This window comes from Rissa tridactyla, chromosome 2 (genome assembly GCF_028500815.1).
Source record: "Rissa tridactyla isolate bRisTri1 chromosome 2, bRisTri1.patW.cur.20221130, whole genome shotgun sequence".
Taxonomy (NCBI): Eukaryota; Metazoa; Chordata; class Aves; order Charadriiformes; family Laridae; genus Rissa; species Rissa tridactyla.
This window is the reverse complement of record NC_071467.1, coordinates 139634709-139778887: the sequence shown is the minus strand read 5'-3', so window position 1 is coordinate 139778887 and position 144179 is coordinate 139634709. Positions and strand designations below refer to the sequence as shown.

General features: G+C 39.4%; 3 protein-coding genes across 6 annotated transcripts; 1 reads left to right on the top strand and 2 right to left on the bottom strand.

Annotated features, from left to right (window-relative positions):
• Positions 1-4122: 4122 nt before the first annotated feature.
• On the bottom strand, positions 4123-23518 carry ASNS (asparagine synthetase (glutamine-hydrolyzing)). Of its 2 annotated transcripts, none has more exons than XM_054192676.1 (12): positions 23441-23518; positions 20260-20542; positions 17218-17455; positions 15561-15746; positions 15143-15244; positions 12858-12985; positions 11949-12075; positions 10459-10565; positions 10018-10118; positions 7414-7495; positions 7000-7155; positions 4123-5628 (listed from the first exon to the last, which is right to left on the bottom strand). In XM_054192676.1, the coding sequence occupies exons 2-12, from the start codon at positions 20506-20508 to the stop codon at positions 5419-5421; spliced, it is 1686 nt and encodes a 561-aa protein (XP_054048651.1). In that variant the 5' UTR covers positions 20509-20542; positions 23441-23518; the 3' UTR covers positions 4123-5418. The 2 variants fall into 2 exon arrangements, with proteins under 2 accessions (XP_054048651.1, XP_054048652.1); XM_054192677.1 differs by having other exon boundaries at positions 20260-20527; positions 23441-23491.
• An 11259-nt stretch (positions 23519-34777) lies between these two features.
• C1GALT1 (core 1 synthase, glycoprotein-N-acetylgalactosamine 3-beta-galactosyltransferase 1) lies at positions 34778-51450 on the top strand. Of its 3 annotated transcripts, none has more exons than XM_054191913.1 (4): positions 34778-34879; positions 41844-42083; positions 43811-44478; positions 46927-51450. In XM_054191913.1, exons 2-4 carry the CDS (start codon positions 41861-41863, stop codon positions 47134-47136), a joined length of 1101 nt encoding a protein of 366 aa, XP_054047888.1. In that variant the 5' UTR covers positions 34778-34879; positions 41844-41860; the 3' UTR covers positions 47137-51450. The 3 variants fall into 3 exon arrangements, with proteins under 3 accessions (XP_054047888.1, XP_054047889.1, XP_054047887.1); XM_054191914.1 differs by lacking the exon at positions 34778-34879 and adding an exon at positions 35505-35658; XM_054191912.1 differs by lacking the exon at positions 34778-34879 and adding an exon at positions 35702-36123.
• Positions 51451-64592: 13142 nt separating this feature from the next.
• On the bottom strand, positions 64593-135420 carry COL28A1 (collagen type XXVIII alpha 1 chain). Its single transcript, XM_054192968.1, has 37 exons — positions 135401-135420; positions 135252-135291; positions 134186-134339; positions 133085-133644; positions 131556-131576; positions 130877-130933; positions 129621-129674; positions 129057-129098; positions 128331-128357; positions 127173-127217; positions 124327-124371; positions 121245-121298; positions 112185-112253; positions 110652-110720; positions 109359-109427; positions 108338-108406; positions 106686-106754; positions 105918-105986; positions 104796-104864; positions 103700-103771; positions 101729-101797; positions 100185-100256; positions 99470-99538; positions 96623-96691; positions 91991-92059; positions 89799-89867; positions 82460-82528; positions 80281-80349; positions 75212-75280; positions 72240-72320; positions 72114-72149; positions 71879-71915; positions 71020-71574; positions 69973-70154; positions 67557-67773; positions 66936-67112; positions 64593-65961 (listed from the first exon to the last, which is right to left on the bottom strand). Exons 3-36 carry the CDS (start codon positions 134304-134306, stop codon positions 66943-66945), a joined length of 3483 nt encoding a protein of 1160 aa, XP_054048943.1. The 5' UTR covers positions 134307-134339; positions 135252-135291; positions 135401-135420; the 3' UTR covers positions 64593-65961; positions 66936-66942.
• Positions 135421-144179: the final 8759 nt, after the last annotated feature.

Here is a 144179-nt window from a genome sequence, read left to right as displayed (position 1 = left end):
GTGGCAGATACAACCCTCCGGGACTGCGTGTGAAGGAGAGCGCAAAGGAGAGCACATGCCACCAAGAATGAAAACTGTCTGAACTCTCCTGGTCATTCCTCAATTTACCTTCACATCATCCTTCTGAGAGTGGGAAATAGCTGCACTGGAAAGGGCAGAGAGGCTTAAGTGCTTTCCTCCTGCTCATTAAGGAAGCTTTCATTAGAGCGAGGGGTTGACCCCAAGTTTTCTGTCCTCTTAGAAAATTGAAGATGGCTCAAGAGCTGTGCTGAGAGTGGCATTTCACTGTGCCTCACAAAATGATGTGTTATTTCAGAAAACAGAGCTGGTGTTACAGTACACGTACGCATATTCCCATTCCTAATGACCTTTCAGTTGTTAAAGCATCTTTTCCATGAATAAGTTATCCACTGCAAAGAGCAGGCTGTCACGCCAGGTGTCACGCACACCATGCTGGAGCGGGGTGGCTGCAATGGGCAAGGGGGTGTATGACATGATGACAGACACAGCAGAGAAGCATGTGAGTCTAGACAGGGAGTTTGAGGATATACATGGATGTCCCATACCTTATCCTTGACCTCAGTACAATTCCTAACCCTGGCATCATTGCCACTTTTTCTGTGGAAAAGGAGGCAGGACAGATTTTCCAGGGTGGGGAACCACAGACAGCAGAAGCTCCCGGTTGCTAAGAAAATAAAAATCCCAGCAAGTGAGTGATTAACAGAGATATAACAGCCTGTCATCCAGGAGAGCGTGGCAGGGGTGTCACAACAGATGTCTCACCTTAACCTAGGAGGCCGTCTCTTGTGTTTTGAAAATAATGGATGACACCCCCCATACGGACCTCTCAGCTACGCAACACGAGTGCTGCCAAGGGACAGCAATCCTCTGACGGGCACCTCTGCTGTCTCCTATGCTGGCTTCTGCATGAAAAATTTGTACTGACTTAGCATCCATAAAACTGGAAATTCCCAGACACTGCTCCACGTAGACTCACCCTTCAATGCAGACATGTTGGCTAGAGGCAGTGAAAATTTTTTAAATTTGGTGAATTTTAAGGCAGCAAATTTTTATAATTCACAACAGACATCATAGCTTTTGTGAGACCTCTGCATTTGCAGCTTGGATTCCCGTAGCGCCAACTCAGCCCGGGCAAAGCCTGCGCCATGTGGGTATGAACAGGACCAGCCCCAGGCACCAGCAAACTCACCGATATCCTACGTGAGCAGAAGATGGCACTTCAGAACATATTCTTGAAAGGCAACATAACGAACTCTGATGTCCGCAGATGGCAACCTGTTTATCCACGGCACATCTTCCCCACGCTTCCTTACCAACCCCATTTCAGCTGGAGGAAACAATCAAACCCTCCTGCCCTGCCCTCCCAGGCTGCCAAAGGAGTTCCAATTAGTGTCAATTGGGATAATAGCTCTATTTGCATTTTTAAGCTATTATTAGCAAGTTGTCAGTCAGCCAGTAATTTGTATCAGTTTGGAATAATGAGTATTTAAATATTTAAAAAGAGAACGTTCCTTTCTACCACCCCCTTCCTTTTTGTGCTAAAATAATAATGGTTTTAATCAAAAGTAATTTGTATTCATATACATTTTGCCCCAGGTGTTAAGAGCAGTCTTCAAGAGCAGTGGTGAGAGATGTTAAGTAATACAGTTTATTAATATAGACAACTACTTCCATCCTCAATAGCAGTAGAAATGGAGGCTGCTTTTGCAACCAGATCATTCTGAGTCTACTCTTGGCCTCTGCAAGATGATTATGGTGTAAGAATTGAAGTAGGTTCCCATAATTTTATGTACCTGAGATTAAAATTCTCTAAAGAACTATTTTGGACTCAATTACTCTATCTTGTCCTTAGTGAAAATTCCGCAAATAAGCACCCTGTACTACAAAAAAAACCCAAAACCCACAAAAAAAACCCAAAACCCAAAAGAAAACACACACACAAAAAAACCTCCAACCCAACCCCAAAATAAGGCAGAAGACCCCTCTCCAGAGTGAGCCTGGAGCAGGTGAAAGGTTGTGTTTGTCAAATCAGACAATTATACCACCAGTGGTCGCTGGGGGATGTTGTTTCCTGACGGGGCTCAAGTCTAGATGCCCAGGTACATGCAGTCTGCAGCTGTTCTTCACCACAGGGAGCTCATAAAACAACTGGATGGGCCCTTTACATAAATAAGAAATCTTTCCAAATTTAGATGATGTACTGCATTTTATAATGCGTGTATATATATATATATGTGTGTTGGGGTTTCTTTAAATCATTCTTTTGTGAAAAAAGGCAGAGGTATGGCCCCAAGTCTTTCTGATGCGCATCTGTAAAACCTCCTATTAGGACTCATGGTGTTCTCCGGTATGACTATCTGAAATCCTGCGATCCATATGTTAATCATGAGAAAAATAGGAAAAAAAACCCAATCCCTAACAACTTCAGAGGACTTAACAATCCTCATTCCCCAGCAGGGTGTTATCTTCCATCTTCCCTAGAACTGGCATTTTATATCTGTTCTAATTTCTAATTTTTAATATCATAACTGGTTTTTAATTACTTTCAAATTGAATACTGAATGCCTTCAATACTAATGCATTTAGCTCGTGGCTGCGTGCTCACCTGCAGCACCAGTATGAGAAGCTCTGCACAGTATCTTGTGAGCAAGATCAATTTAACAACATTTTTATCTTCTGCTTGGTTTTATCCATATTCTAATCTAGTACTTATTACACTCCTTTCCACGAAGCTCACACACAAATCCCACCAACAAGCATGTCTGAAGAAACAGGCTAGAAGCACAAGGAGAGCAGGATGGAGAGCAGTCTTCCCAGGCGATGAAGAGCTCGTCTCCGTGGACACCCTAACACCAGCTGCCATCTGCTGGTGAGAAAAATAAAATTTAAAAAAATCAGCCCTCAAAGAAACTTCTTGATCCAAATTCAAACTTTGACATACTCTTCCTTCCCCGCTGAAGGAAACGTGTCTGCCTGCTGCCTTCCTCAGACACAGCCCCGACCCGCTCGCATGGGAGAAATGGGAGTGTTGGGTGGACTCTACCGTGGGCACCATCGACATCTTCTGTTGTAGCTCATAGCTTGAAAGATCCAAACCTAAGCATCCAGCGCAGGAAAAACCTGCCGCCCAGCTAGCCTTCTCTTACCGGAAGAATTTCCAGGCAACTAAAAGACGGAAAGTGGCACTACAGAGAGGGGTGGATGAAATACCACGAACAGATCTTGGGGAAGCAGTACGCACAAACCCTGATCAGGTATCACCTCCCCCAGCTGCTGCCCCGACCGACTTGCAAGATACCACGGCAGCATAAGCCACCTCTGCTTCATCCTCCTCAGTCCCTTCTCTCCTTCCTCAAGCTTTGTAAATAAAAAATAAAAATTACTAATTTATCTTTAAGTTAATTAAATTAAAATTATTAAATTTAAGTAAAAACAAATAAAAATTTTGTGCATTACCGGCACCCAGAGGCAGGCTCATTCGAAACTTTCTAACAACTTTCCTAATCACAGCCTTTGTATCGACTACAATGTCTATGTTTATGCTTATTTCTCCTTCCTTAAAAGTGGGAGAGATCACAGTGAAAATATCAATAATTTAATCAATCCAAAGCAAAAAAATCAAATCACTTAAAAACCCCACACTATTTTATTCACTTTGCGAGAACCCTACAGGTTCTCCTCCAGCCCTCAGCAGTCTAAAAATGTGTTGAGCCTATTTTTACTTCAGGCAAATGCCATTTTCTTATCATCTCAGCCTTAGGAAGTTTACCGTGAGTAGTAAATCTTATCTTTACATCTCAGTACCTAGTCAGTATACTCTATACTCCTCTCCCAAGTCAAAACATGCTTCGCTGCTTCAAGGAAATCCAAAGAGACAAGCACATGGCTCTTAAGTAAAGGAGGCTATAGGAACGTATACCTCACTCATCATATATTCATAAATGACTAGTATGTGCAAGTATGTCAAAATATGGCCACTACTGGCCATAGCTAGACAGTCCATGGGCTCCGTGACACCACCAAGAAGTTCAGTAAGGTTTCTGGAATGGAGATTCAAACGCAGGGTGGCGCAGGGGAGAGTAATAAATAGACAATCAGTCATTTTATGAAGATTTTAAACCAGAATTGCTTATATTTTGTCTTTTAAATAACAATTGGCTTTGGTTTCCTAGCCAGGAGGGACAATCAGCTAGACTTCTGTTGTCATAAAGAGCACGACGCTAATCAAGTCAATCTGCAGCACACATGTTATGTTTTGACCACCCTTATATTTCAGTTACCTTAAAAAAAAGCAGCCCCCATGCCTAAGTAGTTAATAAAAAGTTGTCCTAGGTAAAAAATCACGTGTTTCTCAGTAGGGTACTAGAAGTTCTTGAGGCTTCTGAAGAAGCTTTTTCCCCCTTTTTCCAAGCAAGGTGTCTGATCCCATTGTCTTCAGTGATGCTTTGTCCAACTAAAATCTATGGTTAACAGGGTTGGTTCACCACACAGTTGGCCACATGCAGTTGAGCAGCAACACGGTCTGCCTTTTCATCATACAGGTGGAAAAACTTTCACAACAAGTGAAAAATTTCTTAAAATACTTAGTCATGCAACTTCCATCAGACTGATACAAATCACCTGGTGAACACTCTATTTCCAAGAATAATAAATGCATTTAAAAACTGAAGCCCTTGAGTTAGAAACAAAGATACAACTCAGCTTCTCTCATCTGTTCTGCTCTTTAAGAGTCACAATATCTTTGGACTGCTTGTATATTTACAAGATTCAAAACAGCGAACCGGTGGCTTTACAGGAACAAGTAAGATTCCCATTCATTTAATTAAGTAACACTCAGCACCACCACTATTATAAACTGTAATAAGCATCTCTGCATAGCTATGAATATCTAAATACCTTTTGTAAATCAGACCAAGGTTCTCAGGAATGCTTAGGAAGACATTCAGAACAGAATAAAATAGACAGACTATCCAAATCCCACAGCCAGGAGCACACATCACTAAATAGCTACCGTCAAACTCCCCTCTGCTCAGAGGGCCTGCAGCAGTTTGCATTGCTTAGCCTTAATTCAAGTCCTCAAAACAGAGCTCACATTAAAATATATTAAATGACTGCAAGGCAAACGAATACAATCGAGGTCACATAAGGAAGAGAGCTGCCAAATAAGGTAGTTCCCTGTCCATAAAGTATTTTCCCATTAATTACAAAGTTTTGGTACAGCAGGGTGAATTTTTAGTAGTATACTAACCACAGAAAGCTCTTGTTTCCAATAGCATTGTCAAAATGCATCTTAAAGACCATCTAAGCCTTAGGCTTGCATAATTTGTTTAGTTTTTTTAAAGCAGAGTGCATGCAAATTGCTTGCAGCACTTCTATTTGGGGGATTAATTCCACAGCCTATTCTTGGGTAGCCGACTTGTAATGTTTCAATGTGCGAGCAGAAGGATCAGTGGCTTTAACCCATCTTGGCATCCAGTAGTGGGGCAGCCAGTTGCTTCGCCCTGGGTAGTGCTTTTCAAAGATCTGGCGGTAGTAATAACTTTCTTTTGTTTTAGGAGGATTGAAAGGATATTTCTCCGCTGCCTTTTCCAGCAGAAGGTCATCAACCTATAGACATAAGCAAAACTCAAGTTAAGCTGCAAATACATTTAACTTTTACAAGTCAATTTGCTGCGTGTTATAGACATACAAGGATCCACCAACCACTGAAGAGGCCCAAAGGTTTTTAAAAAAAAAAAAAAAAAGAAAAAAAAGAAAAGAAGTCTATTCTAGAGGCAGAGGTTTGTGACAGGTGAATTTTCCTCATAGGGTCCCTTGATCTTTATGAATACATAACTGTATTTCCAGTGCTGTCAATATTTCTCTCTGTGTTATGTGAAGCCCATTTCTCTTTGGGTTACAACCACCTTTGTTAGTAAAGCTCACAAAAACTTCTTTCCTATCCTTCTCTTTGCTGTGCATCAACTAGAACAATGTAAAGCAGTCTTTTTGCCATGTAAGTGGCTTCCTAGTTTTTATTTTCAGCTCACAGAGAGCTGTTGACTCTGCTTGTATAGCCAAGCTCTTAGCAGCACAGACCTGGGATGCACTGGCAGACACCTGCAGTTGCTAATTTGGCTAAGAAAGGGAGGATGAATAGTTGCACCAGTTGAGGCAATTTATAAAGCAGCCAGTTTCCACTGCCAACATGCTGTCTACCTCCTCACCACCATGAAAAAAATTTGCCCCTACTACACTAATCCAGGCTCAGTATAGTCAGCACGACACTGTTGCCTGGCTCAACTACTTTCTTGCCTGTGGATATGGAGAAAGAAAAAGGGAAACTAGCAGTTGGTGGTAGGACAAGCACTGATCCACAGGCCTGACCACACATATTTCTGTATAAAAGAGCTCTGGTGTAAATTGGGTATTATTCCTTCCTCTTGATTGTTAAACCACCTGTGTACACCAGAGATGATTATCCTTTCTCCAAATCCAAAATGCTGTAAGTCTTCATTGGTTAGCAATGCAAGCAGAGGCTTTAAAAAGCAAAAGGGCTTAGCTAGGCATGGCTGGGAAAAAGGAATGACATAAACAAGAAAGGACATTATAAAGCCACTGTGCTGTTACCCAGCTGCAGAGTAAATTCATGCAAGTGCCTTCAGCTGAAGCATCTGCTTTGCGTGTAACCCAGAAATTGTGTTTGCCAACATACAATCTAATTTGCAATCCAGATACTTAAATGATGCTCATTTCCTTACACAGCCGTTTCTGTCAGGGTCTAGCATTTCTTTCTGTTTAGGATTTCAAATGCCTTTGACCAACTCAGAGAGCTAGAACACCGTTGATTAAAGTTTATCTTCCTACTCCACCATGAAGCTCAAGTTACTGTCATACCCAAATTTATTCTCCCAACTAAGCATGTGAGCTGCCTCCCCTTGGCAGCCATATCCAACACACCTGAATGTGAAAGACAAAAAAAAAAAAGTGGTATTGTACCTGTTGATCAATATAGTCCTGAAGAATAGAAAACCAGGATTTCTTTACTGATGCTATACCATCACTGAAAGCTTCTTTGGGTCTCCAGAGGATTTCTTTGGGAAGCAAGTTGGAATCTTCAAAGGACTGTCTTAAAAGGTATTTTTCAATTCCATTCTGTTTGGAGAACAGCAAACAATGTCGTGAGTCTCAGGAACTGCAGTACGAAGGTCTGGCTTTAAAAACTTTAAGAAATGTGTTCCTTTCAGAAGGTCTGCTGGAAAAAGGGTTCCCAGTAGCCCAACTACCCAGTGCAATATTTAAAAGCATGCTTGACTTTGGGTAGAGGACTTAACCATTGAATTCAGTAATTTGGTCATGCTTAGAACATGTATTCGTAAGCTTACACTTGAGTCCAACTCTAGTTTTACATACCTTTGGGATTCGCAGTTCTGCTGGTAGAGATAAATAATAGGTAGTAAACCGATGATCCAAAAATGGGACTCTCAGTTCAAGACTAAACAGAGGAAATAAATATAAAAAAAATACTGCATCAACTGGACAATACCATCTACTTATGAATTCCATGACAGTGAAGCTTTCCCTGTCTTTCACATAAACACAAGCTTTTCTGCTTTTACTTAGAAGAAATTTCAGTTGCATACTCATGATTATCTGCATTTAATTCATCAATTTGGAAAGTTTAAGTATATGGTCTGCACAGATTAAATAAAGATCTCGATGATTTATGATGCCATCTGCTGGACAGCTTCTAGTACAATGAATTTAAAGACTACAGTCAGGCAGGATTTGCAACAACTGTTGTTCCATGTAAGCAAAAACACATTGAAAAAAATCCCGTTGCCCCCAGGGAACTACCAACTTGCTCACTGGAATTTGCATCAGCATTTGTAAAGACGTCACAGAAATAAGTAGGGATTTTTGCTGTCATTTCTGAAATCCACATTTCTTTGTGTTTTCAAGGAACAATGAGAAGGAGCCCGCATGGACACCATTAAGCTATTGGCTACCAATCCTGCAGCATTCACACAAGTTCTCTCCTATACCAGTGGCAGATATACACGTACCAAGCTGTCCTCCGTACATTCTCCTATGCATACCATGGCTTCTAAGGACACCGAAGGCAACATATAAAATTACAGTAACTGTGTATTTGGTAGGAAGAACCCCTCTCAGTGTGCTTCCTCAAGAGACATTATGCTGCCCAGCTTCAAGTCAAATGGGGATGTTATACTGCATTCTAGTAATTTCATTGTCTCTGTAACTTCTCCTCTGATAAAAAAGCTTCAACTATTTCAAGTAATACCCACCTTACCAAAAAAACCCCTACAAACCAGTATCATCATTCAGCAATCAAGTACTGACGCTCAGTTTCCACATATACTGACAAGATTTGCATAAGATTTGCATTGCAAGTCTTCCCCTACCTTTTTTTATTTTCCTAACCAACAAAGGTACTTTCATGATTTCCTCTCTACTCTTTATTCCTTTCACTTTTCTCCATAAATCTGAACACCTTAAATTCAGTTTTAATTTGTTAATACAAGGGTTCTTTCTTCCTAGAAGTGCTGTGAAGCTGACCCCAGCTTCTCTTCAGGAAATGGCAACTTTTCAAAGAAGAGAAGCCAGAGTGTGATATTGAACAGCTTTGAACATGTCGCCAAACTTTTCAGCACAAAACAAGTTATGAGGCAAATGGCAGGTCTCCTCCACCGTTTCCATCTTTTATGTAGGAAAGAGAAACTTAAGAAGGTCATAAAAATTTTGGCAAGTCATTTTGTGGCAGGATCAATACACAGCACAAGTTTCCCGATAGGTAAGTTGTTTGCTTTGCCAAAGGTACCATCTTTTTCTCTACAGCCAGCTTCTCAACAATATTCTCCTTTTAATGAATTAATTTTAATTAATTTTAATTAATGTATTTCTTTAGTAAAATAACATTATTTTCTGTAGCATACCATCTGGTGATTCTTTGAGGTATTAGTCACACAGACTGTATCCTAACATCTCTTTATTACGGTCAGCAACCCAACTCAATGCACATACTTTTTCAGTATGTTTTTTTAATTCTTCATACGCATGCCAATTATTAGATTCGAGAATTCCTCTTTGTCAAACCTCAAAAAAACCCAAAGTCAATTACAACTTTGCCTTCCCTCTTGAACTCTGCATATTTACATTTCTAATTCACTGCTTCTATAAAGACAAGTAGAATCCCAGACAAAAGAGATTCCCTGCAGCAGTTAGCAACGCAGCAGACCCTACAGTCACAGAACCCTGGATTAAATTTTGCAGCGTGGTTTGCTGTTGCTCAAATTCCTTCAGGCTACAACTTCAACTTCATCTTGACGTACAAATCCCCAGCAGTCTTTTCCTTCAGAATCAAGAGCTACTCTAAGCAGATGCAATAAATCAGGAGGTACTGTAAGCAAACGCAATTAAGAGTCACAGTTTCATTCCTCCTCTATCTTACTGTTCAGAAACAGCACCTAAATCCACTGTCTTTGCTCATCCACTAAAACTTTCTTTGGTAAAACATTGTCCATAGCAATCACAATAGCAAGTTTGTCTAGTAGTGTTTGGAACATAAGTGTGATAGACGAATACTCTGAAGACCAGATTTGCCTGCCCTGTCGACTGCTAGCCGCCATGCCGCACTTCCCACACATTCAGAGCACAGGGACCCAAGCGGCTGTGCATACCTGGAACATTAGCAATGCCTCTTCTGCCAAAGCGGGTGGTGTCTCGAGTGATATTAAGATACAGAGCTCAAACAGAGCATGGGGTGCATCCCATTCGCTGCTATTAGACTGAAGACCAATGACGATCTTAGAGTAGTTTGGACCCAGACAGTAGGAATAAAATTACCCTGCCTCACAATATTCTGAATCACTTAGTAATTCAAACAGCAACAAGTCAACCATTAATTGTTGGAATTTCCTCAACAGCAGCAGAACTTTTAAGATCTCAGACTTTTAAATCACTTGAGTCCTCAGCATCCAAGAAACAACGTTTTACCCGTGTGCTGCAGTAGTCCTGTCTGCACGAAGTACATCAAACAGGTAAAGCTCCTTCAGAAGCCTCTCGCTCTCTTCTGCAGCTTCTTCGGGGGATGGCGCCTGTAACCAGACACATGCATGTAGCACACAGACATAATACAGCTGCACAGAGAGAACCATTATTTGCTGTCCTGTGTTTGAGTTGTAGTGATCACTGAGTCATCTCAGAACTAGCAAAGACATACAAGAAATAACAAACTCAGTAATTTCTGAAGTTTAAAAATGTTATTTTTTTAGGTGATTAAATTAAATCCCTTGCATTTTACATCACCTCAGGAGAAAGTCTCAACAAATAACAGCTGTGACAACTCTCAAACATTACACCTTGAAATCTCAGAGATTTTCTGTTGAAGGGGCGAACAAGCAGCCCAAAGGCTTTCTGTATAAGGAATATATTTACCTTATGAAAATATATATATCCTTGTGTCAGCTCATCTGATCCTTCTCCTGAAAAAATGACCACGCTGTCTGTTTTCTTTCGTATATACTTGGAGACAAGATACATACCTTGAAAAAAAAATAAAATATAAAGTTATTAAAATACAACTACATGTATGATGCTACATACAGCTCGTAATGTTTTAAATTTAGCATTTTAGAAGTTTCTCTCCTACACTACTTTCTTCTAGCAAACAGCTTATTGTAGCAAACAACTGCAATATGCTAAAATAACGTCTCATTGTTATTCAAAGCTATCAACAGCCACACAAACTAAGGGCTGCAAATATATCTAAACTCTGTACTTACACTTAGCCCTCGAAATATCAGAAAGATGCATGTGTCTGTGATCCTGGGAATGCCGGAGAATTCCCGTGGGAACACATACAAGAGTTGTTCTGACTCAGTTCAAAATTAAGCACATGATTAATTCCAGCACAGTCCTGAACAAACCTTCTAGCTTTGGAGAACAAAACTACCAGCAAAAGTTTCTGCTCAACTTTCTGCTACTGTGGGTTGAACCAGATGAAGCCCTTTTTTCAAAAAGAATTATTAATTAATGAGAATTATACCTTCCCTTCATTACATCTTTCCAAACAATACGCTTCTATAACAAAGTATTAGAGATCTAATGAAAAGGACCTAGTTCATTATTTCACATACCAAGCAGCAATCGCAAAGAAAGATGCCAGAAGAAAACCTGACTTTATTTTGTAAAGAAACACTTTCAATATTTCCCATTGCAAAGTCCTAGCTTCACATACCAAATTCCACTCAGGGAACTGTGTTTTCAAAGCGATGTGGCCTATTTGGCTTACTTTTTTACAACGCTTTAGGCTGACACAAGATTAACTGGGTAAAACGTCGTAGCTGGCATTACACAGAAGGTCACATTGGATTAGGGTTTTTCATTCTTATCAGGTTGGCAACCCTTTGTAAGAAGCTGACGGTGACTTCCTTCGCTTCTCAGAATCAAACATACACTATAAGAAGCCACCTGTCCTGAGGGCACATGTATTACTAGAGGGTGACAAGAAATACTTTCGTATTAAAATTACGCAAGGAATAGGGTAATTGTAATTGTTTTGCTATCGTAACATTCAGTCCTCGGATAATCTGTAAATTTTACCCCTTCATCCAGCACTCATACTTATCAGAGCAGAAAACCTAGACCTGTAGATCTAACATTTCTTCTTCATACAACTTTTGCTTTTCATCCCAAAGCTTCAGGAACAGCTCTTGACAATTGTTTTCTACAGTCGGTGACTTTGAAACTAATAACTGGTTTTGCCTCAGTGTGGTATCACAGACCAGACTGGTGAGCAGAACTTGGGAGTCACAGTTCCCAGGTTCTGTGACAGCTAAAGGATCTAGAGCAGATAACTACATGGTTTCACATAAAATTTTATTCAGGCTATATAGAGCAAAAATTGCTATTAAAAAAAATCTTACCAATTGAAGCTCTTACTGTTGTTATATCATAGGTTTCCAAGGAGAAGATAACCTCCTCTATTGCCTGAATTCCCTCTTCAGAATTAAATATTACTTCATGATGTTCACTGCCTATATGTGCTGCCACCTGTTTGTAAAAAGTCACAATAATATATTGCTTTTCAATTAAAACATTTTATAAACATACATTGTATTTAAAACAGACACATTGAGTGAAAGCACTAGCTCCCTTCTGCCACAGTGAGAATTATGTGACATTAGGCCAAGAAAAGATAATACTGTAGCAGCCCCTCTGACTTGCAGTGGTACATTCACCGGAGAGAACATAGTCTCCCTAATTACAGTGTTCAATCATGATTACAATGGACCATCCAGCTGCTTGCCCAAAGCATAACAAAATCTGTGGAGGCTCTAAATACTCCAGATATTTGCCCTGAAGAGAAAAAGCAGCTCAAAAGCCACAACAGCCTGGATACCTCAAGGGTACGCCAGATGCCTAACAGTTTGTACAAGGCTCTTAATTCAGTAAACTGATGATTAACTTACAATATTTAACATACATACAAACACCATAACAGAGGAACCATAGCATGGAGATCAGATCTACCCTGAAACCCAGAGGCAAAATTGAGACACCACTGTCCTTTTGTTAACAATGCAATGGCAGTCTGTCATGAAAGTCTTCCAAATGCAAGTGAAAATAGGTAAGGCTCAATTACTTCTTTGGTAAGATTGAACTAAGCAGCAAATGTTGTACTAAATGATTTACTGCAAACTGATTTACTTCATAGCAATACATGAATATTCAGTATCACTATTAATACCACACCACTAATTAATTAGCACCATTAATATACACTGTTTAGCATTCAGCAGCTCAGAACAAACCGAAAGCAACACTTACTATACCTTTCTGGCAGCCAGCAAGTCGGGACTGTTTTCCATTCCAATTGCAAAGGTTTGTAATGGATAACTGACATTGATTTCTTTCATCAATTTCAGAAGAACAGCTGCAACCAAGCTGGAATCTAAGCCCCCTACCAACAAGACAAACCATTTTGTTAGGTGTTTGACTGCTTTTTTATTTCCCCTTAGGGGCGCTGAATCTAGATAGCAGAATCTCATGAGTGGGCTTCATTGTTAAGCCATGTGAATCCAAGGTACTTCTTGTTAAGCAGAGGTAAACTGCACTCGTACAAGAGAATCAGACAACTTTACTGGAATAGCTTCAGTTACAGTTGGTAGTACTTTTGGTGTCAGAAGCACCAGTGGAAATCCTTCTTTAAGATACACAGAAAGTATTCTGAAAACAATGAACCACTACAGAATATGCCCCTTCTCAACTCTGCTATAGTGGGATTTATTCTCCATTTCAAAACTGCTCTCTGTCCTCTCCTTACCCGCACATTTGATACACTACCGACAGAGCTGTGTAAATTTTTTTGGTTTGACGTTTGAATAAAAAAAGAATTAAGTAAAAGAACATTTAGTGTAAGGATTCCACTATTCCCCTATAATTTTTCAAAAGCGTGTTTCACACATTTTGAGTGGAATTAATTTTTTAAATATCACTTAAAAGTGAAAGGGTTCACTAGTGACATTCCTTTTTTTCCCTCCTCTTTCTCAGAGGAGGACAGTGGAAGGATTTGAACAGTTTGGAAAACAAATAAAAAATAAAACCAAAAGATGCACAAGGTGCCCAGATGTACTCTAAGGCTCCACCTTCTTTTTCTCATGAGCTAGTTCTGCTAACCCTTGACTAATTCCACTTGCTGCTCCCCTTTGAAGCACTGAGCAAAACACAGCACCTGTTCTCCCACACCTGCCTGCAGTTTTGACAACCATGAGGCAAAATCCTCTTCTTTTTGTTTTCTACAGTCTGTATGTGGTTTTTCAGCTGAGTGCATTAGCATCCATTCCCACCCTGGATTCCCTTTGTGGGCATGCTATCTTGTAAAAAAAAAAAAAAAAAAAATCTCCTTCTGTAGAAATCACATGCAGAGTCTGAGAAAAGCAGAGCACAGAAATCAAACTGAGTGCTTAGGATACGGAAATCAGGGAAATCAAAACCTGAGTTTCCACTGTGAAGTTGCAGAACTCCCACCATGATTGGAAAAGCACTTCTCCAACAGCGATGCTCCAAGCATACTCAAAATTGTGAAGCACTGAGATAGTCTGGTATTATACCAGCACGGGCACTTAGCTTTACCGGTAATAAATTCTGCATGTGCATCTGAGGAGCTGCTGACTGCCTTCTAATTTGATATCTGAAATTTGGGTTTTGAACAGGCTTTTTACTGGAGCTGGGATCTTCCAGCTCTGCATATCTTCCTGTTTCATTTACCTCCCTCCTACTTTTTATGATGCCACAGTAAGGAAATGGTCCAACAGTATCTCCTAGTCAGTTCTCTCTCATTCAAATGCACATTTAATAGGGTTCATGATAAATGAATGTAATTACAGCACACGCATGAACAGCACATCAGAACTCCAACCACAAGCACAAAGTGCGACAAAAACACAATAAATAAAATGTCAGTCCCGTGACTACAAAGCCTTACTTCTGTAAAACACCTCTGTAACAGTGATCTGCTAACCACCAGATCACACCACCGATCAGCCAATTCAGTGCACAACTCCCTGTACCACAAGCTATTACCTCACCTGAAAAAAGAGACAGTGTAGCAAATAATTTTGGTCCAGATGCTTCCCTGTAATTTGGTAAATCAAGGGCAGACTAGGATGGAGGCTAAAGCAAAGAAGGTGACAAGTAAGAACTTAATTTCCTCCTGCAAGCTGAACATGTCAAAGCCTTTTTCTATGTTCACTCAGTGCACAGTGAATGTAATAATCACATTTTCTTTTTAGACACCAACCTAAGCATAAATCTTACATGCTTAAGAGTATACTGGGTGATTTTTCAATAACAGTATTGTACTTAGTCAAAAACGATCAGTGTCTCAACAAGCCAACATACCATCCCAGAGTAAACTTTAAAAGCCTAAGACTTTCAAGATACTTATAAACTTGAAAACTTTATCGCAAACTAGAAAGTTCTCTGTAACTGAAAAGCAAATGAAGATTCAGATCACTTCAGGTACATCACAGCAGAACAGCTAGCATACTTTCCTCTAACTGGTAGATTATGGACAAAAGACAGGGAAGACACAAGAATTGTGATTCTTGCTACTTACCCGACAAAAGACAACCAATCCTTCTGTGAGCCATCAAACGTTTTCTAACAGCATTTTCAAACAGAATACGGATGTTGCTTTTCACTGTTTCAAGATCAAAGCCTATCCAGGAATGAAGAGGGGAAAAAAAAACCAAACAAAAAATCCAAGAAGCGTTACTTAGACTTTGCTGGACTATGCGATTAGGAAAACAAAGATACTTGTCTGAATTTCCTTTGATACGGAGGGCATGCAAGTTCAAATATCTTTGTACAAGACTGCCTACAAGAACAATTTTCAAGTTCCTACATTATAAAGGTTCTTCAACTTCTTTTTCTAATGGTACTTTTTTAAACCAATCAATGCAAATTTTATATTCAAATAATATAATTTTTTGCACTTTTTAATTGAATAAGTAGCAAATGCTTCACTGTACTACCTGAAGGCAGAGTTTCCACTGTATCACACGCAGCATGGAGTGGTTCATCTTTATAGCTATGAAATTTTACCAGTTCCACTGATGCAACCTTTCCAGAGGGCTTTAAATCCAACACTTCATAATGACCCGGGAGAAACGGTTCCACTTTAGAACATAAGGATGTTGAATGCTTTAAGTTGATAAGTCCTATGGATAAAATGGGAAAAAAAGGTCAGAGTTTTTAACCTAGGATAGTTAAGTATACCTCACTCAACAGCCTCTGTACTAAAACTATATACAAATATTTTCTCCAGATCCTAAGTCTGGTATTAAAAAAATATCATTTTGAGTCTGAGTCTGCCCTGGCTGGAGCACGATTCTGCTTCTGGCACGTTGCACATATAGATCTGAGCCATTTCAAGCTGAGGCAGATAACAGAGAAAGGAAGCCAGCAAGTTTTACTAATTGGTAAGTAGCAATTTATTCCTGTGAGCATTAAGACCAGCACTTTTCTAACTGACATGATGTCCAGGTGTAACACGCTTATAAGAATTCAAATGACAGTTAATAGCTGACTGTATTTAAAATTAAGTGTAGTCAAGCTAACAAGGGGTTTGTAATAAAACTACATCACTGAAGTGATTGCTTAATTGAAATTAATGTAGTGATTTCATAACTCCGTTTCAAACGGATCTACACCACTGCCAATGAACGCCAAGAATCAGACTTGTAGCCAAACCTCATTATTCCTCTTGTGAAAGAGGATGTTTTGCACCTGCTGGTCACCTGGGTGCCCATCGAGGAACTCCACAAAAGAGATATTGAATTGCTGGTAGAGCGGGACTAGTAATTCACTGTGATGGTTACAGGACGCAGTCCCTAAAATACTCACTTCCCTTAGTGAATTCCCTTCACTTCCACTAGTGCTAGTACTTAGTACTACTATTAGAGGAGTCAAATTACATTGCAGTCTGATAATAAAATTGATATACAGTAAATGGGAGAGACACAAGTAATGGTGAAAGTCAATTTTAGCCAAAGTGTATTTTAGGCAACAAACTCTCTTTTGGCACTGTTTGGATTTTTTTCTCCAAGTGTCAAGACTAGAGATAATTACTTAAAAAAAAAACCAAAAAAACCACAAACCAAACAGGGTAGTGAATGTGTCACCTCAAAGGACAAAAAACATCATCAAATAAAATAAGTGTCACTAGAAAATTACCCAATACTGCAGGAAATTTCAGGAGGGTTTTAAAACTCTTGGCTTTTACACGTTAGCAGTTCTTGTGGCATTATTTCCCCGTTCACCATAGAACACCAGGAAAAAATTCTAATATAATTTATCATAGCATAAATCTAGCCTAACTTTATAGTCTATGTTTAACTTTGGGGTAATGCAAAACATCTTGGGCTCAATACTGCTATGATTCCAGAACACAACGAATTAAAAAAATTAAATAAGGAGGTTATTTTAGTGCTATTAAGGACAATTAAACATCTTTACTGTCTGTGGCTTTTGTTTTAATGATGTGTAGTTCTTATACTACTAAATACAGTTCATTTATTACTGAACTTACAGTTAACTTTCTCTTCACACTTAGAGGAAAAGCCTGAAAAAGAAGTTTTGTGTCTGAAAACAATACAAGATTAATTAGGCACTGAACACAACTGGTTTTACCTTTTGCCTCAGAACAGACACCCAGAAATCCATCATCAGTCAGCACCTTAAACAGTGGTCTGACTCCATAGGTATCTCTCGCCAGAAACACTTTTCTGTTTGCAGTGTCCAGAAGGATGAAAGCAAATACACCATCTAGCATGGATGCTGTCTGTTCGATTCCTCCTCTGTTGTAAAGATGAAGGATAACTTCACCATCCACTAACGTTTGATATTCAAATCCAAACTGCTTCTGCAACTAAGAAAAAATAAGAACATGAATAAGCATTTGCAAACATTGACTGCTTATTAATTGAAAAAAACCGATGCCATTCATGTAATTGTTTAATAAGAAAACTAAGGGGTTTTTTGCAAAATCACGGTTCAAAAGTTATATAAACACTTCCGTCAAAGAAGGAAATTATACTTTTGTGTTCAAAATATTATCCGGGATCATCTCTCAGACAATGTGGAGTGACTCTGCAGTTTTAAGCAATTCACATTCTGGCAAGTTTTCAGGGATACATTTCTATCTTAGGATGTGAAACTGCAAACCCATGACCCTGGTCCTCAGAAGCATGAGCCTCCCCATCTCCTACAGACAAATGGCAGAAGCAGGCAACCACTGCTTCTAAAAAACCAACTCAAAACAGGACCAGAAACAGAGACATCATTAATTGTAGTCTCAAATCACTCCGTACAACTTTCTTATCACATAATAATGACATTTAAATAACACACACACACCCCTGCCCCAAAACACACAGACACTGGCAACATCACTGCAGAGTAAAGTACTTCATAAATAAACTTTGGTTTACTTAAGCAGTCACTGCAATTCCACTTTTTTTAAGCACAGAGAATTTCCTCCTGCCTAATCCTCCTCCATTCCTCAAACTAACCTTTTCACTCTGCCTATCCAGATGGAGTGGGGGAGGAAGAAATTAGCGGTCAGACTTAAGTCAGATCAATTATTCTTCATGTTCTTGTGGTGCTACTCTTAAAAGTTCTTTCAATATCTACCAGACAGGGGGAAAGAGGGTGTTTCAATAAAACACTAAAAAAGCCAAGAAACCCCACAAACCCAATGCTTTGGTATTTTAACAAGTAATTTGGTTTTAATTGTTATTTATGGGGCAAAGTCTTGCATAAAATTGAGTCAATATTAAAATAACTAAGTCACTGCCCTAAACAAGACGTCTGTTTCACCAATGACCCTTTCCTAGGTAGGTTTCAGCCACAAGCCTGAAAGAAAAATCTCTTTTTTAAGAGAGAGGGTACAAAATGCAGTGAGAACTGAACAAAGTCTTGCTGATGGCAATGCAAGTTTTGCATAATTAAATTTCCCTTAGGGTTGTGTGTGTAGCATAACCGAGAGTAATTCTTACTGCTTTCAATTGCAGAAAAAACACAATGCAAAATAGAAAGTATTACAGACTGTTGGTACAATACATTTCACATGGATTGCAGGAAAAAGCGTATCTCACATTTCAAACAGACACTTAAAGGCTGGAAAAAAAACCTTCCCAATGACGCTACTGATATCATTGACATCACTAACAGCAGCCTAACTATGACTTCAAAAATGGGATATTAGAAGTACTAAGACATTTCAGACTATTCATATGTTTCTGATATTACCATGCTCAGTTTATGATTCATTTTAAGCATTCGCTTTCAGCATGATTCAGAAACAGTGAGAACTGTAAGCTGCTTTATATGCCAAATCTGGATGAAGGAATCACTTCCCCTTACAAGCAACACAGGCGGCATGGACATCATTGGGGTGCATTAAAAAGAGTGTGGCCAGCAGGTCGAGGGAGGTCATCCTCCCCCTCTGCTCTGCCCTAGTGAGGCCACATCGGCAGTACTGTGTCCAGCTCTGGGACCCTCAGAAAGACAAGGAACTACTGGAGAGAGTCCAGCGGAGAGCTACAAAGATGGTCAAGGGACTGGAGCACCTATCATGCAAGGAAGAGCTGAGAGACTTGAGTCTGTTTAACCTGGAGAAGACTGCGAGGGGATCTCATCAATGCTTATAAATATCTAAAGGGTGGGTGTCAAGAGGATGGGGCCAGACTCTTTTCAGTGGTGCCCAGTGGCAGGACAAGAGGCAACAGGCATAAACTGGAACACGGGAAATTACGTCTGAACCTAAGGAAAAACTTCTTTACTTTGAGGGCGGCAGAGCACCGGAACAGGCTGCCCAGAAAGGTTGTAGAGTCTCCTCTGCAGATATTCAAAACCCGCCTGGATGCATTCCTGTCCAACGGGCTCTAGGTGAACCTGCTTTGGCAGGGTGGTTGGACTAGATCATCTCCAAAGGTCCCTTACAACCCCTGCCATTCTGTGATCTCAGCACAGGGACTGAGGCACACAGACGATGTTCAACAGCAGCATCACACCCATCAGGGACATTGAGATGCTTTAGGAAGGAAGTACAGAGTTGCTGCTTGTTCTGTACCCAAGAGACTTGCCTAGGTGGCTCTCAAAAACCCCACAAAGTATCTGCCTTAATCTGCAGACACCTAAGCACTTTAGTCCTTGCTAGTGCTTGTTGCTTCTACATAAATATATAAGCATGGATGCTATACATTAATATATTGTAAGTGACATATTCCATCGAGATTGACACACAGAAATAAAAATGCAATACTTGACAGCCTGCAGAACAACCCAAAATTACTGAAGAGCAGGACAGTCTAAAAGCATCTGCATTATGAAGGGAGAGGAGGGAAATAAAGAGCCTTGGAATTCCCCTCCCCAAGAGAAAAATGAAGAATGCATCTTTATTTTAAATTGATCAAACCTGAAGATACAAATGTTCCCCTTCCTGTCAATTAAAAAGTGATTTTTCAGTATTAAAGACTAAGTATGCTACAAAGATCCACAGCCCGTCCAGACAATTTACTTTCTTTTAAATACTAGTCATTTGATAACTTTCTAATTTTTTTTCTGATATTCTAGTCCACCATGTTTTAAACAATTCTGAACATTGGCCGGTTTCAAAATGAAAAACAAAAAAAAAAAAGGAAAATACCGTATGATCCGTACAACACTTACCTGTTTGAAATTGTAGATTTCTCCATTGTAACACAGCCACAGATACGGGAATTTCTTCACCCGGATAGGCTGCATGCCATATAACTGATCAACAACTGCAAGGCGGTGGAAACCAAAACAACAGTTGATGAATCCATTGACGTTCTCAAAACGAAACGCATCAGGACCTCTGTGTGCTATCTTCATGGCACTTAGACACTGGACAGAAAGGCATTCATCACTCCCAAACAGGGCCCAGATACCACACATGGTGAGGCTGTTGATCTACCTGAAAGCGGAGAACCTGTTCAATAAAAACATGAATGTTGTAAGCAAGAGCAGACACCTAGAAAACACAGATAACAAATGCAGACTATTAATTGCTTAGCTATCAAGAGGACTGATCAAGAGAATAGCAGACTTTACTAACATGAGGTAAAACCCAGAATATGACAAGCAAACTTTGGCCAGCAAGAAATTAGGCTTAAGTTTACCTTTAGATACATCAAAGTTGTCTATGATTTCTTTATAGAGCACAAACAAAACAAATCGTTACCGAGCATTGGGTATGATCTGTTGAAGTAACATCATAGAAACTGCCCTCAGAGTGCAACAGCTCTCCATCCCCAGGTGTAAGAAATCAGGAAAAGAAGGCAAGAGACCAGCATGGCTGAGTCGAGACCTGCTGGTCAAACTAGAGAGCAAGAAGGAAATGCACAAGCAGTGGAAGTAGGGACAGGTAATCCTGGGAAGAGTACAGGGACGCTGCCCAGTTATGTAGGGACAGGAAAGCCAAGGCACAGCTGGAACCAAACTTGGAAGGGGGCACAAAGAATAATAAGAAGGGCTTCTACAGGTACGTCAGCCAGAAAAGGAAGGTCAAAGAAAGCATACCCCCACTGATGAGCAAGACTAGCAAACCGGTAACAACAGACGAGGAGAAGGCTGAGGTACTCAACAACTTTTTTACCTCAGTCTTCACTGGTAAGTGAAGGCAAGTCCTGCCTGACCAACCTCGTGGCTTTCTATGATGAAGTAAGTACATCAGTGGACAAGGGAAGAGCTATGGATGTCATCTGTCTGGAATTCTGTAAAGCCTTTGACATGGTCCCCCGCAACATCCTTCTCTTTAAATTAGAGAGGTATGGATTTGATGGGTGGATTGTTCACTGGATGAGGAATTGGCTGGATGGTCACATCCAGAGGGCAATGGCTCAATGTCCAGATGGAGATCGGTGATAAGCGGTGTCCCTCAGGGGTCTGTATTTGGAGCAATACTGTTCTATACCTTCATCAATGACACAGACAATGAGATCGAATGCACCCTCTGCAAATTTGCAGACAACAGCAAGCTGAGTGGGGCAGTTGACACACCTGAGGGATGGGATGCCACCCAGAAGGACCTGGACAAGCTCAAGAAGTGGGCCCAGGTGAACCTCATGAGGTTCAACAAGGCCAAGTGCAGGGTCCTGCACCTGGGTCGGGGCAACATGGACCTGTTGGCACAGATCCAGAGGAGGGCCACAAGAATGATCAGAGGGCTGGAGCACCTCTGCCATGAGGACAGGCTGAGAGAGTTGGGGTTATTCAGCCTGGAGAAGGGAGGGCTCCCGGGAGACCTTATTGAAGTCTTTCAGCACTTAAAGGGGGCTTACAGGAAAGATGGGGACAAACTTTTTAGCAGTGTCTGTTGCAACAGGGCAAGGGGTAATGGCTTTAAACTAAGAGAGGGTAGATTTAGACTAAACACAAGGAAGAAATTTTTTATAATGGGGGTGGTGAAACACTGGAACAGGTTGCCCAAAGAGGTGGTAGATGCCCCATCCCTGGAAACATTCAAGGTCAGGCTGGACGCGGCTGTGAGCAACCTGATGGAGTTGACGAAGTCCCTGCTTATTGCAGGTGGGCTGGACTATCTGACCTTCAAAAGTCCCTTCCAACCCAAACTATTCTAGATCATCTCAGCAGAAACATTAACAGTCCTTTTGGTTTGCAGCCTTTCAGTGTATAAAGGGGCCCTAAACCAAAGATGGAGAGAGGCTTTTTACCAAGGCCTGTAGTGACAGGACAAGGGGCAAGGGTTTCAAACTGAAAGAAGGTAAGTTTAGACTGGACTTCCCCAGCACCATGGGTGGCGCAGATCACAGAATCACAGAAGAGCAGGGGTTGTAAGGGACCTCTACAGATCATCTAGTTCAACCCCCCCCACCAAATCAGGTTCACCTAGAGCAGGATGCACAGGATCATGTCCAGGTGGGTTTTGAATATTTGCAGAGACAGAGACTCCACAGCCTCTCAGGGCAGCTTGTTCCAGTGCTCTGGCACCCTCCAAGTAACGAAGTTTTTCCTCATGTTGAGATGGAATTTCCTGTGTTTTAGCCTATGTCTGTTGCCCCTTGTCCTGTCACCAGGCACCACTGAGTAGAGTTTGACCCCATCTTCTTGACTGCCGCCCTTTAGATATTTATAAGCATTGATAAGATCCCCTCTCAGTCTTCTCCAGGCTAAACAGACCTAGGTCTCTCAGCCTTTCCCCATGAGAGGGGCTACATTCCCTTAATCACCTTTGTAGCCCTTGTAGCTCTCTGAGCCCTAACGCTAACGGTGGGCTGAAGCTGGGGACCTACAGGTCAAGCGATGGTGCTGGGGACCTCGGCTTCAGCCCCAAGCCATCACTGGGGTCAGGGTTCTGAGAGCCACAAAGCCCACAGCGCCTGGGACACAGGGGCTGGAAGAGGCAGGCCAAGGGCAGCACGGCCCCGTACCGACATCGCTCCCTCCACAGCTTTCCCATCTGTACCAGCGATGGCGCTAGGCAGCTCAGCCTCAGCACATGGAGACGGGCTTCCGCTCCCTCCCGCCAGGGCGGCTGCCCCACGCTACTCCGGGGCTCGTCTAACAGGCGACCGCAGCCACCCGCGACACGTTCCCTCCGCGCCGGCCGCCCGCCGGGCTCCCCTCCACACGGCCGCCCCTTCCCCCGGCGGCTGCAGCGCGCCCCGGGCCCGCCGCGCCCCCGCTTACAAGCCGGGGCACCGCGCGCCGGGAGGAGCGGCAGCAGGCCGGGTCCTGCGGGCGGCTCGCCTCAGAGGCCACCCGGCGCGTCTGGGCCGGGCCCACCATCCCGGTGGTACCCTCCCGGCCGGCCCTGCTCCGGCGCAGCCCCGCGGCCCAGAAGCTGCCGCCCGCCCGCGTGCCTTACCCCGTCCTGGCCGCCGGCGCAGGGAGAGATGCCGTCCTCGCCGCGGCCGGTGATGAAGAAGGCGGCTCCCGCCGGTGCTGGCTCCACCCCCGCCGCCGGCTGCTGTTGAAACCCGCCGCGAAGTTTCATCATGCGCCTCTCTGTTCCGCCGTCTGGTCCCAGCGGGGGTCGGTCGGGGCGTTGGTCCCGGGCCGCAGCCAGTTCCCGCACGCCGGGCCGGTGAGGCCTGGTCCGCCCTGCGGCCCCGGCTCGCGGAGCCCCGCGGCAAGGCTGGAGCCAGATGGCAGGCCGAGAAGTGCAGGGTCTGCCGCCTCCCCTGGGGCGCTGGGAGGAACAGCCTGTGCCATGGGGCGTTGCTGGGGTCGTTGGGCTTGGGAGGGCAACCTGCAGCCATCAGCAGCCCTGTCCCTGCGAGCCCGCCTGGCATTGTACGTGGTGTTTGTAAAGAGCTCAGACACCTGCACTGTGGTTGCCTTAAAGCTGTTCTGTTTGGTTTGGGAGAGGGTGCTTGCACAGCTTACACTTTTGGAAGTGTGCATTGAGGAATTAGGATTTTGCTGTGCAAAACTCAGTTTTGAATAGATGCTACGGGTAAAAAAGGGATTTTGATGCCTACCTGAACTTCACCATTGGACAGGTTTGCCTTTGAGCGTGCTAAAGTAAATGAAATTAAACTGTGAAGACTTAGATGTGAAGGGCTAAATATAAAGCTTAATTCTCCACTCATACTTCAAGAGAGCCATTAGTAGTAATTTGCATGCAGTGCGCTTTCATAGGCAGCTTTAGTGGCCTTAGTGTAAAACTGCAGTGCTGAGCATAAAGTTCTTCAGGTTATGCAGACTGTCAGCAGTAAGTGTGGTCTGTGTGTAGAAAGAAGCCACTAAAAGGATATTTTTAGGCTTTAGAAAGAAAAATGCGTTGAAGTGTCCAATGCACGAGGAGTAGAAGCCAGTGCTGATGAGGAACAGAGGGAGGAGGTTTCTGTTGAGCACAGCCTCCCCTGAGCACAGGAATGGCCTTGGCGGAGGCCAGGCTTTGTTTGGGCAGCTGCAGGTGCCATGTGTATGGTGCTCGGAACTGCCCACGGGCTGGAAAGGTAGAGGGAAAGTGTGGAGTCTGGCACACTCTGAGTCACCGTGCACAGAGGAGTAGTGGTTGTGCTGGGGAACACCTTACATCTTGGGGCTTGGGTTGTTTTGGTTTTTTTTTTTCCAGAGATCTAAATGCCACAAACTCTGCATTTTGAAAAACTACAAGAAATAACAGACAAATGTTGTATTAACCAGGGTGGTTGTGTTTGTTTCGTTTTTTTGTCAGAGGCTTTTCTAAACAGCTTTTCTTTACATCCTTACTTCTTTTCTCCTCACAGAGAAAAGATTTTTGGACAAGTCCGCTTAGGCTTAAGTTGTTGTCTGGACACTTTCATTTTATGAGCAATTCCTGGTTCATAACTAGATCTCATACAGTGCTTTACGATAGTAAGTGACAAACCATTTGGTAAAATAAGAATCTTTTTATGGAGAAACTGAAGCGGGGAGGGTGAGAAGCAACTTGCAGAAAGTGGCCTGGTACAACTGGGCGAGCACAGACAGGGAAGGGCAAAACCTCATAAGTCCTCATTAATTTCTGCATCCTTAGGGCACGTTGGGTAATCGTGGTTTATCCTCCCTTGTACTACCACTTTTAAAAACTGGGGATAACTGCTGCATTTTACTATGGCTTGCATGTTTAATCCCCTATTTAAACAGAGTCAATGGTGTTATATATGGGATAAATGGCAGAAATACCTCACACAATCTGTTTTTAAACGTTGGCAAAGTTACTGTTTGGTAGTTAACAATAGCACAGGTAATAACCAATATGTTCCTGTACTTTTCTAGCCTTTTCTCTAGTATCGCCAAGTGGCCTGTTACAATCCCTTCGCATTAAGTGTCATTCTTCGATATCCAATCTTTTCTTTCAGCATATCTGCAGACAGCGCTAGATGTAATTACACTCCAGTCTCACAGCTCTGTTCTCAGCCACATCTTCCCTCTTGGTTTTCTCCTTCCTGCAGGCATTACCACATGTAATATTTTCTCTAAAGCATTTTCTTTTCCCCTGTACTTCTTTAAAGATCATTTTTCACTCCATTTGTGTTGAGAGTAATTGAAGTTGATGCTAGCTGGGTGGAGAGAACAGGTTTGAATGTAAATATCAGCTGCCATGAGTAGCTAAGAGACTTTCTACTTTAGTGTATCATCTGTTTAGTATCTGAGAGTAACCATCTGGCCACAGGCTAAAACCATTTAAGAATGGCCGAACAACACTGTAAGAAAGTTCATGATTAATTACTTAAGAAGTACTTGGATTAGTTTTGTTTCTCGTCAGCTGAAATGAAAGGCTAAGAGGTTTCTTTGAAGGCAGCAGGTAAATGAGTAAATGAAAGGTCAAAGTGAAGAGGGAAATAGTACAATGCAGAACAAACCGTTGCAGCTGCACGACTGTTACACTGAGCTGGTCACTGTCAGCTCAGCTCTCAGTTGAGCATTGCTCATAACTGAAGTCTGTGTTTCTCCTTTTTTTTCCCCACAAAAGAGGAATACCTTTGCTGCGTCCATTGGATGTGGTGCCACCAGCATGCCTGGAAGACTGGAAATGTGTGAGTTCTGTGAAATCTGTTTGGAGAGGAGGTAGAAGTAAGGGACAAGTGGAGAAGTCAGAGGCTGTGATTGAGAGACCTACAGTGAAGGTGTTTTGCTTTCGCAGCAATGACTACCAAGTTAGCAACCTATAGTACCTGGGGGGTTTACAGGGAGTCAGGACCCTCCTGAAGGTATCCCTCATGATTTCTGGATTTTTGCATGAGAGGACACGATTCAGCTGTTTTTGTGATGGTGGCTCTCCCAGCTCTCTGTTCCCGTCCTTTGCTCTCACTGGCGCTGTGCAAGAAAACAAGATCTGAAGTAGAAAACAATGGCCAGACTCAAATATTAGAGAAAGGTTTTCCTTTTTCTGTCTCCATCAAACGCACGTACTCTACAGTTTCTCAGCCAGGAACTGAAGACCCTTTCTTGATGGTGAAAGTTGCCACAAGTGGATTCATGGTCCAGGTCGTTATGATGGGCAGGACATTAAAACATCAGAAATTCTATTGATGTGCCTCGGCTCAGCCTTGCACCAGCCCTTTGCACGGCAATTGCTAGTGAGTAGCAGAACACAGGCATTCTGCACCCCGCCAGACCATCTACGTAGTCACGGACCATTAAAGACACTTCATCACCAACAATTTGAGGGATAATAAGGGTAATGCTGAAACACTCTGTTTTTGAAAAATTAGATATTTGGGCTGTGGGAAGGAGAGGGATGTGTCTTGTCTACACTCTCATGACTCCCTTTGCATCCAGTACCCATTTTTAGCTTGAGCCAGCTACTTTCCATCTGGCCTTGACAACACGCTGAATTGCAACAGCAATACTTACTTTTTTTTTTATTCCTCTCCAGTCCTCACTTGTGTCATAATGGAGTTCTGGGAATAGGCGGCTTCAAGTTTCCAGATGCCTCAAACTGTAATTTTCTCAACTCTCAGTGACTGAATGTTCATGATGTAAGCTGGGCACAGGTCAACAAGAATCCTGTATTTTTCAGCTTGAATTTTTTCCTTGATGTATTTGCTGCACAAAACTTTGCCACGCATCCTCACAGGCCCAACTGAATGGGATATGCTATTATTGATTTGTTTGTGTTTGTCAGCATCTACAAATTACTTTAGTGTTGAATTCTGTATACTGTCCTTTATGTGCTTACATCTTCTGTTCCTGAGTGTGCACTAATAATAATCTAATGCCGTTCTTGGGGCAGGGAGTTAGCATACAGCTTCATTTCTGCCAGGAAAGAGTGACTTTAGACAGACGTTGCTCCATGATCCAGCATCGTAGCAATAACAGAAAATCAATTGGCAAATGTTCTTTCTGGCAGCAGCCTAGTGTATTTTCTAGGACAGGGGCTAAGCTTGAAAGCAGAAGGTTATTTCTCCTAATGGAGCCACACAGAAACATCCTTGTACCATGGTGGCATTGTCAGCCCGTTATACACCGGGAGAAGAGATCAGTGGTAGGCAGGACTCGGGGGAAGGTGGAGATCAGTTCCTCCTCCCCAGTCGCATGGGTTGACAATAAATAATGTGTCTCATACCCTGGCTGTCCTTACAAATATAAAGGCGTGTTGGATACATGTACATTTACCAGGCAACATCTGCAGTGCCAGGTGTTCTGGTAGCACATCTGACATCTGAAACGTATGGTTATATGTCAGGGATATGCAGAGAGCAAACGCCTCTTCCTATTTTGGTTTTCCTTCCCCAGGAGAATAGTAAGACAATGTGCTCTTAAAGTTTGAGTGCTTGCACTTGAGATCTCAGGCAGAACTATACTTTAATCCCCATATCTGAGTGGGGAAACAAAAGTGAGAAGAGAAACTGTCAAATTCAGAAGCTGTTTAGAGATCTGTAGCTTGAAGCGAGGTAGGCTCACATTTGTATCTCTTAGTCTGCCTTTTACCCACTGGGACTGCACCACATTCCAGCGAGCTTTGAGATTGCAGCTTTTAAAGAACTTATGGACCTAACAGAGCTGTTTGTTCCTATAATTTTGAATATGTTTATTTTTCTTTTTTTTTCCCCTCTCTGTTCTTTTCCTTTGGAAGGCATTTAAAGGACATACAGACTACTAGTCTCTCCTCCAGACAAAATCCTCTCTCTCATGGTATGAAAAGAAGTTGTCTCTCCCACTGGGAGTTCCTGTTGCTATAGTCTCTCTTATTTAATCCTTTTTCTTTTCTTTCTGCTTAATTATGTTAAGCTTCAAAACAAATAAGACTTGCTCTGCCCTCAGAGTTAGAGGTCACAGCACTGCAGTGTTAAAAAGAAAATCTTTTCTAGAGCCCAGGCATTCAGAACTTCAGTAAAGTACTAGGAAGGCATGTCTAGTGCCGCAGCGAGGGAGAACACAAAGTAAGGTGATTTGTTATTGCCTGCACAAAAGACTGCTGCATCCTTTTTTTTTTTTAACATCCCAGCCCTTCCATTATTCCCCGTGTTTCTTAGCACAGACGAGAAAGGGTTGCTGAAAGAGCTGCTGGCCACACAGCGCACATGGCAGGCATGGCATATGGCATACCAATGGCTCTATTGTCACTAGGCCCAAGGCCACGGAGGAATGAAACATTGCTGACTTTAACTGAATAGTGGTCTTGGCTAATGAGAAGGAATCCAGTGTAATTTATTCCTTCGTCCTGGGGAGAGGGGGTGGGAAACAAACCACAAAACCAAAGAACTATTACATATGCTTTTTTTTAACCACTTGCAGAATAAGAAAGAAAATTTAGTTGTCTGATATTGATTCTATAACATAAAGCAGAATAATTCTCTAGAGTTTTTAGAGCCATAATGGTAGAACTAATTTAAATTCTGGTTCTTTTTCATACAGTAAGAAAGATTAGGTGTCAGCTGAATTAGCATTTAAACTAACCGTTGTAGTCAATATAGCAGGATTAACTGCAAATTACAATCTTCACTTCACTTTTTCATTGTAATTCGCCCATTGTGAGATTTTACCCAGTTCAGTAGGTGTTTTGTGTAATACAAACAAGATCCTTTTCATCTAGAATACAGCTAAATTCTGCTATAAGAGGCATGGTCAGCTGGTATAAAGCTGTAACAGCTAAAGCCATGCTTGAACATATATAACAGAAACTTAAAATACATTGGAATGTATTTTTCATCTGGAATAACTGGCCATAATTCTAGTAAAGTTATTCTGACACACACCAGTTGTGCTGCTTTAGTCTTTTAAAGCACTGTATTTAATTTTGTGATTTCTGTCTGGAAGACATCAAAAGTGTCCAGTTAATTGTGCTTAAATGCACGTATATGCTCTCCTAAATACAATTAAGAACAAGAGGAAGAAGAATAACAATTATGGAACGCTGCATGAGGATCTTTTTTTTTTAAAAAAAAAAGTTAGATGGTCTTTGGTTTATAAAGGACTGAGAAACTACTCTAAAACATATGACTGCATCTGCTCTTTCCCATCACTAGGTCGAGCTATTACCTCAAAATGAGAAACCGTCACCCTGTTGGCATTGTTGTTACCAGAAATAGAGGTGTAGAACAAATAGAAAAGAGGTCTGCAATGAAATAACTAGTCTGGCAAATGCAACGCTTTGCAGTGTGGAAAATAAACAACCGCACTATCACATACACTAAGCCAATTATTTTCTTTAAAAGAAAAAAATTAATAGTGAAAGTATTTTTTTCACGTTTTCTCACAGAAGTACACACTAAAATGCAGCTCACTTCACAGTATGTATTGACTTCTTTCTAATTCTGTTAAATCAAGTAGTATTGAACCCTTCAAATGATCACCTTGTTTCATTATCATAGCCTACTTACTCTGCTTTTTTCCTAGGAATTAAGTCTGAATTCTGTACAGAGGTAAACCATTGTTGTTACTGCTATCATATAAACAGTAAAATGGAATGTCTCTCCTCCCTGTCCTTCCCTAGCTAGAAACTCCAACAACCAACTTCGTAAAAATACCTTTGTGTCTTTACGTATAAAGAGAGGAAAGAGAATTCTAATTAGAAAAAGAGGAGGAAACCAAAACCAGAAGAAAACCTAAAGAGAAGAAAAACAATTCTAAAGGAACTCAAAATGCAGTATAAATTCAAAAGGATTAAAAGAATTAAACAATTAATGATTGCAAAGTAGAAGTTAGTTCTGCATTCTAATTCTTACTGAACAATACCTCATCTCCTATCACGGATCCAAGATAACCGTAGAATGGTCTAGGTTGGAAGGGACCTTTAAGATCATTGAGTCCAACCATCAACCTAACACTGCCAAAGCCATCGCTAAACCATGTCGCGAAGCACCACATCTACCCATCTTTTAAATACCTCCAGGGATGGTGGTTCAACCATTTCCCTGGGCATATTTAACAGCGTAATTTCCAATATGAATTCCAACATTTTTATTAAGCTTTTTGGGTGTTTTTTGTGGTGGTTTTTTTTAGCTGACAACAATCCCCTGAACCTCTTCGCTTTTGCCAGGAACAGGTACAAGATAGGCAAACAAAAGAATTTATCCACAAGTGTTGGCTACACTTCAAGCTGTTCTGAAATGCACCTATTTTATTTGAGATTTTATTATTTGAGAATTATTTTACTGTTACTGTAGGATTTGACAGAGAAAATATTTGCACTTGCCCTGTCTGACTTCTAAGGTGCATGGGTATGTAAAACAAACGGAAATATACTTATCTATACCAAAAAATATCAGTAACGCGAATAAGAGAGATGCATTTTTCTTAAGTGCTTAAGTAGGTTTTGCAAGGCCATTTCTATAAATAAATCAGGGCCAGAAAGTACATTCAAGTAAGGGAGGCTAATTATTAACACACTCATCATTGTGATTTATGTCCACGCCAAGTAGCATTCCTTGAGAAAATCTCTGGGCATGGTTTACAGAGTAACGCTTGCCAAGAGCTAATTCTGAAGAGCAGTATGGAGAAGGCTGAGGTTTGACTCCATCTGCAGTGCAGCCCTCCAAGGGAATCCCAGCAGACTTCCTAACCTGTCGGTGGGCCTGCATGCCTTCCCACCACATCCCACAGCACTGAAAACAAATGTCGTCATCTCAGCCTCATGATAGGAAAAATCTCATTCTGGTGAGCTGCAACACAGCCCTCAACTTACTTTGAACTGAAAAAATCGTTAAATAATTACGTCAAAGAATGGTCCCTGGTGCATTTCATCCATAGAAATATGGATGTAGTCCAGAGCACTCTGAAGCAGGCTTTGGGGCAGGTCTGTAAGCAGGATACATTGTGGGAAGTGCTTCCAATCAAAATACATTTAATATTCTTTAATTTCGGTAATGAACAAAACTCCTTTACTTTAATTGTTTTAAGCTATTCTTTAAAATATTACAGTTTTAGCAAGATCCAGTGATTAGTTTATTCTTCTGCCACTCAAAAATATCAGTCAAGTTTTTGGCACACACTGAATACTCATCTGCAAGTTGACAATGGCTTGTTTTAAGTCAATTCTTTGTTGCAAAGAGATCTGGTTAATAGGAATAACAGTGCAGAGACTGTACATTGTTTAAATGCAGACAGTATGTCTAACTTCACAGATCAGTAATGTGTAGTATTACATAGCAATTACACTATTGTTTGTGCAAGAAATACAGGGAGTAAAGGTCCGTATCGTAACAGGATGTCAGACTTCCAGCCAACTGCTGTTCTTACAGGTAAAAGGAAGGTGGGGTGATACGCTTCAGCACAGAGAACCCTCTTCTTTATTCTAGTATAATCCACTTCACTTCGCACAGTAATCAAACAGATTACAGTAAATAAGGTAAATTAGTTTTACAGCCCCGTGTATGGTTCTGACTGTTCCAGGACACCACAGCACCAAATTAGTGTGTCCTCTCCCAAGTCAAGTGGGCAAAGGTGTGGTGGCAAATTGAAACTCCATTCACTTTCCTAAAGGCCTTTGTTCTGCACTTGGAATTGGGGTCGGCATGGATAATACTCCTACTTGATCTGGTCCAGTGTGCCTGCAGCTTCAATTTGTGGGTTCACAAGCCGACACAGAATGGGCAGTAGGTTCTTTACGGAAGAATGGGCTCACTGAATCTGAACGGTCAAGTTAGTGGGATTTTTGAATAAATAATAGTAAGCAAATAAGGCATTACATTTAATCTGGTTGTCTGTTTGAGCAAATAGGAGTGAACAGAGAACACAAAAGTAGCTTTCAGTCAAAATATATGGAAATTATCCATTAATATATATTTTCGTGATCTTCCTGATGATCCATAAAAGTAATGGCATAAACAGAGTCAAGATAAAACAATTTACAATGGAACAAAGTGTTAAGAAAACAAAATACTTACAAGTGGAAGTATGTAGAATTTTATCTGGTAAAGCTGGTTCCTTGTCAGCCATTAGCATATAGACAGCTGCTCACAGAAGGAAAACACAGTTTCACCACAGATATTAGATATCCAATTAAATATTCAAATGTTATGTGTGTAGTCAATGACTTGCCAAATCGCACAGCCTCACGACAGCTGTGGCATTTTACCTTCCACCTTAGCTTTGTGTCAGCCTTCTTATTTAGAAACCTGTACTCTCAGACTCCTGCGCGTGGAAATGAAAAGAGTTGAGAGCAGCAGCTGATCTGAGAGGGCTTTTACGGTAGGTACGTACTTTGGGGTGCTCTCCAGAGGGCTTAGGGGTGAAGATGTCCAGCCACAAAGCTCTCAAAGACCTCCTAGTCATGAGTAAAGGGATTAAGGGCCTGCTACCCTGCTTTTGCCCTGCAATTTTTGGAAGCATGCAGGAAACAGTCTTTATGCTGAATACAGCTAGCCCTCCTAGGAAGGGAAAGATCTCATTCTTTTCTACATGAAGACCAAAGTGATTTATTTCCTCTTAAATTACTAAAAATTTAATTTCCCTCTCATTTGTTCCCAGCCACACATGCCAGGTGGTGATATGAATCTCATTGCCATATTACCATGATGCCAGCGTGTCCCCCATCACTGCTGGGCTTTGTCAGTAGCAGAGGGGAGTCTCCCATAGAAGTAGCACATTATATCGAAAGGGACAATGGACAAGCAGATCTGCAGGCTCTGCAAGCGAGAGAGAGCACCAAGCCTGCTCCCCCTTTCTGACCCAGAGCAAGAGAGTGGCTTTTCCATCTACATGGCCACCCAGAGGGAGTTTGTTATGCAAAGCAGTGCTACGCGGCAGAAAGCGTGGAAGTGTGTTTGCTACCACTGTACACGTAGGGCAGCCCCTGGGTGGGGCACCTTCCCTTACTCTGAACTGACACAGATTGCTCATCTATCCCTGAGTAAAAAAAAAAAAAACCAAACAAACAAAAAAAAACCAAACCTGCTTGTATGCATGGTAGGTAAATGTCTCCATACAGTGTTAAACAGTCATTAAAATGTGGCCAAACCAGTCACATTTGTTAAAGCAAACTCTGTGTACACTAATGTTAATAGGCAAGCCGTGACTGAGTTTTGTTAAATTACAGTACATTCCACCCTCTCTTTTTGAAATTTTACTTTCAAACTTGCCTAACAAAGAGTGAAACGGCTCAATAAACATGTCTGTATGAAAAATCATAGCACTTCATGCATATATATACACACATGTGTAATATACATGGGCCACAGTCCTTGACAGTAGAACTCCCACGATGCTTCTGCGTTCACCAAAAGCAAAATAAAAATCTTATATTCAACTTAATGATACTACATTATCTGTAATGAGACATTTTGAAAACTTCACTTAATCTATTTCAGAAAGTTGACATATGCCCTGGACATGGGTGGACAGAACTCCTATCAAAATTTGGGAGGACAGGAAATGAGAAGACAGACACCTCTATTTTTTTTCAGCAGCTTTTGCAATTTCCATTGTCTTTTTTATTATTTGTAGTTGACTTTTTCAATGCCAAACACTCAGACTTCCCCCTACAAGCGTGCTCACTTCACATCTGCCCTTTCTTCTATAATGAAACTAGCTCCAGGAGATACCATTCACCAAGTTGCTTGTAATTTTTATTGTAAGGGGGCAGCAAACCATGGGATGGGGCAGGAATGAGAAACTATGACCTGCAGCCATGTGGGACATGGGAGCTTCTTCAACCAGTACCAAAGCTAGTATCCCCTGAATAACCAATCGTCCAGAGAAAAAGAACTAAAAATAGAGGGCAAAAGGTCACACTCCGAGGGATTAATTGTTTTGGAGAGGGGGGGAGACAGAGAACAAACACAATCTATAGCCATGAAGAAGCAAATCTATGGTTTGGACTGAACCCCTGGGCAGGCTGAAGGAAGGACTAAGAACCATGGGGAGGGAAAAGATATGGTGAGACATCAAGAGCAATGTGTGCAGGGACCCCCATTTACAGAAATACATTAACAGTTCTTGTTGGCACATACCTGCACCCCAGTTCTTTTACAAAAAAAAACAAAAACAAAAAACAAGAAAGAGAAAAAAAGAAGCCTCTACCTATTAACTGCAGAGCTCCATTAACTACCCGCTGTTTGCAAAATGCTATCCTTTGGTTACATTGTAACATAAAACACCTTTTAAATATATAAACCCTCTTCATATTTAATAGATTTTTCCCGAGGAAAGATATCGAGAGGGAAACGTCACGGATGTTAAAAAGGTAGGCAGCATTAGCAGAGGGAGATAAGGAATGATTTCAGAGGGTGCAGTTACCTAGCAACGTCCCTTGCAGTTGCCTAATGGTATTTTGGAAGTGCAGCGGCTCCAGACCGGCTGAGGTGAAGGGAACGCGGGGCTGGGAAGCAGCGGAGCTCGGCAGCCCGGCCCGAACACACGGCACAGGCGACAGCGGGCAGACAAGAGCCAGGTAACGCCATCACGGGGTGGGGGGACAGCCCTGCCCGGGGTATTTCTTTTCCCAGACGTGCCTGCAGAGGCACCACCGCCAGAGCACCTCGCCGCTTACAAACCTCACGGTGCTCCAGGGGCAGCGGCGCTCTCCCGCCTCCCCCTTCCCCTCGCATGCTGACCCCTTCGCGCCCTGTGCCGTTTTTCCACCCACACACACCTCAAGGCCCTGACCAAGCCGCCACCAAGTGCGCCAGGCGAACTGCAACCCCCCCTCCCCGCCCTCACGCCGCAGCTCCGGCCCGAGGCTTCACCCACCGCCGCCCTCCCCACACGGCACGGACGGGCTCTCCCCGCGGCCTGGCCCCACGACGCGGCCGCACTCCCGGCGGACAGGGGGAAAGAAGGACGGATTCCCGGTTGGGGGGGGCGGGGGGAACCCGCAGTCCTCCGCGCCCTCCACCGGCGACAGCCGCGCTCGAGACCGTGAGGGGATGCGCGCGCTGCCACGCGGCGGGGGCCGCTCGACCGGCAAGGGTTAAAATGCGCCTGCCGGGGCCGGCTACGCCCCCCGGCGCTCGCCGCCCAATGAGCATGCGGCGGGGGTGGGGAGGAGGCGGGACTAGGCTGCGCTCCTCCCCGCCCCCCCCGCGCCGCTCTGGGGGGTGCGTAGCGCGGGGCGGTGGGATGGTGCCGGTGGCGGCGGCGCGTGGCTGCCTCCTCCCCTACGCGCGGCGGCCAGCGGGTGTCTGTGGGCCGCGCGGCTGAGCGCGCGCCGGGCCCCCGCCGGCCCAGGAGGTGAGGGCGGGGAGCGGCGCTAAGGGAGCGGCGGCGGGGCCCGGGCTGGGCTGGGCCGGGCCGGGCCGTCGGTGAGGGGAGGCCGGCGGGCAGGCAGACAGGCAGGCCCCTGAAGGGCATCGCCCCGTCTGGGGAGGCGACGTGAGGGAAGGTGCGGAAGGTGGCACCTTCCCTTGCGGTGACGGGGCGGGAGGAGGCGGCCGGGGCGGTGCGTGTCAGCCCGGCGGCGGCGAGAAAGGTGCCCGCGGGAGCCGCGGTTTGCGGGGACAGCAGGTGCCTGGCTGCCCGTCTGGGAGGGAGAGACTCCGAAGGAGGGGGGTCTCCTCGGGAGACGGCGAGTCCCTCAGAGCCCTAGCGGAGGGAGGAAGGTGCCTTCTGGAGGGGGGAGTTGCTCGCTGCTCCCCGGCCATCGCCGCCTGCGCCTCGTAACGGGGACTTCCTGGACTGACGTCGCAGTTCTCTTTAGTAAGTTGTTAGAGATCTAGAAAGCCGCGCGTTGGACGTGGTAACTTGTTGCTGAAAGAGGGTGTCGGCGCCTGGAATGAGGAAGGAGGTTACCAAGATGTTTCTTCCCTCTCGCATGGGTTGTGGGTTGTTATACATCTTGTTTCAGTGCTGTTACTGGACACCTGTGCCAAAGTACCTTGCTGCCGTTGTCTGTATTTTTGAATAGAACAACCAAGAGGTTTTGGTGGAAGAAGTTCCCTTCCAAAGAAATGCTTAGAAATTATTAGATTCTTTTCTTAAAAAAAAACTCAAACCAAAATATGTTTGGAAGTGAAAAATATAATCTGTGTTTAGTTGATAAGAAACTGCATCAGTTCACAGTAATCGTTGATACAAGCAATGGTGGCCTGTGTGTACAGGCAATGATACAGGCAGTGAATGTACAACTGTTTTGAATATAGTTTAATTTTAGAAGCATACGAATACATATATGAAAAGCTTCTAGAAATAATGGGACCTAGTGAGCAGAAGACCTTTCTTGGGCGTCACGCAGCTAACTAAGTTTTGTACGTTTTGACTTTTAATTATTCTGATGTGTTGCTCGACTGTTAAGTACGTGGTGGTAGAGATCAATTTAATTGCTAATTATGGAGCTCTCAAAGGACTTTTACATTCTGTTTCATGCTGGGGCCTCAGAGCATGAATCCCTTACTCCTTAAGTAAGGGATACAAGGAAGAACCAGCTGTGTGTGTAGGCTAGCCATATTTCTCATAGCTAATTTAGGAAATCATAAAGGGATTATGGAATGATACCAGCATTAAACATGTATAAAAATATCTGGAGTTCTGTCCTGCATTCTGTAAATTTCAAAAATTTCAAAATGCCACGTTTGAGGTTTTGGGTTGGTTTGTTGTTTGTTTTTTTTTAATGTCTTTCCTCTTGAAATAAGTTCAAAAAGTTACATGGTCAGAGTTTGCTTAAAAGTATTAATTTTAAAGGTGCGTTTGTTTGTTTGTTTGTTTGTTTTTTAGGGTTGGGGCAAGGTCCAGTATCATATATTCCTATTGCATGGGGATTCCCTAAGTTTGCTTTGGATTAGGAAGATGACTTTAACGCTTGTGGGATCAGCTAGCAGAGCGAGAACAGTATTTTAGATTATGTGTTAAAAGGCTCATAACAAGGACCACACAGAGGCACCGCGGGGCGGGCGGACCCCATTAATTTCAATGAAGCTGCCCCCGGTTCTGTCACTGGAGAGTCATCAGCCCCATTGCCTGGGTGTGACAGGCATGAAGTCAACAGAAAGCTGTTCTCCAGAACAGTTTACAAGATTGAGGGGGGTAACTGCCTGCAGAATATGGGACATATTATGGGATGCAGAAGAGCAGCATCTTGTGATCATACAAAACCTGTTATGGGATGCTCAGGGGAGGGACCAAAGGGAGGGAACAAGGTGATTTGGGGAAGAGCAAGCATGGGAGAGTAGAAGGATAAGGGTATAAAGGGGCCTCGTCAGTTGTGAACAAATGGTATGTTTGGCCATGACCTGTGCCAGATTACCACGGTCTGTCCTCTTTTCTCATTAAGCTCCATTTCTAACTTTTCCTGGATGAGGGGACTCTGTGCTATATTCATGTGTGCATACTGAGGTCTTAAGTGCCAGCAACTGGAGTGGTACCATAAGTTACAGGGATCTTTGTGTCTGGTGTGCCAGCAACTGGAGAAGTTGGAGTGACTGAGGGTCTAAAATGCCAGCCACTGGAGTGGAGACCATGAGTCATAGAGGCTTGTACAGCTGTAGTGCCAGTAACTGGGGAGACTGGAGTGCATGTGTATTGCCTTGGCAAGTATGCCAGTGTGTGGTTGTTAGTGGTGTCATGCAGGGCTATCCAGCAAGTAGGACAAGAGGCTTCGGAGCCAGGTTTTGAGGCAGCTGTTAGTGTGGGACAGGTACTAGTGAGATCAGAGGGTCTTCAATTTGGCAATATGAGAGTCCAGGAGGTCCAAGCCAGCTACTGGAGGGACTGTAAGATCTGTGAGTCATTTTGGAGGCTCATTTGCCTGTGTGTCTCTGAGTGAGGCAACTGAAGACAAAAGGATCCAAGGGGCAGTTACTGAGTAGACTGAGTGTTTAAGGCCATTTACTGGGGAATCATGGTATGCCTATGGGGAGCTCTGTGTATGTACATTGGGTGTATGTGTATATTCTTCACTAATGGACTTTTGTCCTAGTCAGCTGGGGAGAGGCCAGACCATGTTTGTGTTTGCACGAACACTGTTTTTAGCTGTGTTGATCTGTGTGGTCAGCCATGTGTACACGCATGTTTGCCTGTGCAGCTGTGGGAATACATCCACGGCCTTGTCACTGTCTGGACCTGGGGATGTGGAATTGCAGCAGCCTTGTCTCCATTGGGCTGCCAGGTTCAGCAGCCCCTAACACAGGAAAATTACTTTTTCTGTGAGTTTAAAGATGCAGAAATCATTGACTCTCAAAATTTAAATTTGGAGCTGAATCTACAATCACTGTTAAAAAAAAATTGTTGGTGTGGTTGATGTGAATAGGGCTACCGACATGAATACTAAATAGATCTATTTGTTTAAGCTTCCATGATAAAGCAATGGAGCATGATTTAAATTTAAACCTAGGCTTTTGTTGTAGGTGGGGTTTTTTTTTTAAGTAGTGTATGTTTTTTAACTCAAGAGAAGTAAAAATAGAAATAGGAATAAAAACGGGGATGTTTTAGTGACTTGGTAGGTTTTGCACTTGCCTTTTCCCTCTCTGTATGTCATAGAATCATAGCATCACAGAACAGTTTGGGTTGGAAGGGACCTTTAAAGATGATCTAGTTCAACCCCCTGCCATAAGCAGGGACACCTTTCGCTAGATGGGGTTTCTCAAAGCCCCACCCAACCTGACCTTGAACACTTAAATGTTTTGCTTGTCTTGCACCTGAATAAATCCCTGTATAGAAAAGAATGTCAACAAAGAGTCTGAGTGGGGATGCTTGTCATAATAAGAACTGACCTTCCTTTTAGACATTTTCTGGCTCTAGTCTAATGCGTTCGGTTATTTTTGCTGGCAAGTTAAAAGACTCTACTTATGTCAAATAACAAGATAATATAAAAAATTAAGATTTCTGTCCTGTTTACTGATGGAGTTTATAAACATACGGATACACACGTATATAGTGGTTCAGTTTGTTGATAAAAAAATTGATAGAACCATCAGCAGATTATTTTCGATTGGAAACTGTAGCTAGAGCCATTTCATATCAAATATGAAGTGCAGCTTCAGCATCTATCCCTACCTGCTCCCAGAAATCCTCTTTGCTTGTGGAATACTGCCAAATCAACTTCTGATTTCCAAATGCGATGAATGCACTTTTTTATCTTTTAACATTTCCAATACACCTAGGTTTTTTTTCCTAAAGAATCTGATTAAACGTAATGCCATAGTTTAATAAGCAGCAGTTATTTTAAAGTTATTTTCTTTTTTTCTTTCCAAGCAAGAGTAATTTTAAAAGCTGTTAGAGCAGATAACTGAAATTGTATGGCAAAGAGACAACTGATATTGAAAAGTGGAACAATGGAGACTTTTTCTTCTAGAAAGTGCTGTAGCTATGCTGTGTGCATGCATGGATTTTTATTTTTTCCCCTTTTAATATACTGAAGGAAGGCATTGTTTTATTCTGGCCCTCTCCCTTTGTGTATTGCAAATTTTGAGGGGACTTTGTGGTGATAGATAGGGAAAGTGAAAACAAAAATAATAATTTTAGTACAGTGGATACTTTTCAGTGTCATAAGCTGCTTGTGCATATAAGCTTTTCCTTAAATGTTTTGGGGTTTTGCTTTTTGTTTTGGTTTGGTTTTTTTGGAAGGCACCTCATCTAAGTTCTCATGTTTTCTTCCCAAGTTAGTAGCTTATAAGACAATAGAAATAAAGCTGGAAACCAAGTCATTTTTCCAAGGCCTGGGTCACAAATGATAATACAGTCATTTTTATACTCTAAGATGTGATATCTAAAGGCAATTGTTAGTCTCTACCAAGATGTAATATTGAATTGAGAGAATACAACATATGATTAGAAAATTGCATAATGTGCTTTTTCATATTGAAGAACTACAGCTCCTTATCAACCAACAGTTATGTGAATTTGATACAGCCTTTAAGTTTCTTGATTTTTATTTTGTGCTTCAAATTGTGTTTCCAGTTTTCTTTCCTTTTTGTAACAGCGTGGAAAGAACAGCAAATCACGTGTTAGAGCTGCTTCACTCTCAAATGATGTAGATCTGCATGTGTGCAGTAAATCTGATGATTTCTGAAAGTGCCAGCCTAACAATATGCACACCTGCTTTCTCTCCTCTCTCCTTTCTGTTCAGGAGAGCACTCTGACAAACAGAAAGCTGGTATTTGGAGTGCGTGTTGCTGCAAAGTGATTTATGCCACTCGCTTGGGGACAGGCTTTTTCCAATAGACTCTGCACAGTCAATGAGAGAAGTGGGTGCAGGCTAAATGAGTTGTTTTGGTGGCTGCAGCTCTTTTCTGATCAATGGTTTTCATCGATGCTCTGTACATTCCATAATTATTTTTTTTTGGCTCCCTAACTAACTAAATTGGGTTCTGCCCAGTGACTTTAGGAACGATCTTAATGGAGGGAACATCATCAACTTGTTTGTAAGGCTCTGGCTTGAATCCAGTATATATTTAACAGTCAATGTTTTTGTAGTTTAGTCATGAATTATTGGAAGATATCTCAACCCTTTGCAAAGATGAAAAGACCTCAAGCCCCAACAGCCTGAAATTAGTTTGCAAGTGTTCACGCTTCAAAAATTCATGCTTGTTTCAGATGTATAAAGCTCACATTATTCAGGTGTAGATGCTGGTTTTGTTTAATTTTATAAAAATGGTCAGCAAAGTCCTTTAGTTTTTGAGAAGCAGGGGTGTGGCTGAAGTGAAGGGCTTTTTGTATTACTGAAATACAGGGGTTTTGATGTGTAGAAGAGGCCTTGAGGCTAACGCATTTTCTTCTATTCCTCCACATGCCTTTTAAAATTGGATGCTTCTGTATAAAAATTCAGATGTTGTCTTACTCTTTCTTCTGAAAGTCTATCCTTAGTACTTCCTAAATGTGGAAGGAAAACTGCCCTATTTTGAGAGTACATTTGCTTTTATAACTCTTCAAAATCTGCTCATGTTTGACATCTGTTGAAGAATTCCTGTAATATACTTACTCCTGGACCTTAAATACATCTCACGACCATAATGTATCTTGACCTGTAGTTTGTCTTTGATCATTATCTTTTAGCTTTGTAAAAGATTAGGTATTACGTTTTTAAAGCACAGATTTCTTGGGATGAAGAGAACAAAGTGAACATATATTACAATTTTATGATTAAGATATTGCACTTTAAATGTATACATTCTTGTATAAATATAATTCATGTTTTTTGTATGTATAGTCACTATTGTGATTTATGACTGTCCTTTATCATTTAAGCTAAAGAATATACGATAGGCCTTTTGCACTATATCCATCAATGGTTGTACAATTTTATATTAATATTTGCATTGCTGTTGTACTTACACTTCCATGCAAGCCCAGGGTAGCTGAATCTGAGCTAGAACTGAGATCTCTGCTTTCAGAGATTTAGTCCTTGCTTTCTTTCTGTAGTTGTAGATTTGATTTCTGCGTTAAGCAGCTTTAATCTTAATGTATTTTTCATTTCTTTTTGACAGTGTATTACCTTCAGGAGATGGCCTCTTCTAAGTCTTTGATGAACCTTCTGACCTTCACTTTTGGATCAGCAATAGGATTTTTCGTATGCTATCTTCTGTTTAGCATTATACTAGAAGAACAGGTTAAGATCCAGCCTCATATCCTTCACAATGATCCACATGGTCAACACTCAGCAGATACCGATAACAATCAGCTGCAAGGACAAATGAATTTCAATGCAGACTCTGGACAGCATAAAGGTATTTTGTTATGCCTGACTAATTATATAATATGCTCCCTTTTCATGCATTACAAAATGTTGCTTTCTTCACTGCCAAGAATTTGTATGAATCCTTTTCTTTGACTTTCCCCATGTTCAGGTTACATCTAAATAACTTTTTTCTCCTCAGGTCTACTGAGTGGTAGTTTTCTTTGTTTAAAATTTTATTACAGTAGTGATTTTTTTTTTCCTTAGAGCCCAACTGTTTGTCCAACTTCTGTATCCAGACATGTTTGGAGCAGGAACTTCTCAAATTAAGTGTTGACATCAAATGGTGGTTTTGCTAAGCAGATATATTTGCTAGCACTGTAGATGTGGCTGAATTGCTTTTTAGCTTCAAGAAGCTAATTTTGGACCACTTCTAACTTCTGATCTAGCTTCTCAGGTAAAGCTAAAAAAATCAAAAGAAATGCACTTTTGGACACAATTAGTAAAACTTGGAATTGGGATGGGGCGAGGGGGCAGAGGGGGCCACTGTAGGCGTTGTTTACCAAGCTGATCATGCAGCAGTCTAAAACACAGGTTGCTGTTTGCAGTCAAAACCAGAGAAATTCTGTTGCACTCTGAATTTTTATTTTTTTTTTTTCCAAAGAAGGTAGACCGTTCTAATATTTCAGGCATACTTTTACATTTGACACATCTCATTAAATGAGTTCATTCTAAATCCTAAAGACAGGTAGCGCCTGAGATGGGACAGTTTTGATGACAAAAATAGCACTATAATGCATTTCCTGAAGAAGATGTTAATAAGTAATTTGCTACTTTAGCATATATAAACCGCAAACTTTGTAAGACAAGTTTGTGAGTGTTTCACACGTAATTGCAGAACATCACGAAGAAATCTGATCTGTCGTTGCACGAAGTGTAAGCAGGAATATTTTAGGACCAGTTACGCAGATCTCACTCTCTAGGGAATTTTCTTTTACATTAATTAAAATCGCTCTCTATGTATTGAGTGACAATGTTTCTTTGAGGGAAATTAATGCTTTGGCAGCTGGGAAAACATTGTATTACACACCTCAGATAACTGTGTCTATTTATTCTGTTAAGATATGCTAAAACATTTTAGCATAACAATAATACTAGTTTCATAGTATTCTAACTTATTTCATGTGATTTTTTAGAAAGAAGATGTAACTTTATTTGGTGATAAATTCTTTCTTTTTGGCTTACCATCTGCTTTTTCCTTCAAAAATACGTTGCTGTTTTAGAAATATTTATTAGGTTTTGTTAGTTAACATGAATATTTATATATAACAGAGCTTATTAGCTTTTTCATCTTTCTGTGTTGTCGTCATTAAGTTGTGTTCATTGCGAATGTCAAAAATATTCAGCTTTTTAATTTTCGTTAGTCCTCCAACACCATAAAGAGGTTGCCTCCAAACAGTTTTTATGTACAAACCAAGTTTTTCTAAAGCCACACTTCCCTGAACAGATAACCATTTTGATACGGCTGTTATGCTGTCCTTCATCCTGTGGAGTTGAAGTAGCTTTAAGAATTTTGGCTTCTTGGTTTTTGGGAGTCTTGTTTGTTTTCTTCCTAAGTCTAATATTACATTTCATTAACTGGTTTGTTTGGAGGCAAATGCCTCTTTTCTCTCTGCATGTCTTTTCTGATCTAGAAACAGAATGTCTGGGGGGAGATTGCTCTTACATTTGTTTTGCAATCAAGTCTAATATTTTTTTGGAACTTTCCTCTTTTTTTAGATGAGAATAAAAATATTGCAGAAGGGCTGCATCAGAAGGTGAAAATACTGTGTTGGGTCATGACTGGACCTCAAAATCTAGAAAAGAAAGCCAAGCATGTTAAGGCCACTTGGGCCCAACGTTGTAATAAAATACTTTTTATGAGCTCTGAGGAAAATAAAGACTTCCCAACTGTGGGCCTAGAAACCAAAGAAGGCAGGGATCAACTGTACTGGAAGACTATTAAAGCTTTTCAATATGTATATGACCATTATTTTGATGATGCTGATTGGTTTATGAAAGCAGATGATGATACATATGTTGTATTGGACAATTTGAGATGGCTTCTTTCAAAATACAGTCCTGAACAACCAATATACTTTGGAAGAAGGTTTAAGCCTTATGTGAAACAGGGCTACATGAGTGGAGGAGCAGGGTATGTTCTAAGCAAAGAAGCTCTGAAGAGGTTTGTTGCTGCATTTAAAACGAACAAATGCTCTCACAGTTCTTCTATTGAAGACCTAGCACTAGGAAAATGCATGGAGATCATTAATGTGGAAGCAGGAGATTCTAGGGATACAAGTGGTAGAGAAACCTTTCATCCCTTCGTTCCAGAACATCACTTAATCAGAGGATACCTACCAAAAACATTCTGGTACTGGAATTATAATTATTATCCTGCTGTAGAGGTAAGTCCTTGGGAACCTGGTACCAGTTTTATGAATTACAGCTTATAATGCATATGAACGTGTACGATGTGTGAATTGGCAGTTTCATAACAGCTCAACGTATTTTAGAAAAGCAGATTTTGTTGTGATCCTGTGATACACCTGTGTGTAGATGTATTAACTAGTTATCAAATAGAAGTTGATGCTAAGAACTTAACATGCCAGAAATGAGTCTTCAGTTATTACTGTTTTGCTATGTTCTGTGGACAGCAAAAAATGATGAAACCTTTTTGACACATTTGTCTATTGTCAGCACTACTACCTTCCTTGCAAAGTTACTGTTCTGTTTTGGCCCCTTATATCTCACACGCAGTGTCCCTTGCTTCTCCTCCAGCCACCCAATTCCCAGTGTGCAGTGAGAAGCGAGACCAGCGTGGTTCACTCCAAGCTGTATGTGCAACTGTACAGAGTGGGCTCAAACAGTATGGTTTAGTTACATTAAAGCCTGCTAAAAGGGAAGGTGGCACTGGTACACCTTTGTCTTCTACCCAACAGGAAACTTTGCATAAAACCTGTAAAAACTGAAGTAATTTTGAGACTTGCTTGTGATTTTGTAGTTGGTTAACATTGGCTAAGAGATTCCTAAGTTACTGGATGGGCTGCTGGGCAACATACTGCCTGATAGTCTTTTTCCCTTCAAATGGAGACGTGCTGCAATATACTTCTCTTATCACTGATAACTGTGTGCAGTGTGACCTAGCTTGAATGCTGGTAACTGCCCTGCCCTCACTTTTTTATTGAAGGTTGTTAAAATGTACGTGTAAATTAATTCCGTTGAAAAGATTACAGAAGAATGGGAGTTGCCTAGGAGTGAAACAAAAGCATGACCCAAACAAGGAAATATGCTTAGATCTCCTTATGTAGTTGTATTGGACTCTTGTCTACCTTCTGTAGAAGCGGAGGCAAGCATGAGAGCTGGCAAAGCTAATTTTTTAAAAATTATTTTCTGGTAGCAACAAAACTACCATTTACAAGCTGAAACATTCTTACTGCAAGAACTTCAGCTTGTCCTTTGTGTTCCACATCTGAAATCTCCAGTTTAAAAACAAACAAACAAAAAAACCCCTAAAAAAACCCCAGATGGGGTGGGGGGAGCAGGAGGCTACTTGAAATTAAAACAAACTGAAGGTATTCTGCATTGTATCCTTCAACGATCATATGATCGGTGATGTGGCTTCTTTTTTAGGATTATAATCTTACTTTTAAAGTTATTCTTTTTCAGCAAGCTTTGAGATCAGCGTAAGTTGCCAAAATCAAGGATAGAATGTGGGACCTCTTCCGCAGTAAAGCTGGGGAAAAAAAAAAGTTTAGTTCTTCAGTAGACTCTCTTCATTGTAAAGCATTCATTTTATACTTGTATTCAGCGGCTAGAGAATTTCTGTAGCTTAAACCAGCTACGATACTGTATTTAGTTAGCGTCAGAATGCAGCAGCTTTAGATATGGCTGCAGTTCCTGGGTAGATGAGCTGTGGACAGTTGCATCCATAAATGACGCAGTGGTGGTGGGGATCCATAATGGAAATCGCATATTTGATCCTGTCCTATCATATTTGTGCTTGGGTAGAGAATTCTGCATCTGGTATCAAAACTAAGCTATATTGGTCAAACTTAGTTAGTATTGAAAGAACAATTATGTAACAGTTGTTCTCTTCAGTGTTTTTAAATGTTGAATCTTAGTTCCGATTAGAGATGAAATATTAGCAATCAAATCTGATGAAACCACCCTCAAAACTATCTTTCAGAAAAGTGCTCCGAGAGCTGAATTTGAGCTAGGAAAACCAAGTTGTAACAAATGTGTTAACAATGATCTTTTAGCTCTTAAAAATGCTTAATAATGTCAATGAAATTAATAAACTTTAAAAAAAGGTTCCAAAATTATTTGTTATTGTATGTAGGAAGTTAGATACTTCCCTACAAAGAATACAAAATCATACAATTTTGCCAAAATGTATAATGTATGAACACACACAGAGAGGCGTGGGTGCAAAGACGCATTTGGCTTATATAGTCTGTATGGATGCCGTCATGAATAACAAGCATGTATTGTTTCATATATAAATGCAATGCATTTAGACCCGCTTGCTGTTTCTTGGTTTTATTTAAACACCAACATAAAAAAAGAAGAATGGAAAAGCAAAAAACCTTTGACATTAATGAGCGCAGCTAGTTTTTTCACTGGCTTGATTGCAGAAATAAAAGACTTTGTCCAACGTTAGTTTGAAAAGATGCTTTGGCGGATGTGCCTGATACATTTTGCTTGCCAACATTCAGTTTTGAAGTATATGAATGACTGATGGTCGTGAGGTTCTTACCACGAAGTCAAGTATGTGTTTGAATTCTTCCTGGATCTTTAAGCCAGGGCACGCTTTGGAATTCCTGCTAATTATTTTGACTTGTTTTGTATTTTAGGGTCCTGGATGCTGCTCTGATCTAGCAGTTTCATTCCACTACGTTGATTCTGTGACTATGTATCATTTGGAATATTTGATTTATCATCTCCGTCCATATGGGTATTTGTATCGGTACAATCCTGATTCGGCAAAGAATCCAGAAGAACAGAGCAAAAATGAAGCACCAGAGGGTAACCAAAAGATAAAGCAAAAAATTTCAGAGAATTAATTGGACTTTGAAGAAAATGAAGCCAGTGCAATGAATAAGAGTCTCCTCAAACTCCTGCATGAAGCTTGTGGACTAAAATTACTCATGGAGATTCTTATTTCAAAAATCACGTTGGCAGTACTGTCTGTGTACAACAGAGTCCGGTGCTGGCTCTGGCCGTTTGGGGCAGTGTAACCTTGCAGCCCTGCTCATGAAGATTTGGGGCTCTAAAGCTGTGAAATAGGAGGTTGTTCTGGTACACTAATATCTGGAAGAATTTGTATAAAAAACCATAGTGGACGGGTTCAAAGATAATGATACAGTATTTCTGTTCCTTTTTCTATTCTCCTCTATTTCCTTCCACATGTTCTGTTAGCTCAGTTCCAATATTAGAAATTGGATGCTGCACTGTCAGATACTTCATGATGGCTTTCTCCGGTGTTCTCAATATCCTGAAGTTACTGTCTGTACCTTGCCCTTTAAGGAAGGGAGAGGCGTGAAAATAGTTTCAAGTCTGCTTTGCCTTAACGACAGACTGGTTATTATGATTAGGCAGAGATCCACCCAAAAAATCCATCTGAATTGTTTCAGAAATGGAATTCACTGCTATGAATTATTTTAAAATTTTTAAAGTCTCTATTGTACAAAACAGTATGAAGTTGGATCACTACTGTTTTAGGGAGAAACCCAGAAATAGGTTTAAATTGCTGAGGTTATGCAAGCTGCTTATATATATATTTGCCTGTGGCTTCTTTTTTTTTTTTTTTTTGGTATTAACTTATCCTATTGGTTGAATGGATATAAAAATTCATCTCAGAATTTCTCAGCATAAGATAAGGTAGATAGTTCTTGAAACAGAAGTCTCTCTGCCATCACACCTTCCATCCAAACCAGAAAGAATAATATCTTAGCAAAGTTACAATGGCATTATAATAACTTGGTTTCAGCCAGTATTAGAATTGGTTTGTTTCAATTTAATTTTCACCTCGCTATACTTTGAGATTGTGGAGTTACTTCTTTATTCATTGAATTTTTATAGATACAAAAAAGTCTTATTTTAAAACTGCAGCAAAGCCAATTTGACTGCTTCCCTACGTATCTAGTTTATTTGGCTAAAGTACTTAATTTCACTTTTCTGAACACACACACACCCACACCCACCCCTTTTAAAATTTCTTCTGTATCTGCTTCTTGTTACCTTTTTTGGAAGAAAGTGTTACATGATCCTTATTTCACTCTTTTTGAAGCTGAAGTATATAGTTATTCAGGTAAGCCAGCCTGAATACAGGAGTCTTTCAAAGTGCATTAATTTCTGCACTACTCTATGAGTATCTCTGCCTCTTAACTGAAAACAGTTTCTTGGTGTGGGACAAAATAGGTGTTTTAATTACTGAAAAATTTTCAGAGGCCAAGCCTGTGTTTTATGTAGTTACTGTAAAACTTTCTGGTTTTCTCTTTTTCAAATTGAGTGAGTAGCAGTATGGGGGGATGGGGTTTAGCTTGACATGTAGTGTGTCTTTATTCCACACTTGAACAAAAGTTTCTTCATCTTTTTATCACTTTTCACCTTCATCATATTGATGAATTTGGACATAACCTAATTACCTCCAGTCGTTGTTTTGGAAAGGGCACATACTGGTAGCAGACAGCCTTATTTACTACTGCTGTCCTTCAGGGTGTTCCTGGAAGAGGATGTTACCATAAAGTACTGGAATTTTTTTTCCAAAGATAGTTCATGTACAGATTGGGGTTCTATCTGTTGTCCAACAGTAAAGTCATGACTTCCTTTCTGACCATCGCTTTGCAGCATGATGGCAATTACTGAAACACCTCATGGAGCTGAAGTATTACATACATCTTCTCTGCCTGAATATAGGCTGGGTTCATACGTCAAGTATTAGTTAAACAAATAGTTCCTGCAGGGTTAAAGCTGTTGGTCTTTTATGGGCAAGACTGCCTCTGAAGTATTGAAACGGACACGAGCTTTATTTTGTGTGAATTGACTTAAGTAGAAAATTATAACTGTATTTGTTTAAAAAAGGAAAAAGTCTCCAGTTGTCTCTAGTCAGAGGGATGCTTGTCCAGAGGAGAATGGATGGTACCGCGCTGAGAGGTGCTTCCTTCTGCGAGCTAAACGTTTATCCCATGTGCAACGTAAATCAATAACATTGAGAAATCCATATGGTATTGATAACTCCAGTGGCATTGTTCAAACATGCAATTAAAATTTTTCTGGAATATTTAAGTAAGTTACGAAATGAAATCAAGATCCCAGCTTAATCTCTTTGTAACTTCAGCCCATGTAGAAGAACTACTGAACTACTATACTGTCCCTTTATTACTGCTTTCTTCCTCAGTTCATCCGTGGGGATTTAAAGATTTTCTACCACAATAGGCAGAATCTTTCATATTTTCTGCAAATTTATGTTGTATGTTTGCACTGTGCTGCCCTGTGAAGTAACATTATTTCCTCTTCATATTCCTTACTATCCTGACTGTCCAGTCTTTGGGGTTTGGATTTCACCATGCATAAGCCTCAGGTGGAGAAGAGGAAGCAGGCAGACAGATGTTGGAGCTCCGCACAGGTTGGTCGCAAGTCAAACCAGCCACCGCTGAGCTCATGGTGAAGCCCTTTCTCAGCAGGAGTTCTCGTTCTTGTCTGCTGCCCAGCTGTGGCTGGTGGGTTTAGCAGAGCGAGGCAGGAATGTCCCTTTCCGCAAAACATGGAGCACCTCAGAGAAAACGTAGAAATAAAGCACTGAGTGCCCTCTCTTGACGGAATAAGGCTGAGGACATACTGCCTTGTGATAAATAGATGGCCTGTCTGGAGAAATAAGAGTAGCCTTTCCTTCAAACATCCATTCGTGCTTTGTTTTGAAGTGTCCTTGTTCTTAGGCCTCTGAATCCATTTCTTTTGCCTTTCTAACAGCACTGCAGAGAAATTTTTTTTCCTTCCAGACAAGCTAGAAAAGTGTCGATTTTTACATTCTGTGATTATAACAGAGGACTGATGTTCTCTGTTGAATTGTATTGCCATAACAATGAGCTGATGCCTCTGAAATAATTGGCTTGTATCTCACTCCCTTCAAAAACTTCAGTAGACAAGGCTGGAATGTGAACAGTAGTGTGACTTTCATGTACGGTATTACACTACTATTATTAGACTTTCAGGTCTTGTGCTTTGAGAAAGTATTTATCGAGTCTGAGTATTTCTGCAGCCCAGGGAGGCTACCGTGTTTCAGGTGGGTAGACTTTTCTGAAGCACAGGCAACACAGGCTCTCTTAGGCTATACCCATTATTGCTCTGTGGTTTTGTTTTTTGTTTCCGAAAGAAGTTTCTTAATTTCATAAAACCTAAAAGCTTCTGTTGGCACTGTAGTGATTTAAGTGACCCATCTATGAATTTTGAACTAGTTTTCTTGAAAGTACTAGGCAGCCGTTGTTTGCACTTGGATGTTTTTACCTTGGGTTAAGTGTTTTTTAGTTCAGAAAGAATGAGAATGCCAGGAAGTTACCTTCTGATCACTGTTCCTAATCAGATGATAGTATTAATCTTTGCAGAAAAAGACCAATTTTAATCTTCTTTCATCCCGATTAAATTTTGCAGTCTATATTGGTCTTATTGAAGAGGTTAAACGCTGGTGATGTTAGCACCATCTCTCATCTTGCAGAAGCTCTTTCCCCATTACCTCATTACCTTTTGCCTTTAAGGACACTTTCTTTGCTTTGCTTTGGTCAGGGTATATATTAAAAATCACTTTTTCTTCACACATTGCCATTTGTTTTATTACGCTTCCAGAAGTGTAAATTCTAGTGACTAGCTGATAGACCTCTTATAAACAGTTTGCTATGTGAGCAGGGTGTTTTATCTTTGTACGACAGAAAAGTGCGGGTTATTTCTCTGATGTACCTGCTACTGATGTTGATGGTGCACGCACAGATGAAAATAGATCCCTCAATACAGGACCACTTGGAAAGGCAATTTTGTCCTTTTCTGTCAAGAGAAACTTCTGTGGAACTCCAAAAGTGTAATTTGCTTTGTTTTACCATATTGTATTTAAGATACTCCACAAATGTTATTAATGCTCTAAAAGAATTGAATATTGCTGCTGGACAGTGTGCTCCACTTAAAACCTGTGAATGTTTCACTTTGCAATTATAGGTAGTCATGTCCCTAATGGCAGGTATAAGTTGGTGACTTGTCTGGAATGATCACCATAAGGATTTGTTTCTTAAATACCTTCTTTAAAGTGCCTTTGACCAATTTTTAGCATCAAAATTAAGTTGAGAATTGAATAAATAAAATAAGTTATCTCATACACAGTTCATGTCTGTCTTCATTTACCCCTCCTGTATGCTGGCAGCGTAGCATCGCAGCACAATTTAGTGTAATAAAAACATTATCACTTTTTTCTCGGGTGGGTACAGGAAAGTCAAAAGGCTTCTCACGCTTGCTGTGTTTTATGTTGTTACGTTTATGCTATTAACAAATAGCAAGCTACCTTTAAAACAAAGATGGTCTTTTTTTTAAGTGTAAAATTAATCCTAAGTGCTAGTAAGCAGGCTCTTGTTTCTGCATTGTCCTGATTTTTCAGTGTCTCCACCTTATTACAGAGTCCTGAGTGAACTGGCTATAGCTGATATCTCAAAGACAAAGCAAACTGTTCAAAATTAACAACCTTTTTTTTAAAAAATAAAGGATTTAGTCTTTCACTGAGCCTCTTACTTCTGCAAAAAACCCCAAACCTGTTGATATTTAACTGTTGTGCTTTCTAACCCAACTTTCTGCTATTCCGTGCTGAATAATATTGATCAGTAAAGAATATTCCACTCGCGCAGGTGGGAGGTGTCTTTACGTAGGAGATGTTGGTTGTTGGCGATGGTAAGCACAGGCAGGGCACGGCTGTGTTTTATTACTTTAAGTGCCATAACAGACCCTGCCGGTACTATTAACCTGGATTAATTAACTGCTTCATTTCAAGGCGCAGGAAGCGTGTGACAACCCATTTAAGTGTGCTCAAAAGCTAGAAAAACTAAGGAACAAGGGCGAATTGAACAGACAATAAATGCTCCTTTCTGAAGTCTCAGGCGTAGGTTACGCTTTTATGTGATGCTACGGTAACTTTCAACTGTCAGGATCGAACTAGATCCAGCAAATTGCAGGGAGATGCGAGTACTGGCGCAGAACAAGAACTCCAGCTACCACTCTGGAGAAAAGCTGTTTTGTAAGTGTGAGTTTGCTTTGCTTGCCTCTTTTTCCGTATGTAACAGACTCTGCATATTCAATTACCAGAGTTGTAGACACAAGTGAAATATCATGAAATGAAGGTAACCTCTCGTAACCGTCTCCCTTACAGGAAGTTTCACTGGCTCAAGGGAATTTTCCTAGAGCTCTTCCCTGCGCACTGTTGTGAATTAAAAAAATATTAAGTAAATATCTTACACCCAGGGACTGTTAAGGTTGTTCTAAGCTGTGGGGAAGATAAGCCTGCGTAATGCTGATTCCAGCTCTTGCTGCAAAATATTTATCAGTCTTTCACAGAACCACAGAATGGTCGGGGTTGGAAGGGACCTCTGGAGATCATCTAGTCCAACCCCCTGCCAGAGCAGGGTCACCCAGAGCAGGTCACACAGGAACGCGTCCAGGCGGGTTTTGAATGTCTCCAGAGTTGGAGACTCCACCACCTCTCTGGGCAGCCTCTTCCAGTGCTCTGCCACCCTCAAAGGAAAGAAGTTCCTTCTCATGTTTAGGTGGAACTCCCTATGCTCAAGTTTGTGCCTGTTACCTCTTGTCCCATTACCGGACACCACTGAAAAGAGCCTGGCCCCATCCTCCTGACACCCGCCCTTTCCTCCTTTTTGACAATGTTTCACCTTAATGAGGCCCTTCTATGGGTCCCAGAAATTTGGTGGTGAGTGAGTGCCACTGGGGAGTGTGAAAGTGACGCTGATGCACCTGGTGTCACGGACTCCTTAAAAAGCACTTACTCTGACAACTATATGAGGAATAAGTGAGAAAATCAGAGCCCTGCAGTGAACATTTGCATTGTTCCACATATAAAGTAATTTAAGATAGACATGGGAAAACATCTGGATCATGGGATCTCTCTTCTAGTCGTTAGGCTAGTCTTTGGCATTTATAAAGGAAAAGTAGATACTTAATTCAGAAATGTAGCCTGAGCTCTGCATTTTTTCAGCTTTCTAACATATATTCCTGCAAGGCTGCTTAAAGTGCCAATAAAAATAAATTGTAGAGGTGCCCTCAACACTCGTTAGTCAACAAAACGTGGCAGAGAGACCACTTCTAAGTGCGGTTTTGCTAACACTGGAATTGGGATCTGATGTGGTTTGGAGCTGTGACCCACACGTTTTCATTTTCCCTCGTCTTTCCCGACTCCCTCAGCCCCTGTTCCATTGTGTGTCACACTCCTCCTTTGTGGTGAAACTGCAAGCCGTGAAATACAGTCCTTCCTTTCCTTTCTCCCCCCCAAAAATGCCTCTCTATAAGCTTTGTTTTATTTAGGGAGGTTGAAGCCCCGGCTGCTGGAGCCTGCCCTGGGACTGACCAAAACCTCACCCCGCAGCGTCCCAGTTCCACTTGCGGCTTCTCTGATGTGTTAGACAGCGCTGGGAGATGAGAAAGTGTCAATTCATTTCCATATTCAAGGCGTTAACCTTCTTTGGAGGTGTGATTTGTCTTTTAAACAGATTCCCACCTCTTTCCGCCCCCTCCCCCCCCTTTCCTGTCAATAGTTTCACCTTCTGCTGCCTCACAAAGTGCTTTTTTGAGGAGGCCGCCACACCAGATGGATCGCTGTCGTTTTTCACGCTCCCAAGTGGCAGCTTCTCCCTGCAGGTCTGCACGTGGAACGGTGCCCTGCCTTCAGGGAAGTCACTAACTCACAATGTGTTTTAAACTCAGCCTAAACGAGTCGCTGCTAAAGCAAGAGCCGGAACCATGTTTTATCGCTTGATGCTTAAAATACTACTCAGTTTGGTCGGATGGACAGGTGGGCTGGCTCCAGTTGTGCTAAAGGAGTATGAAAAATGTTTTCCCTAGAGGAGAGGGGATTCTTTGCAGCAATGTTCTTCTAAAAGGAGTGGGAATTTTCCAACTCTCACTTTATTTTTTTGCTTTCGCACAAAGAGGTGAACAGTCTTTTGCAAAGCCGAGTGGCAACAGAGTTTCAAATTTAGATCTGAATAGAAATGGGAGTTTCACAGGAATGTCTGTTAAATGTAAGTTGACGTGAGCAGCTTGCTCGTTTCCTTTCATTTGAACTCTAAAACTTTACTTGAGGAGGTCTATAAATTTGCAGGGCAGCTCCTCAGTTGGACAAAACCAGACTGTGGCGCGTGTGAACCCATCGCTTTGGCATTTTGATGTCAAAAAGGCTTGTTTGCTGCTTTGAATTTCTAACGTGGCTTCCAGGAAGTCCTTGCCCTCTTCTGATTTCTTTCCCCTCCTAGGACAAAATCCTAACCCTCTGCAAGGAAAGGAGCTTTGTCAGCAACGTCAGTCACCTGAAGAACGGGATGAGCCTCCTCCTGCTGCTGCTTCCCGGTTCCACCCTGAGTTCCCAGTGTTCCCCAGCAGCTCTGGATCCTGCAGGGTCGCAGGTAGTCAAGGTCTTGACCTTTCCTCCTCTGTCTAAGAACCGACCAAAAAAACTTAGAAATTAATGTGCGTTAGTACGCCGCACCTTTGAAACCTTGGATGATGATTTTTTGGTTTTCCTTTCACTGTCCCACATCAGTTCCTAACTAGGAATAACCCGGAGTTTTGCTGTTAAGTGCTGTCTTCCTGCTCCCTGTCCCTGGAGATGCAGAACATCATGTTTAAGACAAACCTTAACTTAGGCCCAAATCCTGACTACTTGGTAAAAATCAAAACAAATACATATGTCTCCATAATTATTTTTTTTTTAATTAATATTGTCTTCAGTCTCCTAGTTCTATTATATTGGGGCGTAGGACAGCGTTGTTAAACGTCTGTTCTCAGGCTGGTCTATCTCAAGTGGAGGATGTGGCTGTAAACCGGAGCCTGTATCCTTCCTGGATTTGTAGCCCAGCTGAGCACTCTGCAGGGATTAATCACAAATCGTTATGAAAACCACCCCTGAGGGTCTGAAATCTTCCCCAGCACAGAGGAGTTCCTCACCAGGGCCAGCAGATTGAGTATTTACCATTGAAAACAGCAGGTTTCACATATTCTGCTGTAGACTCTGTGGATATCACAGCTGAAGTAAGATCAACGTTTCAAGGGCAGGTAGGGTAATCATGTCTAGGACCAATTTTCAAACACGGTTTAGAAAAGCAAACTCTCCTGTTCAGAAGCTGGCAGTGAACAATGAAACCTTTGTTCCTATTTGTCAGTGTTGCCTGTTTTTTAGCAGAGACGAGGTGGTGTCTGTTTACCCAGATTAGAACTTCATTTGTCAGTCTCATCAACAGCATCCTGCTTTTAAAGTATTTCCGTGTCAGCCTGGGCTTCGTCAGCTCTATCTTTGTCAGCTTCCAAAGCTGCGTTTCACGCATCTTGTTCAGACTCATTCAAGTAAATATTTCTCAAAAGGCATTGGCCACGTTTTCATTTTAGGTAAGCTTCGTGATCTCTAAATGCAGAAGGGAATGTTCACAAATCCACACCGATCCCAGTGGGAGAAGTCTCACGCATCAGCTGGATCTTTGTCCTTCAAAACCATCATTGCAGAAGTAGCATTTGGGTCTTACTAGTCACTGTACAACTGCTAATGCTTTCTCCAGGAGAACGAGTTAGGTTCACAGACCCTTTATTATTTTGTATAATCCTACTGTGAGCGCAGAGAAGTCCCACTATAAATGCAGTTACGCCAGTCCATGCTTTGCCCAGCACTTCTCGTTGAAGGAGCTCTCAGCAGTATCGAGTGAAAGATGTGGGGGGGCTCTCTGGTCGCATCTGGTCTTTGTCATACTGATCAGTCCTCCAGCAAAGAGCTTCAGGATTGCTGAATGTTTGTTTGGTTGTTTTTTTGGGTTTTTTTTGTGGAGTACAAGTTGTGGATTTCACATGTATTTTCAGCAAAGCTTTTTAAAATATCCGTATGTACTGGTGGCGAGCTGCCACCCTGAACACGCAGCCCTCCTGAGCCTCAAGAAGCGGAGGGACCATTAGTTACTCTTACACGTAGCATCTAGGAATTTTACTCCTGACATCACTGTAAAACGAGGAAACTGTTACAAATGTTTAACAGCATGAAAAAACATGAAAGCACGGTTGGAAAAAGGACATATTTGCCATGTCCCGTTAGCCAAATGTATTTGTGGGCTGGATGTCTGGCCCCAGGAGAGAGTGAGAAAGCTATTGCAGCATATAAACGAATCACAAGTGTTAGCTGGCCCCATCGTGCCCATCTCATCCTCCACGCATCCTCACTTTCTCCTTTTCCTTCTGGAGAAACGGCGGTATTGTGGAAGTTCTGCTTTTCATTATGAATAGCCCTACACCAAACCACCTCTTCTATGTCCCATGTTATAGAAGGGTAGTTAAGACTATTCTGTTTTGTCTCGGTGCTAACGTGTACTATTTCCATCACGTGGGGAAGGGACTGTTCTGCTGTATCGTATAAGCGTGTATCGTATAAGCGTGTATCGTATAAGTGACTAACTGTGGGTTGAGTTTGCTCTCCTTCCGATGTATCCTGGTTAATGCATGTGGGGTTTTATGGGTGCAAAGGTTCCCTTCTCTCTCTGTTCCTGTGCAATAGTCGTGCCTATCGCTTGCCAAACTCGGAGATCACGTTTCCTTGATACGCAGAGCTGGAAGTTTAACTCTGGTATTGGCACAGTTCCTTCCTCTGTTACAAAAGCTTCTAATCTCTGATAGCCGGCTGGTAGCCGCTATTAAAAATGCCATAAAAAAAAAGATTATAGGCAATGTGAGAACAGGATCCAAAACGGTTTTTCCCACGTGGAAGTAATAAAGGGGAGCCTGCGCTGCCTGCAGCACCTGTGCCTAACTTAAGCCTGGTGCTCAAGAATTACTTCTTGTAATTCTTAAAAAGCAAATACATAAAGAACAGGAAACAAATGCAACAAGGCAGGAAACACTTTCCCTTGATGTTCGGGTCAGCGTTACGCTGATATTCAGCGTTTCACTGCTGTTCCACAAATGCATCTGTTCCGTGTTAGAGGAGGAAGCAAGCTGGTGAAAGAAAGCAGAGTTAACAGAAACGCAGCCAGTATCCAAAAGCCTCCCACCAACACCCACAGCAGGAAATGTCCACGCGACGGCTTGCCACCCTGTGGTAACCAGCAGGCAAGTAGAGCGCCCGAGAACGGGTGGAGCCCTGAGATGTTCACATCAGTAGCACGTACGTCGGGACTTAGCACGAGAGTATCATAAGCAGATATAAAAAACACAGATTGGAGCGATCTCTCACTAGAGGTTGAACCTTGGGCATTTCACCTAAAAGCTCATCCTTCTAATGAGCTCGGCTCAGCTCATGCTGCCAGCGTGTCCTGCGTGTGACCCCTGAGAGGGAGAATGATCCTCATGCGGTGGTTGGAATGAGTTTTATATCACAAAAACCTTCTAGATCCGACATTAATGCTGCCCTCTCCCATTGCGGCTGTTTGATTCATAGACGCTGCTCTTCCAAAAGCTGGAAGGGGCTCTCGTTACAGAACAGAATGGTACGGAAAACAGTGTAAGATACATAAAAGTAAAAATATTTCCCTGTGCAAAGTATACCAATGAAAAAAAAAACGGGGGTGGGGTGGGTGGGATTTAATGAAATGATGCTCCCAGAATGAAGCCTTGTTCTCAGGGCTGTAGGGTGAGAAAGCTTTACAGAGACCGGGAGTTTCGGGGCGCTGCTAGTTTGAGCTGCCAGGAGGGGTAAGGAGGTAGCTCAGCTTGTGTCCCGGCTTGTACCCAGGAGAGGTCATGCTGGCCACAGGGAGGCACAATCCAAAAGCAGAGACCAAAATCACAGAATCACAGAATCGCCTAGGTGGGAAGGGACCTTTCAGATCATCGAGTCCAACCATTGACTGACAAAAACCACCACTAAACCATGTCCCGAAGCACCACATCTACCCGTCTTTTAAATACCTCCAGCGATGGTGCCTCAGCCACCTCCCTGGGCATATTTAACAGCATAATTTCCAATATTAATGACAACATTTTTATTAAGCTTTTTGTTTCGTTTGTTGGGTTTTTTTGTGGTGGGTTTGTTTTTTTTTTTTAGCTGACAACAATCTCCTGAACCTCTTCGCTTTTGCCAGGAACAGGTACAAGATAGGCAAACAAAAGAATTTATCCACAAGTGTTGGCTACACTTCAAGCTGTTCTGAAATGCATCTATTTTATGTGAGATTTTATTATTTGAGAATTTATTATTTTACTATTATTGTAGGATCTGACAGAGAAAATATTTGCACTTGCCCTGTCTGACTTCTAAGGTGCATGGGTATGTAAAACAAACGGAAATATACTTATCTATACCGAAAAATATCAGTAACGCGAATAAGAGAGATGCATTTTTCTTAAGTGCTTAAGTAGATTTTGCAAGGCCATTTCTATAAATAAATCAGGGCCAGAAGGGGGCGATTCCACCACTTCCCTGGGCAGCCTGTCCCAATGCTTGATAACTGTTTTGGTGTAGAAATTTCTCCTAATATCCAGTCTAAACCTCCCCTGGCGCAACTTGAGGACGTTTCCTCTTGTCCTATCACCTGTTACCTGGGAGAAGAGACCGACCCCCACCTCACTACACCCTCCTTTCAGGTAGTTGTAGAGAGCGATAAGGTCTCCCCTCAGCCTCCTTTTCTCCAGACTAAACCACCCCAGCTCCCTCAGCCGCTCCTCGTGAGACTTGTTCTCCAGACCCCTCACCAGCTCCATTGCCCTTCTCTGGACCTGCTCCAGAACCTCAATGTCTTTCCTGTAGAGGGGCCCAAAACTGGACACTCCTGTCTCAGACCTCCTGCACCTCCCTGCTCACCAGCTCATGAGCTCTGGAGCCCTTGACCTCAGCTCACGGGGGTGAGTAATCCATCTCAAAGGCTGCTCCTGTGTAACAGCTTCATTTCCAGCAGGACACGTTCTGCGCCTGGCTTTGCACTGGAGATACAGCTTGGGGCCAGGGACCCTCATTTACGACCGCTGGTTACGCGGAGCCCTGACTTCCCTGGGTGCTTGGGTTTCCAGAAAGTGCTCCTAGGCTTGATATTTATTGATATAAATTTGCTAGATTCAGCAGTATTGCAATGGTTCCAGATGAAGCGGGAGTGCTGCAAGGGGATCCATGATGTGATTATGGCGCACGTTGCTCTTTGGCTTTCACACTGCAGTATAGTGCAGGAGGGCCCTTTTCATAGCTGTGTTCCTGCTTCAGTGTAAATACCTTATCAGCCTTGTCCCTGCAATGGTTTGCTCAACATCCTGTTTACACAATGTCCAGTTTAAACATCGGCCCTAAGACAACTTATAAATGTGCCAGAGACTGAGGAGCACGAGGTAGCTGCGGTGGCCAGTAGAAAATGTAATTTTGTGAGACGAATTAAGGGGTGACTTAAAAGTCCTCAACCAGCTACTGCTGCTCACCCCAGTTTTGCAAGTTGTTACTTCAATAGGATTTGTAAAACTTGTTGACGTCTTGCGATGTTTGTTTTATAAAGGCATTTTGTTGTTTTCCTCCTGGTGGCACTGCAGGATAAAGCTGTGGTCGCTGGAGCCCTGTACTGCAGCTGCATCGTTTAAGACGCTGGGATTTCTTTTTGCTGACACGACAAATTCTGTAATGCTTGACTTGGGGACCAGAACAACCACCTTACTCCACGTTAACCTCAATTACTGATGTGGACTTTAACTTATTTAAGGGGACTTTTCTTGAGTGATTTTTCTCCTCTCAAAAAGGAAAGTTTCAAGCAGTTTATGGATTGTAAACTAACCCAGTGCATCACTGAGCGTGCCAAAAAAAAGGTCCAAAAAGCCTGACATATGACTATTAAATTCTCAAGGCTCCTGCTCAGAGAATGGTTTGCACTCGCGCAAGTTCACCTGAACGCTCTAGAACATCCAGCGAGCACCGTGACTTTTGGTTGATGAGGTTGTACGGTTCCTCCGGAACAAAAATTGAAGCTTTCAATTTGCAAGTGCGAAATTCCCTTCAGGCAGAGCGCAGTTCTGCCTCCAGCACCGTCCTCCTCAGTGCGCCTTCCACTTATTACAGCGACTGGTGTATTTTGGCAGCCTGTGCCCCCAGTAACTGATGATCTGCACAGTTATGCGGCGTGCAGCCTGATGGGAGTCCCAGTCGTAGTTCTCTGAAGGTCATTGCAAGGAAAATATTAATTTTCAAAACTGGATTTTACATGTGGATCTCATTATGCTTGAATTAGTTGGAAAATACAGCCTTTCTGGTCGGCAGAAATATATTTTACCTATTAATTTACAATGTAGTTAAAACTGATAGCAGCTACCCTTTGAGAAAACACGATGCACTAGGGAGTTGCCCTGAATGAAATCAGAAGTAACTGAAACCGCCAATTATATCACGACGGTAATTGAGAAGAATTGCTAGCTATTTGCTTTCCATGGAAAAATCGCTACTGACTGTCCCTACCTCCCTCCCCTGTCCCGCTCTCCGCACCCCTGTCTGTGTGCCCAGACCACAAAATCCCCCAAATCCTTCTCGGAATACGATGCTTTCCATGCGCTGGCTGACCATCTCTCCCCCAGCCCTGCTACTGAAAGGGACGTACCCAGGGACATCCTGGGCCTGGGGGGGCTTTTTGGAGTTGTCGCTCTTTTATTTACTGCTCTGGTAGGGTTTTTTTTTAAGTGTTGGGAAAGCTTTAAGCTGCTGCGAGAGGAGCGCCAGCCCAAACACTTCCGGCAGCTCCTGGGACAAGCTGAGTTTGCAACAATTTTAAAGCTAATCCAAAACTCTTCTGGGGTGTTTACTCACATGTTGAGCCTCGTGGTTACCAGATTTATTCTTGTCAATGCTCTTCTCTACCATTACTTTTACAATAACAAATGGTTTTCTTTGTGTCCTGGGGTTAACCGAGCCAGATGTTGGAGAGATCCCTTTTGCCGTGCCAATAAAATGCAAAAATCTCCCTTCTCCCTCTGTGTCCACAGGCAGGGAGGTTCCGGCTGCTGAAAGCAGAGACTGTGAGACAAGGAGAGCTCACGTGTTCTTCCTTTTGTCGTAGAAATTGCTCTAAAATAGCTCTTATGTACTGTTAGAAAGCCAAAACAGAAAGTCTTTATGGATCACATTTTAGAGCCTTGCCCATTTGGCCGAATTTCGACATATTCCTGGTTAGACAAAAAAACCCAAGTTTAACTAGAATTTGACTCAAAATACGGGTTTAATTTATCCCTGATTCTATCCCTACTAAAAGATGTGATAATACCCCCAGAATTAAAGACACTTTTGTTTAAGGCCATCTCAAGTGAAAATGTACTAACTAAATATAATTTATATTTTTTTGTCTAGCTACCAAGTAGGACAGCTGAGATGTCTGCTTACATTTGCGGGTGCGATTTCAAAACTTTGATCTGCTGCAGATTCTGCTTCAGCAGCAGCTGGAAGAGCTCTGCAGCCGGGAAGGTAAAAAATAAGTCTGAGGAGACTGAAATGATTATAAAGGATGACTGATAAGAAGCCACAGGAGAAGCAGATAATGGGGATGTCAAAGATCTCAGTGCTGGACCTACAGTACCTCACGTGTCAGGAGACCTTAGAAAATTCGCTCTACTTGCAGGTAGAGCTGGGGTGTCCCAGGCCAGGAAGACTTTGTTTTGTTTTTAATAAAAGATCTTTTTAAAAAAAATTCATCGAGTTACCCATGAGAACTATGTGCAGTGAGCTGTGAGCCTCGGCAAGCTTTGAGAAGGGTGCGCCGTACGTACGATCGCACCAAAAGAGCTAAGCAAGAAAAGTGCGTGAATGATGTGATAAACCTATACTGTCCATAAAATTTTTCTTTAAACAAGGTGGATGCTGGTCTCAGACATGCTATCGGTAGTGTCTTTTTTATCTTTTTTTTTTTCTTCCCCCTCAAGGAATGTCTTTGACATGATAAGGAAATGTGCTAATCAGTTTTCCGAGGATGTTCGAAACTGCAGTGCAGGAAATGTTGCGTATCTTCAGACAATTTAGGGTAACAGAGGAAATTTGAAGGTGTGGAAGAAACGGAGGAGCACAGACAGCAGGACGGTCAATGACCAGGCAGCGTTATTAACCACGCCGAATGGGCCCTAGGGACAGGTGGTGACCGAACTGGGTTAAGGCAAAAGATGAATTCAACTCGATAGCTGTTAGCAAGAGACTGGTAGAGCTTCTCAAAGTGAAAAGCTGCTGCTGTTCTATGCTGAGCAGATGGGGTACTATTTTCTTGTTAATTTTCTTTTCCGAGTCCCTTTCTGAATTGTTAGAAGCAAGGATGTCAGAAAAAGAATTCACCTTATAACAATCACTTCTGTAAAAAAGAAAAGCCTCTGTCATTGTCCGTCATTTTCAGCTTTTATGCTTCATCGCGTTTGGCCTGGTCTAGCAGAAGACTTAAGGATTTAATGATTAAACTATTCTTGCTTTTAAAATTTGCCTGTAATGTAAATAAAGGGTGGATTCGTTTGCCAGTGGAAACGGTAAAGCTTTCAGTTAGTGATGATGTTTGTAGGATTTTATACCACTCGAGAACAAAGCAGTGGGCATTTGGCAAGAGGTGGCCCCTCCTGGCTTACTGACCCAAGACACCCTTGAGGATGCAGAGCTGGGTGAAGAGACACAGGAGACAACGCTGCCAGTCAGTGGTGACACAGATTTAGAAGAGAGTTGTCCTTTCAGCAAGGATTTTTCTGCTTTTTCATGGTTTACTAAATATCAGAGCATACATTCAGAGTTTGCAGTCTGGGGATTCACAGAAAAACCCGAATAAAAAAAGGATGCTTATTTCAGGATAATCTGATTTAGATAGCATACAATTTTTAAAAACATTTATAGCCTTCATTTTGCTTCTTTGCTACAAAAGGTTTAGTCAACTTTACATTGGAGTGGAAAAGACGGCAGTGACCTTCTGGATCGCACTGGTTTAATTGCATTAAGAAGATTTCTTGTGCACTGTTAATGAGTAAACGCTTTTTTTTAGCATTGTTATTTAGCAAATGGTGTCACTGTTTGTACTTATTAAAAAATTGTCAGCTTTACCAGAAAGGTTTGCACTACACAGTGTTGAAGATATTATTGCAAACCCGTAACTTACATCTTACATCCCCAAATTCATTATCCCCCAGTACATCTTAGACAAGACATTTCTGTTTTTCTGGAGATGTGGAGCTGAACACAACAGCTAATCCCGTCCCTGAAGCAACTGCCCAGGCACAGAAGATTAGAACAGATTTGAAAGATCCTGCAAATTCCTAGACTTCTTTGCAATTCCACTGGGCGTTGCTGCTGTGGGTTTCCAGGAGCAGCTAAACCTAAAATATTCCTGGCAGGTGTGCAACAAAGCGTGTCTTGGAACCTGTTACACCCAGAGATTTTTACAGGTATCCGTAAATTCCACAGCAGATTTTAACTCTGCAAATTCTACATCTTTTCTGGATGAAAAGATCTTATCGTTTTATGTTCATCTGGATAGGAATCTCTACCCCTGTATCTCTCTACCTATCTATCACTCCAGTTAGCTATATCTATCTGTCTATGTGTCCAACTTAAATAACTTGCTTGCCTGAATCAGTGCAATGAATCGTTCATGCTGAAGCTCAGGTTGTTGCTCTGCCCCTTACTGACTCCAGGCTGTTTTGGGGAGACGGTCCTTCTGGGGTGGCGGGGATGCTGGTGAGGTTTTTTTTTCCTTCAGATGATTTTTTTCTTCTTTTGAGGGCCATATTTTTCTTAAAAATGTTTGCACTGCCTCTTTGTTTTAATATTTCTTATGTTGCCTTTCTCATCTGACTGAAATGAATTCTGAATACTGGATTTGAGACCTAGCCTAGAAAAGAAGCCTCTCAATACGTCTTTCAAGTTCGATAGTATGTTAACATTGTATTTTAGTATGTTTTAAGCTTTGAATCTACTTTTTCCAGCCAATTTGAAAGCATCATTGTGTCTATCCCTCCTGCTCTTCTTTTTCCCTAAACTTTGTGTTTATTCCTCTCTTGTTTTGGGCATCTGTTCGCTATTAAAGGTCTCCAGCACATAGATATTCTTGGTATGATGGCCTTGGCTTTACTACTCAACAGTAGTTTCATCCTTTCCATGATTGTTTTGTGCCACCAGTAGACAGGTTGTTTGCTTGCGTCCTTTTATTTGACCTTTTACTTTATTTGCTGCTTACATCCAGCTTTAAATGTAGCTGATTTTATTTATCACAAGAGTCCGTCTATAGCATTTGTAGTATACTTTGAAGCAATTTATTTTTCTGATGCAAAAAACACTGACTTATTAAAAGTTGTGTCAAGTTTTACTTTCTGATTCTTTCTTTTTTTTTTTTTCTGTGAAAGGAAACTAGTTCTTGATTTCAACAGCTTGATTTTTGTTCTACACCATTGAGTCTCTTCAGTTTCAGGATATCACAGGACACATAGCACACGGTAACGTCCTTGAGTTTTACCGCTCCATGGCAAACAGAAATTAATTGTGCCCTCGGGTGTTTTTTTGAATTATCATCATATTAGTTCTTAGTATAATAAGAGCAGGATATTTTGGGGGGGCTGCTGTCAGGGTTTTTTTTCTAATTTGAAACTCACTAACAAGGCCAGATTTTTGGAAGAAAAATTAAATACTTTTAAACTGCACTTCTGGCACATCTTTCCATAGAATTAAATTTGCATCCTCTCTGCTGTAAACAAGTTCATTTTGCATTGCACATGCTGTCATCTGGTTACATAGAGGGTGGGGCAATTGTGCACGCAATTGTTTAAACATATCAAGAATTGTCCATACTGCCTGGGTAGAAACGAGGTTTTTGTTTGCAAAGAGATAAAAATGCAGGACTCTTTAGCAAGTGTTGCTTTCCATTTTAATCACATGCCCATCATTTTCAGTTTTAACAATACGTTCATATAGGCTCAAGGCTAAAAGTAGAAAGGCTATAAGTAAATATTTAGATACATCTTTCAGTGCTTTTCCCTTTTTTAATTTAACAGCATATATTAGAGTGAATTAATTTTATTTTTTTTAATTTAACACAGAGGCCCTGAGAAATGGAAGTGTACTGACTAGCCTAAAGGACATGAAGAATCCTGTTTTTAATGTAATTCTGAATGAAAGTCATACCTTTATAATTGAAAAGATTATACTGAAGTTAATCCAAATGTGCTTTAATGCTGGGGGGGGGTTGGACGACAAAGGCCTCTAATTACTTATAGCTGTGGTATTTACATTCCAAAAAGGTACTCTAATTAATGGAAATATTAATTTATGTCTCTAAATGCTGCATTAAGAGTGTTAATTTCAGGAACCACTTTTGTTTAAAACTAGAGCATATTTTATTCTTTCAAGAGAATAAGAGACCTCTGTCATTAAATGCTAAACACTTTCAACATTTTAATCCTAAAAATAGAATTTCATCATTGCTACATGTAGTAGTAACAAATTAATATAAATTTGGAGGGAAAAGGTATGTTCCCATGTGTGTGTACGTGTGATTGTAAGTTATTGCTATGGTGTTGCAGATAACATATGTTATACAGGAATCTAGTTAATGTGAATATCATACTGGGGAAAGCAGTAGAGCGTGGTAGTAACATATTCATGTTAACACATCATTTTGGATTCTTCTCAGTCATTTCTTCCTCCATACACGCGAACTTCCAGCTTTAAAAACTCCAAAAAGCAGTCGATTCTAGAAGAAATAAGGAATTGATTAATTTTCCTGAAACATTTAAAAAACCAACATGCTGCAGTTTAGTAGAATTTTCCTGTACTGAAAGATGAAATAAAGGATGTAATACAATTTCCTGGGGATGAGCAATATGGCTTCTGTAAAGGAAGTTATGCACTACAGATAAGCAAGCTCTCCGAAGTCCATGCCTCACTCACTGAGCATGTGGGCCTAAGGCAGTTAATACCGTCTGCCTGGATTTCCAAAACACAAGATCCCTCCCCAAAGGAAAGTTATACTGGTTTGAGAGGGACAGTCTACTAATTTATAATGGTGAAAAGAAGAAAACAAAGGAAAGGGAATAGATGGTCAGGGGAGAGAAGTCACTGGAAGATGTATGCTATGGTTTGTTCTACTCTATATAGTCATTAGAGATCTACAGAGAGGAGTAAAAAGTGATTTGACAAAGTTTGTGACAATACTGTTTGAAGAGTAAAGAAAAGGGGTGACTGTAAGAAATTGCAGAAGGACCTTGTGATATTGACTGTGTAGGCTGTGAGTGGCAAAGCAAAACTGAGTTTTGAAACATGTGAAATAATACACAAGGGGGAAAATGATCCTAAATTCACATATAATATAATGGGTTCTCAGCTTATCCTATAGATGAAGTCTTGGAATTATGTTCTACAACAATACCACCTCCAACCTCAGTAATGGCAAAAAAATCAAGTACAATGTTAGAAGCTATAAAGTAAGGAATAGAGAACAAAGTAGAAAACCTCACTGGGTATGAATCCATGACCACAAAGTGCACTGCTGGTCCCACCATCTCAAAAAGGTTCAGCGAAACATATCAAAGTTGATCAAAGGTACATGATATGATATGATATATGTTATGATATGATATGATATGTATGCATAGTACGGGAGACATTTAAATAGCCTCAATCTTTTTAGCCTGGAAAAGAGGTGACTGAACAATAGAGATAACTTACTTATTCATCAATCAATGCAGGTTTCTCGACATTCTTTTTCTGTTTCAAATCTATTGTTGGTACCATCACAACCTCCGTACCAGAACTGGCCACAAGAATTGCCACTCTTGTCATAATACCATTTCACCACGTAGTCCCGACAATCCCCTGGTTTCAAAGGTTCGAAGCACCTTGGATCTGAAAGTGTATCAGTAAAAGTTAACTTGGGATAAGTTACATCATCCTAAAAGTGCCTCCTTCAGAAAGAAGAGCACCTCTTTCTTTTCTTGTAGTGCCTGGGAGTCTGTATGCTTCTCTCAAATTTGTAGCTAAATTCCACTTCTATAACGAGTTACCTGAACAGGTCTAAACAAATACAGGCTCAGTTTGAGATGAGACTGCCTAAATCCTGATGTAAGAACCAAGCTGCTATTTAAATACCTAAGCACACAGTCGGTACACAAGAGTTGTTTGTCATCGAGGTTTGAGACTCTGGCTCTCGTTGTGTGCGATGTCTGCAGCCAGAAGAACGAAAGGTGGTAAAATCTAGTAATTGTATTGGGGGACACAGTGGGCTTGCTGGTTGGTTGGTTTTGGTGCAGACTTGCTACCCAGTGTCTGAGGACAGTATTTATTACTTACCTTTTTGGGTTGTTGCTACCTGTGTTTGCAACACAGTTAGGTGGTGATCTTCAGCAGCAGTTACATTGAACAAAGGACTGACAACCGGACTCTGAGGTCTGATTTCAGATATGTCATACAGCGGGGGAAGTCTTGATTCTCTGTGAGCAGAGGTGGTCGCAGTGTGATCCTGCGCAGATGGCAGCGGCTCAGTATACCTGGTCTGTGGTGGACTAAGCTGCAAAAGGAATCAAAATCTTGTAACTTAAAATTCTGTCTGGGCTCAGATGCTAAGAGAGAAAACTGAGAGAATTATGTAGGAATCTACTGCTAAATAACATAAAAAAATACCATTAACAGCAGGCGGGTTTGGACTCCTAGTGATTACTCAGTACGTGACCATCATTTTAAAAAATGCATTTTCTGACACTGAGAGCTGAATGAAAAGGCAAAGTAATGCCTTCCATTTAGTCAATAAGCTGAATTAATTCCATTGAAACAAAGTTTCGGTCACCACTTAGTCTGTAATATAAATAAAACAAAAAATGGAAGGACCTCTGGAGTAAATCAGTGCTTCTTAACATTTGGTACACTCACTGGGAATGATCTCACATCTTCAATTTGTCAAGAAATGGAAAATGGCAGGTGGGAGGAATAGGGTACTTGTTATTGGTAGAAAAACACATGTGTGTTATGCTCCTCCAAAGATCTATTTAGATGTGGAATCCTTTGAGTACAGCAAATTTTCCCATTTCTAGCTAACAGCCAGTTGCTAGTCATTAGCATTTGAGAGTTTACCTTGATAGAAGTGTTAAGAAGCCAATCCTGCTCTTCAAATGAAGACTATTATATAAAAATTTGCCTCTCTAGTGTTTTAGTATATTCAAGAAGATTCCCAAGGGCCTTAGTATGGTATAGCACAAATGACTGCATTAATCCCACTTGTTCATTACCTACTAAGAACAGGAAGGAATTTGATACTATTCAGTGTCTTCCCATTTACAGGCCACTACTGACACATTCAGTCCGTTTAAGAAAACTCTTCAGAGTCATTTGGACTCTGAAAATTGAAGTCTAGATGAAATGTAAATGTGCAGGCAATTCATCCAGTCCTTTGCATATTGTGTTTCTTCTCCAGGTCTACAAAAAGGCTGTGTTTATTTCTGATAGTAGTTCAACAGTTTTGAAGATTTAATTACAAACATGGCTAGCCAGAACCAAGTGTGTGAGCATCTAGTCACTTAGAACTAATCCCATCTGTGATCCTTATCACACACTTTATAAAATCAGCATCTATAAATCCAGGTTTACATTTATTTTTCTTAATGATACAGGACGTCAAAATTTACCCTCAGTGTCACACAGATCTGTCTGTCTCAGATCTGAAGGTATTACAAGCTCCAAACCTAAATCAATCACACCTGTTGAGGGAGTTCTTCAAAGAAATTAAACTGAATTTTGAAAGTGAACTATTTAATTATGGATGATATTACATAAACAATAATCCAAAGGATTAATATTGGCTAATCCATTGACTCCTCCACAGTAAATCAGTGATATTTATTTAGCTCCAATCTGTATTCAATTCACTTAATATCTAAATACCAGTATCGTGATTCACTATATCCATTCCAGGCAGCTACAGAGGTTTATACATCTCAGTATACATTTCAGTAGGTCATTCAACAGGTTATAGGGGCAAGCAGCACTCAGTTTTTATCGTCAGCTATTTTTAGCAATAAAAACACCCTACAGAGTTAGCACTGATATACTGCAAAGGTGACAAATATCCTACTCTGATACTAAGACAGTGGCTGAAAAATGCCAAAGACTTAATAAGGGAACTAAGGCGATACACACCTGCAGAAAATATTTATCTATTGCATTGAAACTCCTGTCTATCTGCAGCAGCACCGTGTTGGAGGGCAGAACCCCAGTGCAGGACAGGAGGAATTCAAAGCCGGAGAAGAAGAGTAACATGAATGAGGAGTCCGAGAAGTACAGCTCGATGTGGAAAGCAAAACATTACTGAAGGCTTAATAACACCTGGAAAGTGCGTGACCACAAGAAGCATTGTACTAACAATCAGCTTGCATGTAAATACATGCCTTATACACTACGTATGTGCCTCAATAAAGGTGTATGTTTAAGATTTCTAACTCGCTCCTAAGATTAATAAGAACTACAAAAAATATAAGGACTGTTGGCATTTATTGCAACTAAGAAACAGTATTACCCTCTTTCTTCCGTAAGCTTCTGTTCTCAACAAGTAAGTTCACTCTAACTTTAAAAATTTTGTTCAAATATTTTGGTCTAGTCCAACAACACATTATTTGCATATTAGAAGACTGGTGAATGGTGAAATAAAGAGTATTTGAATTCAAATAAAGACATACATCTTTCATAAATATTTGATAACTGTTACTTCTTTACTTACTGGGTACCTGATTCCTTCTGTAGGGACCACATAAAACTCTGAAGTAGTCATTAACTGGCTATTAGTATCTTCATTAGCAATTTCAGATTCTGGACTTGGCGATGGAGATAAAACATTGTATTTTCTGGTGTAGATTTCAGACACGTTCTCACAGATTTTTGTGATCAGTTTATTTTCAAGAGCTGAAAGATTAACAAAATGATGACATTTATTAAGGGTAATCAAGAATAGCCAGAATGATTTACCACAAGCTTTTAGTGCATTGTTAACCCTAAATCTTTAATGACAGTGACTTGTGAAAGACCATCTTCTAAAGTTATGTCAAAATGCAAATGAGAAGTAATAAAGTAATGCGCTCTCTGAATTATTTGATTTTAAGGCCCTTTTGCTCTTTTAAGAAGAAACAGATAAAAATACCAAGTCCCTTTTTTATGCAGAAATCATAGCTCAACAGTGAAGGAAAAAAAACAGAGTGAAGGAAATAAAGTGTTTATAAGTGTAATCTCCTGATTCCAGCTGTGGCCACAGGATTTTTTCAAGCCACAGTTTGAAATACACAATGTACTATCAGTCTCCATTCCTTTGTGTGTTGCTCCACCACTTTTCCCCTAGAATCAGGATGAAAGCGTAGTTTTCCCTATGGCTTGTAAGAGATGGTGGAGGAACTCCAAGACTGGTAAGAGCCATGCGAAACAGAGAGAGAGAGACAGAGATGTTGCGTCAAGGTGGAAGGAAATCTGCACCTCTCTGGGATGAAACTATGGCCAAGCACAAAAGGACTGTGAGGGAAGGCTGACGCAAGCTCTCACAAAAGAGAAGGCCTCAGCTCAGAAAACTGATGTTCATTGTGTTTTACTGTTTCTCCGAGAGGTGAAAATTTGGCAAGGTTTACTTTGGCCAAAAAAGAAGAGAAAGAGAGGAAGGAGCTGCATCCAAAAGAGAAACATAAGCTGCCATTCAGCAGGCTGCCTTGCCTCACTATGGGAAAGGCCAAACTCTCTCATACGCTTATTTCAAGTTTCCTCTTACTAAAATAGTTTATTTTACCTGAAAGTGTCATGAAATCATCTATCTGGTAAATGTGTTCTTCATCAGGGTCTGTGGCAATAAGCTGCATTTCTTTCAGAAAATCATCATAATGAAGATCAGTCCTTTGAACAATCCCAATGACAAATATCTCAATATTCATAGCATGGGCCTTTCTTACTACAGTATCCAGTCGTACTTCATCACGAGCGTCCGCTTGTCCATCTGTTATTACAACAGCCACTTTTCTTACTGCCGGCCGTGCTGCCTGGAATAATTTAATGGCTTCTTGGATAGCAGAAGCTGTGTACGTGCCTTCTCCTAAGTAGGGCATTTTATCAACATCTGATTTCAGGTGTTCTTTGTTTTTGTTCTGCTCCAGAGAAGACACCAACCTCACTTTATGGCTGAAGTTGATGATGCCAATGCGAGCTGTAGCGTGGTTGGCCGACACCTTGTCAATGACTGTTTTCATAAAAGTTTTGGTAATATCGAAGTTATCTGGTCCAACACTTTCTGAACTGTCAATGACAAAGACTAGTTCCAGTGGTGTTACTCTACACTTGATGCCACAACCTAGAAGAATAACAATTTCAGTCATTTTATGAGAAACCACCTTCATAAAAACAAATTGAACTCATATATCAGATTCACAGTCAGTTAAAGCTCCATTAATGAATTAATTTATAGTTACTGATACTGACAACTAGGAATGGAGCTGGACCAAATTACTTCCATTATAGCTCTGGCAAAACAGTGAGTGTCGTCTTCATATCAATGCTATCCTTACACACAAACATGCAGAGGACAAAGCCATTGAGACAACATAAATTCAGTGTGTTTTATTAGAACTACTTTTTTTCCATACTGGAATGCTTACCACATATTTCATTGATAAGTCTGATCACTTCTTCTCTCTGAAAAAGAGTATTAGTTGATTTGCTGTGTGTTCTGGTTTTAAGAATGCTGAAATCTATATTTTTATTTATTTATTTACATACAAAAATGCAGGCAATGCAATGCTCCATAAGCAACTTTGCATAACATCACATAACCTTTAAATGTTTTCCCAAAATAAACTCCTGTCTTTTAAATTAATTCGTGTACATACTTACCGAAAGACCAGGTTCACCTTTTCTTCCCCAAATTCCCTGAAAATGCATAGAGTGGGATAATTAACAAAGGTCAAATTTTTCTAATTTCTATTGTGTAAAATTAAGTACTATGAAAATGTGTTTTACCTTTGGTCCTGGAGGTCCTGGGTCTCCAATCTCTCCTTTGGCACCTTTGCTCCCTGGATCACCTTTATCTCCATAGTCTCCCTTATTTAAAACAATCATATTAAACACAATCAGTAACTGCATTTCTGTTGATAGTCAGAGCTGGTATTGTGGTTCAATGAGCTTTTAAGATAAATTTTCTGGTGGTTTATTTTTGTGCGGCTGCTTTATTGTATATGTATTACGAAGCGAACAGCTGAAAGTAAGCTCTCAGAGAAAGATGGGCAGTAAAAACATCTTATAGAAATGTCTATGAAAAAATACCTTAATTCAGGAGTGAAGGGTAATGACATCTTTATGCAAATGTTGAAACTATATAATTTTTTACTCTTCTTTGATTTTCTTGAACTCTAAACCAATGTTTATATTGGACCTGTGTTAATTCAGACCTATAGAAAGACGTAGCTGCCTCAGATCAGCCAGTGTATTGAAATTCACACCAGCTTTGTATAGAACCCACACAAAAAACTGGGAGCTTGCAGAGAACAGAGAAAAGGCATGCTTGGACTGTTACATCCATTGGAAAATACATAGGTTCACATTTAGAAGCAATTTTGCATTTTTTTTCCTCAACTGACTTTTGATTTCCAAAACAAAGAGTTCAACATTATGGTATTTCGAGAGACAGTTTTCACATAATGCAGGTTATGAAACACACTATCAAAAGATTCAGGTTGTAAATTAGACATTTCTTCAAGGAGGAGATTGTGCAGGACAATTTTTTACTTCTCTGGAAGCTTCTGACCACCTTACATTTCACTTGAAACCTTAAACCATAGAAATTTACCTAGATTACTGTCCATTTTGATATTACTCCTCATTATTATCCAGCCAATGGAACCACACAGATACCTCCTGTGTTACAGCATTCACTGTGGCGATTGCTATAAATTTTAAGGAACCCTTTTGACTCTCAGTCTGATTCTGATGTTATTCAAACCTGAGAATTGTACATAGCTCCTCCATAGCATTAAGAAAACCAGTCTCCACTAAGTAAACTCTTGAAAGACAGTTTCTATTCTATTTCACAGAATCATAATATCCAGCAGAGGATATTACTTTCCATTACCTGCCCATGAATTGAATCTAACCTCATCAAAGTTAATGTCAGCATAAGGGAGAGCAAATACGATCTACTGACTGCGGTGGTACTGCTACTCTCTTACACGTAAGTATACTAAAAACTGATCTCTTTGGTACTTGGCATTTATATGAAATTCCTAAGGAACTAAACCATTCCTTTTCATGTGTGACAAGTCTGCTATTTTAATAGCAAACAGAAAAATTGTGAGTATGTGGAGAGATTTACAGTGGGTCACAAAGATTAATCAAGATACAAGATGAATATGACGAACAGTGAAAATACTGCAATTATTATCATAGTACGAGCATCCAGCATCTGAGAGAAAACAGAATTAGGAGGCAGAAATTTGAATCTGTGTGAAAGAGCTTCATAATCGCTGTTGCATAAAAGCTCCAAGCTGTAGTAGCCTGAATAACACCGAAGTCTGAGAAAGTGCTGTATAATTTGAGCTGATGTAAACTGTAGTACCATGAAAATCATTTGTGCAGGGAAAAAATGGCTGGGGCTCTGAATGGGCGTTGTCTGCCTCAGGTGACTAGAGGGGATTGAGCTCGTATTTGGGTCAGAGCCTAATCATCTTAGTTGGGTCAGAGGCGAATCATAGAATGGTTGGAGTTGGAAACAACCTTAAAGATTATGTAGTTCCAACTCCCCTGCCATGGGCCGGGACACCTTCCACTAGACCAGGTTGCTCAAATCACCATCCAGCCTGGCCTTGAACACTTCAAGCAGCCTTGCGCTAACTAAAGGGGACCTACAGGGAAGATGGGGAGGGACTCCATATCAGGGAGTGTAGCGATAGGACAAGGGGTAACGGTTTTAAACTGAAAGAGGGGAGATTTACATTAGATACTAGAAAGACATTCTTTACTCTGAGGGTGGTGAGACACCGGAACAGGTTGCCCAGAGAAGCTGTGGATGCCCCATCCCTGGGAGTGTTCAAGGCCAGGCTGGATGGGGCTTTGAGCAGCCTGGTCTAGTGGGAGGCGTCCCTGCCCACGGCAGGGGGGTTGGAACTCTGCTCTCCAATGAAGGCTGCCATGTTTTTTTTTCTCAGGCTTTCCAGACAGAGCCTTCACAATAAAATCAGTATTTCAGCTGCATTGTAATTATTGCAGAGGGTCTGCCCACTGAACCAGGCATCTGCTGTGAATTAAAGGTGACATACTGCATCATGCATTTACATCAACGCTCATTCTTCTTCGGCACACTGTTCTGACTTGTGCGTGCACATAGTTGATCTGCACATCCACATTGTCCATGAGTCTTGGTTTCCTTGGCCTAGGATGCTCCCACCAGATGCTACACATCTGAAAATCACTAATAAATAGCCAAAGTATTTAAATTCTCTTTGCGCAAAATTTGTTAGATGGGAATAGGTATGTGTAGGAAATTCTTACAATTTTGTATCAACCAGGGAGTTGTTCAGTAAGGGAAGATTCAAGCTTGGGCTTCAATCATAAAAAAAAAAAAAAAGAGTCAAATAAAACAAAGCCCTTAAAAGGCATTAGTCAAAAGCAAAACTTTTTTTATCAGAGCCTAACAAATAAAAGGATGTTTTGTAATACCTGAAAAATATCTAAGATAACCGAATACATAATTTTACCAATATTATTCTCCTGCTAACAGCTATGAACTCATTCTAGATCCCACTTCAGGGCCTGGTCCTTAATGACAATTAGGATTTTCGTAGACTCCAAAGCTGACAACAAGTAGTACGCATTAACCTTGCTAGCTATACAAGGCAATGTCTTTGCCTTCTATTTATCTTCAAAGACCTGTGACACCAAATAACCAATAAAGAAAGAAAAAATTACCTTTTATTTCCTTACACAAACCTAGGATTTACCTTTGGTCCAGGAAGGCCAATTCCTAATGATCCCTTTGGTCCAGGAAAACCTTGATTTCCTTTTTCTCCCTGAACAGAATACGGAAAGTAATTTTAACTGAAAATTAAAGCAAAATCTATGTTGTATCTATTCACTTTATAACATTCTGCATCATAGAGAAAGCCAGATATTTGTATTATGCAATGAAGTACATAATTTTCAAGACAGAAGCGGTCTGAAGCTGGAGAAATAAGCAATTGGGTGTGACTCAGAACACACATGAAGCCTTTATAAAGTATATAATGAAGAATTTATTCCTGATGAATTAAATGAAATATTGTCATTTCACTGAGAGAGATGAAAGACAAAAGTAACCTCATGGAGGCTCAGACAGTTATTAATCCGGTCTACAAACAGCACAATGAGGTCCAACACAAAGGTTCTCTAGAAATACACACCCAGAATCTCTGCGGGGTCGACTTGTTTATTCTGACCTTAAGTAAATAAAAAGACATCTCTGTTTTTCACCGTGCGGAGAGCAGAACATCTTTCTGCTGATACTTCAAAAGACGCTATCAGTCCACCTATAAAGTTCAAATTTGTTTATAATGATTGTTGTACATGCCCTGCTGCATGCACGCAGACTTGAAAAGCATGTTCATGCTAGCAGCGTGGGCATACAATGTGTTATAAAACACAGCTGTTATAAAATATGTACAGAAAATACTTCACCACATCTGGCTGCCAGAAACTTTCCTGCTTTTTTTAATAGGGTAATACACATAATTTTTTCAGATCAACTGCCGTATATGTTGTAAACACAGCTAGAGGTGATTATATTCCCTGGTACATAAATGCTCCATCATAATTCACATCACATACGTAATTCACATAACAGCAATGCCTGGTGCAGATACCAAACCAGCTCCAGAGAATGTCAGTGAGATTAGAAGCAGTCACCACCTGCCCCAAACCTAGCCTATGAGATGTAAGTACAAGGTTAGTTAGTTTTATTTTTCAGTCAAGAGCTCTCAGACTGCCTCACTAAAGGGTCTTTTATTAATACTTGTATAGCTGCTCACCAATGGGCCTAGAGGGGTTATTTTGCTCATAAGGGGCAGCAAAATACAAAAATGTATCCAAATTTATCAAGACTCCAGCCTTCACCAAAGGCTCACTAATGCAGAAGGACCAACCACTGCGCATTCCTGTGGTGCTGGATTCCCGCAGGTGGAGAAGCAGCTGCATGGTGCACAGCCAAGTCAAGCTTCTCTTCCTGCTACTCAGGTCTCCTGACTCCCATGAGTTGGGACTTCTCAACCGGAGTTAGACAATGAGATGAAGCTCCTACAAGAGGCATTATACTATGAGTCATGGTCCATGGATGGCTTTCACTGTCCAAATTCCAGATTTGACTGCAATGCTGTTGAGATGGGAGCTTCTGCTTGCACGTGGGTGCATTGTGGTCTCGCTCCGTGCTAGGCAAAGGCACCTACTGCACTCCGCCACTCACATCTCCACCAGAGCTCTGCCTTCACAGCCTGCAGGAGCCTCTCGGTCCACTAGCCCCAAATCAGGGAGCTAAAATGCTCTGCTTGACATCGGGGCTACCTATCACTGACCTGCTAACCAGAAACCTCTTGCCTCTGTAAGCAGAATTTTCCCCCTTCCCCTCTGCCCAATTTCTTACAGCAGCAAAAATTCAGACACTGATATGTAGAATCTGGAGGCTGGAAAAGAAACTGATGCACCAAATTACACAGCTGACTCACTAGGAAAAAAAGAAAAAAAAAAAAGGAGTTTCCTGCAAATAGGAAATATTCTTAAGGCAATGGGATGTGCAAGGCAATTTATTTTGCGCTGTTGTTGGAACACACAGTTACTATTTAATCAAATTTACTTTAAGTCACTTTTTAGCAGGATTGTGCTTCCTGGGTCTTTCATGTAGGTTATTAACACTTTTAAACATAGTGAAACAGTGTGCCAGCTTGTTTCAATGCTTGCTGTCTAGCACTGGGACTGACTGTCCTTCCTGACTGGGGCCACCACAGAGCTTTCTGATAAACCTTTGCAGCTCTGCAGAGCACATACATATGAACCAGAGTAAGGATATGCTGTGTATTCCAGTGGTCCTTCACTAATAATAAATGTCAGATCCAACAAAACTATAGATTTATTGCTGCCACTTGTTAACAGCCCGTTTGACATTGTTAGGATGGTGTTCGGGTAATGAAAACTGAATGAGACCTACTGTTCTAAAAAAATTCATACCTGTACAGCTGACATTTCTCACAGGCACACATGTGAGTTTTATCCTTTAAAATGTCAACCGCAGAACTGCTTCCCCTACTTGTGCAATCACTCAACCTTAAAGGGATTTATTACAGATACCATAACCGAACGCTTAGTAAAAACCAAGAAGTATGCTGTATTAATTTAAAAATATTTATTGCTTCCCAGTTCAATCCACGTACATGATTAAATTCAAATTTGACCATCAGTCTTATCATAAAAAACAAAGTGGTATGCATGTAAAAATGCAGACCCTTGCATCCCTGACCCTAATATCCTGCTAGATTCCTGATCAATAAGTAGACCTCCATGTAAAAATGTCATTCTATGAACTGAGGGCAGATCTGAGAATGTCTAGACTGTGGTTTTGAAAGGAAACCATGCATGAAAAAAGAAGACCTATGAATGTAGCTATCAACATAAAGTTACTCGAAAACCATCTCATTTTTGACATTCTGTTCTTACCATATGCAGACTGAGCTCTACGTGTGTGCGTGTATATATATATATACACATGTATAAAAAATACTTGGAGTGATATTGATAGTTCAAGTCCAGCAGTACAGTAGCTTTAAGCTGATGAAGAGTGGTCAAAAAGAATGAAGTTGGACATGGCTGGGAAGAGGGAGAAGGAGAAAGAGACAGATAGACGCTGAACAAGCATGAGCACGTGGAGGAAACCAGTACTACAGGAGCAAGACAGTTGCCAAAGTTGTTTGGAAAGAAGTTGTTCCTAAAAATTATATAAAAATAATAATAATTTAAAAAAGCGATTGTTAAGGGAAGACAATTTAAATGACAAGACTATACCTACACAACTCATGGAACGCTATAGAAACAACACCAGCTGAGTTTGATCCACCACATCATTACAGTTTTATTTTAAAACCCAAAGACAAAGACCTTCCATAGCCAGAGCACATGTTACTTTCCTACATCCCTAAATTCCACATCCTTACATTACAAACACACCTTTGTCTGACAGCACGTGTCAGTGGATCGTGTTCGTCCACTGGAAAACTTTCACGATGAAACTGAGTTCTCTACAATTCTAAAATATGCTTTAGACATTTACTCATAGCAGTGCCAACATAACATCCAAAACTGTGTGTGTATCTATCTGTATAGGGACAGATAGATAGAAAGACAGACAGATGTACACTCTGAATATATTTTGACTAACCTTTATCTTTCTTCAGGAACAGAAAAAATATGATATAATCTATATATTTTTTCATGTATCATCAGATGCATTTGATTGCTGAAACATTTCTGTTCAGAATGGCAATTGTGCATTTATAGATAATCTCACATACCCATAGAATTATCAAAGATATATCCTAAGTATTAGATTCTGGAAACACATCAGAAATGTCTATTAAAGCTAGGCAGGAAATAGTTTTCCTATACCATAAAGCCACCCAGAGATGGCAGAAATTTTTCTATTTTCCACAAGAATAGAGCAAAGAGTCTTCAGAGATTGAGAAAACAAAGGAAGAAAAGAATAAGAAGCTCCTTATGCCCTCACATTAAAATACATAATAGCTTTGTGGTTACTGATAACAGTTAACATGGAAGAAAACTCCAAACAGATCAGAACCAGAGGTCTAGACAGTCATGACTCCAACCATGTAGAGATCTCTGTCTAGGGAAGTCCTGAGATAAATCAGAATCTGTTAAAGACAGTTGCACAATAGGGACAAAAGAAAGAACAGAGGAAAGTATGTTTTTATGCTATGAAACACCTCACAGTGTTACATCGCTGCAGTATAAAAAGGGTAATGATTGAACAGGAATATAAAAATAGAAGACATTGAAACTGGAATCAGAGCAAGTACTGAACAAAACAAATGCAGAAGGAATCGCCGCTTTTCTGGTATAGCTTGTATGAAGCAATTCCACACTGAACCAAAGAAAGATTCTCCTCTGAAATATCTTGCCAACAAGGTACATTTTAATGATTTTGTTTGTTTGTTTCAGCATGTCACTATTTTCCAACAAAAACCTATTTTGTCAACTAATTCCCTGGTGGATTTAGTGTCTACAGCCAACCGCAGTATAGAGAGGCATCTTTCCTAACCCAGCTAAAACAGTGTCCCTCTTACGGAATCACTGCTGGTTTGATAACCTAGAGTTGAAGAGCTGAGCACAATCCTCCTGATCCAGGGAAATATTCAATGATATGATCACCTTTAACCACACTGATTTAAGAGAAATAGGAGAAACTTGGGTTTTTCTCCACTAGAGCCTCCAGTTTGAACAATTTTCTTCCAGACATTTGTGACAAGGCAATTTACTAACTTTGCATGTTCAGAATGTTACCATGTTTGTGTTTCTCCTTGTAAGGAGAGAAGTTGAAGTTATGGCTAGAACTGGGTGAGTAAAAACCTGATTAAGAGTATGTGGGAGACATTCCTTTTATATTCCTATAGGTGTTGTTTGACATGGTAGATCTCTGTTACTGTCTTTTACAAGGGCATCCAGAGAAAACCCTGGATGTTTTCTTTGGAGCATGCTTTAAGTCTAATTAAATCAGTAAGACGTGGCATAAATGAGACTGTTTTTCCAGGTTAAATATATTTATAATGACAGGAATAATAGGAGAGCAATCGAGTGCCAACAATACTGAAAACTCTACAGTTAAATATTGCATACGTTATGAACAGGAAACTTAAATATACAATGAATACTTGCAAGAGTTCACTGACTCAGAGGCAGAAAGAAAAACAGACAGTCAATCTCCTTAAAAGACAGTTTTGAGAAGAAACTGAACAGGGATCACATTAAACTGGATTACCTTGCTTCCTTGTATGCTGTCGCCAGGGGGTCCAGGTGGACCAGGCAAGCCTTTCTGTCCCATAATACCCTATAACAGGCAAAAAAAGAAGAATTAGGAGGTAAACTATACCTGGTAACACTAAGGAAGTAATCTCAAAATCACTGCAAGCAACAAGTAAAACCCTGTCAAAGACCCTAGATTCTGATTCTTCTTTGGTTTATGGTTTCTCACTGTGGGCCTTAGTAATTATTCTTGGCAAATTCCCAGGAAAGCAAAGGAACAATTGAGCTGAAAATAACTAAATAAAATTTGCCTGTGAAACAGCTTGATATTTTCCCCAGTTTTTCCCACGTAGAAACCAACAGAAACCATCTTTATACAACAGCTTCGTGCAATCACTCCACACAAGGGCAACCAACAGCAGAGGCACAAAGGCCTAGAGCAATAAAACCCAGCGGGAGTAAATCTGCCAGGCACGTTAGCTAGTTCTTGTGCACCATGTATACATGCCAAGGCCCTGTGGTGCCAAAGTCTCTGGGAGCACCAGTCATGCAGAAAATCGTAAGTGGGAGGGAAGGAGAGAAAAGCCAAAGCAGCACCTGCTCACTTGTGTTAATACAGTCAAAGCCAGGTAAAGCCCTTTTGCTTTGGAGGCAGGTTAATCTAACATTTTGAAGTGACAAAGTGAAGAATATCCCTTTGATTACATCAAAATTAAAGGTTTCGTTTTCCTTTTTTTTTTCTTTCTTTATTTTCAGTTGAAAAAAGCATTTGAAATTTGACCGAACTTCAAAAAAGTTTCTGTAGAGTTCAGGTTGGATTTTTGATTACTGCCTTATAATAAATAATCACCGTGCTCCAATACAATAAATGGAATTCATTCAGTGGTATGTAAATTACCTACATTTTGCACATGTTGAATATTTAGGCAGAAGTATATCAAAACTCGATCATCTTTAAATGGAAATATATAGCTCTAAATGTTTAACTTCTATGTATTAGTGATGTTTGAAAAGTCACCATTCTTATCTGTGTAGACAAAAACTTTGCCTCAAACTTTGACAGAATGTCTTGTAAAAATACACATTTTAATCTACTACTTTAACCTATATATTTATAAGCAGGGATTCACGCAAAATGTTGTGCTAAATAGCTTATCTCAAGAACTAGATGCTACAAGCAGATCCTCACCCTTGAAAACAAAATATTGTTTCCCCACAGGGAACACATTTTTCATTCTCAAAGGCTTTGAGGAAGCAGCAGTGTGTGTCACATATTTGTAGGATTTTGACACTCAATCGAAACTTACTTTTTTTAAACAGACTGTGTCTGTATGATTTACCAAGAAACTGAAATTCCTACAGCTTTCAGAAAGCAAGGCAAAGTCAGACACACAACCTGAGAAAATATTGATGCTCTGTTCCTCATTGCATTTCTGCAAGAGGCTGGTCACAGCAATGTTTCTCCATTCAGATACTAGTTTATTCAAAATAGCTGTGGAGACTTCTGTTAATCTCCCCTAAGGAAATCACAGAAAAAGTTACAAAGGTGTATCTATTTTTAACTTAACTTAGAGTGGAGAAATATACACCATGTTTCTCCTCATTGCCTTTGTAAAAATAATTGATGGATACATCTATAATAAAGAAATCCAGACGTGCACTGAATTTATTTTCTTACCGTATGTTTTTTTATTATAAATCACTTTAGTGGAGGGAGGAAAAAATTGCCCAGATGTTGCATGCTGGCTGCTCATAGAATTAACTTTTTGTTTTCATGTTTCTTTCCTAATTGATTTACTAATGAAATTGACTGGATTCAATTTCATTGAGCAAAAATTGCAAACAAAATTCACATTTAACATATTTTCCACCACAGAAGAATCTCTTGGAAACAGAACAGATACAAACAGAAGAAATGCATTGTTTAACTGATTATCAGCCTGATAGTTCTATTCAATTTCCAGCTGTAATCTCATACAGTTTAGATGCAAATGCAATTTTCATCCAGTTAGTATTCCTTCCTAATCCGGCTGGTAGAAGTGTATGGTCAGTGCCCAAGGTTTTACGCTTGATTTCTCCTGCAGTTGCACCAATGTAAATCCATAACTGATGGATATTTCGGTATCTGCGAGATCAGAGTCTGGCAGCCAGCACCACAAAAGAGCACAAAAGCTTCAATACGGCATCATACCAACCCTGGGACCAATCGTCCCGCTTCCCCGTGGCCCCGGCGGACCAGGATAGCCTCTCATTCCACGGTCTCCCTGAAAATAGTCCAAGAAATGTCAGTCATTTATCACTGTTATATCTTTCATACACTTATGAAGCAGTCAGTCAAACTACTGAGTTTAAAAAACAAAACAAACAAATGTTATATACATAAACAGTTGCTTTATAGATAGGTATCAAAAAGAGACCAAAATGCAGGCATCCACATTATTTAAGCTCTAGGTGAAGAACGTTATTCCCCAAGAAATGGTCCATGTGATCAAAATCACCAACAGAGTTAGGACTCTAATTTGCAAACTTATCAGCTACAGAAGAAAAAGAAAAGCAAACTGATTTGGAAATAACACCGTTTTTCCATCACCATGTTCTGCAGGGGCTTGCCAGGATGGACAGGGGGCTTACTAGTGGGACACAACAGCGATCATGCCCTTTACTGACGCTGTGCTTGTTGTGAAACTAGAGGCGTTTAATTTCCAGAACTGTCAAACGAAATGTGTTTATGAAAACTAAATGAATTTTAATAGGATTGATACAGAAGAAACAAAAAGAACAGCCCTTCCTTTGTTTTCTTAAAAAGCCTAATGCATATACGTTTAGCTTGATTTCTTAAGGAAATGAGGCTGAAGTGATACTCTGCCTGTGTTTCTGCTTGTCTGTGTTAGTCCTCTTTTTTCTCCCAGTATATTTTGACCTCATCAGTTCATTTCAGCCAAATTACTGGAAATGAAGAGGCCTTGAGCATATTCACTCTCGACAGTTTTGGCGATAATTGGACCCTGGGTAAAGGATCAATTTATGCTTCTAGTGGGGGGAAAAAAAACCCTAGAGGGGGCTCATCCCTTAAGCAGCAGGCAGACAGAAGGCAGCAGCTGGGGGAATGGGGGTAACGCTGCGCCCAGTGCTGCCCCTCGTGCTGCAGACAAGCCCAGCAAAGGAGATGGGTCAGGGGACATTACTGGAAGGGGGAAGGCATAAGGCATGGGGACGTGAGAGGCAGTTTTGTTTTCCTCAGTCCGTAATTGTACAAACGAGGGAACAGGCACGCATTCAGCACATGATCCCTGGTTTGAAAAAAAGAAATCTGTAGCAGATAAGTTATAGAGGCAGAACATTCAGAATCAGGTTTGGCAAATGTCCCTAAACCTATGCCTGTGCAGGCAAGTGCAAAAGAAATAAATGTTCTCATAAGCTAATATATTAACAAGGGAGCCAAGAAGAAATTGTGTTTCTTAACAAAATACAAAAAAATCCTTATAAAACCTCTTAATTGTACTTGCTTTTGCACTCGGAAAAGCTGTAGAAATGGCTGTGCCTGCAGAGGGAGCATTCTAACTAGGAGAGAGGTGCAAGTATGAATCACACAAATTGCAGATGACACTTGAGTTGTGGTAGATGAAAAGAAACATAACTAACTGATTAAAAAGGAAGGAAAAAAAGTCCAGAATGTTCTACTGACTTCCTTTACTTTCCAGGAGGAATGTGTTCAGTCATTATAACGATTGCCCAAGGTTCAATCTCTAGCAAGAGATCACTCCAATCTGTGTTTTTCATATGTTTATGATACTCTCAAGCTAAGTCCCGACATTGTGTTATTTATGTAAATATAATAGGGCCCAAACTATGCTCAAGTTTGATGGATTTGGAGAAGTGGGAACTCTGAATCCAAAGGCTAAGCCTTAGACTGAGCTTATAATGCTTTCCTTCTTGCCGTAATATTTGGCTTCTGAATTTCTCTTCAATTCTTCTTTCTTCCAAAGTGCTGGAGAGTGGCCAGTTTGAGTCAGGACACAGGCTTGGTACATGGATGCTCTTAGCTTTAAATTAATGTGTCAAACTGATTGGGTTAAACAGATTGCCATGTTCAGTCAGGAGGAAATTTCTTCCTCAGATTTGATCAGAGAGGGGAGTTGTTGTTTTCATCTAGTCTGGTTTGGAAAAAGGAACTAAAGAGAGCGCTACTCTCTTTAGTGGTGGTGTTCTTCTTCAGATGACCTGAGGCATTTACATTACACCTTCCCTGCTAATGCAAAGAGCCAAGATATTGGCAAAGCCCTTGAATGTTCTGTCTTTTTTTTTATTTTCCAAATTCTAGCTATAAACTCTTAAAGATTACAATCTTAAGTACTTAAAGATTGTAGCTCTTAAGTCTGGTACATGGTGCTGGAAAATGTTCCTCTGCAGTGGGATGAATGGTTAATATTCCTGATCTTTGAAAACATGCCTGGTTTCTCAATTTCTCCTGCAATGCATTTTCTTACACTTAGCTTGAGATTGTCATATTTCTAGGAAATACTGAGTCTAGGCAAATGTAGTCATCTTCCTACCTATATGATCTATTATCAAAGGGGCAATTATTGGTCCCCAATGTCCCCACAAACCATAATACAACCTTAAGCTATTTGTAGGAGAACTCTCCACGAGCAGAAGTTGCGCAGAGCAGCCAAAGCTTTCCCTGTCCAAGCCTCCCTCTGAAACCTGCCAGAGGTGCCAGAGCCATGCGGTGGATACACAGATAAGATTCACATTATAAGGCGTTTTTTTGAGGAGATCCTGGGCTGCTGTGGCCTGTGAAACAGCCTATAAATTGCTGTGATGGAAGATGAATGGGAGGTTACCAAACAAGTAAATGATTCCTTATGGTCCAGTATCCAACAGACCAACAACCTGCTCTTAGACCAGCCCTGTCCAAAAAGAGTGTAAGGGTGACTTGAAGTCATCTGCCTCTTCCTCCCATGGGTAATACATTCTTACACAGGGTCGTTGCAGGTGAAGGATCGAATTTTAGCCTCACATGCTTAGTTAATACCAGATGTCTCACTGAAAAGCTCTTTTGTAGAGTTTTATAGTAATCCTCAAAGTTTCTGTATTTCTTGGCTTAGAGAAAAAGACTTTTATTTTGCTTTATGAGTTGCGAAGTGGGGCAGTTCTTTTTTCTAAGGTGTGACACTAAATTGTCCTTGAGGGAATTCATTTCAAGAAGGATTAGTACTCTTCTTTGATGAGGTCTAATTTATTTCCTGTATTGCACTTGTAGACAAGCTTGTCACCATCAGCAAAACACTGAACCAGAAAAACATCACTGGAATGAGAAATAAAGAGCTGAGTCAAGAGAGTGTAATGTATGGGATTCCGATGTCTATTCCATACTATTTGTTCAAGAAAATTCATTAAATGACCTAATGGTCACCTAAAAAATAAATCATGGCTTCCAAATATATACACCTCATTTACAGTGAAGCACGTATATTTGATACTGAAACATACAACAGACACTTCAATAGTCTCTTTTGTGAGAGCTAGCGGATATAACAGTATTTGTGAGAAGAACATATTAAAAAAAAAGACATCGCATCTCTACTTTCCACATATTAGTTCAAACAGACAGGGTCTAAGCTGCAAAAGTTATTTATATTGCAACTGGATCCAGCCCAAATGTTCATGCACTAGGGACTACGCTGGGGATTTTAATAATCCTTCTGCTATCCAGTTACTGAAAATGAAGCTTGCTTTATTTCTAGCGCTGGGCTCTTGCACTTGAACGTCTGTAACCCACCTCCTAGCTGGCAACAGTGCTTTTAAATCATTTTTTTATTATATTCTGACATTATGTGCTTCTGTTTTAATGCTACAGAAAATAGGGTGCTGCCAGGATTGAATGCATCCCACATGTTCCAATTCTGTTTTCATGTGAATTTGACCTCTGATACATAAAATTCCTATCTCGCAGTCTGCACATATGTGAGCCATTTCTGAAAGTGGGGAGAACAGAGCTCTGATTCAGCTGAGTGGAACATTCCTATATAATGATACTCAAAGGAATTTCAAATTAAGTAGTGTGTAAATTTATGAGTCTCTTTTATCAAATAAATGTTCTCTTTTATACACAGAGATTGTTGCTGTTCTTATATTCATTTTTTTTATGTGGAAGGGATGAGAGGTAGCCAGTGCGCTTACATTTTATTTGAAAACATAGACAACTGTCCATTTTATGAACTAAGTTCTGGGGGAATTCTTGCAATTCAAGTGAATTGTTTTTCCTCATGGCACCTTTGCTACCAGGAAGTTATGTAGAGACAAAGGTTTCAAAACTTTGTATAAGCAAACAGGAATTAAAAATCAGGGAGGGAAAAGAGATGTTCACAAACTTTGTTTCTTTTTTTCCAGTGTACTCTACCCCCTGTCTAGTGTGGATGCAAAGAACTAAATCACGGACGTGACTATCAATTGGGATAATGAATGCTTTGGTGCAGCAGGCACCCACTGCAAAACCTACAGCTGCTCACCGTTTATAGAAGCAATATGCATTTTCCCCCACAGGATTAACGCATGAATCTAGGTACATCATAAAAAAAGAAACTTTACCTATTTTAAAGTAAAAAATAGAAATTACATTTTTATCAGGTGTTTTTAACTCTTGATTTTTTTAATTTTCTGACAGATACTGTTAGATAAGCACTAGTCTGAGCAGCCAGATTTGATGGGCAATATCACACTGCAACACAGTCAAACCTCAAGATTCACGCAAAACTTGCCATACAGAATTTGTTGTGAGCATGATTCGCCCTAATTGCATTATGTTAATTGCAAAGACAGCTACTCTACAGGGTTCTTTGTAATATGACTGCTCCTAGAACAAGATGCCACTTCTCCATAAGTGATACGGTGCATTCTGAATCTACCCCATGACTGGTTATTATGAGTAGAAACCTCTGCTTGATAGGCAGCTTCTAATTCTGTGTGTCCATCAACGAACAGTGCTACAGACACAATAGCGGTGAACTTGCAGCCCAATGTTTACCCTGTATGCAATGTGAGGAGACCTGCCTGGTCTGCTCCTGTGGACTGATCGCTCGCTGGGGGCAGAAGTACATGAAGAGCCCTTCCAGATCAGACCATCTAGTTTAGCTTCATCTGAAGGAAATCCATTTCCTGGGTTGTGGGACCGCTCAGACCTCTTTTTGGTCCAGAACCCAAAGCACAGTAAATGGGTCCACTGGGAGATTCACTTCAACGCTTTCCGATCCAGCCTGAAACACCCACGCAGATCGCCCGAGAAGACTCTGAGTGTGTATGTGAACCAGACTGTTTGCACATGTGAGGTCTCGCTCCTTAGGCTGTATCACATCCAGCTCCCAAAAGCACGGGAGGCCCTCTTCTATTAACCTGAAAACACACCTTCCTTTGCATCCATGTTTTTCCATAATTTGGTTCTTAGAACCAAGCCACCTAATTCTGACAATTTTTGTGACAATGGAGGTGACTTGATGGAAATGAGGAAGATGCTTTTAATTTACATGACAACCCTGATCTGATCTGAAATTGTCAGAAAAGACATGAGAATAGTGATAAGTTTTGATCAGTTTACCTTTGCCTAATCTTTTGCTGACCTCTTTATAGATAACGAGGTAGGATAAGAGTTTCTAGTATTAGATATTCCATTATACTATTTCCTGTTGTAATTAAATACTATTAAAATACAAGAGCCTCACCTCTTGGTCACAGCTATTTCACTTTTGCTCAGTCAAATTCAGGTTGAAGGCCAAATTTACTATTAATTGGTAATGTTCAACAGGTCATATTCCTCCACAAAAAGATACTACCAATAAGCCTCTTTTATTAGTACCCACAGATCTGGAGGGATGGTAATACTTCTTACGCTGTTCATGGGGGGAGAAGAGACTGACAAGTAAGGATCTGATGTCTTTATAAAGGAATATGAACAAACCACTTCAATCGGCAATGATTTACATCACTTAGAACTGAAAGTGAAAACTGTAAGTACTATAATAGCTAGTCTATGATTTAATTAAATATTAATAAAATATATATGTTATTCTATCACAATACTTATAGTGGTTTAAGAATAACTGTGATAAAAAGACTAGATTCCATGTTCTCCACTGCAAAAACTGGGTACATTTTCTTTTACTTTACAGCTTTTACCTCCTCCCCTCTAATGCATTTTATGATTCCATCATTCATTATCTGCGTTGGAACTTTCCTAATAATTATACAGCCAAAGAATTGCTTGTCCCAGCAATCACAAGAATTACATGTCTTACAAGAACAAAAGGGACTTGTGACCCACTTTTTTGATCTCTCATGTAAGCCAGGCACTATGGTTTTCCTAAATGCACTTCTGTATATCTTGTATATTGATACTTTTCAGAAGCACAACCACAAATGTTGATTTTAAAAATCCAGTTGTGAGAAATTTCACTGCAATTATTCTCCTATATTCCCACTGAAATTCTGATTTATAATTCTGGGGTTTGTAATCTTTCAACCATGGCATCACAGTGAGAAATTATTTTATTTGATTACGTGACATGATCTTCCAACTCCTTTTCTTTGGGAAACACTACTTTCCAGAATTAAGCATTTAGGAAGCAAGATGGAATTCCATACCCATGTGGGTATGCCTTTAAGAGGTTATTGTTGTTGTTTATTTTAAATGGGAATTCTCATGTTCTGGGAACTGAAGTTGAAAGTTCCTTCTGTTTGGGGAAAAAACTTGTTTGGGCGATATTTATTTTGCTTTCTCCTGCAACAGGCTGCCTGTTTTCTATTTCACATATGTAAGGAGGAAATCATTAATAAAACTGCTCTGTGGGATATTTTAAAGCAATTGCTTTTATGATTTTAGTCTTAAGTCTCTTTTTTCCAACTTTTTATGACATAGTAGTTACAATGCGACTTTTTAGGTGAATTACATACTGCTTAGAACACTTCAGCTATTCTGTGTTTTATGAAAAAAATCTTGTGTTTCAGTGTTGTATTTCTAGTCCCTTTATCAGTTTTGGCTTGTTTTTTTTTCTTTTCTGACAAGTTTTGCCTCTAAATGAATATTAATTTTAGATGAAGGTTTATAGTCTTCTCTTAGGAATCCATTTCTAGGAACTTTAAAAATACCCCACTAGTTCCACATAACCAACATTTCCCTGACTTATTTGGGGCCTCATCCCTTGCACTTCTGTAAGAGAAAGCAAGCGCCTAATTATTAGGCAATACTCTGCCTATGTTTGATTCTGACTTCCACACGGCAACTCTAGCATCTAGAAAGATCTTTGGATGTACAGAAAACCTGCAGATTTGCATCAAATCTGGGGGTAGAGCAAGAACTGTTTTGTATCTATCATGGCAGAAAAGTCTATCGCAAGCTTTTCTTCTAACTGAAATGGAAAGCAGGAGATGACATCACAGCATTTTGTTATACATATGCCATTCTAATCTAATGCATTTTTCAGAAGATGTTTGGCTACCTTGTCTACTAGTCAGATGCATGTACTACCATTGTGCAAGTACCTTTGGTCCAGCATCTCCCACGCCTTTTGGGCCTGCTGGTCCTGGGGGGCCTGCTGGTCCTGGAGGTCCCTGGTACGGCAGAGGAATAAAGCATGTCAGTAGTTGTCCTAGAGGAAGAGTACTCGTGTTCTTCAACAAAGAAGAGAACTTCAGCAACAGTTACTAATCTCTTTGGTTTTGCTGTATTTTGTCAAATTCTTCACGTTTCTGATGTGTACTGAGCAACAGTCATCCTCAGTCCCTGGTGGAAACCTGAAAAGACTACCAGAGTGGTGGAAAAGTCATCCAGCTCTTGACTTAAGAACAACCAAGTTGTTCTCAGCTCAGAGAAACCAGTGAGAAAGCAGACACTGCTCCATGATTCATACGCTGCAGACATTACACAACTTGTATACCAGAGCTAACCCATCTAAATCTGGGGGGTTGGGTAACCCTAACATACTTTGGCGTATTTGTGTTTGATAGTCTGTTCTCTTGAACTCCCCGCTCAATCCGTCACAGCCCCTTCAAGTTGCTCTTCACACTGTTGGAGGCATTCCCAGCCTCCCCTTCAGCACTCGTAGGGCAGATGTCTTTGCCTCATCATGCTACAGAGACTTAGCTACATAAATCTTGTTCATGTCTGCCAGTGGTTTAAGAAGTTGGTCTTTCCAGATCATGGGGCATGGAAAAGTGGACCGAGAAGCGGAAAGATGCATGCTACAGCACAACAGAAGCTTCATACATTTCAAGGATGTATACTCATGTGGTAGGGAGAAACAACCAGCTTTTACTGAAGCCTGAGACTGAGTTGCAGAGAAGCATGACTCTTTTGGCAGTTGCAGATGGGAATCCTAGAATAGACATGATTTCAGGAATACTACTGCAGAGCAAAGCTCTTTTTTTTGTTGTCTAATCACTAATAGAAACACAGGAAGCGCACACACGTAACTTTGTCATCCTGTGACTGGGCAGACTACAACCAGCATTTGTATAGTTTTATCAGTCAATGGTTACCAAACCAGGCTTCTCTTGAATTCTTTGATTAATTAGAAATGAAGAGTTTTCAGCTTCTCACTGACCTCTTTGATTCTGTATCTACAAATACTTCTTTTTCATATAGTTTAAACACATATCAACTCGTAAAGCTTAAAACTTCCGTTCCTATGAGGCATTTTAAGGCCTACTAAAAGTTCATCAGTCATCTATTTGCATTAATGACTTCTTTATGATTGTCTTTGCATTTGCTTTTCATTTTCGTTTTGGATGACAATAGGGTTTTTTCATTTATTTGCATGTCCCCTGTTTAATGGGTCTGGGTCTGTTACTGGCAGTCCTTGACCCTCCAAGGAGTCCCGAGCTGGTTTAGTGTCCCTATGTGCTGTGAAATGTGTCACGTACATGGCATTACACCAGGAATTTTGAGTGAATGCCCTCTGAACCAATTCTGATCCCAAAGGATCTTCCCAGGTTCAGTGTGAATGACAGGAAATTGGAGCTGAGCCATGACTTATTTGGAAGCACTCAGGTCCCACTTCAGTGTATTTGGGAGTGTCTCTGTGATTGTAGTTTGAAATAAAGCTGGATTAGACATAAAGAAAACAGTGCTAATGGAAGTTTGACATGTGGTGTTTGAAGGATGGCAACAGTATTTTCACTTTCTAGTGAAAGGTTGGTCAAACATGTCTGTGTGGCTTTGGATGACTGAAATTTAGGTTGATATGCCCTTGTAATGGAATGTGCCAGCTGAAATACTCAGGCATTAACCCCCTCTGGAGCTAATCATCAGAAAAGCAAGGCAGGGGAAGGAATCTTCAAAAAACCAAGGAATTGAAGGCTGCAAGATTTGTCCAAGATGATGTTATTGGAGATCTTGAACAAAGAACAGTAAAGGAAAGGGAGGGAGGGAAGGAAAAGAATTCAAAGCAGTGATAACATTAAACATGTATGAGCAGCCATGAATATTTTTATGGATTTACACAGTATCCCTTTCATGACGCTGATAAGAGAACAGTTTAGATATGGTTCCAACTGCCTGTAGAACTGGCACTGTATCTAGGACAGGAAAATATACATGAAATATTTAAATTAGCTAAAGGATGAAAGAGGAGACTAATTGCACTTAGTTGAGTAATGAAATATTGAGTTATCGTACAGTAATTCTTTTTTTTTTTTTTGTAGAACACAAAGTACAGAATTAGACTTGTACTTACAGCTTCACCTTTGTGGCCATCGCCTTTTTCTCCACGGGGTCCAGGTAGTCCAGGTGGTCCCCGGTTACCCTAAATACAAAATAGTAATTCAGGCATTGTGTCAGCAACTGGATCATCATAACAGGTGATAGGACAAGAGGAAATGGCCTCAAGTTGTGCTAGGGAAGGTTTAGACTGGATATTAGGAAAAAAATTTTACACTGAAAGGGTTATTAAGCATTGGAACAGGTTGCCCAGGGAAGTGGTTGAGGCACCATTCCTGGAGGTATTTAAAAGACAGGTAGACACAGTGCTTAGAGATATGGTTTAGTGATGGGTTTTGTCAGAGTTAGGTTGATGGTTGGAACAGATGATCTGAAAGGTCCCTTCCAACCTAGGCGATTCTATGATCATGATATAGCAAATATTAACAAATATGTAAGGAAACTATTAAGGTCTTTTTCTGAATATAGAATAGCAGTTACCTGCTGTTGCAATTTGTTTGCAAAGCTCAGAATTTTTTGTGCTTTTTTATTGTCGCTTCAGTTGATCCAGTTAAGATTTCAGAAGAATAGGAGTTCTCGTTAGGAAATTATTAATTTCTAGATTTGTAGTTGCAGAGAGAAGTCTTCAGAACATTGGCTTTATCTTCAGCCAATACAAAGTTAAATTTATTTTTAAAAATTAAACTTTTATGACTTTGGGGGTAAGTCCTGACATTTGAACAATGAATTCAGCAATACTGAAACATAACATGTCAGCCTTAAGTTATCATATGTTGCACACTTTGCACTTTCAGGTAATCACTGCAAAACTGCATTCTACAAGGGAAAGAAGCAAAAGAAAGAAATAAAACCAGTTATAAGAAATATATAATTTCTCTTAGTTTAGCCCGAAATGCTCTGTATCAGGAGACAATCACTCCTTCTGTTGACTCTTCCACTGACTCCCACTAAAGATTTGTGCTTTTGCAAAGCCTCAATGCTTCCTTTGACGACCAGAAGAGAAGCAAGTAGCAATCTTTTCCTCTTCCCTCATTCCAGTGATTGTTTTCCTGACATTTAATGAGGAAATTAACTGAGCTTGCAATAGACTGTTCTTCACAGAACCAAGAAAGGAAACATATTACTTTGAAGTATCCCTCAAGATACTGTCAGTCTGTACTGTAGATGTTCAAATGACAGCGCTGCCAATCAGAAATCCTCATTGATACCTGTAGGTCACACATCCACCCCACTCCTAAGCATGGTATGTATATGGCAATGCAGGGAGAAGTGCACACCCTTCACTCATTCCCACAGAACTACGAAATGTAATGGACTCTCCTGCAGAGTGTCGGAGGATCAGTTGTTAATATACACACAGATAACTTATCATCTTGAAAATAATTACATACAAATAGTAAATATCTCCCTGTCTATTCCAGTAAAAATAAATATCTAGAAAAAAGAAAGTACAAATGACTGAAAACTGCTGTTTCAACAGTGCATTGTGCCTGGAAATTTCTGCAATAACATAATGCTTCAAGAAACCACGAATGGAATCCTGATAGCAGCTCAGATCTCAGCGGCAGGTCTGTCTGAATAGTATCCATGGCTGGAGAAAAAAAATAACTCATATTCTAGTTAGACATCCAACAAAAACAGACTTCAGGTCCAAATTTCCTGTCCCATACCACAGACACAAGTAATCAGATCTTCTTAATCAATTTAGCTTTGTCAAGGTGAAGTGAAAGAGTTGTTTTGGCTCTCCTAAAGATATATATCACAACTTTGGGTTAGGAGGTAAGTGAATGAAGAAAGGCAAGGTAGACTCAATGTTCTGGTTAAGATGTAATCCTGAAACCACTTTAAGATGGAATTTGGGATAGGGATACAAAGAAAATGGTACATGGTAGGTCACTCCTGTATGAATCTCTCCTATTCTCCAGTCCAAAGGGACAGTTTCACTGGAAGACTTTAAACACAACCTGACCACCAGATTCAAACTGCATCAGCCCTGGAAGATGTTTCTTCATGTCTCCTAATTTTCAAATGATGAAATTCTGATCCAGTTCTGTGAAAATTTAATCAACGAGTGTGCTTCTAGTTCATAAATAGCTTTAAAATGGAAATTCAATTCTACCTCTTCCTCATTCTTAATATACATAGTTCTTAAATTGTGCATAAAATGAGAAATGTTTTAGAAATGTTTAATAACATTTTTTTTAACAAGAAAGGAAACCATGGATCATGACTTCATCTCTATTTTTACTTCTTTTAATTCCACTACAGTAAAAAATGGCCAAACAGATGTTTTCATTTAATCTTTGCAGACCTTTGTAAATACCAAATACATGTTAGCACATTCTCTTCTGTAAGAATTGGGATTTTGTCAAGTGGCTGATTTCACCATTAGTAACATTGCTACAAACCTACTAAAGTCAAATCTACAGCCAAATCTGCTATAAGAAACAATTCTCTAGTCCAGATTATTTAATTTCAATTTTTTTAATAGCTGCATCAAAAATACACAAGAGATGGCTCAGGAGCAATTGTGTGATTACTGCTTCACACAGTTTTGTGGGGCCTGGAAAAGACCATCACAGTGACTCACTCTAAGTCACTGCACTGGCAATAAGGCAAGTGCCATTGATGTAACAGATGGCATGCGAATTAATTCCACTTCTTTGCCAACCTTTCTGGGGCAAGTTTTAAAGTAATTTTCTGAAGCAGTAATACAGAGATAGTTGCTTCTACAGTCTTTCAAAGAAAAAAAACACAAACCAAACCAGAATATAAACGTAAATCTTGTGTCCATGGTCATTGTTAAGAAAAAAAACCAACTACCATAATCAAAACCTAAATGATAAAGTATATAAATGGACAATTAACTAATATTCATCACTTCTTTTTATATGAAAAACAGAGTGAAGTAGCATTCTAGATTATAGACAAATAAATTTAGAGGTTTTCAAAATTAAAAAATACAAGATACTGAATGCACGTGGATCAATGTGCTATCCAGCATTCTCTGGTAGGTGTACTGGTAGAAGTCTGTCAAGCCATGAGTAAAGCATTATTGGTATTCCTAGGATTGTATTACAGAAAAGTTATTGCGTTACGTTACTTTATTTTGAACTGCATTGTGTTACGTACACGGAAACTAACTGGTGCCTGAATTTGAGTCTATCAACTATATTACCAAGAAGGGAAACAGTGGAATTGAGTGGAACATTTTATGTGTAGACATGGTAAATGTGGAAGAAAACGAGGTTCACTAAGAAGGTTCCTGATTTCAGTCTGGAAAGGAGATCACAAGAATGGTACCTGAAGGAAGTCTTCCTGAACTGTTCCCTTATCACAAGTGCCAGAAGGCTTATAGAAAGTTTCAATCCAGATCATGACTGATAGAAGTACAATATGAGATCATAAAATGTGTCAGAGGGGAAGAGGTGATAGCTGCAAAATAAAAGGAAATATATCCAGTTTTTGCAGTAGAGGACACAGGATATGTTCTAGGGACTGCACTTTTCAGTTTGTTCTCAAATAATGTAGAAAGGTGAGTGGCATTGTTTTCTAATGACACCACATTATTCTGATTAGTTAAACGAAAGGCAATTCCAAGGAGCTGAGGAAAAACCCTACTTAAAAATTTGAGTAATTTGTTGATAAAATATCAAACAAAATTCCATGCTGATAACTGTAACGCATTATGCAAGGAGGAAAAGCACTCATAACTTTAGGTACCTAACAATGATCCTGAACTACTATTACCACTTAAGAAACAAGAGAGACAGAACCATTCTTTGAAAAGGTCACTTCACTGTTCAGCAGTGATAAAAAACCACAAATTTCATCCTTTGCAAATTAATATATATCCTTTTCTTCTAACTTCTTTCCCACTGACAAAAGGATGGTCCTTGGTCTCACCTTATTCTTCGAGCAGCCTTACGTGAACTCGTGTACTACAGAGAATTTTTCAGTCTCTCACTTTTTCAAAGACTGGAATCTCTGTGTTACCACTGAATCCTCAGTTTTATCTCTGGTCTTTTATTTGTGTGTTGATCTTGCCAGATTGAGCCACTGAAGGCTCGAAGAGTGAGCACAGCAATCCTGCTACAGACTACTGTACTCCGTTCTCGGTGTCAAAGTTAAAAAAGTACAGGATATAACCAAGTAAATCCTATTCTGTAACCTATATGCAAATAAGTACTTCCAAAAGATCTATTTTTGAAGTTCTTTATTTTGGGTCTTACTTATGTTTTTGAATGTGCAAGGTTGGTAATACTGAAACAGCACTACTAAAATAACTAATACCTTTCAGTTTACACTCAGTAAAGAGCATATTGCCCATACAGAGGTATAAAAGACCACATGAGATAATGATAGGTGGAGATGAATTAGAAGAGCTAGCTTCCTAATGAAGACTTCCTCAGGGAAGTTTGCAGGGTGACATACACTAGACTAGTTATTTAATCTATTTTGTGTTTCTTCTTTGAAAAGATAGTAAGTTTATTTTTAAAAATAGACTTAACCTGGAATGATGGAAAAGTTGAAGAACTGGTCAGTTACTTTCCTGAAAAAGTTGTTCAAGTGGTTTCCACATTTTCACAAGAGTTTTGCATACGTCTCATGTTTCTTTATTTTCCATCTTGTGTCTAAAAACTCCTACCGTTGGTCCCATTATTGAATTTCCAGGAATTCCATCATCTCCCGGTGGCCCCTTGGGTCCTGGATCCCCCTATCCAAAAAGAAACAAATCCAAAAACATAGTCATTATTTTCAGTTTTAATTTCTGAAGATTTACAGAAAAGAACAAGTATTCAATTCTTTCTGACAGTGACAATTATTGAGCTAGGCAATATGAAATCAGTATTTCTAGAGGAAGTTTTTACTACCTTCATTCTGACCTCTCTTATACTTCTGCTTCTCTGCAACTGTGTCAAAAGAGTTTGTTCTGCCTTGACGAATAACTTGACGGCTTTAGTTTTCAACTGAAGATTGAGTATCGTAATTCAGTTTCAGTGGCCATATTCACCTGTGGCTTCTGCCTGCTTTTGCCCACACGAGCAAGGCTGCATAACCTTGTTTTTACCAGAGCACGTAGAGAACAGCAAAGAAACTCAAAGACAAGTGCTGATAGAAAATATGGTTAGAAAGGCTACAGATGCAGTGGCGCAACACTTCAAAATTGCAAGCTCCACAGACTGAAGACCCAGGAATAAATTTCAGTTTCTCCTCAAATATTACCCGGTACAACTGTTTGGTAATCTCAGCTCTGTCAGTGGCTTTCCTGGAAAGCAATCAATCAGGCTTAGAGTTCAAGTTCCTCATGCTATACCTTCACAGAGCAAAATTTGGCTCTTTCTACTGTTTAATTTATGGCAGCAGATGTTTTACTTTACATTAAGGATCTTAAAAAGAAAATCTCAATTTTCAGTGAAACTTTTGCAATTTTTAACACCAGTGAGAACAGGCAGTATTTCCGGAAACATTCACTAGGGAATGCAGATTGAATGTTCTATCAAAACCACTGAGCAGCTGCAACCATGAGAAAAGAATATGAGGAAAGACAACTACTTAATGTTACCATCTCAATATTAGTAACAGCATAATGATTGTCAAGGCAAATAAAACTCTAGTACCAAACGTGGGTGTAGCTTAAAAGAAATAACTTTCCCGTGGACACAACCATGGCTGTCGAGGAGTTAAGACTTCTAGCAATCACCCACTACTACATCAAATACTTAAGAGATGTCCTAAAAAGACCTCAGACCATGATAACTCCCAGCTTTGAAAAACATGCAGATTCCCTGCATTAGAAATTTATAATCTGTCTTCAGTACTGCAGATACCAGGATGGTCCAAGAACGCAATTACTACTAATCATTGTACTTTCCACAGTGGAGAGAGAAAACAGACCTGTGTAGGCTGCTGTGTTATTAAGCACAGCAGATAAATAAGAATAAGATAAATAAGAAACGTAGCAGATAAATAGTTGTTTAAACAGAGAAATTATTATGGAGCTAAAGAGACAGAGTTTGTATATTTTCTAAAAATCAACTTGCACTTTATAATTACCCAAAATGCTTGTTTTCTCGCATCAGCCACTGCACATAAAAGCCCTGATCTAAAATTTAGTAAGGAGTTTGGAAAAACTCCTGCAGACTTCAGTGGATTTTGGATAGCCAGTCTGCTATGAAAGTGATATGAACTGTACCGAACAGAATAAAATCAGAGTAAAAAAGGCAATAGCATATACAAAGTTCTTATTTTTCAGCCTGAATTTTATCAATGAACAATCTTGGCTCACTTACTGGTCTATTCAAAAATGTCACAGTAACCAGGAAAATGTGAAGAAGGGAGACTGGTGTAGTGAAACCTGTCTTCATACAAGTTGTGCCTTATAGCATGGCACTTATGTCTTCCTGACAAAGTTTGGCACATTATTATGGTTTTAAACCAATACAAGAGATTATGAGCACCCCACAATCCTCTCCTTTCTTCTCTGTGGTTGCATTTTTACTCCAGGTGTAGCCGGAGCTTCTTGCTTTCCCTTCTTCCTTCCCCCTCCATCCACAAACAAGTCCAAACTACATCTTAGCCCTCTGTGATGTCCTGTTGCCAGGCTGATGAATACATTGTATGTTCGACATCTACATGTGCACATATATTTTTAAGGAAGAAGAAAAATGATGATGAAGTTCCTTCAGAGTGACAGGATGTACATTAGTGATTTCCCTATCCTAAACCTATCATCAAGCTGAAAAGCATCAATTAAAGTTGAAGTTAACTGACGTATTATAAAAACAGTAATTATTTTATTCTTAAAATAAAACTGGGGTGGTAGTGAAGTTTCAAATGTTTTTAAAACCTTCAAAGTTAGCTTTACTGCAGCTGAATCTGCTTATTTTACTCATCAGGACAAGTCTCACTCATTTCAGGTACATTTTCCCCATGGAGAAAATGAGGTGGATGTAGCTCCAGCTATCTCGTAATATGACATTTCATTTAAAGTAGTATCTACAGGCCAGCTCTTCACTTGGAAGTGACAAACATTCATCTCCAAAAAATCATCTAGTTCACCATATAACTCCCTAGAATTACACACAGACACATTCCTGCAGGGATTTACTGACACATTCAGGAAACCTTTAGTCCAAGAAACAAAATGCATAGTAAATTTGAAAAAAAAAAAAAATTAAAAAAAAGACTTCAAAGTGATTAATTTCACAGGAGGGGCCAAAGCACAACAGAAATGTAATAAGGATTATTTTTTTAAACAAATGGCTTCATGAGGCAATCACACCTACTAAGTGCAGCATCCTGTTAAAGGGCCCTCGAACACTCTCTGTTAACTTCTGGTACTTTTCAGTCCTTATTTCTAAAATTCAGCCATCTTTGTTACTACAACAAGGAATTTCAACTTCTTTAACTTATATTCTTTTAATTTTGACAGAAATGTGCACTAGAAATTTTCCAATCTCTGGTGTCCAGCAAACACTTATCAGATAATCACCTTTGGTCCAGCAGGTCCCTGAATAGATGATCCAGCGACACCAGGTGGTCCTCTCTCTCCTGGTTCACCCTGTTACAAAATGGTATCATCTAGATTTAGACAGACAGTTTCACTTTCTGCACAAGTAGCAAACTGTTTTTTCAAAGCTTTGTATTATAAAAATATCTGCAATATAGATCTATCTACAAAATAGACAATATTTGGGAAAAAACGTAAATCAACTTAGTGTTCTTGTGAAAGCTGGTCCAAGTTTCATGTTTTAAATAACTATTGGTTGAACCGTGCATTTGATTTTTTAACTTTAAATAATTTTTTGTGTCCAGCTTACAAAGCCAATAGAATAATCAGAACACTTGCATTATTTTGATTTCCTTATTATTCAGAGCAACACTTACTCACAAAATATTATAAGAGAAGGATAATGTTTCAAAGTAAAAATCTGCAAAATGCTTACGGTTAGAAGCACTTGGACAACTTTAACTTAGCTTCTCAGTGCCCATGCGTAACTATAAGCTCTGTAATTATACGTTTACCTATTCTTTTTCTCCGTTAGACTTTTATGTCATTCAGGACAGAGGATGGAAATATTTCTGCTTTTCCTTCGGTCTGTTAAGTCTCCAAGCATCAGATGCTTAAGAAATTTGTACATTACAAAAATTATATAATTATTTTATAAAAGACGAAGTGAAGGGTTACCCTGGAGGAACAAGCTTACTTTTGGTCCAGCTGGGCCTTGTACTCCTCTGTAACCAATCAGTCCTTGGGATCCTTTTTCTCCGGGGTCACCCTGATGAAAACAAACCTTTTTTTTCAATCACAGCAAAGACTCATTCACAACATACACAAATAACCAAACCCACGCTGATAAGGTGTTTAGATGCTTCAGTCCAACTGAAATCCCACTCAGTTCTAGAATCTGCCCCAATTATCCTAAATTTAACCAGTTGGGAGATAAAAGCTCTCTGTCTACTTAATACATCTTTCCAGGCTTTTAATTTCATATTTAGATATCTAAATAGTCACCTGATTTCTCTTAGCTCCTTCTCTCTCCCTATCAGAACACTAAGATAATTTGCTTCCTCCTAGCTTTAATGAAAACTCTGTACTGAATTTTTAGGAAATTTCTACTGCCCAATTAACTTTATGTTTATAGTCTGATTTTGCTCCACTTGTTCAGGCTAAGGAACACATTACTCTCTCTTAAATCCTTTTAAATCATCACAGAATCACAGAATCTTCACAGTTGGAAGAGACCTCTAGAGATCATCTAGTCCAACTCCCCTGCTAGAGCAGGATTGCCCAGAGCACATTACTCAGGACTGCATCCAGGTGGGTCTTGAAAATCTCCAGAGAAGGGGACTCCACAACCTCCCTGGGCAGCCTGTTCCAGTGCTCTGTCACCCTCACTGTAAAGAAGTTTTTCCGTGTATTTGAACGGAACTTCCTATGTTCTAGCTTGTGCCCGTTGCCCCTCGTCCTGTCACTGGGAACCATTGAAAAGAGTCTGGCACCATCCTCCTTCAACCCACCCTTTAGATACTTGTATGCCATAATAAGGTCTCCCCTCAGCCTTCTCTTCTCCAGGCTAAAGAGTCCCAGCTCTCTCAGCCTTTCCTCATAAGGAAGATGCTCCAGTCCCTCAGTCATCTTAGTTGCCCTACGCTGGACCCGCTCCAGTAGTTCCCTGTCCCTCTTGAACTGGGGAGCCCAAAACTGGATGCAGTATTCCAGTTGTGGCCTCACCAGTGCAGAGTAGAGGGGGAGAATGACCTCCCTCGACCTACTGGCCACAGTCTTCCCTATGCAGCCCAGGATTCCATTGGCCTTTTTGGCAACAAGGGCACATCGTTGGCTCATGGATAGTTTACTGTCTACCAGGACCCCCAGGTCCTTCTCCTCAGAACTACTTCCCAGCAGGTCCACCCCTAACCTATACTGGTGCTTAGCATTCTTTCTCCCCAGCTGCAGGACCTTGCACTTGCTTTTGTTGAACCTCATTAGGTTCTTCTCTGCCCAGCTCTCCAGCCTGTCCAGGTCATGCTGGGTGGCAGCACGGCCCTCTGGAGTGTCAGCCACCCCTCCCAGTTTGGTATCATCAGTGAACTTGCTAAGGATACACTCTGTCCCATCATCCAGTCATTAATGAATATACTGAACAAAAATCAGTTAAAATATAGTTGCTACTTAAGATGTAATGAATGAAAAAATAAACTCTTCTGAAGTTTGCAGTATTCCTCCCATGTGCATGTCAAGCCATACCTTTTGGCCTACATCTCCTTTGCCAGGGGGTCCTTCCGGGCCTCTTGGACCTTGATCTCCCTTTTCTCCCTGGCAGAGATTAGGTGGTTAATTAATTTTCATGTAGCTAATTTTATTGAATCAATAGACTTATGAGAAGAAATGCTTGCATAAACACTTCTCCCAAACATGCCAGTAAATATCTGTTGGAATTTTTTTCCTGCAAAAAATAAAGCATTCCGTCGTCTTAAACCCTTTCTGGACTCCTGCATTCATATTCCTTATTTTCACAGGCATTTGTAATAGTGCCATTCATAATTTCATCAATCTTTTGTTGGAAGAATTGCATGCATATACTCATATGAGGAAGAGAAATGCTTGCAAAGTTATCAGAAAAGGTTTTAGCTGACTGATTCTAAGAAAAACAACTTTTAAGAAGCAGAAATTTTAGGCAACACTGTAGCCAAAGGCCAATCCAAGCTGCAAATATTTGCCAGAAACATTACTTCAAATAATTCACAAATAATCCACATAAAACAGTCTATTAAGGAACGTTATCTACAAAATATTTACGCATAACATAAGTCAGACTGGTATATCAGAATGTCTGTAGGTGAAAGTGAAAAGTAGATTAAAATGAAGTTTAAAAATCCATTTCTGATTTGTGCTGTTGATGGAAGTGGCATTACAGAGGCTGCTGTTGATAGGCATCAGTCTGGATCCCGCTTCTGTGAGACGGCTTCACACCTGCAAATAACTGCCATAACACCACCCTGCCACTCAGTGCAGGCATCAAGCTGTTCTTTGCGCTGTTCTGAATACCCAAGGTAGCTGCTCAGTACTAATATTTTCACTTATAATGAATTACGACAGTGAAGGTGACAGCACCAAGTTGATCATCAGAGTAAGGGTAATATGCAAGAGAAAAAGAAACCTCAGCATTCACAAATACAAAAGCCACCTGGAACTGTAACCCAACATTTTATCTTAATTCTGATGTTTCACTTCTGATACACTGAGATCTTCATTTTTGAGCACTTATACAGCGGGCAATTTAAAATTTTTAAAAAATAGTTAAATAGCAACAGAAATGCTACATGTTTTTCCACAGTGAAAGGCTTACTGCCTCAGGCTGTAGCTTGTCAAACTGGTATTCGGACTGCCCTTGTAGATGAAAAAAATGTGAAGCTGCATTTTTAATAGACGTTTATTACAGCTATTCAGATATTTTCTGATTAAAGACCTGCAGTCAAAAAATGCTGATTTGCTTACTCAGTTCATCAGTTCTACACGTTGGCCAGCTGCTACCCTCATTTAAGAGCTTTACAGTAGCAGAGTTTGGAGGCGCCTGAATTCTCATCAGCAATTCAACAATCAGCCAACGCACTGAGTTTTGCTCACTCAGCAGCTCATTCTGTTTGGAAAGAGTAAAATTAAAAGCCTCCATTTAACTTACTCTAAATCGACTATTTTGGGCACTCTGCTTTCCACCCCTCTAAACTCCACCATTTTGAATTCATGCTTATTTTCCCAATGTGTCCGAGTTTCTCTTAAAATCTTGGAAACAAGCAACTCTGGTTTCAGCTGTTTGTGAAGGTTTCTGTACCAGCCTGACAGTTTCAGCCACAGCTCACCACCTTGCTAGATGCCCCTAAGTCACATCAATTTGAGCATGACTTCTTGGTGTCCGGAAAAATCTAAACAGGCTGTAAGGAGCAGGCCAAAGACACAAGATATCTGTTCTTCAAGAAGATGATGAAATTTAACAGTAGTCAGTAGCCCACAAAAGGCAGGCAGCTAAATCAGTTGTAGATTCAGATGGTAGCCACTGTTAGTAAATTTTGTTGGAAACATCTCAACTAGTCTAGTCCCTTCTTCCTGGCAAAAGTATCGGCACGTGCCCTCCTCCAGGATGAATTCCATGCCATTGCATACCTGCAAATAATGGTCTGTTCTTCTTTCTTTTACATGCAGTAAAATGTATTTCCTTACCTTTTTCCCTGACTTCCCAGGATCTCCCTGCACCCCTTTCTCTCCTCGGAGTCCCGACAGACCTATGTCTCCCTTTAAGAGGAATAAATAATTACATCTGCATACTTCAATAAATTCTTTATTCTATAAAATGGATCTAACAGCGTGTTAAAATATTAACTAATGACATATAATATTTTTGCTCAAATAAAGGTTGTTATTCTCAGTAAGTTAAACATTCTATAGAGCCAGTAATTTTTTCTACTAAAATAAGTATTTTAAATTTCTTTCCAAGCTCCCACCTACTTCGTCGACCTTGGTTTTGTATTAAATAAATTTACATTTATTCAGTGAGCAAATGCTCATGATCGAATGCTGTTTGTTATTCTGTGCACAAGAACAATATGATATGAATGTAGTTTATTTGCAAAGCCAAACATCTGGGACTTAAGGAATGGTCAACCTAAAATGCCTAAATGGAGTTGCTGACTGCAGACTAATACCTCGCTGGTTGTATAAACTGGTCTAGGCATTACTTTTAAGACTTGCCACAAAGAGTTGAAACTCTCCATAGGATAGTCCCTGTAGGAACTAGTCCTGGCAAGCGCTTCTTCCACAATCCTGGGAAGAACCACCAAAACCAAGATGCCTGTGTCACCTTACCCAAGATTTTGGAAGCCCTACTTAAATCATTAAGGACATGGTATACGGTCTTCAAAATGGCAGCTGAAGTTAAAGTTTTAAGTGTTGAACTGCTCTTCTAATGTATGGGCAGTATGACTGTTGCTGTCACACAGTCTGTTTTTTTTCCCAAATCATTGCAGAAGAACAGAGGTAGTAATGTTTCCAACAGGCTTTGGAAATACCTCACTAGCTTAGAAAAGGTGGGGGAAAACTCTGTTCCAGTTATGCCTGCAATAATGATTTTAGGAGAAAGGGTGGGAGCTCTAGCACAGCATGTTGAGTTTAAAAGCTAAAACTGTGAAGTTAAGTGAATATCTGTCACTGAAATTCCTTCTTATTTTGATCATAGATAATTTATACCAAAAAAACATTCTACTTAGTCAAAGAATTAGAAGACCCTGTAAGGAGCAGTTAAAAATGAAAACAGGCTCACTTTAAGTCCTCGTACGCCAGTTCCTGGAAGTCCTGGTTCTCCTTTTTGTCCAGGTTCACCTGGTTGACCCTAGTAACAAAAGGTCTTTTGTTTAACAGAGGAACACAATTTAGCTTCATTCATTACTTGCACTATTTCACTAACTGCTTTACATGTAGAAATGGACTTGATGATCTTTACGGTCCCTTCCAACTTGAGATATTCTATGATTCTAAGTAAGTGGTCAAGTTTTCAGCTAAAGCAGTTTTCAACTGGAAAATCCTGTTCTTTAAAAACCTCAGTAACTTGTAGGACCGCATTTTATTTAACCTTGCAGTAGGCAGAAAGTCTAAGTGAATCATTCCTACTTCCTCCTTTTGTTTTAATACATTTTATTTTTTACTTTGTACCACCATATCAAAAACTCTTTGGCCACTGATGAAAAGTGAGTCCAAATAAAGAAAAATCAGAACTGTTTAAGAGAAAGTTTTACCCTCATGATTCTTCCTTCCAGCAATTCCCTTTTTCTCCTCTTATGGTGATCACCTGACAGTGTATCACTTGAGGCTTGGGCTTTGACAGCAGTAATTGTTTACCCCACTTTCCTGTTCTCTTCCTACTTTTCCTTCTTCTGTGGTGCAGTGTCAGCTACTAAGTACTCTCAAGCACTTTTTTCTCTCCCAGTATTTCTGTCTATGGTTTTGGTTCTTTCTCATAATGATCATGGAAGGCTAAAGGACAGGCTGAAGGTGTGGTGGGACTGGCCTTAAGTCTCAAAATCATCTCTGGTTTACAGCTAAGTTGCTTGGTAAAATGCTTTATTTGAACACAATGTGTATGTGGCACCAAACTCATTTGATATAAATATGTCTGAAAGATACTTTGTTTATAAATTTCTGTTAATTTAGAACCTAAAATCCACATTTACAAGTGCTGATGCTAAGCAGAAGCTGTATGCTCCATTTGGGGAACACCTTCATAACATGGGTGATTTTCCCTCAAAGATCCAAAAGTGAATTGTTGTCTCCAATGGAGAGTTACATCTTCATCTCATCAAACGCACTCTTGAAAAGCCTGGCAAAGAAAAATTGCTTGTTGTTTCTTGCTGGTGGTATTTTTAAAAAATAATATCTGAGTCATTACCTTTGGACCTGGCAGACCAAAACCTTTAGATCCTTTTGCCCCAGGGTTTCCTTGTGGACCCTGTATACCCTAACAAAGCAAAACAAATCAGTTAGTGCATAATACTCTTCCACATCTGAAATTCACCGCATGTCCGTCTTTCAATTAATCATGACTTCATCTTATCTTTAAAAGAAAACAAGTTGCTTGCCTGGACTCAGGCTTAGTTCTGAGATCTTTATTTTATTTTTCCTTTGTCACCATCCTGTCAATTTTACTGACGTATCCAAGTATAATGACAATTAGTGTTTAGGGAGAAAACAAATGGGAAGTGTCTCAGCATCTGCATGTAAGCCCTGATTCATTGGGATAGTATGGTGGAAGCATGAACTCTTATCTTCTTTACAAAAAACCAAAAACTAAAAGATCTTGTGGGATGTTTTAGTTTTTCTGTATCCAACTGTTAAAGGCAGTGTTCAAGCTTCAAAGAGCGTGAAATCCAGAAGTAGTGGATTCTTATCTTGTGAAACTCTATCTATAATACATCATCCTCCAAGCAATGCATCTGATTTATCTCCTACACAAATTATTACGCAGATCAGACCAAATTTCTGATTGCTTGATTTTAAGACCATTCAAATCAGCTGGAATTTACGATCTTTGCCTATCGATTAGTGCGATACTTTTAAAAATGAAAAATCACTGTGAGATTTTTGCTGTTTTCACATCAAAAGTATAAAATGAAATCTACATGCAAACACTCATTACATGTTCAAAATGTAGACCTACCTGGCTTCCTGGATTGCCTATTCCTGGTGGTCCTGCTGGGCCCTGTGGTCCTACTTGGCCTTGTTCACCCTATACAAAAAGTAATCCCAAGAGCTAAATCGTAATAGTCTGTGCTAGCTGATTAACGTATTTAAACTAAACACAGAGCAACAGTCCCCAAGCTGTATTATCTCAAAGTTTGCGGCTTCTATTTGCGTTAAACGTGTTTGGAATACTTGAAAGTCTGCCTATGGCAATCGATCTTATAAAAATAATACCCCTTCCTACCTACAAACTCTACCTCATTTATAACATTAGAGGATCACAGCTGTAACCTTATTATTAGAAGCTTATATTTACACACTGAGATTCATTTTAAAGATTTTCTTGTACGGAAATATACCCAGTTTCTTGCACAACACTCAGAAGAAAAACTTGTAAGTGTAAACAGAGCAGCTAGAGAGCATTTTTGAAAAATCTTTGTCACGTGGTATCGTAACAGTATTGTACAGCACTTGGGGAGGGAACAAAGGAATTATGGCAGAGGGAATTATGGGAACAGAGGAATCTGGGGAAGTCATGTGGCTATTGGAAGTGGCACAGACACATGAAGGTGTCAAGGATGTGTGACATTTGTCCTTAGAAAACAAAAAATAATTAGTTTTGCTTACACCAGAAACACTTATTTACTGAAATGGTCCCATATGCTTACTGTCCTGGCCATTGCTGCTTTTTTACTACACAGACATGGGAATAAGATGGCTCATCTCCCTCTAAGGCCTCAAGCAAGATGGTCTGGCAGGCGCTCCCCAAGCGTACCTCTCACAGACAGGCCAAATCAGACCACACCACACCACACCGGTTGCTCTGAAGATTCTGGAGAGCCATTTGACTGGGCAGTGAGATGAGTTAGTTCAAGTTAAACTTTCCACATCCACGAAGCGCTCCCTACTGACTAAGCTGCCAACGATTTTGGATGGGCATGCTGTCCCCTCCTCTCTCTGAAGTTGAGTGTTGGGCAATGAGGAGAGCAGGAGTCATGGGGACAGAAGGAAAGGAAAACAACAGGGAGTAGGACGAGGGCTATGGCACTAAATCATGAGAAGGAAGATCTGGAATCACTACCTCTGCTCTATAGGGCATCTGGGCATGTTGCCTCAGCCACCCTCTGGGGATGCACAAGATACAGGCTGGAATCTCATCAGGCCAAGGGAACTAAAATTGTTTGGATCCCTCTTTCGGGGACTGGGTAAGAAAAAGCAAACAAATTTCAAAAGCCAGAGTGTTCCTTTGCCTGTTCCAGGTCCATTAGATTAGATGACTCAAGCGATTTTTTACTTTTTTAAAAAAAATAATATTTAAATGAAATTTAAAATATTTAATATACAATATTTCTGAAATAAATTTAGGAGGAAAAAAGTCCCTTTCTTCCCTCATACTCCCAGCTGCATTGAATACAGTCCTTAGTGCTCTCAGTTAACATTAACAGGCTCAGCTGCTTGTATAGATGAGTGCAGCCTATGGAGCTGCATGGAACAGTGTAGCATAGTTCCTCAGATTCCAGGTAAAAAATACCTTTGCATTGTTGTGATACTGTGTGAATAATTCATCATTAACTTAACTGTAAATATAGTTAACTGTAGATATAATTAGAAAAATACTCTGTGCCTCACCTTGTCACCTTTGATTTGTTGACCTGGCAGTCCAGGAGGACCAGCTACACCTTCAGAGCCTTTTTCACCCTAGAAATATGTGACAGTTCTGTAACTGTATTTGGGAAATTATAAAGAACACCATCCCAGATAAACTGGTCATCACAATGTGGACAATGAGGAACAAAGCATTCCTTCACAAACAAACAAGAAAAACAGTCAATAGAATTATCAGTATTAGAGAAAAGCAATTCAGTTACAACTCATAATATGCTTCATCTGTGTTTGTTGTGTTGTTGAACACAGGGCTTCAAAAGGAGAAAATTAAATACTAGGAAGAAGGAAGCTACATTTTGAAAATGCAATAATATGTTCATTAGTCAGAGAGAGCAGTTCAAAACCTGGTGCAAGGACATGACTAACATATTTTCCATAAAAGGGAGAAAAATCTTCTTTGCTTAGTAGTTCAAGGCTCTAGAGAATCTTGAGGCTACTAAAAAAGAGGGACACATTTTGATGGGAAGCCCAGTTGTGACTTAATCATAAATCCTTGCTTGTTTGTACTTATTTTTAAAAAAAGGAATGTTCACATATATTAATCTAGCAAGTGGCCTTAATGAGATAACTGTCCACAGAGACACATACAAGCCCTTCTTTTTTCCAAAATGGTAAGTTTCCCAAAATGGTAAGACAGAATGAAAACAGTTTCTGAATGTTTTCTTCCAATACAGAACATAAATAACTAAGTAGTCTTTCAGAACACAATTTATCTCATTAATGCTACTAAAATAAGGTATCTTATTAAACACATAAATAAGAGAATCGTTAATTTACTAATGTTAGAGAGACTGTACAACTTTTTTTGTAATTATCTTGACAGAGTTCTGAACTCAGAAGGACATTCAGAGAGCACAATGATTCAGAAGACCAAGGTCCATCGGATGATGTTTTATACCAGCGGAATGATCAGTGACCTTAAATAACTTAGACACTACTGCAAATCTGGCCCACAATGTTAAAAGAGTAATTTCCACAAAACTACCTTTTGGCCTTGAATGCCCTCTCCTGGTAGACCTTTCTCACCTGGTGGACCATCAGGGCCAGGTGGTCCCTGTAAGAAAATAAATATATATTCAGACTATGTCAGCAAGCCCATTTTTTATTGACATTTTGTCTAACTTGTAGTACAGTTTTTTGCAACTCTTATGACACTGGTAAATACAAATGCTTCTGTAACAGCTGGCGGAGTCCAGGCAATGAAATGAAGTGTAGCAACCCTTAATTGGAGCATTTAGATTAGAATAAGCTAATGCTGAAATGGTGTGAATTACATAATTAATGTCTAAAAACGGTATCCTTAAAACTCAAATGAACTTGTAGGTTAATTTGTAATAAATACATTTACCACTATGAAATTTATTCCCTATAATTTCATGGTTATCATAATGAAAAGCATTAATCTGAACATAGGGTTTTTATCATACAAAATGGCAGTTTAAACATACAAAATTAGAGAATGACAATTTTGTTTTAAACGAGTACAGAAACAATTATTTTTGTAATACTTTCTGTTCTTCCACAAAATTCAGCTCTCATTATTTAAAGCTAATAAAGAGTTTTTAAGGATGATCTTGATAAAGCAAAAAGTTTCTACATTTTTTATGAGAAAAATAGATTTTTACAACTACAAAGTGATTTTCAAAAATACTACTAGAATGAATCTAACATCCACATTCACGGCTTCTTAATTAACAATCTTTGAGATTTTTTATGAAATACACAGGAAAACCATACATTTTATGCATTTCAGGAAAAAACAGCAGCCAGCAAGCACTAACTTAACGTTACAAAAAGCTTGCTAAAGTTCTGTAATTCAGAAGATAAATATATAATTAAAAGCATGTAATTAGCGTCTTTGTCTTTGATGTAATCCAAATTACACACAGGAGTTGAGGAATGTCTCAGCTCTTGGATTTTCATCTTCTTAAAATTTGATTTTATACAATTTTTAAAGATCATCCTCAACTCAAACAAGTAGGGGTACAGCTATTTATATACAATGCTCTGTCTTTCTGAAAACTGGATACTGCAATCCTGCTCACATGGACCAAGCAATTTTTTATTTCCCCAAAACTTATTTGGACATGGCTTTATTCTCTTACTTGGGCAAGCCACATGCAATTACTGGGCCATCACAGCCAAACACACTTCTATGGCTCCCGACTAGGTACAAGGTGGTTCATGGAATCAGTAGCCAATATAGCTGCTGTCAATCAGTTACACTAAGACTTATTTTATTATATTTCCACTTCTAATGCATATATCACTGACTTACAGGTAATCCTGGTTCACCAATTCCAGGAGGTCCTGGGAGTCCGATTTTACCTTCTCGACCTTGAGCACCCTTGTGAAAAAGAACATTAGAAAGTTCATTCCTAATTCAACTCAATACTTTCGAAAAGCATAACATTTACATATAGATGACTCAATGACGTCATCAGAAAGGTCTGAAATCAAATGTGTAACATCTCCTGATGTAAAAAGAAAGCATAAATAACAATTTAGAAACAGCTGAAAGTATTTTTCAATTAATGCTTAGCACTAGATCACATTCCAGCCCTTACGCCAACAGCAAAGGGTTGTTATCATAGGGGTAATTGCTTAAAAGTGTGGGGCCCGAGAGTTGACAGGGATGAGGGAGAGAAGTCAGGCTAAATTTGGTTGCAGTACAACCCAAGCATGAAGCGGGAATCCCCAGGTGTGAGGAATCTGACTGTAGCCTCTATCTAGGCACTCGAATTGAATTGAAGCCTGCTTCAGTGGAGTATGGGATTGCATGGGAACTCCAGGAACTGCATAGTTTCTGTATCTTCTATTTATAAGGTGTCATAACCTTCACAAGTCCTCCAGTTTACTGAGGACTATGTGCTTCAAGGATAAGAGCACAGAGGACTTTTATCTCTCCCCAGAGTAGTACAGAGATTAGGAGTGACATTCCTTCTCCATAAACTGTTTTCCCTTCTGGAACGATCCAGTGTTGTTCCTTTTACATGGCAAATTACTAGTTTCTGAGCTATATAACCCGTCTCTATGTTCTGGGGTCTGCCTCACTGCACAGAAAATAGGCAGGAGTTCAATGAATGTACAAATTAGAGCAGTAAATGCAAAAAAATGCAGGTATTTTAGACACTGGCACTTGGGTCCAAAAAAAGAGGGAAATGAATGGCATAAAGCAACAGCAAAGACTTAGCAGCCAGAAGAACTAGGGTGAGATCTAGTTCTGCCCAATTTTGACTTCTTGTTTGAGTCTACGTAGTCATGTTCCCTATGTAGATGCTTTTGCAGTTTTTCAAAAGGAGATCTGGCTGCCCAGCATAGGCAGACATGGCTTTTCCAAATTAGCAAGACTGGATTCCACCTTCTAGTCTTTTGCAATAAAATAAGATGGAGGAATTAAATGCTGCATGAGTGAAAGAATTTTATAACCTATATCTGTTCCCTAGTGAAGAAATAACAAGGTAAATCTGTCACTTGACTGTGTATCACAGTGACTGAGATGTATATCTATGCCTTGAAGTATGGTTTATTCATTAGTGCTTGAAAATGATCTCACGTATTTAACCTCCATTTAAATGGCATTATTTCTGACTTCTCTTGTATCAATGGGATCACAATAAAAACTCAGAGTTGCTGGAAAGGCAGGTCTGTTATCTCCATCCTATGCAAATACAAAAAAAATGTCAATATCGTATCAGTTTTACATTTAGATGGTAAGAGTCTGAGTTTGGTAAAACGGCAGGTGAGAACTTTCATCCAAAAAATGACTGCCCACAGTTAGCACTTTAACAGACATATTACTGAGAGTTACCTTGGGTCCTGGCTCTCCAACACCAGGGAGTCCTGGAGGACCATAGGGACCTAAAGGGCCTTGCTCTCCCTAAAGGAAAAAAAAATGGAAAGAAACTAATAATGCAAATGGAACCTTAAGCAAATTCCACCAGAGTGTCTTTCCACAGCCTTATTTAGGAATGTTTTTAAAGTGAAAAAAAAACAAACCACACCAAAAAAACCCAAAAACCCAAACCCCCTGTCTTAAAGATAAATGTTTAGATTAGGAGTAGGGTCAATACCCTGGCCATACAAGTTGCTGGAATAGATAATAATGTTACAAATCCATTCATACGCATCATGACAGATAAAAAATATATTTCTTCTTTGTCGTATCTTTGGTCCTGACTTTATCCAATAATATCCATCCCCAATAATATGGTGCTTCCTCAGCTTCTTTCGTGCTAGAAAGACAGGCATTTGGAAATTAAATATTGCCCTCAAGGTTCTTCCCCATAACAACATCTGCATATCACAACTGTTGTTCCTACTGCTATTTTTGACTGCAGCTCCTCATTCTCTTGCATGTTTAATATGCTTCTAACAAAGCCAACATAGTCACATGATTATTAAAAAGGCTTTTTATTAAAAAGTGTTTATTTTGGGGGAGGTATTAATATTTGGCGGCATTGAAACTTTGTATATACCTAGAAATTTTATACAGAATCATAGAATTCTAGAATCATAGAATGTGTTGGGCTGGAAGGGACCTTTAAAGGTCATCTAGTCCAACCCCCCTGCAGCAAGCAGGGACATCCCCGGAGCCTTCTCTTCTCCAGGCTGAACAACCCCAACTCTCTCAGCCTGTCCTCATAGGAGAGGTGCTCCAGCCCTTGCATCATCTTCGTGGCCCTCCTCTGGACCCGCTCCAACAGGTCCATGTTGAGTTCTGAAACCTTTCAATGAAATTTTTGCACTTGAGAGGTCAATGGAAGTGTAAAAAATGTCAAAGCCAGGTATTTCTCCAGAAATCTACCAGTTTGCAATCGGCCAAAGAATGAAGCTAAAATGCAGGAATGGGAATATACAGTGAAAGTAAATAAACAGATTACCCTTGAAGCTTAATTTCTGATAACTACACACTTGGAGTGCCACTACTGCAGCTTTAAACCTAGAATAAAGCGGAACTTGATGCACAGTCCTAAATTCATTCCATTACAGGACAATATGATAATCTGAAGAGCAGCTATGAAATTTAATGCTGATTCAAAATACAAGATTTTATAGCACGCCTTCATAATCTATAAATTAATACAGCATTGTTAGGAGGTATTTCTTAAAAGGCAGAGAAAAATCAGAGAAAGCTGGTATCACTCAGCAGAATAGCACATATATTTCCACATAACACTGACAGGGTATTAGCAACACTGACATTGCTTTAATGTGGATTCTATGCATGCAGATGTTGCCAAAATACAGAATACAGCAAAGAAGTTTACTGTATTCCAAGGTAGACTTTATTGTTTGGGCTTCCTAATAATATTTTCATTAAGGCTTTGGATCAGAGTCACAAATCCGTTGATGTGCATCCAGATTATCATTAATGATGCAATTTTTACTTATATAAAGCCCATAAGAAATTGACCCTTTTTGTCCATAGCTGTTTTTTAGCTCCTGTGTTTTTCTGAAACTGATCAACCGACAACGATGACAACAACAACAAATCCTCAGATGGCCCATCTTCTAGACTTCCAGTTCCTCCATGGGATTAATTTGGCATTGAACAAACTGTCCTTCTAAAATCAGCTTATCAAAAATCATTTTTATTGTTTCCCATCAGCAGGAAATTTCAGGAAGGCCAAGAATAATACAACCAAAGCTCGTACTTGTCTCCTCTTTAATTCTCTTTACAAACTCTCTGTTTTAAGTACTGTTGTCCTTTAAGCCAAGTTAGCTGATTTTCAGGGCTTTTTGGCTCATTCTGTTTAGACAAGAAGCAGGGGAAGTATGTTTTATACTATTTATTTAGAAAATAATGTATAGTAAAAGCAACATTTTCAGAAGGCTTTTTAGTGACTTAGAAGCCTCCATTTCATTTCCAATGGTAGTAATTTAGGCTACTGAATTTCATCCATGCCAACAGGTCACAAACATCTAAGCGCCCATGGAAGTTCAGCTTCTGATTGTGCATCAGTATATGGAAGTGCACTGGCAGAATGGCACCAGCAGAGCCACAGTGCTGTAGTTACACACATCCAGCCCCGTGGTGTGCGCTGCTTCCAGGGCAAAATCATCCCCACGGGAGTTATACAAGTAAAACTGTTGTATTAAGGTTTCAGTGGAAAGTTTTGCAAGGAAATTTCCATGCATAGACAATCCCTTAAGGACAGAAATACTTCTGCCACTTTTACCCACAGCTGTGCTTCTTGCAAAGCTGGTCAAGATGCACAAACATGGGTTTTGGAAGAAAAGCCAAGTACACCAGCCAGGTGCCCAAGAATCTTTGCCTTACAGCTTATAGGCTCCCTTACCTCGCCACCAACTCTTACTTCAACAGCTCTTCACTTGACCAGCAACACTAACAGATACAGCTGCATGTAGCTTCAGGGCCTGGAGACAGCCTGGTTAGGGATGGACTTCCCCACTTCAAGGAAGAGGTGCCTCAGTGAGAAAGAAATAGATACAGGCTGCTGTAAGGCCAGGCAGCTTGCTAAATATTAGCTGTTCAAATTCACAGTCCTCATTTCTTTCACAGAGAAGGCAGCCTGGGATCCCTGTTCTGCCATGATGTATTAGCATGCCCCAGAGAATGAATGCAAAAGATATATAAAATTGAAAATATATTAAAAAAATAATCTATTCAGCAGCATGCAGCACCACTATGTGTAAGTAGGCTACTCTGGGCACAGCAAACACCACTAAGTTCGTTAGTTCCATTGATCAAAACCAAACCTTTGAAATGGTGCAGAAACTTGTTCCATTCAGCAAAACAACACTTGATAAATACAGGCTCATCTCTCAGCTGAAACAACAAACCAACCCCTTTTGTTGTGTTTGGAAAGTGTCTGCCAAATTTTTTGTCCTGTCATCCAAATGGACATCGTGTTTTGTATCTATTTCTGACAGCCCCTGGCGGAACTTCCCAAGGAAAGCAACTCCAAGGGATGCTTCCTATCACAAATCATTCACTCCTTCGCAAGTTCCCCCACATGCTAGAGCTATGCTAATATATGCGCTGCCTTGAATGCAGATGGGAGTCCCACTGAAGTTAATGTTTTTCCAAAAGCTCTTTTTTTAACCATGATAAAAACATTACACAGTTTTCTTTCCAATGACCGGTGTCATGTAATCTGCCTTGTGGCAACTGTATGAGTAGGTACTGGTGTAGGCAGCGTAAATAGCCCTTATGGTAAAAACCATGTAGGGTACTGTGAAAATTTTGTTCTGTTGAATGCTTACTCACTGATAGCAGAGGATGCCTGCATATTAATGGAGAAAGAATCCCCACCTTCTACCAGACAACACGCAAAACTTGGAAACTTAAACTATTCAGTCTATTTTAAAGACTACATATTTCAAACTCCATATCACTAGTAGTAAGCCTGGCTTTTATCTTCTATAGTCTTGGTGCTACAGATAGTGCGGAATTTATTAAAACCATAAAGTGCTGACAGTAACATCATTATCTCTACACATAGAAGGAAAAGTCTGCTTTTCAAAGTAGCTTCTTTGTCATTATTTTCTTTGTCTAACACTCTGTTCAAATTCCTTTTTTTTCTCTCTGTATGGGGATTTTCCTTCAGGTGGCATCTAATATCAGCTAGAGGAATGGGAAGGAAAATTACACTTGATCTGAGCTTAGTATTTTTACGTATTAAAACTGTACCAGTTTAAGCTTGGAACATACTTTACAGTATACCCCCCACCCCCCCAAATAATTTGTTATGTCATGATGAGTACCAGTTAATGTCTATATAAATAATGTCTTCACTTTTAAGAAAGCACACATATACTGTAAGAGACATAAAGACTCCATATTTCAGTCTATAATGCGATAATGATTAAGCTATAGTAAAAAATAATCTTTCAAATACAATGAGTTTATCTTTAAAGTAAACACTGGCAACAACAGTGGAAGTAGATATAGTTATTTTAACAGATACTGTTGATATTCTGTGTTTCTAAGCTAGTTGAGGTACCTAGGAATTATACTTCTTTACAGGGAAATTGGATTTTTCAGTCTCCTGGGAAAGATGTAACTTGCCACATCAGTAAGGAAAGAATTTATGTCATCATAGAAGCAGCAGCATCCCTTAGCAGTTCACCCAGGGACATATTTTCAGGGAAATATGCAATGATGGATTTTTCACAGGATTATCCCAAGATATTTTTATGGGAATAACTCCTTTGAATACCCACATTCAAACTTAACTGTTTCCTTAACAGTTTGAATACACATCTGTTCACGCAACTTCAGACTCTAATTCAGAATCTTGCATGTGAAATTTTCCAGAGACTCCAACTATTGCAGTGGCTTTTAAGAATGTGTTGTTTTCAGTCTTTCCATGAATATATCATGGTTTCTAGGAATGTGTACTTTATTTCTCGTAGCTGGTCTAAGAGTTTAAACAAACAAACCCACTAACACTTCTGAAATGATAACCACAAGTACTCCCTGGTCACCACTTCTTTATGAGCGGAACACAGGTCATGCCCACTTCCTGATTTTATACCCCAAATTTATAATCCGCAACAGTCTTACAGAACCTTACTGGTGTTATTGTATAAAATACGTTTTTAGCGGGTTTTTTTAATAAATATTAGTTAAGTATTTTTGAATAAATTCATTGAAAAAGACAAAACAATGCCTACTCTTTTGAATAAATTAATAGACATATGCATGTTGAAAATTCAATTTTTATCCAACACCAAGAATACTAGGGGAAAGCTGATTTGCACATTTTACATTGCTGACCCCAATGAGATACTTCAGCTTTGCAAAAATGTATGCAGCAGAAGCTTAGGGATGATAAATTTGCTTGACCAAAATAAAAGTCATTCTATTAATTGTTAGAACTCAATTTTCCAAAAAAATCATGGTGATTCCATTTCCTTTTTAGAGAGGAAACCAGGATGCATGAAGTCCTTTTGTGTTAAGAGTATTTGCATTTTTCCTGTTTTTTCCTGTTTTCCTGTCTTCTATTGAGAACATAACCACGTAATATATGTCGTACGAAATAAATCCAACAAAAGTAAATGCAGTAGCCCGTTAGGACACTATTTTACTGTATTAACCAATGCAGTTAAGAGATATGTAGAACCTAAGCAAGGATCTTTGCTAGTTCCTTGCTCCTACAAGCTGCAGTTTGACAAGAGTTGAATGTCACTACCTTAGACCCAGGGTTATAAATTGATGTTCTGCAAATTCAATCAATTAATTGTGTGTGATAACTTAAAAGAACTACAAAATTTTTTCCTATGGGGTTTTTATAATTGTCTTTACGTGTTTTATAGTGGAATGAGGTATATGGTACACCTGGATTCAAGTTTTTGTTTTATGCTACAGTGCAGATAATATGTGGTGGCTGATGAAGAATGCCTTAAAGTGAAGCAAACGCCTAAGAAAATATAAAGCACAGCTGCGAATGGTGTTTTTTCTTGATATTTTAAGTTAGTGAGAAAGAGAAAATAACATGAATTTGACTTTAACAATATAATTTTTCTTTTGTAAATTTAACGTCTTTCTATGGAAATATTGCCAATAGGCAATAGAAACTCAGTAAACCAGAAAACAAACAGAATAATCCTGGTCCTTTGCTCAGGACGTGCTTCGGGACCAAGATGACTGCTTCAGAAGACAGGAGGTACACAATGAAAATAGCCAGTTCCCAACTCCTAACTGTATTTGAGTGAAATGTCCTGTTACTCTAATGTTTTTCTCTTAAAGTTATTTTGTTTTATACTGTAATGTATGTTTACTGTTAACATGCAAGTTCAGCATTTGGTTAAATGGAAATATATTTAGTCATGTAAATTAATAGTAACGGAAGATGAGCTAACATGTGTTTTTATTTTTACAGAAGCAGAGTTCAAATTTGCCATTTTAAATGCCTCAGCTTCTTTATGGAGAAGGTTTGTATATATGGCAATAAAACTATTTAGGTGTTTTTGAGATGTTATAACTTTGCAGAAACGCAAATAGAGAAAACCTTTTTTAAACTTTGCTTAATAGAAAAAAAGTGGTCTTAGTTAATGCCAGGCTGAGCTGCATTCTGTATAGGATATAGGTTGTTCGACGCATTCATACATGACTTGAAAAGAGGGTAAAAGAAAAGTCATAAAGTTTGCTTGTGTATTAAGGAGGTTACTAAAGACAAGGACTTATTGTGACATGCATTAGAAAGACTTTAAGAGGTTAAGGACGTGATTCAGCTCCATAAGATCACTCCTAAGCTTAGACGTCTACATGGAAACAAGTTGGCTGAGCTTGTGTTGTAGACAGTGGAAAGCTGGTGAATGCAGGCAGCAGGACTTTGAGGGAGATTCAAATCATTACTGGCAATATGGTAAGGCAATACCACGAAAAGGGATGGGAGTAGAGTACTGTGCAGCCAGTAAGACTTCACACTGATAGATTACCCAGCAGCTCAAGACAGAATAAGAAAATGCATATGAATAACTGGATAAGTAAGGTATGAAAAGTTCTCTTAAGTAATTTGTTGGACGATGTTTCTGGACTCCATGCTACCTTGCTTCAGACAAGTCAAATTAAATTAGTTGAAGCTGCAATGCCACCAACCCTCTCCTGCTGGAGGCTGCCAGAGCCAGTGGCACCCAGACAGCACACAGATGACACTGTTCCCAGCTCTGTCTGTTGCCTGGCACTGCAAAGCAAGAGAACGGATACAGCACTGCCGTACAGAGACGTGGGATGGACTGAGCTGGCCAGACATATGAGGGAACTGTAGACTTCCCAAATGAGACCCAAAACATCTGTAGGCTGAGCTTGATCTGGTGTTTATATTTTGAGGAACTGAATCTCCTCTTTCAAACCTCAACATGGCCCACTAACAATGAATAAAAGTGTTCAGCGGCGGTGTTCTGCGTTATGTCACATCGATACTAATGGCATGCATCTGCCTTTAGCTCTGCTAAACCAGGGTGAAGTCACTAGTTCAGCTCAAAAAGCAGAAAGTATTAGCATGGAAAGGCCACGGATATAAGGAACTGCACTAAGAATAGACTTATTTATTTTATCCAAGACCATTATAAATAACTGCCAGTTTTCAGAGATATTGTATTATGTGTCATGAAAACTAATTTTAAAAGACCAACTGAATAATCCTTCTGTAAGGACAAAAGATATTGGAAAGATTGCTATGTGTCTGAACCAAAAAAGACCTTGACCTTTACTAGCTGAATGGGTGTTTATTAAGCTGTAAACAACCACTGATTATCTGTACTGATCATTTAAAATTTTTCACTCATCTCAAACAAGCTCCAAAATGCCAAAGGTTAGCTTTGGCACTAGGTATGGACAAGAGATAACCTCTAAACATATATATGTTTCTGCTATACTCTTAAAATATAATTACCTAGGCGTATTAATTAAACTTGTCTGACAATATTTTTATGCTAGATGTCTGAGCCTGGAAAAACCTCAACTATAGGCTTTAGACAGCAGGTTGCAGAGTTGGAAGCTGAAAAAGGAGGGAACTTTCTTTCTTATTCATACTGAAAATCTGCAGCTAAAGTACAACAAGAGACCATAAATCCAGGTAGATGTATTGTAGAGAGAGCTGCACGTATTTTACAGACATGAAAGTGTGTGAAGAGACTGACAGAAGGACAAATGACATTCAACCAATACGGTTTAGTGTATAATAAAAGTATCTGGTAGTACTATCTTGGACTCATCAGTGTGAAAATGATGGATAAAAAAAATTACTGTCATTTGCTGTGCTGAAGAGAGGCATGACTTTTCCACCACATGTATGAATAGTTTCTTTCAGACCCATCATCCTCTTTCTTTCTCCAATTCTGAAATATTCTGTAGCAGCTTTCCTAATCACACATTTTGTTGAGAAGATGAAGAAATATGAAGTATGAAAAAGCATTTGTCAGGAAAAGGAAAATCATGATGGATGCCAGTATTCCAAACTTCCTACCGTAAACATTTCTCATATCTAAATTTAATTCTGTGAATCTTCAAATGAAATTGTTGCCTAAGAAACAAAACATGAGCATTTAAATATTGCATCTTTGGCAAATTGCTTTGTATGAATTTAGTTGCTGTGTATAACTTAGATATGGCATTGTATTAACTAGGCTATCCATAATCCTGTGGTAGAAAGTCTTTGTCATTAGACCCTACATTTTCAAACTGATACGTGAAAGACCTTTCTATACCAAATAATGTTAACGGCTGTCCCATGGGTGAGACAACTGCATTCACACAGTTTCCCAAAGATTTGCAAACCAGACACTTTATCCATCTGATTTCTCTTGACAAGCTGTATTCAATAACTCTAAATAATCTATTTTAAATATAACTAGGGCATTAATCATCATCAAATCTTACACCTCTACCAATTTCAGTCTTGAGTTTTTACAGTATACAAGCAATTAAAAATGACTTTAAAAACACAACATAAAGATTTTATAACCGCCATCTAGGATTCCTTCAAATCTCTAAACACGCAGCATTTTTGTGAAAAATATTTTAGAAAAAACTTCCTAAGTGATGACAGAAGACAAGACACATATTCAGGTGATTTAAATTCCAACCTAACTGTTGTGGGTCTCAGCAGGTCCTTGATAGCACCCTATTGTGGCCCTACAAAATGTTCTCCCAAGCTCTGACGGCTGGGCTCAGAGACCCAGATGGAGAATGAGCTGAACATGCCAACGATGCAAAGCTTTTATAACATGACGACACTATGGTGAACCAAGCAGGTGATGTACGTAATTGCTGTGTAAAGGACACCACTAACAAAAAGTTACTGAGGAAAAAGGATTGTAGAGTATGAAGATTCTACATAGTTTCTGCATCCTCTCTCCCTGTATAAACAACATCTACACATATACAACTGCATCTTACCTTGCTTCCTTGAATGCCTTTTGGGCCTGGCTCACCTGGAGGTCCACTGATACCCTATACAAAAGTCAAAGTATAGAATGAGTTGCCTTTGAAGAGGCCTGTAAAGTTTCTTTTGAATTTGGCCTGAACTGGGTACAGTAAAACATAGCGCAATGCTAAGCTCTAAAGGACAAAAGTTTTCTTCATTATATCCTGTGAAGTGCCCAACACATTGAATGCAGTTAATATTCAATAACCAGCGCTGGCAGAAAGGGTATTTTACTACTCCATGTGAATTGCATCTGTTTTATCTGAAGCTTTCCATTTCTTTCTCCTCCTGCTCCTGACTTTGCCGTATTTTCATATTCTTCCTTGTTCCCAAGCAAATAAACTAAACTGTCACATTGTGACACCTAAGTCTGGTGTTAAAGCTTTAACTCTTACTGAAACCCTCCAGTTCATTGACTTGTGAGTTAGTGAACATCCCTCTGGCATGGGCTGGGCTACCCAGTTGGGTCAGATTGGTCAACGTTGCTGCAACTACCACCAACAGAGCTGACAATCAAAATGAAGTGGAAGCCTCACAAAGTTTTTCAAGTGACTGGAGAAAAAAATAAATCATGAGTTATCAAAAGAGTAATGCCACAAAATTATAGTTTTTCGTAGTGGTACAAATGCTGGGTCAAATATGGATAACTTTATGCTTATAAATAGCATTTTGGGCCACAAACTGGCCCAAATCTAAATGTATTGTTTCATTGCTGATGCAAAAATGTGCTCGGAGCGTGTTCATTCCCTTTCTTAAGTACGACAAACTACAGGAAACCCATGACTATCCCAAAAGAAACAAAAATAATCCCTTTTGGCTGCCATCATTAATAGCTATAGTAAATCCTCCAAAATATTGGATTTTGGCTCACAGATATGCAAATTTTGGAATATCTGTGATTTTGTATCCCATGGATTTCCAGGCAGAAAAAAAAATATTTATTATCCTCTCCTTTCCTTTTGCAGCTTTTGCACAAACCGTGCAAAAATGAAATCACACACCTAAGCAACAGTTATACAACCACATATCAAATATTGGGGGGAAAACTGAATGAAATTAATATAGTTAGTGTTCCAAATTATGCTCAAATCATAACTTTACAAACTAGGGAATAACTGTCTCATAAGAGTACAGTGACTTCCCGAGCATTGTATTGTGCACAAACTCACAGTTATATGGCCTTACTCCTTGTTTTATGCACTTTAATTGCATACTATTTACTAAAAGGAATCTTTTAGTTTTGTTTGTTTCAAAAGAAGCAAACTCTACTTCATTCTCTTAGTATCTTGGTGTCATATAAAGGAGTAAAATATTTCTTTAAAATCTCTTAGTACTTGAAAAGCATTTCCAAAACAGACTTTGAAAAATCACATTTTTAGAAGCTATTCTTCCCAAGGAAAAAATTATGATCATGATGTGAGATGGACAAACGTCACAGAGGTAAAAAGGCAATGTGCTTGAGGCAGGGTGCACTAATACAAATGCATAGTATAATCTGTTAATATAAATACGTAAGTTGAGATAAATCATTCTCAAGCTTGTTGCATGCTATCTTCCTTTCAGTCATTAAGCAGGTTCCCATGGTAATTACTTAGTTCTCACAGCTCAGAATTACAGTAAATCCTTGTAACCATTGATTAGTCCTCTTGTATAGTGGAACATTTATCTGTTTCTGTTCTCCAGTAGCTAGGATTTTTTTTTTTTGAATGAGCCTTTCAAACCTAAACTGAATATAGACCATTGTACAATATGATGATATGTAGCATTAAGTTCAAAGCTGGGATGATGTAGGGGTAGCTGCAGTGATGCTGTATATGAAAAGAAAAGAATATTTGCCTTAAAATACTCAGGTTATGTCATTGTACGAGAATTTATAGACTTGCAACAGCAGCTAGTATTTTACAGAGTGTGCAAAAGTGAACATATATTGCCTCGTGAGTTGAATTTATGTAGAGAAATTCTGGTGATATGATTTTCTCATTAATTCCTGTCAAAATTGGCCAAAATCCCTTAGACTCATGTGTTTCCATTTTTTACTAAACAAGAATAAATAATCGTCATCTTTTGGGGCACAGATCACATCTTTACTAATTGCTAACAAGTCAGAATGACTGGAGCATCAAATAACAAGTTAATAAATCTGTAGCTTTATTGCATGTCCATTGCCAAGCAAAAGGAAAGCAGAAAAATATAATTTAAAAACAGAAAATGACACTTAAGACGAAATGTTCACATCTTAACACCATGTAATAAATTTCTGTTACCCTGTTATGCCCCCATTATGTTTTCTTTCATATAACTCAGAAACAGGCTCTGTAGAGAAGTGAGTGGGCAAGTGCTGGCCGTCACCATTCCACATCACCTATGGATCTACTAGGAGACTGGTATAACTTGTTGAGATCTCTGCTCCATACAGCAGCTGTTTTTACATGTCTAGTACCAAATTTTTAATAGAAATTACACAGGTTGTAAGAAACAAAAAGACAGCAATGGTCGTTTTCAGCAACTACAAAGAGAGAAGAGGATGATCTGGACTTCTGCACAGGTAACAAATACATGATCACTGATCTGAGAGTGGTAACAATCTCTGCTCCTAATAACACTGAGGCTTTGTCTGACTCATTTCTCAGGTTTTTAAATAATTACTACACATTTCAGTCTCTCCAACAAATTTCAATCTTTCTGGCTGCCTTATATTTCAGAAGGACCGCGTACAGATTTCCAAGATACAGGTGGATGCTGTCCTGTAATATAAGAGGAATTTAGCAAGCAGGGGTACGAGAGGGCATGATTACACTCTACCGGTAGGAGAGAGCTCTGTGGTTGGGAAGCCCAAATGGGACACACACCTTTGAGCAGCTTTAAGCAGCAGCAGCAGCAAAGATTTTTTCTTTGAAAATTATTCCCCAAAGACAAAGATTTGCCAGATTCTGCTGTCTTGGAGTCTTACGCACCAAATGTGCTGCTCTCCACAGAGCTGACAGGTTGTATGTAGGAGAAACTTACAGACTATAATGTGTTTTCTTTCCATTTGGTAGCTTTTAGTTCCCTTACCTGAGGTCCCCGAGGTCCCCTAGGGCCAAAAGGACCTTCCAAACCCTGAGGAAGAATAAGATTCAATTATCAGATTAATAGGAAATTGCTTTAAAGGATTGAAAACCGCAGTCTACATGTCTCATATCTCTGTTCAAGCATTTTCTAGGGAGTTTATTCTCTCTCCAGAGTACTGTTGTTCTCATCCTGTATTCAGTAATTGCCTGTTACGTTCCATCCTCAATATTTGGTTAAAATACCTTTCACATATAACAAACATTGTGGATGGCTACTTAACTCCTTAGCTATTTGATTAACTAGTTGTTATTTGCTACAGGTCTTTAAATTCAATTTCTAGAAGTATATTAGATACAAAATTCTTAAAAAAATGCTGTAGTACTTATACCAGAACAACTTCAGGTAACTTTGTCTCACGAACTCAAACTGCCGATCAGTAGCATGGCAGAATCACACTAAGAGTTCACAAAAAACATTTAAAAATGCATGCAAAGAAAGTAAAATTTTTTCCCGTTACCTGTCATTTCTCCACTTCATGAGTTCTTACCATTTACTGCCACCCAAATTGTTCATAAATCTTTCTGCTGCACTGTTTTTACATTGGTCACCAGAATGCATATTCTATGGAATTTCACTTCCAGTTGACTCAATATTCAGTTATAATTTATTTCTAAAGCAAAAATGGCTTTGAGCAAATAAAGTATTGGTCTTTTCTTTCTCTTTCTTCTAATTACCAACATCTCCACACACAGAGGCACAGGAAGACTGCTGCATTTTTCAAGGCATACATCACATTTTCAACTTCTAATAGCCTTGACAAATTTAGCAGTGATACCTACGCAGCCACACTCCACCAACTGCCTTCCCCTACAGATTCACATATGGAATTTTTTAACAATTCTCTACTCCCTGGCAGCCACCAGAGAGAGCAGGTAACTCCACTCAGTTCTATCCCCCTTACAAAACTACACAAGCAATGGATGGCACAAACAGCAATCTGCTGATATGATGATAGCTGCTTGTGGTAGAATACACACATATGATTGGAAACAGTTTTGATTTCAAAGCCAAACACAAACTGTCCGAATGTCAAGCTTGAACAGCTTTTGAAGAAACTCATATTCACAGCACCAAAACCTCTGATGGACTCAGTCTGATTAGTGAGATTGGAAAGCAGCAGCGGAAAAGTGGAACGCTTTCAAATCAGACAACACTACTGCCAATTATGCTTCAATATCCATCACTGCAGTTAAAGATCCACCTCAGAATATTGAATTTACTTCTCTCACATTCGGCCATGTATGTTCTGTTTTTGATGATTTTGTCCAGCATCAAAAAAACCAAAATAATCATTTTGTTCTATCTTCTGCATTTGTAAATGTGAAGCTGGGAATTCTGGAAGTGACTGTAATTCTCATTTGTTCACTAAATTCTTGAAGTCCATAATCCATTATAATCTCTGAACCTCTGCAGATGTCAAACTTTTTTTTTCATCACTGTCCTCAACAGAAATGAAACAAGTAAATTTCCAGCAACCCTGCCATATGTTTTCTACATCCATATTTCTTGGCTGCTTTGATGATGTTCTTTGGCAGCTTCTGAACAGCTTCCGAACAGCTTCCGTTTATGTTAGTAGACATTTCACATAACCTTGTGCTATTTCTCACATATTGCCTGGATAAAGAAGTTATGATCTTTCTTTATTCCTCTGAGAGATGCAACCTTTTCTTCTTTTTCATTGATACTTCAGCCTTTTCTGACTCGCTGCCATTTTGAACCCCAGCATCTCACAAGGTATTCTCAGCCTTTAGATTATTGTAGTATAATGCCCTTTTTAATTTGTGACAAATACTGGCGCTTTGAATATTGCCTTATTCCTACCTGAAATTCATCATCAAATAACAGGTTCCAGGAAGCACAAAATATTCAAGTTGGTCTTTGATAAAGGTTGTTAAAACTGAAGAAATGCGCTTTAATAGAATGACCAATTGCAATCTAGTTGGTAGTACTTAATAACTCTAATTATAAATCACTGTTTTGTAGCACTCATACAAACCTGCTTACATAGAATCACAGAATCATAGAATCATAGAATGGTTCACGTTAGAGGGGACCTTAAAGACCACCTAGTTCCAACCCCCTGCCATGGGCAGGGACACCTCCCACTAGACCAGGCTGCTCAAAGCCCCATCCAGCCTGGCCTTGAACACTCCCAGGGATGGGGCATCCACAACTTCTCTGGGCAACCTGTTCCAGTGCCTCACCACCTTCACAGTAAAGAACTGTAAACATGAACTCAAGATACATGATTATGTCACTCAGGAGTACATTATCCTCCCATCTTTCAGAGTGTAAAAACCAGGTAAAAATCTGTATTCACTTCTATCACTTCTGCACTCCAGGTTAAAAGAAGAGGAGGATTAGATAGAAGCGTGAATGCATGTCAGCACAGATGGGCTGGTAAACCTCAAAGTTATTCAGGTTGTATAAGAACCTGCTTCTATTGTAATATAACTTTATGCACTTGAATTAACGTTAACATTTTAAGGAAAAAAACCTGGTGAACTCTGTATCACGGTCACAGTCCTTTGTAAGCAGGGCTTGGCACTGGTCAGGAGAGCTTTCTTTTCAGGTAAGTGACTACACTTCTTCTGCAAAATGGGAAAATGGTGAACTGTGGGTTCAGTTTCTCTGAAGCATATTTCTGCTGTGAATGTATCTCTACTACTAGGGAATTATAAGATTTTCCAAATTTACAATAATATTTACAAGTTATGTTTATGAATATGTTACATGACTTTCTAGTATCTTCATCAACTTGAAACAGTTAAAACAGAAATTATACTTACTCTTTCCCCTTTTATTCCTGGGGATCCACATTCTCCTCTTTCACCCTTTATAAGAAATCAAAAGGTAAACAGCTAAACAAGATGTTTTGATTACACTACATACATTAAAGACTGTGCAAGCAGTTCAGTAGCACAAGAGGTTTAGTAGATTCTGAGGACCTGAGAGCGGCATCATTAGATAAGGTCTGTAGAAGACATGGTCTGCTCTACTCAAGATAGATACTTTTTCTCTCTGAGAATGCCTACGAATTTCCAATCTACATCATAAGAGAGTAATACATTTAATATCTAATAAGTTTTGCTGTATTTTTCCACCTCGCTGCACTGCCTCCAGAGATCCTCTCTATATTCTGATTTCATTACTGTGATGTCTGAGATTTTCCTGAATAACAACTGTGAGATTGTACAAATGGAATGAAGAGAATTACTAATGTGTTCTGCTGACGATTTAACATATCAATAGATGTATGAGAAGTAGACATATGACTCTACTTTTCCCATTTCCATGAAATGTTTCCATAAAATTGACTGAAGCATTTTTCTAATGAATTCAGAGAGGCATTGCTTTTATTAACGATGTAGAGAGATAAGTGTCCAAACCAAGCAAAGTCAAAATGGGATTATCTGTTTCTGTTCTGGCTATGATGGTCCAGTTTGCAATATAAATTTCGGTTATAGAAACTTGCAAATCATTGAAGTGTATCATTTTTTTAGCTTCTTGGAGAGCCTGTTTTGAGATATTTTTTTTATCAACCATTGGCCCTAGCAAGTTATAATTAGCTGAAAAGTAAACTTCCTTGTGGTAAGTTTTTGAAAGCTAATGATTGCCACATCTATTTGTGTTTGTAGTAAACAATTTTTCATTCTTTCTACTTAACCTCTTATTCAACCCTCAACTTTCTTTTTCCTTCCAGAAGCTTTACTTCTGGCCTTTGACATTTTTCTTTTTATATTTAATTACATTTTTGATTTTATTTATTTTTGTTCCAACAAGCCAGTCTGCAAGCATTTATATAAATGATGAATTTACTTCTAGGGATTGCATCAGGAACTCTCATGACAAAAAGACATGACAGGCTCTTCTTTCCATTCTTTCGCGTACACTGTCAGGAAGTGAAAATCTATTTTCAGACTACTTCTATTCTATAAAAATCTTACCTTGTCTCCCTTGTAGCCAGGAGGTCCCTATTTGAAAATTAAAAAAAAATAAAAAGAGAAAAATCATAAAAGAGAAAGCAAAGGTGTAACAGACTGCTAATTTAAGTAGAAAAAAAAACAGTAAAGAATTACGTTTCAGAAATTTAACTATTCACCACAATAAAATATCTCTCTGGAATCATTTCACATATAATTCCCTGCAAATTTAGATGTGTATTTTGTCCTCATAACATTAGCTGTAAATATGCCACTCAGTTTGCCAGCCTCTTAGCAGACATATCCTACCATTTAAATGGGAATTTTAAACTGACTTGATCTTAAGCATGGAGTAGCGTTAATCTTTCTATTGTGAATCAACAAGAATTCAAGCTGAGAAATATCAGATGTCAGAAGCCACTGGAGAACTATCTAAATGTTTTTAGTGATGACGTTTTCAATTCCAACTTTGGGATAAGTCTAATGCAAGTCAATACAAAATCACATAGCTTCAGAAGTTCCTTTTGTCAGTAGCATCCCATCATTATACTTAAGCACATGGTTAGACTGTTTCTCTCTGTATAGATGCTTCTCTAAACCCGAACTTAGTTTAGGTGCTCTAAATAATTGAATAAAGTAGATGGAAAATGGAAAACACATTTTCAGTTCAGTGGAACTAAACTGTGAATCAGGATCTGGAAGACAATCTGAAAAGACCAAATATGAGTTAGCACTGTAGTAGTCACATACCTCTTCACCTTTTTCTCCATGATCTCCTTTTTGAGCATCCCCCTATTAGAAGCAAAGGAACACTACTGAAATATGTATTGCTCTGTTATTGTCCCTATTACACTAAAACCAAGAACACTCTTTAAGGAGTAGAAGTTGCTTGTCCTATTTACGAATAACCACACTTCTTCCTCCCATAGTCAAGGACACACAATTCCTGAACGTTAACATAGAAAATTCAACTACTGTTATTAGCTGACTGAAATCATAGTCATCAGAGCAAGCTGCTCTACTCAAGAGATTTCTGTAGTGTTAGAAAGCTCTATGGAGCTTAGAGTGCCTTCAGCTAGATTCAGAGACCTCTGCTGTCAGAGAAAACCTGGAATGATAGGCAGTGTTAACTTGGTAGCAGCTTAATTTCGAATTTTTCTCTCTCACTTCTGAAGCAGCTAACTATAAACCTCTCATAGCAAAAGTCAGTCTTTTAAATCATATTTTAATATAATTTTCCTTTGCTATATTCACTTATATCATTTGAATAAAACTAGATAGAAATATGCTTTATTTTTTTTAAATTCACTTTACCTTGTTTCCTTTTGGTCCTGGCTCACCTTTTTCCCCCTTGTTACCAGCACTACCCTGAAACAAAGCCGGAAAATGTTATTATCATTGTGAGGATAAAATTCTACAGTTTGTCTAAGACTCACACTGATTCAGGTATGGCACGTGTGACACTACTTTCATTTATCTAAAAAAATAAAGGGTAAAAATCTGTGATTTTTTAAAAATCAATATTCAATGATAAATACATTTTCTACAGAGTACTTGAAAATCTAACCAAGAAGGTGTCACAGGGAACACACAGTTCCTCCTCCCCATTTTTCAGAGTTACCCACCATGACCTCTGCTTAAAAAAAGTCATGCGGAGAATAGCTTAATGTCAATATCCAGCAGCCCCCAAACAAAAAATTACTACACCATTATTCCTGTCTGGAGGATCATGAAGGTGGGGACTAGAAAGTTTGGTGCATATGTGTAGATATAAAAAATACATATATAATTGGTTGCATCTAATCATTTTTGAGAAAATAACTTAAAATTCTTGGATCTTAAATTTTAAATTGGAAACCGAGGTTTTAGTTCCAGATGCACATTATCCAGAGCCAAGGGACTGGATGATAGACCCTGTTGTCATAACCTGCTGCACCTATGGTTCACCAATTGCTTAGTGTCTCGGGAGAAAGGCAAAAACCTCTGCATGTACCTTGACTGTCTCTGGGGGAGCTACTAAAGATACAAAAGGGATTAAAGAGGTCACGCACTGTCTGAACTCCCACTTCTCTCTTCTTTACCAGACCCAACAAACAGTTACGTGTTGAAGTGTCACACGAGAAAAGAGAGTGTTGGAGGCAGAGTTTTAGACTTTTCTTCATATATGCCATCACCATCAATTTTGAACCTTTATCCCTCACACAAATAGAAGCTGCTGGTAGAAGTAAATTTTTGTCTAATGTATTTTTCCTTTCCCGTCGCAAGATTCAAGAACAGCTTTTTGATTTGGGCTTCTGATCACATACCTAGTTCTCTACAGTGTTTTATTACCCAATAATATAAATATATTTCCATGGTAGCATGTGATTATGGATAGATTTTTTTCCTGAGCTCTTGTGACAGTGGCCTTTCACAGTGATATGCTGTGATACATCACTTCTTTTTGCAGTACATGCACAGCTCATGTCTTACTTTTTACAGACATAGTAACCAATTAAAATACTGTGGAACATTGATCTCAATGATTAAAATTCAAATTCTGGAGGCTTTTCATATGAATGCATACTTACAGAATCACCTTTGTCTCCTTTTATTCCCTTTTCACACACACAGTTCTTCCGCATACACTGAAAGGTTAGTAGAAACATTAAGGAGAACATTTTTTAAATTTATTATTTCAAATTTTTACAGCAAAAACTCAGTTTTTGCCTAGCCATAGACTAGAGAACATAAAAGTCATATAACAGGAAATAAATTATTTTCTAATATATATATTTCTTATATAATCAACATTACACTTCTGTAGAGACCAAAATCAGTTGCTTGATTTATTTATAACAAAAATAAATAAGTCCGTTACTACTGTAACTACAAATGTTTAAGAGAGCATACACATAGCATATAGTACTCTGAAATCTTACACAATTTTTGGACAATTTTGATATTGCTATTATTTTCTAATGAGACCACTCATGAACCTGCATGTGTTGTACTAGTCCTATTCCACTCTCATAGGAAGAGTTCTTTATGTCTTACTGTTGATACCCTCTAACGAACAGAAGTTGTAGATTTCCCAGGAGATGGGATGGAAGAAATGGATGAAAGTTAAAATAAAAGCAACCATGGTCAGAAACTTTACTCAGGAAAGGAAGTTTATCCTGGAGTATTGTTGCATTATAGAAGCAGCAGACATCAGGAGATCCAGTATGAACAGGAGTAATCAAAACACACAAAACTCAAAAAGCCTACCTGCTTCTGAAGCAAGGCTTCCTGAAAAGAAAAGAAAAATGTTACTTTCATATAGATTTAATTTATCAGACTACTAATTTAACCATTTTTATTCTCCAGTTTACAGAATTTCCAAGGTGAATGGTGAAGACTGAATACTTTCATCCTTCATCCCTTCCCCACAGTGGTAAGAACAAGTTTGCGGAACTACTCGTACGAAAAATGGTTCTCCAGTAGGAATAGGTGGTTGCTTCATGTGACCCATAATGATGAGAAAACAAATGAGATGTAATGGGACAGCTAAATAGACCATATTAAGGAAGAATGCTAACAAGAAGAATATGAAAGACTTCCTAATGAAAGGCCTTACCATGGAAGGTCCTACAACATAATATATAGGGGAAGGACTCAGTGATTTTATCAGCCTTATCCATGAGAACAAGTTACCTTCTAAAGCATTATCATACACTCAGAGACACACTCTGTGTGCTGGAAAATACCCTGTCCCTCCATCAATGATCAGTGCAACTGAGCTCTAGTTGTCGAGGCACACAGCTCCTCAGAGAGCAGTTGGGAGGAAGAAGCTCACTCTGTCCTGACTCCTCATGTAGCAGAGACATGCACCACAAAAACATTCCTCATGACAGCACCATTTCCATGAGGGAAGAATTTTTCTTTTGTAAATACATACTTTCACAGGTACAAAACATAGGCTTGTAACAACATGACTTATTTCAGAAATGCCTTTCACTTAGTCTATCTGTGAGATCTCTAGCCACGTGCTTAGTTGCACAACATAATTTATTTTTACACATATCAAGTACCAAGTTTCTATTTCTGATTTTAAGTTTTCCAAATTATTTTTTTACCATCTTTAAGAAACTACAAAAATATTACCTAAATACTGTATGGACTACTCCCTAATTAAAGCTATTGTGTTTTCTAAGAACCACTTTCCTCCAAATTGTCTTAATTTATTATTTGCAAAGTCTTGCCTTACTTTAAAATATTTTCTAAGATTTTAAACGCCAAACACTTCCTAGGCCGCTCCAACACTTTGCACATTGTTGCTTTAGAAGAGAGAAAGGTTAAGTTCACCTGACATCTCTATCACAGCAACACTTTTGTCCACTCTAAAGTAAGAAATTAATTCAACAGTATTCCCTGCCTTTTCTTATGTGTGCTTTATGTTGCACTAGAAGGGTAGATATACAAGTGCCCTTAATTAAGAACTACAGTGGAGATTTACACTACTTTGGAAACCTGATCCCACTCAAGTCAATTAAAAAAATTCTGTTGGCTTCAGCAGACTTTCTTGAAGTTAATTCTTAAGCTCACAGTTCCTGACCTTCTCTGCTACCAACGCTGGCGTTCAGTTTGTGCACATGTCCCACACGATCTTTACAAACTTCCTGAACTTCCAAACCTGAGGCCAGCTCCAGCCTTTGTTCACCTGCAAACCTCTGCACTGCCTTCAGGACTCACCTATCAAAGTTAAATGAAATCTGCCATGGGTAGACGGGTGACAAGATTAAATCAGCATTACTTACCAGCTCCAATGCTACATCAACTATCAGATTCTGATCATCCAGGCATAAGACGTGTTTAGAGGATGAATCACCAGATATCATCTGCAGTTTTTCTTCTTGGACTTTTTTCTTAGAAAGGCCAATGGTAAAAAAATGTATTCCAAGACCCCTAGCTGCCGCAGCTATACCCTGGACATTAGGGCTGTTTGGATGATCCACACCATCAGTCATCAAAAAAACCACTTTCACACTTCTCTTACGACCTTCAGTTTTAAACAGCTGAGTGGCATTGGAAATCGCATAATAGGAGTAGGTGCCGTGGCCAATAAAGCCCAGAGACTTGATTTTCTCTTTAAAATTCTGCAAATTTTTCCAGGCTGTAAAAGGATGATCAATGCTGACCGTGCTGCTGAACTGCAAACTTGCTAGTATGACATTATACTTCTGAGACTTAACTGGCTTCATCTGGAAAATTCTTTCACTTAAATTTTGAACAAAATTCTTCTGTAAATCAAACAACTGATTTTTGGCACTTTCTGAACTGTCCAAGATAAATGCTATATCAACGAGACACATATCACCTGTAATGGAACAAGAAAGTTAAATCTATGAATGATGGGCACACCTGCACAACAGATTTCAGATACTTCCCTGCAACAGTCCCACTCCTCAAATCATTTCCCCAAGGATTCCTCTGTCTTCCAAGGAAAAATTCTAAGGATAAATTTCACTGCAAATGCCAAGAAATTCTACTGAAGTCAATAACTAAATTTAAGTTACTTTAATTCATACCAGTATTAAATACAGTCTACAGACAAAAAATTAGGGTTGTGATGGAATTGTTTTAGCATTTTAGTTGTTTTTCTATACAAAATTTGCCACATGCGATTGCAAAGAAAAAATTGGGCTCCTTATCATTTATCTTAAAAGAGGTATGCATGTCAATGAAAACCATAGATCAACCTGGAGTCCATAACCAAGTAAATGTCACCACAGTATTTTCCAGGCCTCACAAAATAAATCACATTTTATAAATGCATACATCAGTTACTGATTACGAGCAGAGTAGTATGCAGAGACATACAACACGGTCAATCAGAAATTTTAAGAAAATGGTTTTACCTTCATCCTTTTGCGCGAGAGAATAAGAATTCTTTCCTTTCTTTCTGTTTTGCCCATATATTATCTGGTTTGTTGTCACAGCCAGAAGTAAAAAGCAAAAGAAAAGATGTTTTTCCCACATACTGACTTCGATCCCAAATTAGACTTCTCCTTCCTGTTAAAAGTAAAAAACCACCTGATAGTACTTCATAAATAGATACAAATAAATAAATACAGATACTTTACACACAGAATACACATTTGCTGGAAGCACAATTCTAGAGACAACATATGAAAAACAATTACAAAAAGTTACTGGGTTTAAGCATAGCAGCTGGTACAATCCCAACTGTAGCTCACATGTATGTTAGACCTTGTTTAATTAGAGAAGAAATATGGGTAGAACAAACACGGTGCTCCCTTTACTTTCTTTAGAGAAGCCAGTGCTATCTTTAGCTCTCATTTGAACATCTAACAAAGAAGGGTAAAAGAAATTACTAATGCAAATTGCTATTAACATACTTTGCTATTAAACTAATTATATTACATTAGCAGAAATATTATAGAAAACATAGACTATAGTTGTTTCTAGAAATCCCTAACTGTTAGGAATAAACAAAGATCTGGGTGTTTGGGGATGTAGATATATTACCTAGGTCTAGAGTATCAGTATGAACAACTTATTCTTCTAAGAAATAATGGCTTAGTAATGAAATTCAATACATGAATGTATTATTAATATTACATGGCTGTAACAGAATGTATGCAATATTTCCCATAAAGACAATATTCTATTATAATGACAATATACACTAATAAAATGAACATTACAACATTTCAATCAGGGATTCAACATATTTCTAGAGAAAACTCAACAAATTTCTAGAGAAAACTGAACTCCGTGAAAAGTGATTTACAAAAAAATGCCTGTAATTTACAATAATTCATTTTAAATATCATTAATAACAAAGATAAAATATTAAATATCCTTCCTAAATCCTCTTTTCATGTCCATCAAGCAGTTACATATACAGAAACCATCAGTGCAGTCCTCTAAAAATAGAAAGGAAATAACTAAGTTTCTTACCTTCAAAGGCATTCAAAAAGCAAATTGTGGATTGAATAGGCTGTCAGTGTAGAAAATATGTCCAGCAGGTCATACTGGTAGATTTGTTTTGTTTACAAAAATAAAGCAATCTGTAAATAAATAGCCCACCCACTAGTAAATGGCTCTACCTTGCATCTAGATCCTCTGTGGTCCATTATTGCTGTTTAGTTGGCCAAAGTTTATATGAAGATTGTCAGGCACTTAGCCAGGGCTGAGTGGGAGAGCCATTTTATTAAAGGGACAGTGTCAGTCTGGGAGCACAAGTGTTTTCCCACTTTAAATAACTGAACTTTTACATTAAAAAAATCACCTCTAGCCAATTTACATCTTTACCTGTCACTTTGCCAGCCACACCTCTTCAGCTTGTCCGTGTTAAGGTTGCAGCACTGGCTAGATCAGAGATGTGAGATTAGTTCATTATCATTTGTAGGCTAGAACTGAATTCTGACCCAAGGATTTATGAGTCTGCCAGGATCACGAGCACGGTCTCAAGGGTGGTAATTGCATTAGCAATTACAATATTAAAAGACAAAAAAAAATTTAAATCCTGAGCTGTTTTTCGCAGAAATTCTTTCTGCTATTTAAATCCTCTTAACGGTCAGATACAGACAGGATATCTAAAAGGGGGCTGTCATGTAAGTAGCTCTCAGCATGCTACATGCAAATTAGATTTGCTCTACCTAATGGCAGGCTGCAGAGTAAAATTGTATTGTCACAGTGTTAAGTAAAAAACTGGGGTGAGAGAAAATCTGTCAATGGTAAGTCTCAAGGAACCATGACATGCTTTGAGGGAGTTTTGTGCAGATGTCCAGCAACAGGTCAGTGCCCAGCCTCCGGACAGGCATTGCCTGCCAGGCAGGATGTCCCTCGGCACTCTGGTAGCAGGGCTAAATGAAGAGCTCCTTCACGTGGTGCTGCAGTAGAGAAGGCTTGGGCTTCATCGCCAGGATGTGTCAGGTCCCTGAACTGCAATGTGATTAAGCATTGAAATGTGTCAGCTGTAGACTGAAAAAATCAAGTGATATATGAATAATTTGGGCATTTCAGAAACACATGATAAAAAGATGCTTTTGAATGAAGCAGATTTTTTGGCAGAGGTCCAATCTTTCATCAAAAACTTAGGACTGAAAATTTATACACGGTTGTTTATTACCATCCAACTATACTGAATAGCTTTAAAAAATTCTACCTAAATACTATATAAGTTGCACTCTAACTTTTCTCAAGACAGATTTTCTAGAGTTGAGATCACCTTGCTAGCTTATGTCATGGCTTTTAAACACATACACTAAAAACAAACTCAGTATCTAACTCCACAGGACAGTATTGTTGCCTATTCATTGCTTTTTTGTGTTTACAAACCCAATGACTTGTGTTTGCTCTTTTTGTTCCTTCACCCGATGGAAGTTTCATGGTGAAATTAATACCTTTCATTACCCAGAAGACACTTTCAGCATAGCAAGTAGCGGGTAAAGCTTAGGAATTGTTGTCTTATCAAAAAAATATGAAAGTTGAGGCTTCACATCCTCTGTAAGTAATTTTTGCTTTTTTAGTTTGTTAGGAGAGTGCATCTGAAAGATGAAAAGACAGAGAATAGAGAATTTCTAAACTTTGATTTTGATATTGCAGCTTTAATCAGGTTATTTAGTAGAAATAGAGCAAATACCATGCTTATCAGTTGCCATTGATACCTCTTTCTTGAAGGTATTCAACTTTCCAAAAAACGCAAAAGTGCATCTGTTTATTCTGCGTCAAGCATAGCTCTTTCACAGCATGCGCTTTAGAAAGCTGTTAGAGCACAACATGGTAGAGTGCAAATACTTGCTTTCATAGAATACCTGGTCTCCTAATCAAGACATTTAATTAAAAGGCTGATGATATGCTACGATGCAGATTTTATTATGAGGATATCGCGGTTGAGGCACGTTTCATAAATCTGGATACAAAGGCTATATTCTTCTTGAAGGAAGTTAAAACAGTTATGAGCAGGGAGGGAAAGAAGTAATCCACTGAGGAGAGAAATATTCTAAAATTCAGATTACCTTCAAATTCTGCAGTACAAAAAACTACAAGGAAAGAGAATGAATTACTTAAACTTCACTAATCAAATCCACACTTTTTATTTTTGGTACAGTTACAGAACCTAACAGCGACGTAGTTGAATGTCTTAAAGGACACAGTTTCTGCTAAATCAGAGAGTTATTGCAATGGTTGATTTCCCTGACCACAGACAATGAAGCAAGTGGTGTTTCACAAACCACTGCCGTTATAAAATGGTGTAGATAATCACACTTTCTGTCTCTTTTCTGTTCTCTTGTAGAAAACTATACAGAAACCATGCCAGCTTTGCTTTTCATGCGGTGTTTAAATAACAGCAATGGAATATGGTAACTAGAAGCTTTTAAGTACGCAGAGTACATTTGCTGCTGATTTTATTAAAATTTTGGTGAAGGGGAAAGAATAGGGGAGAAAAAATAGAGCATCACTGACCAGTGAGCATAAAAAAGTCTCCGCCTGCCTTCAGGCTAGTAGAAGCACCCTTCACCTAGGCTGGGAGCAAGGTCTCCTCCATTGCTAGACCAAACACTTCCTTAAGTACCCACTTTCTGCTTCTCCAAGGGTACATCCCTTTTTTAAAAGGTATTCACCTAGAAATCACACCTCTGCAAACATCCGCAATCTATTCACGTGCGCTCTGAGCCACAAGTATGACAGCGTATGTAACTTTAACTTATTTAAAGGGTGAAACAACACATACTAAATAACTTGATGAGGTCTTAGCAAAGATGGAGATAACGCTAATCTGGTTGCATGGGAAAGCTGTACCTCTGCCACATGATTGTACATAGTACAGTTCCTACACAGAATTGTCAGTCTGCGCATGCTCTGTTAACATGAAAGGTACTGGAGAAAAAAATCATACATGCCACCACCGCTCGCACTTTTTCACCAGTGCAACGGAGGAAAGATTAGCTGTCCCAGCAGCTGCAGCCTGCTCCTGAAAGGTGTCCTTCCTAGAAACCTCTACATCATCTCCTGTCAAAGTGCAGATAAGCATGTGTCACCTCCGCTGAGGTTAACTCTCTTCATTAAATAAATGCTGCCTTCATTATACAAATTGAGACTAAAGAGTTTCAATGGAATACAATCTTTTACACTAAATATCTGTTAATGCTATATATAAATGATAATTACTGGCAGGATCCAGCATCTGTTGGATGCGACACAATGGTGATGCTTAAGCATTTCATTAGTAACAAATTAGTCACGTGTATCACTCATACTGTTTACATACTTATTCTTACCCTTATACATGCTTAGATCAAGACTTGTAAAGAGCCTATCCATTCAAAAACAGACTGTGAGCTATAGAAGAATGCTTTTTCCAGCAGTCGTTAAGGTTTTTCTGCACAGTGTGCTAAAACAGTATTGAGTGAATGGATTCCCAGCTGTGTTCAAAGATTTCTCACTTTTTTTGGACCCGCAAACATGACTCTCATCTTGCAGAGATCAGAAAATGTTACCATTTATGGTTTTTAGACATAAAAATTTGACCGTTAATACACACATAACCTAGTAGTTCTCACAGATATCCAGTACTCAGACAGCATCGGGGTCAAGTTTGCTTGTATTTCTCTGGCTAGAAAATCTGTAGATCTGTTAGATGTTGTGTGTAATTGGTCTCTGGAAACATCCTAAGCTCTTCTTCACTACTTACTGTGCTTTGGAAGTACAATAAGGATCTTGACAGTTCTGTTACAGGATTGTAGATTTACAAGTCAGAGCTTTACTTTTTCACTAGTCTTGCCAATAGTTTCATAGCTTTATATTCATTTAGAAATCAAACCTGATAGAAGAAATGTTTCCAGATTTACAGCATTGTTTTTAACACTACTGAAACATCTTTCTGTGCTGTTTAGTACAGCAGTGTTTCAATGGCTCTTCTGAACCACATGCTCTGAACCAGATGCTCAGTACATCTAGCTCCCAGGACTACTGCATCTGTCTAAATGCATTCATTAAATGACCATACGAAAGCTCTCGTCTGCAATACAAAGTTTTATCTGTAAAACTCATGTTGCTATTGAATTTCAAGTTCAAAAGCCTTTAGTTCCCACATTCATGCTAAGTCACTTCTTCTACTGGAAAAATTCATTTATCAGCTTTCTTCCCTGGTACAATACCTATCCTTGAATACTTCCTCCTACTCTCATTACTGCAAGTCAGGAATGGTAAAGAAGAAATAAAAAGAAACAGAGAGCTGCCAAAGATAAGAGATAGCTTCTGTATGAAGACAGACAAAGTAAATTATATTCTGTAGCTTGGAAAGCCACAACTGAATCCAAATGTGATACAGATCTATAAAAGTATGAAAGAAGGTAACTGTTTTATAGTACATTAATTTAGTGTGTCAAAGGACTTACACTGTGGATCAGTTTGGTTGATGATGTATTAATCAAAATTGACTGCTGTAAATTATATGTTTCCTCCCCCTCCCCGTATGCTCTTTCCTCAATAACAATGCCAATAGTTACTGTACAGAATGGTAGATTTTTTTTCTGGCTAGGAGATATAGCTAATGGACGCAATTTGAAATAAATATTTTAAACAGTTTTTAAAAAACTCGGTTCGTAATACTAGATATTTCTTAATTCAGTGCCATTGTTACTCATATGCTATGTAAGTAAAGCCATGATTATATGCCTTTTTAAAATCAGATTGCAATAAATGTATCAAAAGGATCATTTAGTTGCTGAATTCAATTTATGTAAGCTATAAAGATATTTATGTTACCTAAATCCTGCCCTCTGGTGTATCTACATGATAATGCATAATGATAGTATTTCATACTGGGTGACTCATTCAGCATTTAATCAGGACACGGCTAGTAAATGAGGCTACTGCCTGGGCAAAACATTTGTCCCCTTGTAATAGAAGGTGGAAGATGAATACTAAGATATTAAAAGAATAAGATACAATGCTTCAAGAAGGGAGGATATCTCCTGGAAGAACCGGTTTTACTCCTTAGTTCCTATCTGATCCTGAGAAACTAAATACTCATTTCACACATTCCTCTCTTTCAGATACCCAGATTGGGAGTGCCAGTACCTGACACGTGGATCTTCTGAGAACTACAAAGTCAATGAAAGCTGAAAGCGATTAGTGGATGTATCTGCAAGGCAGTATCATCTGCTGTAGCAAGTACAGTTCTGGGTTGTCAGAGAATTCTTGTTGTGTCACTTAGGAACACATGTAATACTGGCCTTAGAAATGTTCCCCATTAGTCTTAAGGGAAATTATTACTTACAATCGTAAGAACACAGAGCAAGGATTAAAACAGACTTACTTTACTTTCTGGCAGTCCAGTTCCTGAAATTCTACAATCACCTTGTTGTACTTCAAAAAAAAAGAAAAAAAGAAAAAACAACCTCAAAAATTTTAATTTAAAATCATTTTTGTAAAATGTTTGACTTCACTGACAGCTTAAAGCAAAGATGACCACAGGTTTTATGCACGGTGATCACATCATCTGTTGTGTAGTCACTCTATGGCTACAAAAAATGATCAGTTTGAAAAAGTGCTTTGGTCAGGCTTAGCAGTGAGGAACCTGGTTAGAAAACAACATATTTCATCTTCAAAATCCTTTAAATAACCCTTTGTAAAGCCTCTACACTTCCATTTATTTTTGTGAGCACCTGGTGACCAAGTTTGTTTATCACAACGTATGATATAGTTCAAGACGAATTCTCTCTATAACAGTCAGCTACTGATAGTGATCCAAACTGAAGAGTTACCTTTTCTTTCATGAGTTTCCCTAGAAGAACAGGAGCTCTAAATGTATAAAAAGGCTTGTCCTCAGTCACATATATCCCTTGCTCTATCCTTTTAAAAATCATGCTTTTTGTTCACAGGCTACCTTCAGACCTTGAACACTCAAACCTTGGGATCCCTTTGGTCCAGGTATTCATTCCTTCAGGACCCTTTACACCCTAAAAAGACAAGGTAGGAGATTAATTTCAAAAGTTTCATAGATCAGTTTTTCAAGTAATACAATGAAGTAATTACCTTCACAAGCAAATAAATATCGGTGAAAGTCTTGCTGTCTTTATCTCGATTCCCCTCACTCACATCTCAGTGAGTAACAAGGACAGCAACAACTGATAATAATGGAACAAGTGAAGCTGAGAGGTTCTTTCACTCTTACTCAACCCTGTGCAGTGGCACAGGATGCTCTTCTGTCTAAAACCAGTCACCTTCCTTGCTCAAAAGGCTTATTATTTTCAATACCTCAGTTAATGAATGCCTGAGGTGAAAGACTTGGTAGGCCAACTGGACCAACTGCATTCTCAGAACCTTTTTCACCCTGAAAATATATGGCATCTGAATACAGTAACTTGCATTGAAATTGTATTATGAAGTTGAACAAAATTAAGTCATAATCACAACACATACAAAGAATGAATGTGTGATCTGTACAAATGAAAGAATTTTCAGTAGAAATACTAAAACCTAGGGGAAATCATTACCTATAACTTTTGCAATCACATAGCTGAATCTGTATAATTTGGCATATTTTTAAAAAAGCATACATTTTACATAGACTGAGAGAAGTCTGAACCCCAGCTTCAAGCTCCATATGTAATTAACACTTTCTCTTACCTAAAATCTGATAAACCAGTACTATCGGGTACGCATCATGGCATGGAGGACTACAACAGCATATCTGAAACGACTGCTAGGCTCCATCAAGCAACAACTTTTCCAAGTTTAAGTAATCATAATCCAAAACAGAAGTAATGTGAATGACAGCATTGTCAGACTACTTTTTTTTTTTTCTTTACCTGTAAAGGGAAGAGCAGTAATGGACTTACATAACTTAATTAGACATCGCCATGTCTTTAAAGTCAGTGTTTACAATGTGTTGCAACATGCAAAACCCCAGTAGTATTTAGGTGTTCTGTTTCTGTATTCCTGAAAGGATTTGGCTAGTTTGGCTAGTCTTCCTTGGCCAGACATGACACAAATACAATACATCTCAGAGATGGATATAAACTAAAATAAAAGCCAGTCTTCCAGGAATCAAATATGGAAAAGCATAACAAAGTTGTAGGGCAAAAACTGTTTCCAATGCATATATCAAAAACTATTAACTAACCTTGGTATACCTTGATCTGTTATGAATTTTAAGAATTTTTTAAAGAAGAAAAGAAGCTCAAAATGGAGTGTTCACTCTACAAAATCCCTACACAATTAAAAATTCTTAAATAACAGACTTGTACATAGAGTAAACTTGGAATATTCTGCAGAGAGTTACAAAAAATGTAAATTTATATCGCATCCATGAAGAGAAATTGCTGAAAATAGTTTGAGATACAACTGCATGAAAGCAATTCTCACATATGGTATAAGAATTAAGATCTTAAAAGGAATATAAAAGAGACTGATTAGAAGTGTAAGCAATGTCTGAGAGGAGAAAATGTATGATTAAAATGAGACTTGCCGAAAGTCAAGCTGAATTAGATCCTTTATGATGTAAGTTTGTTTAGCCTTATCAATTACAAGGAACAGGGAAATATAAAAAGCAGCTATTATGCAATGATGATGAAGAGATTCATAATCATCTAGGTAAAACCTCAAAACTAAACAAATATTCTGTATTATTTATAAATAAAGAGGCTGCTATTGGACAGAGGTGCAAATGTAGAGATAACTACAGGAAAACTAAAAGTGGAAAATCACAGTGTGGAGAACAGAAGCAAAGATCCAAGAGTTTAAAAGGCTCAGAAACTGTTGACAAATTCACAGTGTCACTAACCAAATACTGTTCCAGCATTTATTTTGAGATCAACGTAGGAGTATGGTAGAATGTTCAATTATAAAATGTGTATGTCACAACAGTTCATGTGATCTAGTAACTGTGACACAGTGGTCTCTGAGAAGGTCAAATTCATTTGCATTCTTAACACCAAATAGCTCCCGTGTTTCCATTAAACTTTCTTGGTACCCGTCATTAGAGTAACAGCATTTACTGTTCAAAGTACAATTGTTCAAAATACAATTTTTCATTTTTAAACTTCTCTGAATCTCTCTTGTGCTACAGAAATGATGAAGATGTCAGATACTTAAGCTCCTGATTCCCTATCGCCTAAAGAACTTCCTCTTAAAATCAAAGTTAGATTATGTGATTATTGCAAGTATTAACTAAACTCATGTCCTATACTTTCTTATGGAAAAAGATTAGGAACACACAAACTGAAGTTCATCTTTGTTATAAAAAGAACCAGTAGGTGGTTATTGGAAACAGATGTGAAAAAGTCACTGTGTCCCACTTCAACAGCAGCAGAGGAAGTGGAATGATGAAAAATGAAACAGACGATAAGCATAAAAATACAGGCAGCCAATTTTGCCTTTGATACCTGATAGACTACTCTATTTGAATTACTCTTAATTTTCCCACACATTTTGGCTACTTTATTTACCAAAGCAATTGCTGAGTTCCTAAAGATTACTATCATTAAGGGAAAAAATGTTTGTTTTTCTGAGGAAAAATACTGTTAAAATGGAAGGAATATTAGAATGGAAATTTAACCCAAATAATTGTTGTACCATTAGACCACATTGTGGCTTAAATTAATAAAACCCATAACACATGAAATATAGTTTCTTGGATAATAGAAATTCTCCAGTATGTTTAGAGCCAAGAAAAAACAGCCAACAAACATTAACACAAATGATGGAAAAAGCCAGTCCATCCACATGTTTTTAAGCTAAAGTCACTGAATAGAAGGAGATTATTGGAAGGATGGAAGAAAAATGGTTTATCATATGTTTTCTATAAAAAGTTTTGCAAAGCTATAAAAACATTGGAAACACCATTAAAAATTATTTACTGTAATTCAAAGGAGA

Bases quoted from the DNA above. Each gene is read 5' to 3' on its own strand.
- C1GALT1 (XM_054191912.1), top strand. The intron at 42,084-43,810 runs GTATTTTGTTAT...CTCTTTTTTTAG, and splicing joins AGACTCTGGACAGCATAAAG to ATGAGAATAAAAATATTGCA. The intron at 44,479-46,926 runs GTAAGTCCTTGG...TTTGTATTTTAG, and splicing joins ATTATTATCCTGCTGTAGAG to GGTCCTGGATGCTGCTCTGA.
- COL28A1 (XM_054192968.1), bottom strand. From the start codon at position 134,306: ATGTGGGAAAAACATCTTTTCTTTTGCTTTTTACTTCTGGCTGTGACA. The intron at 110,721-112,184 runs GTAACTCTCAGT...CTTTTTCACAAG, and splicing joins TTGGAGAGCCAGGACCCAAG to GGTGCTCAAGGTCGAGAAGG. The intron at 72,150-72,239 runs GTAAAACACATT...ATGCATTTTCAG, and splicing joins CAGGACCTCCAGGACCAAAG to GGAATTTGGGGAAGAAAAGG.
- ASNS (XM_054192676.1), bottom strand. From the start codon at position 20,508: ATGTGTGGTATCTGGGCCCTGTTTGGGAGTGATGAATGCCTTTCTGTC. The intron at 17,456-20,259 runs GTAAGTGTTGTA...ATTTTTTCTTAG, and splicing joins AAATCTACAATTTCAAACAG to TTGCAGAAGCAGTTTGGATT. The intron at 15,245-15,560 runs GTAGTACAGTGA...ATTCCTGGATAG, and splicing joins AGTGGAAACTCTGCCTTCAG to GCTTTGATCTTGAAACAGTG.